Source organism: Erpetoichthys calabaricus, chromosome 2 (genome assembly GCF_900747795.2).
Source record: "Erpetoichthys calabaricus chromosome 2, fErpCal1.3, whole genome shotgun sequence".
Taxonomy (NCBI): domain Eukaryota; kingdom Metazoa; phylum Chordata; class Cladistia; order Polypteriformes; family Polypteridae; genus Erpetoichthys; species Erpetoichthys calabaricus.
Window position 1 is genome coordinate 165,902,062 of NC_041395.2, and position 144,179 is coordinate 166,046,240.

The following is a 144,179-nucleotide window of genomic DNA, read 5'->3' on the forward strand; positions in this document are numbered from 1 at the left end:
AAAATGAATTCCTCACTGACACAGTGGTCAGGTGAACGAAAAACTAACTTACTTAGATACAGCCAAACTGTTGGTCTTTGTGAGGCCAAGTCCTTACCTAACACATGGAGGTGCATGCTGGCCAAATAAATGTAAAAGTGAGACACTGCTGCCAACAGTGATTGCAGGAACTCTCTTATGCCTGTTATGAATGCCTGATGAAAACTGAATGTTAATAAATGACACATAGATGACACTTTATGATTTTTATTAAGGCACACAAATGACATCTAACATATTTAAAAAGAGATTTTACACTTGTTCAAAGCAATTTGGAAAATATAAGCTCACATCATTCCATAATGTAACAATTACTGAAAAAAATTAGCAAGATACATAAGTGCTACAACATGCACACCTAAAATAAAAAATAATCACCGTTGTATTATTTGCAAGGCCTGGCTCTGTTAAGTTCAAGGTTAACTACAAGATTTTCTTAACAAGCCTTAAGAATATGCAGCCTGCAATAATTCATTTAACTGCTGTGTGTACGGCTGCTTAGAATGGTAATTATCTATCCAGCCAATTTTCTTCCAGCATCATTCGATGTTAATTTTAACAAATATTATACAATGTACCAAATAGACCTGGCATAAGAGACATAACCCAATAACATTACACCAAATATTAGAAGAAAAAAATGTACTTGAACTCTGAAACTGTATTTATTTGTCATGTAAATTATCTTTATATCACACACTACAGTCAGATACAAACCTGTATGTTCCCTGCAGTCCCTTTCAGGAGGTCCATAGGGAAAAACAGAATACAAGAGGTTGTGCAAATAAGCAGTTATTTAAAATCTAAATGCAAATATTTTCTTGAAAACCATACAAGGTGATTTATCCTTTCATTATTAATCATTATTAATATGACCCTGGAATGGATAATTTAAACATTAAAACTGCAGAGTTGTGCAATTTTGTGCACTTATTCATTAAATTAAAAGAAAATAATAAGTGAAAAGTGAGTATTGGTCAATTGCTGCTTTTGGTCCATGTGAAATTCTTAAAAACTTTCTTTTATTTACTGCTAGCATACCACCTTGAGATGCCTGGAATGAAATGATACCACCCTAAACCCCAGATAGTATGCCAGTGCTTCTGGTCATTGGTTTGCTTCTCAGAATCACTTAATTTGCACTTGCTTTTGACCCCCAATCTCTACCATCAGCCTCAGTGGAGTAAATAAAGATCCAAACAAATGTGCTTCTTGTAATGCAGTTCAACATCTACACAATGCACTACTCAATATGCTTCAAAGCAATTTTCTAGGTTAAAATGTTCCCCAAAACAGTTTGGTGTGTGTGTTTGTGTGCGCCAAAGGCAAACCCTTCCAGGTGTGAAGGAAAGGATTTACATTTTGAGGTTTCATGGAAATCAAGAATTTGAGAAGGCTGACTGATAATGACTCACAAAAACTTGAAACTGCCATTTATCAGATTCTAAAAACCACTGCTGCTGGTGAATCAGTCTGACAAATAATATGTAAAATAAACTGCATAACTTCTGATCTTGAATTTACCCTCCATTTTATTTGTGATTTTTACAGATTATTTTATGGCATCCACATTAAACTAGTTTCTTTCTTGGTTCAAGTGCTGACTCTTTCTGTTTCTCCTTGCTCTTTATCACAGTGGCCACATCGCTCAACAAAACTATGAATGCTTTTACGATCCTCCTCTTACATTATCATTACATGAACTCAAGCAAAACAAATTTACTGATACAGTAAAATTTAAGAACTATATTTACATTTTAACAATATTTACTCAGAAATAAATCCTACATCTAATAAAGGGCAAGGAACAAAGTGCTGTGAACGGTCTTCCCCCATCAAGAAATACATACAAACAAAAAAGGTAATAAAGCATATATTATGATACAGGCTTGTAATAAAATCAAAATGGGGGAAATGATATACTAAACGTACATAATAATTACTGACATTAAGTTCAAGAGGAAAAAATAGGGTAAGTGACTTCAACAACATTTTTTTCCCTGTACCCATAAATGCAAATAAATTTATGTTTGCTGGATTGATAGATGTTATCCTAGAAGTTAAATAGAAAAAATGATATTGGTCTTAAAACCTGTGGAATGGAATGTGACCTCAGTATTTCTGCAGCTCTCATGAACTCAGCTGGCATACGCTTGCCTTGCGCTAAGGAGACAAGAGCTTTATAAGGGCATGTTAAAATAAGTGTTTGGCAGCAGCAGGACTTTGGCATTGCACTCTAAAATAGGTGTGTAGATATCTCAACAATTTAAATCATAGCAGCTTAAAAGGAAATTAGCAAAAGAAACAGGCATCTGAAAGTTTGTGGTATCATTTTACTTCAGTTTTACTGTTAGATTTTTCATTGAGACTGCAGTAATAAGCAGTAAGCTCAAAAAGTGATAAAGTGTTAACTCTGTACATCTCAGGCACTTCTGGGATCCCTGAAATGTGTACAATGGCTTAAGTAAAATGAAACACTGTGGTGATAGCACAAAAAAAGAAAGCTGAATATTGAGCATTGTCAATTCTGCTTCTGGAAAGCTGCGAGTGAGTCAAAAAAGTGTTAATTATTGCATAGAAAAATTACTTAGTGTGAGTTTTACTGTATTACAATGACTTTTTCATTAATCTACTGTATTAGTTTGCCCAAACTGATTATAGACAACTAAACTCCTCCAGGGCGGCATGGTGGCGCAGTGGTAGCGCTGCTGCCTCACAGTTAGGAGACCCAGGTTCGCTTCCCGGGTCCTCCCTGCATGGAGTTTGCATGTACTCCCCGTGTCTGCGTGGGTTTCCTCCGGGTGCTCCGGTTTCCTCCCACATTCCAAAGACATGCAGGTTAGGTGCATTGGCGAACCTAAATTGTCCCTGGTGTGTGTGTGCCCTGTGGTGGGCTGGTGCCCTGCCCGGAGTTTGTTCCTGCCGTGCGCCCTGTGTTGGCTCCAGCAGACCCCTGTGACCCTGTGTTAGGATACAGCAGGTTGGAGACTGACTGACTAAACTCCTCCACTTATAGCATCATATAGTTTCAAAACTAATAAACATATTTTGCAATTTAAAATTCAATTGTGTTTTTTAGATTAAAAATTATGTCTCAAAATAGTAAGCATTCCTTTAAAATAGTATTACTGCAAAATGGATCATTTAAAGTGGCCTTTAACATTTTGTGGATTAGGACTCACCTGGATCAGGGAGGAAGAAACTTGTACTATGGAAAGCTCAGATTATTTCCAAAGCCAAATGCCTTGCTTTCAGAAACCAAAGGAAAAAAAACACACAAATGTTAGCAGGTTTGGCAGTGTTTTCATAAAGGTCTGTATATGTTTTTGTGCAAAACACTACAGTCTACAAATATCCTTAACTGAACATCAAAAGTGCCATTTGTCAACAACAAAAATGTAAACACTTTGACTTTTATCAGACTGACATTATAGTTCAATTTTATTCCACTTGTTTCTGAAGAAAACAGCATATTGGAGTTGTCAACTACACCTGAATATGTATTGAGTGCTTTTCATTTTCCTTCATACAAGTTAATGCTAAATACTTAATAATCTTCAGACTGAACAGCAGAAATGAGCTGACTGGAGTAGGACAGTTTAAAATGAGGGTATGGAAGTAATGAGAAAGTTGTGATAAAAGGTAGAGTGTTTAGTAGTCCTGTGTCTGTTAATCCAGTTTTTAGGGATTAATAGTTCTTTACCACAAGATAAGTACCAATATCCATTCAGTTTAATTTGCCTTGATTATAAGTTGTGCGGTGTGTAGTACACAGGAAGCAAATTTTAAACCTCCTTCAATCCATTTACTAAACTTGCATTTTCATGGTTGGGAGATGTAAAGTCTTGCAGCCCATTCCAGCAACAAGAGGCACAGGGCTCAGTCCATCACAAACAATCCAACATAGTCCATGAAATTTGGGAAACAAACAATTTAAAAAGATTGCAATCTCACTCCACACTCTCACTTTGTTCTTTCATCAGTCTTTTTAGTCCTAACTTACTGCAAATGAGTGACGTTTATGCCTAGAGTAACATCATGTTTGCATAATCTTACCCTAAAATGTCTTTTACGTGTTTAAAAAAAAAAAAAAAAAACAACTTTCAAAGAGGCTGTATTAAAGTTAACAACAGTAAAAAAATGTACTTACTAAAAATGGTTAGCAATATAAGATTCATATCACAGTCACAAACTTTACATATCAATAACAAGAAATAATTAAATGTATTACAGTGTAGAATTTTAGAAGTCAAACAATCCAAACCACTAAAAAAGAGCAAAAGAAAATACACCACTCCCACAAAATAATGTTGCGAAAAGGCGGCTCAGCTTATACCCATTATCTTTAAATGTGATTTCCTTTAAGGCATTCTGGTCATCTTGTGCATTTTGAAGTTCATCTGTTAATGAAAAATTTACATGTACTTTTTATCGTGTTCAGGATCTAAAGTATTTTTCATTGTAACGGTGAATGGTTACACAACCATGATAAGAGATGGGCCGGGGCATTGCCGCCATGCCAGTTATTATTCCTGTAGCTGGGTCGTAACACAGGATAGTGTCCGTTGCTTCTCCAGTCTCACCCCTTCCTCCTAGAATGTAAATTTTTCCATTGCAAATAGACATGCCACAGCTTTCCTGTAAGACATATGAAAGAGTAAAGAAAAAGATAATTGTTTTAATATGAAACTCATTTATAAGCATTTATATAAGGTGGTAGTACAAATAGAATATGTTATTAAAATATTAAACAATTAACAGAAATATTAATCATCAATAAATTAAATACAACAATGTTTGTTGGAAAAAGAGTTGTACATATCTTCATGAATAACCTATTTGACTAAATGCATTTACAAAAGTTATATTGTTTTACAGAAGCAAAATCTTTGGAAAAATTTATGAAAAAATGTAAAAACCCTTTCTGCGCATCCAGCTTCCTACAACTGTAACAACAGAAGAAGGTAATGGGTTTAATGCTAAGAAGAGCCATCAGGTACAAGTGTGGACCTTATAGCAAGCATACTCCTGATTTTAAATGTATATCTAGCCATGAGCTGATCACATGATGCAACATAAATTACTATCCCCTATTAGGAGCGTATTAGCTTGGAGATGTGAAGAAATATACACCAGCTTATTGGCACTGAGAATGAGATGCCTGAAGGCGAGTAGAAGATAAAGTAAGAGGGAGGGAGAGAGAGAGTAAAGTATTAATAATATGAGTGTTTAATACAAATATAGAAACATAGTGAAAAACTGGACAGACAACATGAAACAGGTTTAGGTGGGCCCACTTGGGGCTTTTTAACCTTTTTTTTTTAAGTGTGCAACATCATAATTAATGTTAATATATTGTAAATATAAAAATGCTACTGTTTATGAGTACCTGCCATGCCCATGCTTTCAATATTATCAACTAAATATGTATGTATGTAATAGTGCTGGGCGGTATACCGGTTCATACCGAAAACCGTTTTTTATTTTTTTTATGATATGGATTTTTCTTATACCGCAACACCGGTTTAAATTGCCTAAACGACATTCGGAACGTGGCGCAGCGGGAAACTGTTCAAGTGGGGACCTTTTTCACTGCTACACCGCTAAACACAGATTTGTTGCACAGGGGCTCTTTTTCACTGCTACTCCACTAAATAGGTAGTGGTAGTGTAGGTATTGCGTGGTGAAAATGGACAGAGACCATTCCGAAACTGAAGCTGACGATAAAGTTGAACATAATGACACAGAAGAACTTTTGCCGAAAAAAAAGGAATCACATCCGTTTCCTGGAGATACTTTGGTTTTAAAAGGTCGGATGTGGACCATTATGTTCAAATGTGTAAATACTGTTTCTATACTACTGGATAATACTGCAAGCCAAGTGGTACTTGTTTTATTTGTTTTCAATACAGTGTAATTTACCTGGGTACTGTATAATAGTGTGATGACATGTTGACTTTATTCTCGACATTTCCACTTTAATCTCGACGCTTATGACGAGAATAAAGTCGACGTTGACTTTATTCTTGACATTTCTATTTTATTCTTGCCATTTATGTCAAGATTAAAGTCGACATGTTGACTTTATTCTCGAAATTTGTCATTAAAGTAGAACATCGTAAACTAAACTTCATCATAAAATGAATATTTAATTTACTAGATTTTCTCAAACCCCGTCATAAGTTATATAGCACATTAAATGCTTTGTGTTAAGTGTTCCCCGAGCTTCTTAAACTGACTTCCTCTTGCACTAAGAGGAGGCGCAGGCAGCGATCACCACACAGAATACATTCACTTCATGATATTCCTGTTCTCTGAACATTTAGAATGCTAAGATAAATACTTGATATAATTTTCATGGTGAAATGCATTAAAGCATGCATTAATCATGTGAGGGCACGGTGGCATGGAGGTTGCACTGCTTCCTCACAGCAAGGGTGTCTCGGATGTGCCCTGCCTTGCATTTGCATGTTTTTCTGGTGGATTTACTCGGCGTGCTTCAGTTTCCTTTCAAAGTCATAAAGGATGTGGGGTTTTGTTATGCTATATTGACCCTGCTAGTGTATGTTTTGCTCGTATTCACCCTGCGATGTACTGGCGACTCGTTCAGGGATGGGCGCAACCCTGAATGGATGGCATAATTAAACATGTATAACGAAGATATTTTTACAGTTCTGAACACTCCGTGGGCTAAGTTTATAACTAGTTTTAATTTCACAAAGACGTTTATCGTGTGGTGATTGGTTATGTGGAGAAAGAAAAAGGGAAGGATAGGAACTGGGGTTTTGGTACGTCAGATAGAGACAGCACGCGTGCAATAAAGAAAGCCCGCTCAGAAGAACATGCATTGAATTCTGTGTTCGTGTCTCCGACCACCAGATCACAAACCCAACATTTACGCAATTTTTAAGTTAAACCTGTGCGATACCCATTCATACATCCAGTTTTTTGGAGCCTTGTCACACCTGCCATAAAGTTCTCTACACTGAACATACACCTGGGGACCCCTTACTGCGAGGGAGCAGCACTACCGCCTCACTACCGTGCATGTTTAATACCTGCTTTAATGCATTTCATCATGAAAATGATATCAAGTATTTATCTTAGCATTATAAATTTTCAGAAAGCAGGAATACCATGAAGTGAATGGATTCTGTATGGTGATCGCTGTCTCCTCTCAGTGTGGAAGAAGTCAGTTTAAGAAGCGTAGTGATTAACAACTGGGTCGGGGAATGCAACACAAAGCATTTAATGTGCTGCATTAATTTATGACGGGGTTTGACAAAATCTAGTAAATTAAAACATTGATTTTAGGAAGAAGTTTAGTTTACGACATTCTACTTTAATTATGAAGTAAACTATGAGAATAAAGTGGAAATGTCAACTTTAATCTCAACATAAACGGCGAGAATAAAGTGGAAATGTTGACTTTATTCTCGACATACAGTTTGTTTTTTTCTTCCCTGTGTCCGTATTGTTTTTTTCTTCACCGTGGCCCTAATACGATTCCGTAGGGCTATACCACAAATAGCATTATAAATGCAAGTTGCAGGTTTATTATTTATGCATATAGCTTAGCCTGAAGCAAGGTCCATATTAAGGCAGTTTGCCTAAATGATGGTTCAGTTGGTAAAGATGTCATCACCAAGTTGCACTTGTTTTATTTTATTTTAATTTGGTGAATACTGTGTAATGCACCTGGGCTTAAAGTCTTGAAGTAATAGTGCAACTATCAGTAATAATACTATTATTTATTTTATTGTTATTATTTATTAGTTTAAATATTATGCAGTTTAATGATGATAAAGTTGTTTAAGAAGTCACTTTAACGTGACAGTGTACAGAGATTGTTAACATTAACAGAAAGTGTAGTTGGTTTACAAAAAATATTTACTATTTATTCCTTTTCTAAGACATATTCAGTGCAATACAACTTTTGACAAGCACTTCTGGATATTTAACTAAGTCTAAATGCCTCTTTGTATGGTTGAAAATATGTTGTCAAAATGATAGTTTAAGTTTTTGCAAAATTTGTTCAATAAAAAGGTTCTATATTTTGACTGCATCTGTCATGCAATGTGATACCTTCTCTTCATTAGTGCCACCTGATTGAAAACTATCACTTTATGGGGCAATGCAAACCTGTATTAATACTTGTGTGCACATTAAAATGCCTGCACCAAACTAACATCATTTTGGACAAAAATTTTTAAGTGCCTTTCAGTCAGCCTTGGTATCACAATCCCTCCTAACCCATTAACAGCTGTGTTCGGTGTTCTTCCAGATGGACTTGAATTGGAGAAGGACAAGCAAACGGTGATTGCATTCACTACACTTTTGGCACGCAGACTTATTTTGTTAAATTGGAAGAATCCTAATTTTCCTCTTATAAGTCAGCGGGAAACCGATGTTTTATATTATTTGAAATTGGAAAAAATCAAATTCTCAGTTAGAGGATCTGTACAAAATTTTTTCAAAACCTGGCAGGATTTAATCAATATTATTTTTGAATAAGAGAAATACCTATTACCGCATTTAACTCCCTTCTCCATCTCTTATTTACATATATATTTACTTCTCCCTTTCCTTTGTTTAATGTTGCCTTATTAAAAAGCCTTAAGCAATTTTCCTTTAGCTAAGTTCTCCTTCTCAAGGGTGGGGTTTGATTTGTCTTCAATTTTGTTGGGTTATAAATTGATCTGTTTGTATGGAATGATTACAATGAAAATTAATAAAATAAAAATATTAAAAAAAAAAAAAAAAATAAAAAAAAAATTAAAATGTTTTTTTGTACAATGTACAATACTCTTGACAGTGGAATAGGTTATTCTTAGCCAGTAATTGCAGTGGAAAATGTGGTTAACATCCACTCATGCATGGGGAAAAAAATACCGTGAAACCGGGATAATTTAGAAAAATACCGTGATATAGAATTTTGGTCATACCGCCCACCCCTAGTATGTAACAAATAATATTCAGGCCCACACTTTAAGTTGGAAGAAGGAAACACGTCAGAATCACTGTGGGTTAAACTAGTAAGGAAGAAAGGCAGAGATCTGGTTATTGGAGTTTGCTACAGGCTGCCAAAATCGAATATGTTAGATGATAACATATTATTTAATGAAATAGCATATATGTGCAGCAAAGAGGAGATGGTGGTCATGGGTGATTTTAATTTTATGAACACTGATTGGGAAGCCCATATCAGGAATACAAAAGAGGAAACTGAAATGGTGCAGATGGCAAATGACTGTGTTTTCCACCAGTTTGTCTCAAGCCCAACACATGGTGATGCCTGTCTAGATATCATCTTTTCAAACAATAAAGACAGAGTAACAAGAATAGAAGTTACCGATACTTTAAGCAACAGTGATCACAACATGATAAAATAAGATTTATAACTTGAGGGAAGAAGACTTTATGGGGATGAGGAAGTATGTACAAAACCTCAAATTTAAAGGCTGAATGTAATGGAACAGGGGAACACTGACGTATCCTAAAAAAAAACAAGAAAAAACCATGGCGATATACTATCAAAGAAACCAATTTGGCAAAAGGGAGGTCAGAGAGCAGGGTAATGACAGCCTGGTCTACTATAGGGGATTTTGGAGCATTAGGTGAATCCATACTATCATTCTGTTATGGGGCAACAGAATAAAAGAAATGTGAAAATGAAAAACAGAAAAATGGGTAGAACATAAGAAAATAACTGGGAATCCAGTAATTAAAATTAACGGCCATAATTTTGCCACATGCAGTTTGAGAGGCTTACTAACACAAGGGATGTTGGCTTGTGTAACACAACAGTCAGAGAACATTAAGGTAAACATTATGGGAATAGCAAAAATACTTTGGAAAAAGTAGGCAAAATTTATAACACCAGTTCCAAGGCTGGACTGTAAATACAAGGTGATTCTATAGGACACGATAGCAGGAAAGAAGTGGCTCTCATTTCAAATCAAAAATATCTTAAGTTTCTGGCCTATTACCATGCTTAATCAGAAAAGATAACAGTCATCAAACTAAAGGGGAAGATCCATGATACGGTAATGATCCATATTTATGCTCCAGATGAAGCAGAAATGGAAGAGGAGAAAAATACATCTTTGAAGAACTACAGAAGATAATTAGAGTGAATAAGAAGATTATGGATAAGTTAATAAATATGGAAGATTTTAGCGCCAAGGTAGGAAACGGAAGTGTCATGGGTATTATTAGATCCTTTGGATTAGGAAGTAGAAATGAGATTAGAGAGAAGCTACTAGAGTTTTGCAAGTTTGGTACCAGCAGAAAGAGTGTAGAAGACATACATGGATATCGCCAGATGGTGCAACAAGAAGACAGATTGCTAACATATTGGTGAATGAAAGATTCAGGAATAGTCTAAGAGATTCAAAAGTAGGCTCTTGGATAGTAGATCAGATCTTAATCCCGTTTTAGTAAACACCAGGACAGCTTTCAAAAAATGACAAGGAAATGCTCAAGAAAGATGTAGAATGTGAGTAAGACAGAGGACTCTGAAGAATTAAGGAGGAGAGATTGCACCTTAAGACGGAAAGTAAGAAAATGAAAGAACAATTAGAAGAAATGTGGAAGTGTACAGTATTAATGTACAGTATGAAGCAGGAAAGGAATTATGTGGGGAAAAGTAGTAAGAAATGATGCTGAATGAGTAACAGTAGCAATACTGGTAAAGATGAAGGAATGAGGGAATGTAAGGAATATTGAAGGAGAAGAGTATAAACAGAAGTATATAGAGTTGAGTAGAGAAATATAAATAAAGTTTAGAAAATGTAAAGAGAATATCTGTAGAAGGAAGTGTGATGAGTTCAGGAGTCACTGCACAACATTTTATAGAAAACTGAAGAAAATGAGATCAAGAAAATACAGATTACAAGCAAGACTAAAGAAGAAGGATGGTATACTAATGACAAGTGAGAAAGAAGTGAGGAAGAGATGGAAGAGTTTGTACAATGAAAAAAGACAAGAATTGCCCCACAGTGTAGGAAAAGTTGGAGAGGATTGATAAGGAAGAAGTAAAGAACAATTAGAGCTGGTAAAGGAATATAAATACTTTGGTAGCTGGATTACAGAGCCAGGGGATTGCTTAATGGAGATAAAAAGAAGAATAGGTAAAACAAAGGAGAGCTTCTGAGATTGCAAATAATTCCCAAAAAGGAATCTGAGCATTGACCTTAAAAAGAAATTACTAAGAGTATATATTTTCCCAGTGTTTAGTTATACTGTAGTAGTGATACATGGACATTTTAGAAAGCTAAATAACTTTGATATGTGGTGCTACAGAAGATGGACAGCTGGACAGAGAAGATGACAAATGAAAACTGACTAAGAAGATTGGTATAAAAAAGAAGAAGTCAAGTGGGAAAATGGTGCAACTGCTGATAGAAGAAGGAATAGATGAAACCAGAGACAATGAAAGACAAATAACATGGAGTGGTGATATAAAACAATGGTCAGCATAAAAAGAATGGGAGGAAGCAAAAAGAAAGGCACAAGGTAAGAGGAAGAGGAAAGCAGTGGTTGATTGAAGAAGGCACATAAGGAGAAATTATGTTATTGAGATGACTATGACAACTTTAAAAGCCCCTGGACATTCTCATTTCAGGGCCAACTTTAACTACAGAGGTTCTGGGCCTTAGGAATCCATGCTTTTCAAATAAACAACTATATATAGCAATTATACAAAAATAAAATGTACAGGTAAAATTCCATTACAATGAACTCCCAGGGACTTAAAAAATATTTTGTTGTAACAAAAATTTCATTGTAATGAGATTCTGTATTTGTTACTATAGTGCTTTCTTTAACTTGTGCCCAGGCGCAGACATGGGGAGAATATGCAAACTCCATGCAGGGAAGACCTGGGAAGCAAACCCAGGTCTCCTTACTGCGAGGCAGCAGCGCTACCACTGCACCACCATGCCGCATCTTCAATCTAGATAATGAGGTCTAAATAGAAGATGGTGCACAATAAACTTCAAATAAATGTTAGGAAGTACTTTTTCACAAAGAGAACTCTAAATACAAGGATTCAGTTTTCCAAATGTGTATTTAAGAGCTGAACATTTGGGACTTATGACAATTTTAGATAAATATTTCTTTATGTATTACTTACAAGACTCATGATGCAGAACTACACTACAGTATAAAAAATACCAAACAAAACCTGGATGACAGGTTTAAGGAGCTTATTTCAATTGCACTACTTTACCAGCATAGTGCCACCTACCTGTTTGGTGAAGGTGTTTACAACTTGCATCCAATAGTCTTCTATTGGGTCATAGCAATAGATAGACTTGGTGAGTCCTCCAGATACGTAGATGAGGTTATTCAAAGAGACCGCTGTGATGCATCGTTTTGCAATTGGTATGTTAGCACGAAGCAGCCAAGAGTTAGTTTCTGGATCATAACATTGAACCTGCCAAGAAAAAAAAATCAAATATCTGCTTGTCAGAGACATTTTTCCAAAAATAATTAAAGAAATATGATTTGTATTAGAAACATAAGGTACAAAAGTGTTAGGACAAAAACATCTATCAGTTACTGAGCTTGCTTAATCCTGTTTAGAGTCACTAAACTCAACCAAACACCAAGCAATCATTGTATTACTGCTGTCTCTGCTATCAATAGGAATTGCTAGATATCATACTCCTATTTCTGCCTCCACTAGCTGGATGATGAAGGATATTGAGAATAACAATGGAAAACACCCATACATTTTCTTATTTTTTTTTTAAAGTGTAGAAACCGTTGCACAACATCTTCCACACAAATCTAGACAAAGCATAAAGTTCACCCCATGGCAGAAAGACCAATAAGGTCGGGGAATTTCATTCTGCTGCAGTCTATACTCTCTTCATATGGTCTGTTATATCTGACTCCCTCCCAGGTTTATTTTATTGTCAAATTCTATAGGATGGTGGTTTTATTTTTGTCTCCTATATTGTTAACTGGCCATATCTTAATAGACTTATATCATCATGATTTGTTTATGTTAAAAGCAAGTTACTTTTTAACTGTGTTGTTAATTAGTTTGAATGTTACTGTATGAAAATGTTTTCTGGCTTATTGATGTACTGTTAATGTATTATATTTGCACGCCCTTTGGGGCTCAGAGCACAGGGTCAGCAATTGTACAGTACCCCTGAAACAATTTTCAGTTTAGGGGTCTTGCTGAAGGAGAATCCTTTCTGGCAGTAGCAGGATTTGAAATGGCAATCTTCCAGATACCAGCGCAGATCATTAGCCACAGAGCCACCACTCTGTATCAGTGGATGTACTGCCTTTTTGTTGTTGTACAGTAAAATGCTTTACAAAAGACCCCTCTCCGACAAAAATAAACATGACTTTGTAGCAGGTCCCTAAAGACAGTGAAAATAGTGTTATTCATTAGTCACATACCCCTCAAAAAGAAGCAGAATCTATAAAGGCCACAGAGAGACTGACAGTGAATGGGAATACAGTGATCCCTCGCTATATCGCGCTTCGCCTTTCGCGGCTTCACTCCATCGCGGATTTTATATGTAAGCATATTTAAATATATATCGCGGATTTTTCGCTGCTTCGCGGTTTTCTGCGGACAATAGGTCTTTTTAATTTCTGGTGCATGCTTCCTCAGTTGTTTGCCCAGTTGATTTCATACAAGGGACGCTATTGGCAGATGGCTGAGAAGCTATCCAGCTTACTTTCTCTCTCTCTCTCTCTCTTGCGCTGACGTAGGGGGGTGTGAGCAGGGGGGCTGTGTGCAGCTGCTTCCTGAAAGGACATGCTGCACGGAGCTTCGCAGACTTAAAAGCTCAAAGGGCACGTATTGATTTTTTTTATCTGTCTCTCGATCTCTCTCTCTCTCTTCCTCTCTCTTCCTGCTCCTGACAGAGGGGGTGCGAGCTGCCGCCTTCAACAGCTTTGTACCGGCGGTGCTTCGCATACTTAAAAGCCAAAAAGCCCTATTGATTTTGTTTTTGACTGCTTGCTTTGCACTCCTTTGAAAAGGAAGATATGTTTGCATTCTTTTAATTGTGAGACAGAACTGTCATCTCTGTCGTGTCATGGAGCACAGTTTAAACTTTTGAAAAAGAGACAAATGTTTGTTTGCAGTGTTTGAATAACGTTCCTGTCTCTCTACAACCTCCTGTGTTTCTGCGCAAATCTGTGACCCAAGCATGACATTCTAAAAATAACCATATAAACATATGGTTTCTACGTCGCGGATTTTCCTATTTCTCGGGTGGCTCTGGAACGCAACCCCCGCGATGGAGGAGGGATTACTGTAGAACCCAAGCTCCTAAATCTGTGAAGCAGCAAAGCTAGTCGCTGTGCCACCATGCTACTTTACAAAGATGAGTATCATTTTCCAAAATCAATAAATTGTATATAGAATGCTAAACAATAGAAAAACAAAACAAAGAAAACTCTATGAGACCACAGAAGCCTAACGGAACATTATGAGAATTCTTTCCTCCACATTACTATGTATTTCCAAAAGGCCCTTCTAAACCAAATGGTTCAAAGCACCAGTTCGTCTCACATTATCTCAGTTAAAAGCTGAAAAGTCAGTATGAGATCAAAAATAAATACCCTTTTGAAAATAGTCATGTGACCATATAAAGCTGGCTAGCCAGTGGTAGTTGTTTCTTTATTTTTTTCTTAAGTAGGCGAAACTACTGCAAACTTTTATTTTGCTCTAAATAAGTGTGTCCCTTTTTAAAGTCACAAGTAAAAGTCACAAGTACTTTTTTTTCATTTTTGCACTTCACAAACTGTAAGTTTGCTGTTGCATTAAATTAGAAAGTTTAAACCTCTACAGTACAAGATATTTTTATGTTTTTGTTCAGTGTACACAAGAATAATTAGCTTCCTCTCATCAGCAGATGTGGACAAGAAAAACTCCAAGCATCGAATCAGCTTGTGGCTTACTGTATCTAGGTCAATGTATTCTTGAAAATCTGAACTTGTGAACTTCCTGAATTCAGCAGGAAAATGAAGTCAACACACCAAGGCCTTGGCTCAATTATTATACTCAGAGGAGGCATCTTAAAGGAAAACAGCATGACTTTGTGTAAAAACAACATTAGCAGCTTCAAAACTGTCCTTAAAGTGCTTCATTAGCTTTCTAAAGTAAACATGCATGTTTGTTTTTGAATGTTTCTTTGTTTGTAGGTTTATCCATACTTTACAATTGTTGACACCATTCAAGTAAATCAAATCAAACTTGCCAGAGGATACCTTTTCTTTCACAGATCATTCACACAATACTTTTTGACTCAAAATTTTCAATATACTTTAATGTACAGACCACAACATGACTCTGTTTAAACACATGGTAGAAGCAACCTCAGATAGACAAACGTTCTATCTAGAAGCATCCTCTTTCCGACATCTATTTAGCATTTAATTTTATTTAAATATAAAACATAAAAATTTCAAGAACACCAGTAATGGAAAGCTTTTCTGGGAATCCAACCCTGAAGCACACACTGGCTTCCCAATCAGATACCTCTAGAGCATGATCGCTGTAGCTGCATGGGCACACATGCCTACATGCTCTGTAAATCAAAACTCCCTCCCTTCCCCTCTTACTCATGCTACAGGCAACCCTACACCTTAGCGTAGTATGAATTCACATGTAAGGAACTTCCAGTATCCTTCCTTTGCAAAATCCATTAGATACACACCAATTTCAAATAAAAAGACAAAACTTTTAAGGAAGAAGGCAAAATAGAATACGTAAGAGTGACACTCCACAAGATTAAATTATTTGTATAATTATGTTATGAACCGGAGCAAGAAATCATTCAGAGAAATGCAACTTAGATTTTTTAAGATCTGGTCTGCTTTTTCACCCCAGTTTAAACATTTTTATATATTCATTAAAGTATTAACTAAAGTTCTTTTTATTGCCTGTCTAGATAAAAAAAATAACACAAAAATAGTGATTAACATACAGTAGTTTCAAAGAGTGCTCAGCTAATAAAAGGTTGACAGGAACAAGGATGTCTGGTATCTGACAACATACACAGGTAAGTTCCCCATGAAACATCCAGAAGAGAAAGACAGATCCTTGCTGGAAGGGAGACAACTTGACTTACTAGTGTAAAGAAGCAGCAGCTGCTGGGAACCAAAAACCCTGTCATACATGGTGCCCTGAAAGAACATTAGGGGGAAAATGGTCCAAGATATGCTAATAATACCTGACCCTTATCCTAGAAAGGGTGAGATAAACCATGGAGGGATAACAGAAGACCTCAAGTATTTCTGTTTGACAGGTCCTAGTACAAGCAGGGGAAGTTAAGGCCAGGTTGCCCATTCAAGGGAAAGGTCAACAGCAAGTACAGTGGAACCTTGGTTCACAACCATAATTCGTTCCAAACCTCTGGTCGTAAACCGTTTTGGTCGTGAACCGAAGCATTTTCCCCCATAGGATTGTATGTAAATACAATTAATCCGTTCCAGACCATACGAACTGTATGTAAATATATATTTTTTTAAAGATTTTTAAGCACAAATATAGTTAATTACACCATAGAATGCACAGTGTAATAGTAAACTAATGTAAAAACATTGAATAACACTGACACAAACACCCAGGCTCCCTGCTCAGCTGCATGCGCAGGCTCTCTCTCTCTCTCAGCAGCACGCGAGCCCTCTTTCTCTCTCTCTCTCTCTCTTTCTCAGCAGCACGCAAGCCCCCTCTCTCTTTGTAACATTGCAGCAGTTCGCGCTATAGTCTTACAATCCGATCGCTGTATAAACACTTTTTTTTTTTAATGAGTTTTAAGCACAGGGGGGAAAAAAGGAACATTTGAACAAATCCGAACTTACCGGTAATTTAAAAGCCAACCAAGAAAGTAACATTACAGGAGTTCACGCTAATAGCATTACAATCCGATCGCTGTAAACACTCTTTTTAAATGAGTTTTAAGCACATGGGGAAAAAAGGAACATTTGAACAAATCCGAACTTTATTTAAAAGCCAACCAAGACAGTAACATTGCAGAAGTTCACGCTAATAGCATTACAACCCGATCGCTGTAAACACTCTTTTTAAATGAGTTTTAAGCACAGGGAAAAAAATGAACATTTGAAAAAACAGAAAAGTAACATTGCAACACTTTCTTCTCACCACTCTTCACTTGCTTAGAAGCCATGGTTAACTGCAAAAGCACACAAAATACTGTAGAGCACAAAGAGTTAACAGGTAAAGCACGCACGTCTGACTGAGAACAGTGAACAGGGAGAGGCTGAACACGTGCTTAAATACAGTAATCGGCGAGTACGAACCGAAAGGGAAATGAAATAGAGCACAAAGACTTCACAGCGAAAGCATGCACGCACATCTGACCGAGAACAATGCAACACGTGCGGAAATCATCGGCGCGCACAAACCGAAAGGGAAACTGGCTTGTTCGTATACCGAATGTGTGGTCGTGAAATGAGGCAAAAGTTTGGCGAACTTTTTGGTCGTAAACCAAGTTGTACGTGTACCGAGACGTTCGTGAACCGAGATCCCACTGTATTAGGAGATAACTATTCACTTGTCTAACCACTAGGACGCATCATACTATCCCTAAGTGTCACACATTTTCATTTGCAATTTAGTGGACAGTTTTAAGGGCAGCTCAAAGAGACAGACTCTACAAATTTAGATTCCAGATTAGTTCTGATATATTCCCAAGAAATCTTGGGGCACCCTCCCATTTTGAGCACAGCACAGGATGACCCCATGAGTTCTAGAACCAAGATAGGCTGCCTTTAGCTTCAAATATTTTAAACAGCATACACTCCAGTATTGAATCCTAGGTTAAATCTGAATAGTCCAATGTGAGTATTAAGCACAAACTAACTGGTATATCCTACACACACCCAGATTTGCAGCACAATGAGGGACATGCCATACTGTCTATAATGTTTTAAGGCTTGGGGATGTCTTTTTTAATAAATTATGTCTATAAATGTAAATATTTAAAAAGAAATTGCTAGTAATCTGCTTAGTCCTCTTTGTCTCAGTATCTGCAAAACCCAGCCACAGGGGATGCACAAACCAGTGTGTTTCTTCGTGCCGGTCACAAGCCCGGATAAATGGGGAGGGTTACGTCAGGAAGGGCATCCAGTGTAAACTTTTGCCAAATCAATATGCGGACAACAATAAAAATTTCCATACTGGATCGGTCGAGCCCCGGGTTAACAATGACCGCCACCAGTACTGTTAGCCACCAGGGTGCTGGTGGAAATTGGGCTACTGTTAGCCAAAGAAGAAGGAGAAGAAAAGGGGGGAGACGTATCTGGAGGCAGGAGGAGAGGAGGAAAGTAAAGAGAGTGGAACTGAGGGTAGGAACTTTGAATGTTGGCAGTATGACTGGTAAGGGGAGAGAGTTAGCAGGTATCATGGAGAGAAGGAAGGCTGATATATTGTGCGTGCAAGAGACTAAATGGAAGGGGAGTAAGGCCAGGTGGATTGGAGGTGGATTTAAATTGTTCTATCATGGTGTGGATGGGAGGAAAAATGGGGTAGGAGTTATTCTGAAGGAACATTATGTCAAGAGTGTTTTGGAGATTAAAAGAGTGTCAGGCAGAATAATGATTATGAAGCTGGAAATTGGAGGTGTGATGATGAATGTTGTTAGTGCATATGCACCGCAAGTTCGGTGTGCAATGGATGAGAAAGAAGATTTTTGGAGTGAGTTGGATGAAGTGATGAACAGTGTACTCAAGGGAGAGAAAGTGGTGATTGGATTTCAATGGGCATGTTGGTGAAGGGAACAGTGGAGACGAGGAGGTTATGGGTAGGTATGGTGTCAAGGAGAGGAATGAAGAAGGTCAGTGGATAGTGGATTTTGCCAAAATGATGGACATGGCTGTGATGAATACGTATTTTAAGAAGAGGGAGGAACATAGGGTTACGTACAAGAGTGGAGGAAGATGCACACAGGTAGATTACATCCTATACAGAACAGTTGATCTGAAGGAGATTGAAGACTGCAAAGTGGTGGCAGGGGAAAGTGTAGTTAAGCAGCATAGGATGGTGGTCTGTAGGATGACGTTGGAGATCAAGAAGAGGAAGAGAGTGAGAGCAGAGCCAAGGATCAAATGGTGGAAGTTGAAAAAGGAAGACTGCAAGGTTGAGTTTAGGGAGGAGGTAAGACAGGCACTGGGTGGCAGTGAAGAGTTACCAGACAGCTGGGAAACTACAGCAGATGTAGTAAGGGTGACAGCAAGAAGTGTGCTTGGCGTGACATTTGGAAAAATGAAGGAGGAAAAGTTAACTTGGTGGTGGAATGAGGAAATACAGGAGAGTATACAGAGGAAGAGGATGGCAAAGAAGAAGTGGGATAGTCGGAGAGATGCAGAAAGTAGACAAGAGTACAAGGAGATAAGGCGCAAGGTGAAGAGAGAGGTGGCGAAGACTAAGGAAAAGGCGTATGATGAGTTGTATGAGAGGTTGGACACTAAGGAGGGAGAAAAGGACCTGTACTGACTGGCTAGACAGAGGGACTGAGCTGGGAAAGATGTGCAGCAGGTTAGGGTGATAAAGAATAAAGATGGAAACGTACTCACAAGTGAGGAGAGTGTGTTGAGCAGATGGAAAGAGTACTTTGAGAGGCTGATGAATGAAGAGAACAAGAGAGAGAAAATGTTGGATGATGTGGAGATAGTGAATCAGGAAGTGCAACGGATTAGCAAGGAGGAAGTAAGGACAGCTATAAAGAGGATGAATAATGGAAAGGCTGTTGGTCCATACCTATGGAAGCAAGGAGGTGTTTAGGAGAGATGGCAGTGGAGTTTTTAACCAGATTGTTTAATGGAATCTTGGAAAGTGAGAGGATGCCTGAGGAGTGGAGAAGAAGTGTACTGGTGCCGATATTTAAGAATAAGGGGGATGTGCAGGACTGCAGTAACTACCGGGGAATACAATTGATGAGCCACAGCATGAAGTTATGGGAAAGAGCAGTGGAAGCTAGGTTAAGAAGTGAGGTGATGATTAGTGAGCAGCAGTATGGTTTCATGCCAAGAAAGAGCACCACAGATTCAATGTTTGCTCTTAGGATTTTGATAGAGAAGTTTAGAGAAGGCCAGAAGGAGCTGCATTGCGTCTTTGTAGACCTGGAGAAAGCATATAACAGGGTGCCTCGAGAGGAGCTGTGGTATTGTATGCGGAAGTCGGGAGTGGCAGAGAAGTACGTAAGAGTTGTACAGGATATGTACGAGGGAAGTGTGACAGTGGTGAGGTCTGCGGTAGGAGTGACGGATGCATTCAACGTGGAGGTGGGATTACATCAGGGATCAGCTCTGAGCCCTTTCTTATTTGCAATGGTGATGGACAGGTTGACAGGACTCCCCGTGGACTATGATGTTTGCTGATGACATTGTGATCTATAGCGATAGTAGGGAGCAGGTTGAGGAGACCCTGGAGAGGTGGAGATATGCTCTAGAGAGGAGAGGAATGAAGGTCAGTAGGAACAAGACAGAATACATGTGTGTAAATGAGAGGGAGGTCAGTGGAATGGTGAGAATACAGGGAGTAGACTTGACGAAGGTGGATGAGTTTAAATACTTGGGATCAACAGTACAGAGTAATGGGGATTGTGGAAGAGAGGTGAAAAAGAGAGTGCAGGCAGGGTGGAATGAGTGGAGAAGAGTGTCAGGAGTAATTTGTGACAGACGGGTATCAGCAAGAGTGAAAGGGAAGGTCTACAGGATGGTAGTGAGACCAGCTATGTTATATGGGTTGGAGACGATGGCACTGACCAGAATGCAGGAGACAGAACTGGAGGTAACAGAGTTAAAGATGCTAAGATTTGCACTGGGTGTGACGAGGATGGATAGGATTAGAAATGAGTACATTAGAGGGTCAGCTCAAGTTGGACGGTTGGGAGACAAAATCAGAGAGGCAAGATTGCATTGGTTTGGACATGTGCAGAGGAGAGATGCTGGGTATATTGGGAGAAGGATGCTAAGGATAGAACTGCCAGGGAAGAGGAAAAGAGGAAGGCCTAAGCGAAGTTTTATGGATGTGGTGAGAGGAGGACATGCAGGTGATGGGTCTAACAGAGCAAGATGCAGAGGACAGAAAGATATGGAAGAAGATGATCCGCTGTGGCAACCCCTAACGGGAGCAGCCGAAAGAAGAAGAGTCTCAGTATCTGCAAGTTGGTAATGGGATGCTTCATCCACTGATATGGCCCCATGTTTCAGTCATAGCTAATGACTCCTAGTTCTACATGTAAAGCACTCTTAAACACTGACCATGTACATGCTCACTTCCTGCTTTAATTACTTCAAGTAAATGCTATCAGAGCATAAGAACATCTTATGGAATTTCCAGCTCACCTCTTGAAGCTGAATCTGAAGCTGATTTTATACCATCATCCTTTATTACCAGTCCTGGGGTTAAAGTAGACAGTGCTACTTTGTGGAACTTTCCACCTAGGTTTGCCTGTGGTACCATTGGTCAAAGATGTTCAAATCAAGTTAGAAAGGACAAGTATTCTATCTGGTTCCTTGCTTTCAATTTACAATGAACAGTTTTCTAAATAATATTGAAATTATATATCAAGATTGTTGAGTCATTTTTTGTTAATAATTTCACAGCAGGATATTTGCAACACTTCTCTCAGATTTATTTTGCATTCCAGTTATCCTATAATCAATATTTCCATCTTTAGTTGATCTTTATTATATTCCTGTTACTTTGTAAAATGCTTTTTGGCTATGTTCTCTCTGAAATCTATTATGAAATGAACATGCACCAATGGACTTATAGTACATAAAAAGTCACACTCAGTTTTTTTTATTGGAGGCTCATCTTTCAGCCTGAAAACAATAACTAATATAAAAAGCACCATCACGTGACAAAACAATTATGTCGCCTTAGGTTTGCAGTGGTTTTAGCAGCAAGTCCCACTCTTGGTAGCGAAAGCAGTGCACCATGATAAGCATTATTTTACATTTTCTACATGTGCACCACAAATCACAAGCTGTTCCGAGTTTCATATGTATGCAGGCTGTAGATTTCCTATGTTTGTTTCTCCAGATGCATCTAATCAAGTAAGATTTAGTATTAAATCTCCATCTTCATAGTCATAAATATCAATGGGATAAAATAACAGCTTGTTCATCTAAATAATCATAAAAATTAACATTTCTAGGAAAAAAATTATAGCCTGATTGTTCATATCAATTAACCACAAACATGAGGGTTAAAGGTTATATCTTATTTTTATGGGAAGTAAAATGAATAGCTGGAGTTCATGTATGTATTTGTGATCTTTATTACTGGTTATTATGTTTATATATGTGCATGTGGGATAGCATAAAATATATGACTGGCAGGCACATTGTGAATTTTAGTGTACTTGTGGTGCTGGCTGGGTTAGTTACTGGTCATTTTAACAACAATGTGCTTTTTACTGGAAATGAAGTACTACTACTACTGCTCCTACTACTATCACTACAATTACTAGTACTATTATTACCAATTTAAAATGGTGGTGTTACACCAAAAAAATAATATTTCTCTAAAACATTATGGATATGCAATATTGTGATATGCTATCTCAAGACATGAATCAATATTCAGGAACATTCCTATCTTTGATACAAACGGTCTAATGCTTTAGTTTCACCTTTCTGATACCTCATTAACCCTCACTGTAAGCCACTCGGGGAGGCTTTTTATTTATAAATAATGCTTCAACTAACAATGCAGTATTCTGGGGAAAATTAATGTATGCTACGATGATCAAAAAAATTCTTTAACCTCAAAAATATCAAACCAGTCTTTAAAGTTTCTGGATAATCTTTCATTGTCACAGGAACCTAAATTGTATTTTTTCTAAAATTACAGTACTAGGGTGTTGTACCCGTGTTAGCCATTATGAATGTAGAGAAAAGCCAAGCAAAATGACACCTTTTATTGGCTAACTAGAAAGATTACAATATGCAAGCTTTCGAGGCAACTCAGGGCCCCTTCTTCAGGCAAGATGTATCTTGCCTGAAGAAGGGGCCTGAGTTGCCTCGAAAGCTTGCATATTGTAATCTTTCTAGTTAGCCAATAAAAGGTGTCATTTTGCTTGGCTTTTCTCTACATTCTAAAATTACATATATTTTCTCTCATATACTTTCACACTAATATTAATTCCTGCATGTAGCATCAACAATTTGTAAAGTATAATATTCTGTTTAATAAGTCTTGATACAGCTCCCAGAATCAGTCATAATCTGTGCATCCAGGTTAAGGAAATATCATGATTTATTATGTTATGTTATGTTATGTTATGTTATGTTATGTGTGAGTGGCTGGTTAAATGACTGTTTCATGGGACAGTAAGCTTCAATAACTGCATATGAAAAAAATAATGCACTAAGGTGGCATGTATATACAGTGCATCCGGAAAGTATTCACAGCACATCACTTTTTCCACATTTTGTTATGTTACAGCCTTATTGCAAAATGGATTAAATTCATTTTTTTCCTCAGAATTCTACACACAACACCCCATAATGACAATGTGAAAAAAGTTTACTTGAGATTTTTGCAAATTTATTAAAAATAAAAGAATTGAGAAAGCACATGTACATAAGTATTCACAGCCTTTGCCATGAAGCTCAGAATTGAGCTCCGGTGCATCCTGTTCCCCTGATCATCCTTGAGATGTTTCTGCAGCTTAATTGGAGTCCACCTGTGGTAAATTCAGTTGATTGGACATGATTTAGAAAGGCACACACCTGTCTATATAAGGTCCCACAGTTGACAGTTCATGTCAGACCACAAACCAAGCATGAAGTCAAAGGAATTGTCTGTAGACCTCCGAGACAGGATTGTCTCGAGGCACAAATGTGGGGAAGGCTACAGAAAAATTTCTGCTGCTTTGAAGGTCCCAATGAGCACAATGGCCTCCATCATCCGTAAGTGGAAGAAGTTCAAAACCACCCAGGACTCTGCCAGAGCTCCAGAGGTCCTCTGTGGAGAGAGGAGAACCTTCCAGAAGGACAAGCATCTCTGCAGCAATCCACCAATCAGGCCTGCATGGTAATGGCCAGACGGAAGCCACTCCTTAGTAAAAGGCACATGGCAGCCTGTCTGGAGTTTGCAAAAAGGCACCTGAAGGACTTTCAGACCATGAGAAAGAAAATTCTCTGGTCTGATGACACAAAGATTGAACTCTTTGGTGTGAATGCCAGGCGTCATGTTTGGAGGAAACCAGGCACCGCTCATCACCAGGCCAATACCATCCCTACAGTGAAGCATGGTGGTGGCAGCATCATGCTGTGGGGATGTTTTTCAGCGGCAGGGACTGGGAGACTAGTCAGGATAAAGGGAAAGATGACTGCACCAATGTACAGAGACATCCTGGATGAAAACCTGCTCCAGAGCGCTCTTGACCTCAGACTGGGGAGACGGTTCATCTTTCAGCAGGACAACGACCCTAAGCACACAGCCAAGATATCAAAGGAGTGGCTTCAGGACAACTCTGTGAATGTCCTTGAGTGGCCCAGCCAGAGCCCAGACTTGAATCCGATTGAATATCTCTGGAGAGATCTTAAAATGGCTGTGCACCGACGCTTCCCATTCAACCTCATGGAGGTTGAGAGGTGCTGCAAAGAGGAATGGGCGAAACTGGCCAAGGATAGGTGTGCCAAGCTTGTGGCATCATATTCAAAAAGGCTTGAGGCTGTAATTGCTGCCAAAGGTGCATCGACAAAGTATTGAGCAAAGGCTGTGAATACTTATGAACATGTGATTTATCAGTTTTTTTATTTTTAATAAATTTGCAAAAACCTCAAGTAAACTTTTTGCACGTTGTCATTATGGGGGTGTTGTGTGTAGAATTCTGAGGAAAAAAATGAATTTAATCCATTCTGGAATAAGGCTGTAACATAACAAAAGGTGGAAAAAGTGATGCGCTGTGAATACTTTTCCGGATGCACTGTATGCTGAGAGAAGGATAAATAGAACTTAGATATCATGATGTGGCTTCTTAGTATGATAGGGTCTACCACAGGGAGAAACACACAGTGATACTATCATATAACAAAAACAGTTTTACAAGTGTATTTTAATATTTTCATCTTGATTAAAATATTTCATTTTAATAAGCTTGAAGAAGCACACCAGTTACAAAAAATGGCTTAGTTTCTTACTCTGAAAACAATTAGAGAAATTGTAATATTATTTTAAAGCAGGGTGACTGAATAAAAAATGTTACCTGAGCTATGGGCTTCAGGCTCACTCAATAAGACACTAATCAAGTGAATGCTTAATTGTAACGCTAATGCTGAATATATTGTTTTAATGCTGTATGTGATGACCACATGTTATAACGTGGATTCTGGAGTCTGCACTCACCTTGTCTGAGCAAGTGTTGTCATCCGGCCCTCCTCCAATTACAAAAAGTTTGTTGACACAGCTGGCCACAGCAGGAGAACTCACAGCTTCCTTCAGAGGAGCCACCTCTGTCCAGCGATTTGAGAATGAATCATAGCATTCAACACTGCTCAAACGGTTCTGACCATCATAACCTCCAACCACATAAACCTAAAAACAGACAGAGAGTAAACTGTGAGAATAGTTATTTAACTGGACATGCACTGCAAAATTATAGTTTTATTTAAGTTTTAATTTTTCTTAAATGTGTAAGGTGAAGGATCAGGATTGATCATAACATTTTTGTATATATTTTTTATTAATAGACTTTTATACAACAAGGGATACAAGTCTTTGACATATGTGTTTTTGTGTCTTTATTAGTTGTGGAATAGGCGACCCGGACACAGACAGGCAGACACGTTCCAGTCCATCACCACACGTTTATTTACACAGTTTACTATTATTTACAAAGTCCTTACTGCACCTCACCAAACCCTCCCACAGGCTCCCAAAGTCCTGGTTCCTTCAGCCTTCTCTCTCTTCTCCACACAACACACTCAGGCCTCTCCTCGCCCCCTCTGCACCGGCCTTGTCCACCTCCTACCCGACTCCAGCTCTCCCGAGTGGTGGTGGCTGGCCTTTTTTATACCCCACCCGGAAGTATTCCAGGTGCTTGATCACCTGGGCCTAATTGCATTTCCGGGTGGGGCTGAGGAATTGACCAGCCGGGCTGCAAAGTCCATGCAGCTCCCCCTGGCGGCCATCCGAGCCCCCAACCAGGCTGTGGAGGACTCCATCTCCCATGGAGCCATGCGCCTGGTTGGGGAATCATCGTCTGCCAGGGAGGCTGCCACCAAGCGTCCCGGGGGAGGTATTGAGCTGTCCATGGTAGCTCCCCCGGAACAGATGCAGTAGGGGCGTCCCTGCCAGGCGTGGGACCCGGCTGTCCTTCACATAGTTAATAAGCACCAACATCAAATCCAAGACATTAATCTAGAATTAAAGAAAAGAATACAAATGACCAGCATTATCATTTCATTTAACAATATAATGTACTTCATATAATTAAAATACTGTATGGTTATACAATAAAAGAATGGTATAAGAGTATTGTTTAGGATTAGGTAGACTTTATTATCCATTTTGCAGCATCCCTACAAGTAACAGAATTTACAATGCTTATAGCTCTAGAAATAAAAGAATTCTTAAACCTGTTGCTTTTTACCTTTGGAAACCTAAATCTGCAGCCTGATAACAACAGTTGGAATTCAGAGAAAAGAGGATGGCTACTGTCTAACAGAATTGAGATGGCTTTCTTTCTAACCTGTTTACAATACAATTCAGTGATAGAGCTCTGCTGTAAACGAATAATTTTACTGCAAATATTAATAATGTTGTTAAGATGTTTTATATTCTTGTTGCTGAGATTGCTAGATCAACAGATGAAAGCAAATGTAACAACGGACTCAATAAAGGGCTTATAAAAAAAGTGTCATTATGGATTTGTTCACTTTACAACAGCTGAGTTTCCTAAGAAAGAAAAGTTGTGACTGTCCTTTTTTACAGATTTGTGGTGTGTTAAGATCAAAGTTTAATTTATTGTCAATTATTGTTCCCAGATATTTGTAGTGCTCTAAAGTCCCCACTGTCTACCCTTTAATTAAAGTTGACACAGTGGATGGTGGAGAGAACCTGATACCTTCAACCATATCTTTTGTCTTAGAAATATTTAGTCGTAAATTGGAGCAATTTCACATTGTACAAAATCATTAACAATAGGTCCATATCTGTCTTTCTTATCTTGTTGAAGACTAACAATGATAAAGTTGTCTGCACATTTCAGAATGTCTATCCTTGTGTAAACATCTGCAGCCATTAGTATATAGGATAAACAAAAGAGGAGATAAACAGCAACCTTGAGGAGTGCCCACAGATGTACTTAGGCTATCAGAGAAACAGCCATTGACACTCTTTGTGTTCTGTTTGTTAAAAAGTCCAGAATCCACCCCACCAATTTAGGGTCCAAACAGAACTGATCAATCAGTTTCTCAACTAAAATTGGTATTTTAACATGCGGTATTATTATAAAAATGATTTACAGTGTTTAATCAAATGATACCTGAAACGAAGAAATTTAAAAACTCATTTTACATGTTATTCCTACAAGGAACAGTATTTTAATATGGAAGTAGAAACTGGCTAAGTACTTTCGTATGACCATTTATTTGCTCAAATTATATTGTACTCTATTTCTTCAATTCATTTGTACTATAAAAATGTTCAAACTAAATGTTCAGAGCAACTTCTTCTTCTTTAGGTTGCTCCCGTTAGGGGTCGCCACAGCAGATCATCTTCTTCCATATCATTGAGCTTCAATCCTATCGACCATGCAGCATGCCTAAAATGTTAATTTATTCATTCATTTTCAAATCCGCTTATATCTATACAGGGTTACAAAAATCAGAGCCTTACTGACAATATTAAGTGAAAGACAGGAGCCAACCTACCACAGAATGACAGCCAATTGCAAGATACACTCCCTCACATGCTCAGACTCACTCATACCTACCAATTTAGAGACACAGCCCACCCTAGCCTGTATGTAATTGGAATGTTTAACAAATCTCATAAGGGCATGGTAAGATTGTGCATATCCATGGAGATAATGTTCATGCTGAACTTTGAAACCTGAATCATTGTCTTGTGAAGTAAAAGCACTACCCACTCTGTATCCCATGCTTAAAACAAAATCCAAGAATTTCAGTATTTATTTCAGAAAACAAAAATGATGTAATTAAATCATAGCTATCCCAAATTTTCTTTTGATATCTTTTTGTACAACTTAATTTAGAGACATATAGAAATTGCACTCAACAGCTTAAGAGGGGAATTGAGTTGGGGCATCCCCTGCATAGTGCATTTGACAGGCATATCTTCTTTTAATGCTTATATGTAAACCAGCTTGTTTCATTACCAAGTATATTCTATACACTGTTTAATAGCATATTACATGCATTAGTGCAAAGATGGCATAATGAGAGATTTAATCATTTAGTAAGAGCTCAAAAGGGAAGCAACAATACAACCAAGTAGAAACAACTGTGCCAGGGTCGAAATTTGCAAAGCCCGTATGCCATATGCAAGGTTTCATATTGCAAACATGAGTAGATAGTTGGCGTAAGCTGTAAATGAAAAAAAACTTAAGGTTATTAACTTTACTTCAGTTTATTAAAACAAAATTGTCTTTAGTTTGACAAATTTTCAGGTGAGTTACACAATAAAAAAATATACCACAAAAATTATTGGTGCTAAATGCAGTGGCATAGCTAGGGGCGGTCAAAAGGCTCAGTACAATTTGTGTGTAAGCAGCAGGGTTCAGAAAAATATCACTCATGAACTAAAAAAGTAACAGTCTCTGATTTTTATCCACAAATGCCTCAGAAATAATTTTCAGACTGTCTTTCTGTGACGGCATCAGACACAGCAGTTGAAATTTATGAGGCAATAACAAAAATAAATATAAACATTACACCGATAATAATTTCTAGGAACATAAACAACTAATTTACAATTTATAATTTCATTTTGTTATCAATCCGATAACCCCTGCCCGGGGTTTGTTTCCTGCCTTGTGCCCTGGGTTGGCTGGGATTGGCTCCAGCAGACCCCCGTGACCCTGTAGTTAGGATATATTGGTTTGGATAATGGATGGATGGAGGGATCAATCTGAATGCATTCTTACTCTGCGCAGAAAACATTAAATTAATAATTAGAACACGGCTTATCAGTACCTAGTTGATGCTTATAAATAATTATATGTGAAAAATCATTGCTGTTTCTCTATATATGAATAAATCTATGCAAAATTTATCTTAATTTTTCTGTACATGTCATTTTAATTTTCTATTTAAATATGTTAACATATTTAGATATGTTGGAGGGAGGCAAATTGAAGCACCGCCCCACCCAGAGTGGCACGAACTCTAGCTACGCCACTGGCTAAACGTAGCATTACCTAGCAATACTGTTGACTGGCACATAACTTGCTGCCTCCAATATGAACATTTTGTCATCAGCTAATTTGTCATTCCACCCCACTTAACCTGCAGGCAACTATCTACTTTGCTTACAACAATTTTTATTTTATCAACTCAGCATTGCATGATGTGGGCAGTATGAAAATTTTATGAAATGATTTCAATGTGATCTTATTTAAAATGTAGGCCAACTAATATTTTAAATTACACTTCACAAAAACAAGAGGTAAGCAGATACCTCTCTTTAACTTATAACAAAACACGTACTTTACAGTGATCTATGACATCAACAGAAAGTAATGATATAATCGCATGCATTTAAAAAAATGTTGAAACAACAGCTGCACTCTCTGGTCCTCCACCTATTATTAAGTATAATAGTGCATTTCTCTATGGCCCTTTTTATTAAACTTCATTTGGTTTCAAAGGATTGCAGTATTTTTTGTTTGCTTCATTTCTGAGAAAAGAAAATGCCATTGGCTTAACCTGCCAAAAGCTTAACAGACATCACTGAGAGTTATCAGCAAAGTTACAGAGTTGTTGGAAAATCTTAACTTTCTTTTAATGACTTTCTAAAGAAAGGTACAGTAATGTCAATTGGGTTTATTTACACAGCAAACACATGACAACATAGTAAAGCAGACATCTGGATTAACTATCCTACTCCCATTTTTAACTGGGTCAGACAAACAAGCTCATGAAGAGAACACCAGAGTTGTTTGTAATAGAAAAGGGAGTTGATTTGTTTTTTCCCAATAATTTATCCTGTTAATACCTGCATATTAACTTCATAATCAGACACCTCTGTACCCACACTTCACAAGAGTCACTTGAATTTACAGACATATTTTTGAAAGAAAGCATTCTTCAAAATAAATATCTTTTGCATTAAGATGAACTATTTTCTTGTAGAGACATGCCCAACTACTCCTGTTATGTGCCTGTTTTGATACTGATGAAATGCAGATATCTGGAAAGAGCACATTTAACTTCTAATGGTGAGCATTAATTATCTTTATTATGCATATTTTTTCTTTCAAAAACAAAAGACAGTGAACTGGCTCTATTTAAACAGCACTTTCTGTGCATTCACTGCCAGACAGGGGAAATTAAAGCCCTGTATGTGATGCCAACTGCATGGTTGACAAAAGGCACAGACTCGCTTGGTTTTGATGATTTTTTTTTTTTAGAGAAATGTGAGGTCTGGTAATGATTTATTTTGCATATAGCTGTTGCTTGCTCAGTTATTATTGACATAATGCTGAGTCTTGAATACAGTTCTTGTTTTGTAGGTTAATTGTTTAAAAACATGATTACGTCTAAGCAGTAATTTTAAAACAATTGATAATGAAGATCTGTCTTGTTAGCAAGCTTCTTCTACCTTCTAAACAAAGGACTTTCTCGGACACTTGAATGAAGCTTTCTTTTATTTGCTATATACTTTACATGTACTACCAATGAGATCTGAGATCCAATAAAAAAAATTAAAAATTGAAGGCAGAAGTGCACTAGCCAAAGAAATTTCAAAATGTACACAAATACTCTAATAAAAGATAAGGGAAGCAAATTTCATCTGACAGAAGGTTAGACAGGTCCCTCAGTAAATCATTTTGGCACACACTTTCTAAGTAATCTTCTGACTGCTTGAATATGTGAGCAATAAGTATGGTCATATTAACCTTAGCGTAATTATTTTTTGCCATGGTTAATTTACTGTTTGTATACTAAATCAGAACTGACTACTGCTAAATCAGATTTATGGACCACAGGAACCAGAGACTATTCAAGTAGCACTGGACATAAGGCAGGAACTAACCCAGCCTATTGTAAAACACAAGCACACAAAGAACACAATTCAGAGACACTAAAAGTGCATTCAAATGTTTTGGGAATTTTTCCCACTTGTGATGTCTCACCATTCTACTTCACTATGCACATGCCAATATCCAGTATGTGTTTTGTAGGAAATGCAAGGATGCTGTTGATTTCCTTCTTAATTTGCCCAAAAAGCAATGAAAGATATATGCTCTATTCTGTGTAAAAATAAAAAGCAAACTAAGCACATTAATGGTGTATCACATTGAGTGGAAGTCCATTGCAAGGAAACACTAATACAAACATTAACTAAATAATGTGCCAGTTTAGATTTACTACTTAACCTAAAATGGAAAAGATGCTGTATACAATATGAAAAGTATGACTATATTATTATTATTTTTGTTGTTGTTGTTGTTATTACTACTACTACTAACACACAGCTCTTTGGGATACAAAAGGAAAACTCAAGTGCCCAGAGGAAAACTGACATAAACACCCTGAGAACAGAAGACTCCACACAACCAGAGACTGGGCTGGAACTGAAACCTAGACATTTGAATTAACCAAAGCAATCTAAAGGCTGCAAATAGTTTCTACACAAATGCAGCTGTATGCCTTATAACAACAAAAGATGATTGAAGATCCACTGATATATCCAGATTTTTTTAACTGCTTCTTACCACATAAAAACATTGAAACAATTTAAAAATTCAAACTGTTTTGAACATCTTCAGAGTAATTTATACTATTTCATACCACCTCAGCAGGCTGGGTGAAACAGCAACTAATGTACAATAACAACAGCTCATTTTTTTTCTTGAGCAACAGTCTACCAAAAGATTAGTTTTTCAATGGGAGTGTCAACGTGTTGACAAGAAAAAGACTTTTTAAAACTTGCTAAGCATGAACTGAACTGAATTCTACAAGCAAATTATGCAGACATTATCCCATTGACTTCAAAGGTTAAAAAAGCTGATGATAATAATCTTTCAGTTGATCAATACTGGCACAATGCCAAATCAGTTTAAAAAGAGACAAGACTAACCTTGCTTCAGGCAAGTCTATTTTGATATGATAAAAGCTTTGAGAAACATACTGAAGGAAATTTTATATAGACTGAAAAATGAGACCTGAGATGAGGAGCTGTATCGTGTGCCTGTTCAAAAATTCAAACAGGCAGACAAATTAAGTTATGTGCATGTTTCAGAGACCCAGACATAAAACATGATATATAGGATAAGAATGGGCATCTCAGCCGGGTAGGAGCATGGATTATTACCTGAACGAGAGGCCAGAGAGGAATAACGGATGGATTGGCTGGCTGGACAAAAAGATAACTTTGTGCCCAGCTAGTATAAAATAATGGATGGACCAGCAGAAGCCAGAACTTAGGAGCAGTTTCATCCCCAATACAGCAGGTGGCAGTGGTCCTTGTGCGGCAGCCCAGTCAGGACACCTGCAGTGGTGCTTGGGAGTTTGAGTCCAGAACTGTAGACCTGTTGGGGTCCCTTGGTGTTGATAAGAGTGTGCTGCCAGGGAGGACCTCCCTACTTTCTTTACGGTCCAGAAGTGACTTCCAGGGAGACACGGCCTAGCACTAGAAGCATTCTTGGGTCCGGCTTAAAAGGTGAGCCTACTGCCTCACATCAATGAGTCAGAGTTTGGAGGCAGTGGATAACAGTAAACTGGATGAGAAAGGAGGAAAAATTGTATAATTATTGTGTACTTTGGCTGATTTCTGGAAGGTGCTTTGGATACATGCTTTACAGTGAATAAATAACCTTTATTTTATTCTACTACTGTGTATGGTTTATTGCTGTGTCTGTGGTTTGGGGCTCTCTGGTGCAAATATAAAAACAACAAATTAACAAAGCAAATCCAAACCTGCACATATCTAGATTTCACATTTCCTTAACACTAGAATTACTAAAGCCTGCGAAAAAACTCGTAAATCCGTCCCACCTTAAATCCCTTTGCACCTCTCCATCAGCTTCTTTTGTCTTTTAAATGTGTCGATAAGCAGCAAACAGCCTGCCCTCACATCCCCCCACTGCCACACAAAGTCTTCTCAGCTCAAGTCTGTTTATCTGCATGCCAGTTGCTTAAGAGTTGTATAGACTAGAGTAAATACTGTATCGTTATTTGGAACATATGCATTTCATGTGTGTTCCGTGTCTACAACAATCTACACATCATTAAAACAGAAACGTTTTTGATATTTTAGTAATAATTGACAAAATGTAGACATAAAGCATATAATATGTGAAGCCTGAAGTCCAAATATCAAATAAACACTTTCACAAAAGGTACAGTATAACAAAGAAAGTGCACTTTTATTCAAGAATATAACTGCAGAAAAAGAACCCGCATTAGGATGTGACATTGACGCATCTTTAACCCGACTGCTTTGGTGGCGTAACGGTAAACGCTGCTGATTGGTAATCAAAGGGTCATGAGTTCAATCCCACATGATTCTGTTTTGAGAAGTGAACTGCTCTTATTCTTACTATTACTATTCTTACTATTCCCTTATTCTTACTATTTTAGAATAGAAACATACATTTGATTTGAGTCTGTAACAGCTGGTGTAAATGTATGGTACTTGTAAAGGTTTTTTTATTCAGTTTTATTCTCCCAGTTAAGTTCACATTCCCCCCCAATCTGACACTGCTGTTTTCACATAAAGACGCACTATAGCAGAGGTGAACTTAGATGGTGACGAGGGTTCAGGGTGGGCTGGGATTACAAGTTTTTTCGTAGGCTTTGGTAATTCTAGTGTTAATAGAGAAGTCAACTGAAAGTTCCTAAGTCTCCTCTTCCTTCACAGTTATGTACTACAGCTCCACAAGGCTGGAGGAAGCAACACTAAATCCTAGCTATAATCCCAAAATGGTGCTGCTTGAGGACAAAATTTCAACCTCCTCAATCATCATTAAGCAGGAGGTCCATAAAAAGTAAATAAACCACCCTGTGATCCTACACTGCCTTTTGGTAGCTTATGCTTATACCAATTCAAGCTGGTAACAACCAAAAACTTAATGTCTCTGCTTCCCCTTGTATAATTCATTAAAGAAAAGGTTCTAGTCCCCCAATTCTCTGGCTCGCAATACAATTTCCATGCACCAGTTTCAATGCCACATCTCTTCTGTCCTTCAAATATGGTGTGATGGGTTACAATTAAGCGTTTTTTCTTCTTTCTCATCTGCAATTTTCACAGGTTTGTAACTGTAAGAAGTTGTTTTTATGGGGACATAGCACACTGTTTTTATCAGTTTAATCCTCTAGTTGGAGAATATTTACTGTATCTCTTGGTTGGTTCTTAGGTTTTTACAATGTTCTAAATAATTATTACTTTTAAGCATGCACTGTGTATACTACATGTGCACCTCTGTTCTCCAGGGGTTATTTGGGGTGAAAAGTAAATTTTTGCACTCTGAAGTACCCCTGAACCTGTTAAAGGCACCATTCACAGGAAATAAAGGACCTGAAGCAATGGCTGTTTATAGGTTCAACTGTGACTGAGGTCACTGACATGATTAAAAAAATGTTGCTGATGAAAAACCACAGATGAATGAGATATGACCAGAAATACTGAAAATACTAGATATCGTGGGGTGTTTGGGCTAACACACTCCTTACATGCTGTGTGGGCTAACACACTCCTTACATGCTGTGTGGAAGAGCATCCATCTGTTCAGGACATATACAATACACTGCAGTAGAAAGGAAAACAGCATTATTAAGAGAGCCTTGCCATCCTGCATAGTCACTTTCCTCCCCTTGCTGTTCTGACAGATGGTACAGGACAATTAGCATTTTAACTATTGGATTTATTGACTGTTTTTTTTCTCAAATCATAAGGCTACTCAAAGGCCTGACAATTGCATGAGTATACCAGTGTATCATCAAATGGTATATTAATTGCCTGCTGTTTGTGTTACACAATTGTCACTTGTCTGTGGGAGACATACAAGTAAGAATCTCATTATTTTGTGTATACATGGCAATAAACTTGAATTTTTGGTACTTTACTTGTTATTTTCTACAACTTAATGTCATTTAAATTGATATCTGTTTTATTTTATATCAGTTTAATATTTATTTAAATTTTGGGCTAAGTGTGAGACACTTTTCATACAAACTATCTCATCATACTATGAAAGAGAGTCCTGACACAAACTGCTTTGCATTAAATTGACCTTCTGTTATTTAAAAAAATGAATCATTGTGTTACACGGGCAGTCACTGCAGTTCCTGCAATTGCAGGGTGCTTAATTATCCAATGCCTGACAGTTATGCAAATTATTATGCTGACTATTGCTAAAACATTGCTGACATGTCCTAGAATCCCAGTTGTAATTAACTGAGCTACAATACAGCAAATTTTTAAAAGATCAAGCCCTTTAACTCTCTTTTAGGATGTCATATGGTACATAGTATGAAACTGTTCATTTTAGGACAATTACTAAAAGTGTGCCAGTACCACTGAAAATGCAGAGATCCTACCAAAATACCCTAATAGAACATATGGAACTTCCTATTACAAAAAATGACTAATTATAATAAGCTGCAGAAATAATCAGATTTAAAAATAATGAGATTGAATGTGTTTGCTAATTTAAACAAATGAAGGAGTAAATTGTACGTTATACTTATGAGAAAATAAGTGTAAAAATCTGAGATAATAAAGTATATTAGTGCAGAAACATGCTAGACGTACAGTATCTAATATCATTGTAAATTGGACAACATAATTATGACCATAATCCATTTATCTTCCAGACTAATTTTCTACAGTAGTGATTTCACATTTAGATATTCAGTCATCACACCCTGCCTGGAATAAAAACATACCATATTGTCTTGCTCTGGCTTCAGGAGACACAATAAGCCAGGTCACAGTATTTCATTGTAAGCTAAATACCCATTCTGACCACAATCAAATATAAGTATTTTGAGTGAGTTTCTCCTTTAAGAGTTATCTTTTACTTTTGTAAAACCAGAGAAATGTCCTTTTTTCTATTTCCTGAGTTTGTCAGTCAGGTTAATGCTTTGGTAACTGCTTGCTCCTTCATAGTTAGGGATGCTAATGAGACCAGTTTTTATCTTGTTAAGTACTTAAAATTTAAACTATAGGACATTGCATAGATTGCACATATTAAGAATTTCAGACAATATTCAGAACTTTTTCAAACCAAATAATTTAGTCAGCTGTAATCATTCTTAGGCTCTGTAAGTGACTATTTAGATTTAAGATTTATCAACATATTTGTTTAAATGCTGAACTTTTCACTAAGTGTTACAGGGTGTTATATTTTTAACTTAAATATATATTTTTTTTTATCAGTTTGTTTTCAGAACTGATAAGCTCCACAAAAATGTATTACATAGATTTCCAATTAATGTGAATGATACACTGTTTAATCAGTTTTACTTAAACTTAATTAAATAATAATAAAATAATTGTTTTCCTTTTCCTTTGACACATATGTAATCAAGGATCTCAAGGATTGCTATGATTCAAGACTGCTGTGCAATGAAAAAGGTTAAAATAATAAAAAAATATTTAAATAATATTTTGCTGTCACCTGTACTATTTCTATGAGATTTTTTTTTAATTTTATTTATTAATTTTATTGTAATCATTCCATACAAATAGATCAATTAATACAAAAAAGAATTGGAAGACAAATCATGCCCCACCCTTGAGAAGGAGAGCATGGCCAAAGGAAAATTGCTTAGGGCTTTTTAATTGGGCAAAAATAAACAAACAAAAAAAAAATTCTATTTCTATGAGATTTTTACCATTAATCCACCATGATCATTTCCACCAACCAAACCAAACTAGTTTCAAAACAAAATTACATAGCAAAAATAAACAATGAAATGTTGAAATGAGGAAGGAGGACAAAAACCAGTCAGCTGTTTTTCTACCTGAAGATCAGGATACTTCCTGGAGGCATTATGCAAATATATTGCTACATGCAGCACATTTCGCTCTGTAGTGATGTTTACCATTCTGAAGATATTGCTTAGCTAAATGGTGAACTGATAAAGGTGGTTACATTGTTTAATAATTGTAGTATTAAAGTTTTGTGTGATTTCTGCAGAGCGCAATCTGTCAAATACAGGTAGTTCTAGAGGAGCCTGCTGTTTGAACTTCCTTGGAACGGAAGCCATTCTTGACAGAGGTACATTTTGTTAGACCATGCCAGTTTATTGACAAGCATCTCACATATTATAAAAATGCAGTGCCAAAGGAAAAAGGGGGCATACAGCTGCTTAAGCAAGCAACAAATAAAAGTACTTTATATCCTCATAAATTCTTCTTCCTTTATCTAGGGACCTAAAACATTCGTTGTTAAAGGAGCTATGTGCAATACATATAGTTTCATTGACAAAATGGTTATGTTTTTTGGATCACTTAGAATTAGGAAAGACAAATTAAAAGAGGAGTCAAGTTTCTGCTTGGGTATGATGTTACAAACATTTATTTAAAAAAAACAATGTATTTAATAAAATGAACTTAAATGCGTTCTTTAATTTATGCCATCTTTTAGCATCACGTTTCTCAAGAACATCAAGTTGAATAATGTTCCCCACTACAGTAAAAAATAATAACATGATATAAAGTATATTCCTTTATAATTTCATAGTGCCTAGTAATGGACTGGTGTTCCTTCCCAGATATTACTTTGCCCTTGTTGTTGCTGGTGTAAATTTAAAATTCAAGTACATATGGGGAATATAGTAGTCCCTCTATATCCACGACAGATTGGTTTTAGGGCCCCCTGCAGATACCAAAATTTGTGGATGCGTGAGTCCCTTATGTGAAATGGGGTAGGTATTTGTATATAACCTACACACATCTTCCCATATACTTTAAATCATCTCTGTATTACTTGTAATACCCAATACAATGTAAATTCTATGTAAATAGTTGATACTGTATTGTTCAGGTAATAATAAGAAGGAAAAAAACTCTGTACATGTTCAGTACAGAAAAAACCCTGTTATGACACCTAATTACACAGTACATGTCAGCAACAGCATAACATTTTCTTTCTTTCAACACTTACAGATTGCTTTTGGTTAATGACCGGAAAGAGAAATACACAGAATAAAACAGAACATTTAAAATACAAGAACATATAGAACATACAATTATAAATCAAACAAATATAATATATAAATTCATTCTCTGTCTCTCTCTCTCTCTCTCTCTCTCTCTATTTCACACTGCACACAACACAAGAAGTGAACAAACAAAACATGAGGCGAGGTAATGCTCAAACAAGTGCTGGAGAGAGACTGAGGAACTGTGAAATGGCAGAAAGCTAAAGCAGTGTATGCCTGCATATCACTTCATTGGCTTGGATTCAGCATAGTGCTTGGCATGCAGCAAGTTTTGATTTTTGTTAACTTTTTTTTTTTTTTTTTTTTTAATAATTTTAAAATGCAGTTGATTGAATCTATAGATTCAGAACCCGTGGATATGAAGAACTAACAATATGCACGTACAGAATTTGAATGAATGTTTTTTTGTTTTTTTCGTTCATCTAACTTAACAATACTCATCTCATTTTGAGTCCACTGCAGGCAGTAGTGGTAAAAGGCATATTGAGCTAACCATTTTTCTCTATCCCCAAGCAATCGTTTTTAGATTTTCCTGGGGAATTTGCAGCTACTCCCAACCCAATGAAGAGGTATAATCTGTCATAGCATGTTCTGGGTCATGACCTTAGTTTTTGTTGCTCCTGACACACGCTTCATAGGTTGCCCATATTTCCATAACTAGCTCTTTCAAGATCCAGATCAGCAAAAGCACTACTACTCCAAGTTCTAACAAATAATAACATGAGTAATTTGTGAATCGATATATATTTTGAGGGGTGATTTCCTGAAAGTGAAGATGTTAAGTAATTTTCAAATGAGAAGCAAAAAATATGACAAAACCAAAGCAGCATTAATCTTTAACAATTGTGGCGGTAGCTACAAACATATGACTCTTCACTCTTCATGTTGCAACAAGAAATTTCTTTATGTCACTGAAAATTCTCTCCAATCTTTAATTATATACAATTGTACAGAAAAAAAGTAAACAGGTATGAGCCCTGGGACAATGACTGACAGAAAGCTGCAACAAAGTGAAGCTGCTTATTAAGAGTTGCACTGGTAACTAAACCCACTTGCTTTTCCTGTGAGGCTTTATTTAATAATAATAAAGAATTCTTTATTGTTACCTGCAATCAAAATAATGGGAAAAAACAATATTCTACTATCTCACTAAGCTTTACTACTGAAATACTGCTGATAAGTAAACTTTTTTACATACATTACTGTACTCACTCAAGCCAAGTGTATTAATCTAAAACCATGGAATTTGCAAATAATTATGGGAACCTTCAATCTAAAAAAAATAAGCTTTTATAAATAACTGTATAGGGATATCCAGTTTCCATATTGTGAGAACATTACATTAAAAAAATTAGGACAAAACTCAGAAAATCGACAGCCTCACCAATGTAAGTTATTTATATAAAGATGTAATCTCAGTATGTTTAAACAAAACAAAGTCAAAGTACCATGCTGCTTGTCATTAACTACATTCCATATTTACCTATTGCTTTATAATTAGGTTTAGAAAATAGACAGATTTTATTATTTTTTTTAATAATGTGATATACTGTATGCAGAGTTAAGATGAGTGTATTTATTTTTCTTTCTTTATTAGTAATGCAACATGCATGGTGCAGAAGGATTGTATGTTGAGCAGCCTGTGGTATAAGTGATGTACAGTATATGGTTTCTCAGTGAATATCTCTGTGCTTGGTCCACACAAGTCTTCAACAGGCCAATAATCTAGGTGCCTAGGATGCACATAAAGAATAATGGCACATGCCTTAGCATGAAATAGTTGGGAAAACACTAACATCTACACAAAAAGGCTGCCATGAGTGACACAGGCACTAAAGCTAGTTATGATGTAAATGGCACACAAGCACAAATCACATTTGTTTTGGCCAAACTAGTGCTTTTTCTAATCCAGAACAATATTCTTTGTCATTAACTCAAAAAATGCTTAGATTGTATATTTAGTAATGTACATTAGACAAAAAACAGCAGCACTACATTCTACAGCCATTTGCTGCTAAAAGGTACTGCATAACCTAAAATGTTGATCTATGATGTTTTGGCCCAGCTACAAAAAGTGAAAGGTCTCTCATGTCAACTCTACTCTGCAGACCACCTTTTATACAATGTGTGGTACAGCTGGCCATTCCCTGGATACAATATTCACAAAGAATAACTTGTACATTACTTATACATCTTAAAAAATATTTTCACATGTTCTGAGTAAGATCAGGCTTGCCCTTGGTGTTCACAGACTCTAAATCAGAATAATGTGTGGGCTTGTTATATATCAAAAAGAAAAGATACTACAATTTCTCAAGTCAATCTTTAATATGTTTACTTTAGGATAACAAAATGTGTGGTCTAAATAGTGATGAATTTTAAAACACTTTATTTTAAAGACAAAAAAGCCATACCTTGGGACCAAAAACAATAAGAATTAGTTAAGTATGCTTTGTGCTATGCTAATAATTACTAAACCAGAATTCACTAGGAGTATGGGAGGGTAGTATATCATACCTTGCCTAGAAGAACAGCCATTTTATGACGCCATCTTCCTTTGTTCAGGGAAGCCACCCGAATCCAGATATTGAGCTGCGAATTGTACATCCAAACATCTCGACTGTTGATACGCCCACCTTGAAAGAAAAATCATGCAATGAACCTTATGAATAAAGAGTGTATAATCTCTTAAGTAATACTTCACTTTGTCCTGTTATGTCTTCATGTTTGAGTAAGATTTTTTTTCCTGAGCATCCTGCTTTCAGCCTATATCCCATAGACAGGCATAGCATGTTAGACTAAATGGCTATTCCAATTGTTAACTGTTGTTTACTTATATGAGAGGTACCACTTTATAAACCATTTCATTAAAAGTGACAAAATTAAGTTTTTATGTATGTCAAATAAAACGTAAAACATCATGAATGAGTATGAAATGTTAAAAAGAAAAAAATGTGGACTGCTTTCATGTATCTGAAGAAAAATTAGTTTTACCGTTAGAGCGTCTGTAAGACAAAATGATTAATTCATATTACCAGACTAGGCCATTAAGTTCTCCTTGTACAACCGTTTTACCTGTTGGCAGTATTGCACAGCTGGCTTAACTGTCAGATAACAAAAGTTGGCCTACTTAAAACTGTTCTGCACATGATCATTTCAAAGACAACAAAAAATATTTTCCTAAATGCAAATTTTCAAACTGCTTAAAATGAAAAAGCTCCCCCAAGCACAATTAAATCTTCAGATATGTTGACTTTGCATGAAACCAAGCAATTATACTGCATTTTACACCAATTGTTTCTTTTTCAGTGGACCCTGACACAATTTTATAAGTGCACCTACATTTCTGCTGCTTAACATTCTTGAAAAAGTATGTGGGAGTTATGGATACAACTGTCAGTTTGCACTCTTGTGGTCATAAAGAACAGAACAAGCTATTAGAAAAGAATTAAGACAGAGTTCCTTTAATTTTTGTGGATCAGCAATTGATACCTCAGATATGATTAAACATATAATCAAGGGGACACATTCCTTGCATGCTTTTTTGCTAACTGAATGTTTCTGACAACTGTAATTGGGTGCATTGTTAGAGCTGACATTATACATTATGGTGGTACAGAATCATACGATGACTGGACAGCACAAACACTGCCAGGGGCAACAATAATCACCATGTCAGTGAAATAATTCTGAGATCATAAAAAAATCCCTGGGCATTCTTCATAAAGAGTAGGGTGTACCCCGATGTCCAGGTTAAATTGCCCAGCACAGTCAGGTCATTTTGGCTCCCTAATCACTCCCTGTCTCTAATTGGTAATCTCTCTCACCACTTCACCACCTAACAGCTAATGTGTGGTATGTGTACTGGTGTAAAAATGACTGTCGTCACATCAGCCAAGTGGATGCTACACATTAGTGGTGGTTCAAATGGCTTACCACTCACTGAAGTGCTTTGAGTTGTGAGAAAAGTGCTTTATAAATGTAAATAATAATTATTATTTTCATTATTAACATAGACACTACTAGGCTATGGTGAATTTTGTGGGAGTTGCAACAGAAAGGATGGTGACAGGATCACCATCAGATAACCATATCCTGAGGGGAACGTGCCATAATCACACCAAAGGGCAGACACCCTAGCAGTTAACAGGAATACCTAACCCACTGCTAAAATGAATGATGCCCTTTAAAGGCTAATAGAAGGGTCAGTGGTTCAGGGAGATTTAGACCAATGTCTGTGTTGCAAATGTAAGGGCCATCCCTGAATACAGAAGTTATGCCATGGAAAGGATTCAAAGCCACCTCTGAATTACAGGCCCAGTTAGACTGGAGCTGAGATGACAGTGGTAGACAAAATCTCAGCTATCAGAATCTTAGATAGATAGATAGATAGATAGATAGATAGATAGATAGATAGATAGATAGATAGATAGATAGATAGATAGATAGATAGATAGATAGATAGATAGATAGATAGATAGATAGATAGATAATCAGACTGGAGTGCTTACTAATGCCACACAAAGAAGTGAAAATCAGAAAATTATACACGAACAGCATACACATATGGGGAGAACAAGATATAATAGATATTATAAAAAATTATATTCTAAATTTAGATTTTGTTCAAAAAATCATTATTTATACATAGCCAAAAAGGTGTATTGTTGACATTCATTACAAAACATTTAGTTCTATTATATTTATTTTAAGGGTTTAAACTCTGGAAATGAGGCATTAGAAATTCAAAATTTTTAAAAAATTAATCATCCAATGAAATCTTAAACACACAAGAGAGGAACTGAAGCACTATCCTCTTCACCTTCCATTTGTCTCAGTCTTTCTTTCTCCAGTACCAGGTCTCTCCTCTTTCCACTACTGGGACGTCAACAGTGTTACCTGTTAATTCGTTTATCTTTTGACAGTGGGTAGCTTTTAAACCCAATCTATTACTAAGCAAGTCCCAGCATCACCTCTGAGGTCAACAGCTGCCTGTAAAGTTAAAGGTTTACCAGATTAAAATGAATTCCTTGCACCTCTGTGTGGCTTTTAAAGGGAGACAACATCTACAATATTTCTTTTGATATGTTAATTGTTCCCAAAAGCCTCAGCTATTTCTACCTGGAAAGTTGTAGCAGCTTCAAGACAGCCCTTCATGGCCTCACTGTACCTTGAAGACAGTTGGGCACTTGTTTTGTATTTGTTCTTTCTATTTGTATTGTACGTGTATTAAATAAAATGTCTCCTTTTCATGCTTTTGCCTCTGACACCATTTTAATACTGTTCCTGGTACTGTATTACTAAGAATTGGCTATCTTTCAGTGATTTATTTAAATACTTGGTGTATTTGATATATAGTACAACAGGCTAATAGAACACAATGCATTCTACTGTTCTCCATGCTGAATAACTTAAAACCAGTGGGTCTTTGGGGCTTCAATTGACAGTGATAAAGGAAAAATATCATCAAAATAATTCAGTGGCAGGTACATTTCTATTAACAGAATACAAGGCAGTCACGCTATATGTGTCTTTCACAACAGTGAGTCAACAATGAGAGGCCCGAGGCTACAACTGAACTTTTAATCTTTCAGTTTAAACTTTTTAGCATATGGCAGACTTGGTTAATACCTTTATTTAAAGACATAAACAGTTTTTTTCTTAAATGTTATTAATTGCAGTATATATTCCTATTTATCATGCAAACTGTTACCTTTTAAACTACTGGGTTCAAATCCTCTACCCGGTCAGTAAATTTGCGAAGTCTAGAAATTCTCCCCATTTTTATTTATTTTTTTTCTTCTGATATTCTGAATTTCCTCACCATATTTTAAAGATATACATATTAAGCTAAGTAATGATACTAAACTGGTAGTTAAGTGGGAATGTACATGAATGGGCCCTGTGACTGTGGGCTATGTCCAGGACTGGTTTCTGCCTGAATTGGATCTTGAATTGGATTAAGCAGGCTTCAGAATGTATGTTATCCTAATATTTATTTTTTAATATGAGCTTACCTTACTATTGACATTGTCCTTCAAAATGTTATATTTAAGCAGAGCTTATATTATTTAACCATTTTTCAAAATAACAGGTAAAAGCACAAGTAGGACTCTGGTTGTACAGTATTCAGTCATCCCTCTTAATGTGAAATACATTTAAGAAAACATCTCATGTAACTGAATTCTCAGTCACTGGCAGCATTACATTGCCACTGACTGTTTAAAGCAGGAACACCGGTACTAATGGATCATTTGTTGTTGGCAATTATGGGTAAAACAGACAAGAGTAATAAGGGGTTTTTAACTTATCATAGTATTAGGTGTAAGAGTGTATTGGAAACAGCAACTTTTCTTTGAATTTTGAAATCAATAGAGTCACAGGTATAATGACTATGAGTGACCTTCCAGTAAAAATGGGCTTTGATAAAAATGGTTAGTAGAGGCTGGCACAACTTGTACAGAGTAAAAATAGCAGGCAAACAGCCAATCCACTATCAACCAAGGAAATCATTGGTGCCAAAAGAAGTGACAATACTGGTGCAAAACAGGTATATGTGAATGCACAATTAATTACTTCTTTTCATGGTTATGGTTGTGTATAGCAGCCAAACAATCCAAGTAAATTTTACTCCTGTTAGTGAAAACAGTTAGTAGTGACAGTGTGTTAAGGAACACAAATACCGGAAACTGGAGAACAAGTAAACCATTACCTGGTCTTGTGAATGCCTGTTATTTTTGATTAATTCTGATAGTGTGAAAAGCACATTGTGAAAACTCCATGAATCCATTTAGCTGGCTGTCAAAAATACAGGCTGGTTGATACAGTTTAACAGTTCTCCACACTGGAAGGACCAAGGGTGGGAGCATATCCAGAGCATTACCTCTCCCAGAGCGCTAGGTGGTAGCCCCACTGAGTTGCACCGGTGCCTCGGACTCCCGCAGGGCTCCATGGGAGATGAAGTTTGATGCAGCCCTGTTGGGTTCCATGGGCAATGCCATGGGGTGCTGCAACTGCTGCTGAGCCCATATTTGCAGCTCTTCTGCCACATCCGGAAATGCTGCTGGAAGTGGGTCAACAAGCACCTGGAGCACTTCCTGATGCCTCATAAAAGGAGCCATCAACCACTACTCCAGGGAGCCAGAGTCGGGAGGAGGTAGACGAAGCTTGCCCGAGGAGTGGCGGAAAGAGAAGGAGAGAAAGAAAAAAAAGATTTGGTGCTGTTCTGTTTGAGACTGTGCTGTACCAGTGGGAAACAGGGGAAGGCGTTTCCCATGGAGAAAAAGAAAGAAAAATAAAGGTGTGTGTGCTTAACTTGTGTCCTGCGTCTGTCTGTGTCAGGTTTGGGGAGCAGGAGCGCCCTCTGCAGACCACACAGTACTGTCTTTATTGCATGCACACAGTTCCTTTGATATGATTAGAGAAATCAGAGCAGATCAGGAGAATCCCATCATGTCAGCAGTGTATCCATCTACAATTAGGCATTTTCAGAAGAACACTGCCCCATACCAAAAGGCTAGGATAGTACTGAAATGGTTTCATGAATATGTCACTGAATATTGCTTTACTATAGTGTTCTTCTAAGGATCCAAATGCAATTTAAACACATACTTGTGGGATAGGAGATGGAATGAGAAAATGAGAAACCAAATCATCATTAAGTACATTAGAATAAAAAAAAACGTTCTACCTGGTGTACTTCTCATATTTGACATGTTCTGAAGTTTATCTTTTTCACCGTTTTATGATGAATAGTATTTATATACTTTATTCAGAGCCATATAAATATCAGAACTATTTCCTGCACTGGAAGTGCTGCCGGAAGACCATTACACAGCACCTGGGGCACATCCGGAGTGAAATAAAAGGGACGGCCTCACTCCATTCGGAGAGCCGGAGTGAGGTGGAAGAGGACATAGCTACGAGGAGTGGAGTAGAGGTGGCAAAGAAGGAGAGTAAAGGACTGAGTATAGTGTAGTGTTTTTGTGCACTGTGGTTGGCTTTGTGTGATGCACAATAAACGGTGCATGTTTTGTACAGTTGGAGTACATGCCTTTCTGTGCCGAGGCTGGTCTTTCACAGTGTGTTTGTGTGTGCGAATAAAAGAATAAAGGCTGTTTCTGTTTTGTAACCAGTGCTGCCAGAATAAGACCCAGACCCCCATAATAATGAAACAGAAAACATTAGTATAAAAAAAGGATGGACAAGAAATATGAAGTAGGCTGTAGTATCATTAATATTATATTCCAATCTGACCAACCACACACATGCTAATGTTAGAAATTGTAATGACCTTAAACATGTTAAAAGAGTTGCTTCACTGATACAGCAGCTGTAGTTTACATGCCACATTAGCAAGTTGTCTATGTAGAATTTGAATGTTTCCCCAATTTTTGTGTAGACTTTTTCTCCCACATCCCAAAGTCTTTCATGTTAGTCTGAGAGCTGATTTCAAGTTGGTCAATAGTCTTATGGGAATGGAAAGGTGTGTGGAAGAGTGTACCATAAAATGGAATGGCGTCCTTTGTAGAATGAGAATGGGCATCCCTGACATAAAAGAGAAGAATCAGTTAAATGGACAGGAGGCCAGGGCAACAATGCACATGGCTGGCAGAACAAATAAATCTTTGTACTCGTCCAGTGTAAATTAATGGAAGAACCAGCTATAGCCAGGAGTCGGGAGCAGTTCAATTTCCCCATACAACAGGTGATAGTGGTCCTCACATAAGAACCCAGACGGGACACCTGCAGGGATTCTTGGGAGTTGGAGTACAGAAGTGCAGCCCTGTTGGGGTCCCTAGGTATCATTAGAGAGCACTGTTGAGGGAGGACCTCCCTACTTTTTCAATGACCAGAAGTGCTTCCTGGAAAACATGGCTTGGAACCGGAAGCATTCCTGGAACCTACATAAAAGGAATCCGCTGCCTCAGTTCAAATGAGTCAGAGCTGGGAGGACAGGCAACACTCAACTGGAGGAAAAATCAATTTATATATTCATTGTGTATTGTGGCTAATAACTGGTGTGAAGACTGTAAAAAAGGTGCTTTTGAAGAATAAATATCTATGATTTTATTCATGCAATGTGTGCTGTGTTACTGTTTGTGGTTTGTGGCTCTCTGGTAACCCCTTGTGGTTACACCTTCATCTGATCCTGCTGGGATAGGTTCTGGTCCCCATGATCCTAACTGAATTAATGAGGTATAAGAATCTTATATTACAGTACATTTCCCTACATTACACTCGTCTTTGGGCAATAAAATGCCTTAGTAACACAGTAGGTAAATTTTGATTGTATCTCATGTAAACCTTACTGTGATTTTTATTGGTAATAGTAATCAATCTACTATCACTAGACATATTTATTAACCTAACTAAAGATCAAAGTGACAAATGTGGCAATTCATTTGTCAGAACCAAGAAAGTAGTATAAAAATCATCTGAGGTGAATTCATGGAATGTTATTTACTGTTGTACAACCCAGCACTTCTTGGTCAAACAGCACAGAAGAATCATAAAACATTTTTGCTAAAACAGGCTTATTAGCAAAAGCAAAATACCTACATTTCTCGAAATGTCACAATTTCTCTTACTTCTCTTTAGTACTGATGCATTATTTATCTACCATTATTTTCAGCTAATTGTTACTTCTCTTTAGTACTGATGCATTATATAACTAACATAATATTCAGCTAAGTGGCTTTATTTACCATTATTTTTGAAGCAAGAAATATTTTTTCCCCATTTTGAAAACTTGTATGCTCTTAGGAAATACTTTACTCCATCTATCCATCTACTTTTCAAAGCTGCTTGATTCCTCTGTTAAAAAGTTACAGAGTGCTACAGCATACTCTAGTGGCATCAGGCCTTAAAAAAATTAAGTATGTTCCAAATTACGGCACACATCCACACTAACTCATACCAACCATATTTAGACTTTGTAAATTAATGGACAATGCTTGGAATTAAATCCAGTTGCCTTGAGCTGGAAGACAGAAGGAATAACATCACTTTGCCATTGTGTTTCTGCAAGACAATTAACTGTTATTTACATATTGTATAGTTATAGTAACATATGCTTAGAATAAAGAAAAAAGAAACTCAATTCAAAAAGGTAGGAAGAAATTTTAATTACTTGTCATGAATGCTTGGTTCTATAGCATACCATGTGGACTTCAAGTCCACAGAGGTTTTCCATAATCTTTATAATATTAGTGAAACACACCTGAAATGTTGTACAGTAATCCCTCCTCCATCACGGGGGTTGCGTTCCAGAGCCACCCGCGAAATAGGAAAATCCGCGAAGTAGAAACCATATGTTTATATGGTTATTTTTAGAATGTCATGCTTGGGTCACAGAGTTGCGCAGAAACACAGGAGGTTGTAGAGAGACAGGAACGTTATTCAAACACTGCAAACAAACATTTGTCTCTTTTTCAAAAGTTTAAACTGTGCTCCATGACAAGACAGAGATGACAGTTCTGTCTCACAATTAAAAGAATGCAAACATATCTTCCTTTTCAAAGGAGTGCAAAGCAAGCAGTCAAAAAAAAAATCAATAGGGCTTTTTGGCTTTTAAGTATGCGAAGCACCGCCGGTACAAAGCTGTTGAAGGCAGCAGCTCACACCCCCTCTGTCAGGAGCAGGAAGAGAGTGAGAGAGCGAGCCACAGAAAAACAAAGTCAAAAATCAATACGTGCCCTTTGAGCTTTTAAGTATGCGAAGCACTATGCAACATGTCCTTCAGGAAGCAGCTGCACACAGCCCCCCTGCTCACACCCCCCTACGTCAGCGCAAGAGAGAGAGAGAGAGAGAGAGAAAGTAAGTTGGGTTTCTTCTCAGCCATCTGCCAATAGCGTCCCTTGTATGAAATCAACTGGGCAAACCAACTGAGGAAGCATGTACCAGAAATTAAAAGACCCATTGTCCGCAGAAATCCGCGAAGCAGCGAAAAATCCGCGATATATATTTAAATATGCTTACATATAAAATCCGCGATGGAGTGAAGCCACGAAAGGCGAAGCGCGATATAGCGAGGGATCACTGTATACGGCTTTGTTTTCCAAATTACAAGAAAGTTATAATAGTGCTGGAAAAGTACACAGAAAAGACAGTGAACTAGAATGTGAGGTATAAGCTATGCCTGAATGAGCTGAATCCTGACACATTTAGAAAACAAAGATCACAAGATGATATGACAGAAGTCACACAGATGGAAAATGGTTCAAGATAAATTTTCCACAAATATTAGAAGCCATTTCTTCACGCATAGAACATCAGATGCACTTGTATATATGACAAAAGTGGTGCAGTTGCTACTACAACAACAACAGCAAGAACAACTACTACCACTACCACTTCTAACACTACTACTACTACATTTCTAAGTAGTATAGTTGAATATAACATCTTAGACAGCCTGGTTTATAAAACAAACTAAAAATATCATGAAAATATTACATGAACAGAAATGACAAGCTGTGTTGGGCTGAAATAACTGTTCTCATACAAAAATGTTCTTTGTGATTATTTGCCTTATTCAAAACACTCTTCTAGTACAACATAAAAAAGAATCTAAATTAAATATAGCACATAGATACCTGTATTATTTATAATTCTTGTTTTTTATTACTGGCCTAATAAAAGAGAAAAGCCAAGCAAAATGACACCTTTTATTGGCTAACTAAAAAGATTACAATATGCAAGCTTTCGAGGCAACTCAGGCCCCTTCTTCAGGCATGGCTTTTCTCTACATTCACAATGGCTAACACGGTACAACACCCTGACCTAATAAAAAAAATAATTAAAAAATTCAAGATCTAAACATAATATTTTTTACAGTGCAAGTGAGGAAAAGTAGTGCATTGGTTAGCACTGATACCTCACAACCTCAGGAGAATAGTTCATATCCCAGCCTGGTCACTTCTTTCTGTTGTGACTCATAACTAAAAAAACATACATGCCAGGTTAACTGGTGCCTCTAAATTTGCACAGTCTGAGAAGGTGTAGGTCAGTGTGCCCTGTGATGGGCTGGCATCCTTCCCAGAGTTGAATTTTGCCTTATGCCGGATACTGCAAGAATACATTTCTTCTCCCTATGACACGTGTAATGTACTAGCATTTACTTTCTGAACAAAAAGTTACTTTCTTTGCAAATATACTTTGACAGTTTATTCTCTTATTTGTCTGGTGAGCAGCCAGTACTGAGCATTGTACTGAAAAGCTGGCCACTTATTGTATTCACAGGTACTGTAAGTCACAATACTATTTTTAAATGCAGCATTGTTAAAAATGTACAGTGTTTTAAAATAAGCAAAAGTATGTGATACCTGCTTTACTTGAACCTAGAGAATGGTTTGAAACATTTGAAAAGTATTTCATTATTAATCACACTTCCAGAAATGCAAGGAGCATGTCTTCTGGTTAAATCATTGTTAAACCAACTAAAATTAGTGGGTTCTTCACTGCTAACATTTTACGCAGGAAATCTATTGCACAGATGTGTGAATCCTGATTAATTGAAATTGTGATGCATGATCTTTTGACTTGCACAATCTAAAACTTGCAGGAACCAATACGTATTAAATTTTTGATTCCAAAACCTTAGTTGTTCTTGAAACAAATTTGAAAATATTCTCATTACACTGGCAAAATATCTGATGTTTTCCAGTTTCACAACTCAGCATATACTGTAATTTACTCAGTAATCTTACCTGTTCATCTTGGAAACATATCAAGTATTATGTGTATACTGTATATTAAAATAAGGATGTTTATTATCTTAAAATTCAGTATTTTTTTCTATGTCTAATGTTACTTAATTTTAGAATAAGGCAAAAAATAAGGTTATAGTAATTTTTTAAAAATAGGTTTAAAAATGTAAAAGTCTAAAAAAAATAAAATACTGAAAAATAAAAAATTTATAATGATACAATTTTATACTGCACACTCATTCCCAGTCATTCTGCAGCAGAATGAAAAATTCTGGGCCATAATGGGTTTCTTCCACACTATTAATTATTTTCACAGCTTGTTAAGTTTAAATTGTACTCGTAATGCATGAAATTTGTGATGAGAACTACAGTTTGAAGGAATCTTTTTTCTGCTTATTGACTGGTTACTTCACCTTAATTTGAGGTAAAATACAACCATGCAAAAGAAGAACAGCACCTCAAAAAAGATATGCAATATTAATAAACACTTTATACTCCATAAATTCTCAAATGGCACTTGGTTATCAGAAAGCAGCACCCATTCCTTCTTTCATGTGCATGCTTACATATTGCTTTATTTACTGATAAATTTAAATGGAACAGATTAAAATCTGAAACCAGCTAACATGAAATAAATGTCTTCAAGATGTGAACTGTAAATTACAATTTAATTTTATAAGTAACAAACAAGTCACTAATAACTGAAAATTACAATCTGTGATGATCTAAAACAGTTGTACTGTACAGTGGATATAAAAAGTCTACACACCCCTGCTGAAATTGCAGATTTTGTGTAATAAAAAAACGATACCAAGATAAATCCTGTCAGAACTTATTCCACTTTTATTGCTAAATAGCAGTCTATACAAATTGCAATCTACACAAAGAAAGTGAAAACAAATCAGAATTTTTTTGCATTAGTGTGCATACCTTTTAATAATCAAGTATGTGGCTGATTTCAGAATCAACCAATCACAATAGGTCTCATCTTAAATAGTAGTTACTATACAGTAATCCCTCGCTATATCACGCTTCGCCTTTCGCGGCTTCACTCCATCGCGGATTTTATATGTAAGCATATTTAAATATATATCGCGGATTTTTTGCTGGTTCGCGGATTTCTGCGGACAATGGGTCTTTTAATTTCTGGTACATGCTTCCTCAGTTGGTTTGCCCAGTTGATTTCATACAAGGGACGCTATTGGCAGATGGCTGAGAAGCTACCTGGCTTACTTTTCTGTCTCTGTTGCGCTGACTTTCTCTGATCCTGACGTATGGGGATTGAGCAGGGGGGCTGTTCGCACACCTAGACGATAAGGACGCTCGTCTAAAAATGCTGAAAGATTATCTTCATGTTGCTATCTTTTGTGCAGCTGCTTCCTGAAACGACATGCTGCACGGTGCTTCGCATACTTAAAAGCTCGAAGGGCACGTATTGATTTTTGATTGAAAAACAAACTCTGTCTCTATCTCTCTTCCTGCTCCTGACGGAGGGGGTGTGAGCTGCCGCCTTCAACAGCTTTGTGCCGCGGTGCTTCGCATACTTAAAAGCAAACAGCCCTATTGATTTGTTTGCTTTCCTCTGTCTTTCTGACAGACTCTGCTCCTGACGTGCACTCCTTTGAAGAGGAAAATATGTTTGCATTCTTTTAATTGTGAGACGGAACTGTCATCTCTGTCTTGTCATGGAGCACAGTTTAAACTTTTGAAAAAGAGACAAATGTTTGTTTGCAGTGTTTGAATAACGTTCCTGTCTCTCTACAACCTCCTGTGTTTCTGCGCAAATCTGTGACCCAAGCATGACAATATAAAAATAACCATATAAACATATGGTTTCTACTTCGCGGATTTTCTTATTTCGCGGGTGGCTCTGGAACGCAACCCCCGCGATGGAGGAGGGATTACTGTACACCTGACATTAATTAAAGTGTCTCTGATTGAGCTCAGGTGAAGCTTGGCTGTACCTGTAGGATTTTTCCGATATCCTCTTGGTTGCAACATACTCCAAAAGCCATCGTCCACAAACAACTTTTAAAACACGAACGGGATCTCATCATTGAAAGGTATCAATAAGGACAACAGTACAAAAGGGTGTCCAACGTGTTAAACATCCCATGGAGCATGGTGAGGACAAATGATTGTTTCAGTTATCTCACTGTAGGCGATATGCTTTGTTGGGCTGTCTTGGATAATGTCATCTCTTCAGTTCTGGATCATAGGCCGGATTACTACCTCTCAACTGCAAATTTAAATGGTGATTCCCATTTCTACTAAGCTAGGCCAGGGGATGTGTTCCAATTACCAAGAGACCACAAAACTCTCAGTTTCTGGGAAAAAGCATCTGCCAGAGGCTAGAAAATAGAGATTCTATGGAAATAGAGATTAACCATATGTTCTTCAATTGATATCTGAGTAGTGAGAGGAGTTTTTCAGTCCTGTGCTTGTGTGAAATGTCTTAACTATGTACCCTATTGTGTCTAACAGGAAATTTTGCAAGACTATAGTGGAATGAGAGCTCTGTGACATGCTGTTCATTCCCTTTATTTGAGAAAGGAGAGTAGTATTTTCATTCTTGCTACAGGTGACTTTCGAAACTCCTTTTGTCTGCTCTTTACATTGACAGAATATCAAAAGAGAATCATAAGCAGCCGCGTTGAACTTATAATTTGGTTTTAAGTAAAACATAGAGACTTAAGTTATACAATGAATAATGTGTTATTAATATGCGCTGTACAATTACTGCAAATATTGCGACTTAATTTCATTAATTTTGTACAATATTATTTAAAATAACATTTATTGTTCAAAATGAAACAAAAAAACAATCATAATGCTGTCATTCTTGTTGAATAATAGCCTTCTTACCTGAAAAGGCTAAAGGGCATCCTTACCTGAGACAAGTATGTCGTTTCTAAGAGCGCACACAGCATATTCAGATTTGGTGAATTCTGGAAGTTTAGCCAAGGACTTCCACTCCCCGGTTACTGGGTCGTAGCATTCAGTATAAGGGAGGTTAAACCCACCGACTCTCTCACAGCCTCCAACCACTACAATCACCTCGGAAAAGCCTGTGGATCTGAGGGACAAGACAGACTAATTACTATGATAAGAGAGACCTGAACAGGAGACCACTTCCTGTTATTTAAAACTGTAAAATTATTTCATTCATAAAAGGTGGTTTAAAATAAAGATGTACACATCTACTGGAAGGCTCTTGGTCCAATGGTTAAGGAAAATTTCTTTTATTTAATAGAAGTGCTTACTGGTGTACTAATTTCAAAAGGTTTTTTTCTATTTATTTGCTTAAAAATAATAACTGGAAAACAGGACTTGTCATCTCTATCTGGAAAAGGAAGAGTCATTGCCCAGATTGTGGCAACTACAGGGGGATAACACTGCTCTCGGTTTCTGCTAGAGTCATCTTCAATAGGATTCATGATCATTTACTCACTTACCAGTGAATACAGCAGTCTGGTTTTATGCCTATGAAGTTTACCATTGACTGCATCCTGGCACTAATGTCCGCAATGAACACAAACGTGAATATTGGCAGAATTTCTTTGCAGCCTCTGTCAATTTATATTTTCATAAAGCATTCGAGTCAGTTGGTCGAGCTACCCTGTGGGACATTCTGATACTTGAAGGGATTCCCCGCAAAGTTGCTGGATATCATTGCCAGCCTGTACAATGGTACTTTGAGTGCTGTGCAGAGTGGAGGCATATCCTCTGTGTTCTTCCCAGCTGATTCTGGGGTTTGTCAGGGGTGTGTTCTTGCTTCTACCCTGTTCAATGCTTGTGTGGACTGGGTGTTGAGCAATGTCATGGGGTCCAGAGGCTGTGGGGCATCTGTTGGTGAAGAAAGATTCACTGATCTTGACTTTGCCAATGATGCTGTGATCTTTGCAAAGTCAATGGAAGTTCTGATTAAGGCCCTCACAAGACTGAGTGAGGAGTCTGAGAGTCTGGACTTGTGATGTCCTGGATAAAAATCAAGATCCAGGTTTTTAATGGCCTTTTGTCTGTGTGTGGAGAGAGTGTCAACCTTGTCAAGAGGTTTACTTAACTTGGCAGGGACTTTCATGTCTCTGGTGAGTCTTCCTATGAAGTCAGTAGACAAATTGGGAGAGCATGGGGGCCATGAGGTCAATGGAAAAGGGTCTGTGGTTCTCCCGATATCTTTGCAAAAGGACAAAGGTCCAAGTCTTTAGAGTCCTGGTCCTCCCTGTTTTTCCATATAGTTGCAAGACATGGACGCTATTCAGTGACCTGAGATGAAGACTTGACTCCTTTGGTACTGTGCCTTGAGTACCACTGGTTTGACTTTGTGTCGAACAAGCGGTTGCTCACTGAGTCCTGAATGAGGCACATTACCTGCATTGTGATGGAGTGTCAGTTATGGCACTATGGCCATGTGGCACGATTTCCAGAGGGTAATCCAGCTCACAGGATCTTCATTGTTGAGGAACTGAGCGGCTGGACCAGACCCACGTAATACCTGGCAGCAACAGATAGATGGTCATTTCTGGAAAGGTTGGACTGGACTGCATGTCTGCCTGGTAGGTTGCCAACACTGATCCCAAGCTGTTTCCTTGTGTGATGGGTGTGGCAACACGATGTACCAGTGCATGCTCCCCAATGTGACCTGACCTGATATCCTGATTTCCAAAATATAAATGTATATGAACTGCAACAATGCTTAGTTTACATAGCATGGAGCATTTATCACAATTTAATAACTGAATAGGGTTTGACATGTTTTGCTTATGAATGAAAGTTTGATGTATAAATGTATGTTATACATTTGTTTTGTATACACGTTTTAGTGTAATGTACTGTATGTTTAAACAACATTCTGAATAAAAGAGATTGTATTATCATCTATTTACTACAAGCTCATTTCATAAGTATTTAAAAAGAGCTAACGTTAAACAATGTGAATGATATATTACTTTTTTTCCCTGGACTTTGGGAATTTTTTGGAAAAATTTGATAATTTTTTACTATAGTTTTCAATTATACAAAAGTCAAATATACTTTTGCCTTCTGCTCAAATTTTTGTTTAAAATTTGTTAATTTTATTTAGTGCTATATTTTAAAAACACCACAGCAGCATCTTGTTTTTGCTGGTATTGCCATTTTGTGAAAAATTGCTGTAATACTATGACTTGTCGCTAGGGGGGTTGTTCTGGGAAATCATTGCTATTTAAGTTGCTGCTACATATTCCTCATTGTTCAAATTTATGTGTATATTTCAAAACATTTTCGATAGCACTTAATGTATATTTAGTGGTTACGGAGCTCAGAATTTGGAATTTTTGAGTTGACTTTTTGATTTTTGGTTCATGTATTGGTTCGGTTGCATGATCATTTTCTTCTTTCTACATATTCTTCAGAGCACTCTTTTCTACAGCTTCCTGCCAAATTCACCCCTGAGGCAGACCATCACAGTTATTTGTATTATATAACATAACTGATTATTCTAGTATCTACTTTTGCAGATAGCTCAGAAATTTGAAATCCACTTCCACAATTAATAAAGGATTTATGGGATGAATTAAGTCAAAGAGATTTTTAATTAGAAGTAATATACTAACAATTTTGGATTTAAAAATATGATGACCTTCAATTCAAATGAAAGAAGAATAATAATTTGCATTATGTTGCTGAATAAAATTTGCCATACTTTATTTTTTTAAAACAAGCAAAAATTGAAATATTATTATGTTGTAACCCAGATAACAGGAAAATACTGTATCACATGTTTTTGGCTATTCTCAAACCTATTACCAATGAATGCTATATGATACTCACCTGTGGTTATTCGTAAAAGATGTAACCTAGGGAAAGACATTAGAAAACACAGACCAGACATCCCCTGTTTCCTAGGACAGTCTCAGATTTTAGTCCTAACTTAGGTGTTCTAACAAATTCTTCCAAAAATTTTATTTGTCCCATATTTTTCACACTGCCAATTTCTTACTGCAGTAAATAATACAGACATACTTCATAATTGTTGCATACAGTGCCATGATTGCGGTAAAAGTGAATTATTTTTAATAACCAATTAACTGCATCAATTCTGTTCAAAATTAGCAAGATACTAAGATATGAGATATCCTGTAATTGAGCCTATGTCAACCACCTATTAGTAAGCTTGCACCTTGCAAAAGATCACTTCAAGTGACTTTTTGACCAGCTATATATTTCTAGATTAATATCAACTGAAGAGCTATGCTGGATTGAATGGTCTGGACTTGTGAAAACATTCTTGTATGTTTGAAACTTTCCTAATAATACTAGATAAAAAAAATCAATTAACACAGCAAGATTGATATTTTTCATTAGGTAGATACTTTGCATATAATCTGGATATTTTAAGAAACACTCCACCAAAAATGTTACTTATATGTTACTTACCTCCTGTAGTTTGTGGCAGTGGCCAAGAAAAAATTTTAATCTCATGTTTTCTTGGAGAAAGAGCACAACAATATTTCTTATAGAACAGGACCCAATAGTGACCAGCGCTGGACAATGGCAAATGTTATGCAAAACAATCATGGCAAAAAAAAAAAAAAACTCACCTTGCTCATGTCACATAATTCATATGCCAGTTATCCAGTTGTACTCTAAAAACATGTTGCTTTTTTGCTAAAATATTGTTAAACAGCAAATCAAACTGTAAACTAAAAGACTCATTTGAGTCACTTTTTGAATTGAAAACAGGGCTATCGACCAACGAATGAGGAAAAGATATATAGGTATATGTCTATTTGATGTTTCATGTTTGTTGTACCATGACTGAACAGAACGAGAAAGAAGATAGGCCGAGATTACATCTTATTGAAGTGTGCTCCAAGTCCATGATGATGTCTACTTTTGAAATGTGTGAGACTTGGAACAAAGACAGAAAAGTAATCATGGAGGAATAATGTAATCATTCTGTTCAGAAATCCTAGTTGTTTAATATAACACTCTCTATAACAGTGAGATTCAGTCACCATACATACAAATTTATGAATGAATGTACAATCAGTTCATGCTTATACTTGATTTGTCACCACGCAAGTCTATGCCTATCTACGTATTTTTAAGAAACATGGAGAGAATTTTACTCTGGATCTCTAAAATATGTAAGCCCATTAACCCAGTTTGATATTTATTAATGCAAAACGTTTGAACCTAATCTGTGGATGATACAACTCAAATCTGTCCAACAGAATTGTTTCTGTAGTAAGTGCCTTACATATATTAAAGTAATATAGTGTTCTCTTTGTATTAATTTTGGACATTTTAATGAAGGGAAGCAATTGATAGTTACCAGAGTAAACAGGCAGAAAAGTAATAACAAGGACAAGTGGCCAACTAGAAGAGCAAGACACTGTAAAAACAAATATCTAGAGACAGGAAGTCAGAGCCCCAGGGCTCCTCTGTTGAGACAGCTTTCTGCCTGGATACTGACACCACACAATGGGTAAACCTGCTACCTGACACCTGCAACTTATTGGTTATGAACACAGAAATGTTATGTGCAGGGGAAGGGAGCAGCTACAAACTGGTTTATGCTGTAGAACAACAGAAAATCTTTGAAAGACTTTTTGTTCCAAATATGAGAACACCTGCAATGGTTTCTTTTTGTGTTCAAAACAAGGAAGTTACAAGGACAAGACAATGTTAAGAAACAAATGAAAATGTCATACAGTATAAGTAGCTTTTGTAAAAGTCAGTACGGCATATACAGTATATTTTAAATATTATTGGTAAAAGAACCTTGACCAAAAGTTTGTTTATCATGTTTTTTCTATATCAATGCTTATTAAGATCATAGGCTGTCAATAGTTTTGTTGAGAAAATCATAAATACAGTATTAGGCTATCTTTACCTAAAGGCTTTCCTAATTCACATCTTCAGAGATCACATCCTGTCAGAGAATTATGGGTGCAGCTAACTCACTTACTGAATACAATACACACGCTTATTATATAAAACATTTTTCCTGAATGCTGTTTGAATGTATCTGCTATTTCATCTTATTTTATGACAATACAAGCCCAGATTAAAATGGTACTGAGAAAAACCATACGTAATCACTCAGGACAGACACAACATGTCATTTAAAAAAAAAAGTGTAAGATTCAAAGTTTAACCCTTTTATGTACATTATATCCATCCACACCCATACAGTCACACAACAACTCATAATACAAAAGAGAAATAAATTAAGCTTGTGCTCTGCTTGTTTCATGGCCAGTTCTTGAAATATTTCAAAAAACAACCTCTTGATAAAAAGGCTATAAATAAATATTTGCTTGAAGTCATCAGATACAACCTAGTAGACCCAGAAACCCATTGAGCTCACCGCTATGCATGTTACTTTACTTTTCATTGAATTGTTTGGCTTAACAATGAAGAAACTGGTAAAAGAGTCTTAATTCTCAACATTAAATTATGGTTTCCCAAGTCCATTTGAGTCAAGTGTTTATCCTGTGCTTATGTCTGCAGTCAGAATACTGAACAACTAAATAATTACGAAAAGTTTAAAGATACATTTGAACCTTCAGTACTCCCTGAAATCTTTTGTAATGAATGCTAATGCTAATGTTCAGATGGGAATGGAAGTGTGGAGGGAAAAATAACTACATTTTTAATTTGAATAATGTTTTTTAATGTATTTAAGTGTGACTTATTTGAAAACAATTTAAAGTTTTCTGTGAAACAAAATCTAAACAATACAAAAATCACTTTAATTAAATGAAATTGGATCATAGGAAAACTCACAGCAAAGCTGACTTGCAAGAAGTTAGCAGCTGGAGTGTAGGAAAGTTAAATGAATATGGGGAAATAGAGCTGGCCTGTGGTATAATATGAGTAAAGTGAGTGAAGAAACAATGGGATCCATCAGAAGACAAAAATAGAAGCCTGAGGCAGGTGAGGCCGAAAAGAACAGTTTAATATTTCAGTGTTTTTCTATTGCAGTACTCAGCTTTACAACTGTCTTGATTCAGCCTATTTTATCCCCTTGGCTACAACTGTTTCCTGACGATACCGATTTTTCAGCTGAGTCCATTCCACCAAAATGAAGGTACACTGTACAAAAATAAAAAACGTATTTCTACAGAAAGAAATTGCAATTGTGCTACACATGGGCAACAACCAGGCAACTTCAGGACTTTCTGCTGCCTTCAACATTTCTGAAACAAATCAAATTGGGCCAACTATTTTACCAGTATTGAGTTTCTTCAACACATTCATGACTTTGTCTTTTGAAAACTTACAATAAGCTCTTTCTGTTTTCTCTCAATATAATTATCCTATGTATTCTCCTCTTTCGGTAACTTGCACTTCTTTCAAGTATCCTTAATCTCATTATATCTATCATGCTGTTCTCTTCAACATTTTCCAACCAATTCACTCCTACCACATCCTGACTTCCTTTTGCTACCTGCTTTGTTATCCTGAACACATTTCTTTTCCTTCCTCATCCTGCAACTCAGTAGCAAACCTTTGCCTCTTGAGCTTCTGTGGCTGCTTTTCTGTTTACTTGTACAGCAGGAAAGGCCTACTGCCTAGGTTTTCTAATACCTTTGATAGTACTCCTCTTATTTTCACTTCTTTCTCCTTATCAGAATTCCACAACCATGTCATTTGTGTCACAGAGGCCCCTTTGCCCAACAACAGACTTCTTACATTACCACTGTAACCTGGGATTAGAATAAGGATACTGCCCCTCTTGCGCGCCCTAAAAGCAGAATAAAGGACAATGGTACAGAAACAGTATCTGGCCTTAATAAGTCCATTTCTAGTCCATTACCCTCTTAAATGGGTAGCAGAAAGTATCATGGCAAACTAACAGAACAAAAAATGGAAATTTGCAAACAGCATAAGCAGAAACTGCAAAAGAAAATGTGTGGTGTGTTTACATTTACAGATAGGGAACAATAATTAAATAATCCCTCATTTTTATTTCCTTTTATTTATTTTTTTTAATTTATTTTATCCAGTAAATGAAATCTATGTCAAAAGAAGCTGCAGACAAAACAGTTTTACAAAGGAAAACACACAAACAGCCTAATATTAAGATATTACTATGACACCACAGACCACCCAGCTTTGCTCTTTGTACTGCTGTAACCCTACACAACAGCATGTAATCTGATCAAATAAGTTATTATGAGCTATGGTAACTGCACTACTACTCTTCTGATGAATTTATGATCAAAGGAAAGAAAAAATAACAAACTAAATACACCTGGGTGATTCCTTTCAATTGCACGATTTAAGAAGCACTCTGCCTGTCATTAGAAGTCTGTCAGTTTCTTTGTTTCTGTCTACAGGCAATCACCTGTCTCAGGTTCTACAGTGGCAATCTGGCCTGTGTATCTACAAGGATAATCCATCTATTCTTCTCTGTCTGTGACTTTTGTGTACACACTATGATAGGAAATCAATAAGAAAATGTAATGAGGTTTTTCAGCACATACAGGGTCCAAAAACCATCACAAAAGTCTAGCGAAGACAAAGGTCTCACCTTCACCCCCTTCTACTCCTCTGAGTTGAACAGCAATTCTTCTAAAAGGACACAACATATCTACACCTAAATAATAGGTATCAATTTCCTTTTTGAAGAGTGATTAGCCATTTACATTGCAACAAAGTAATACAGCAAAACACAACATTTCCACACTCATTTAAACCAATTCTGGGTCATATGTGACTGAAGTGTATCCTCACAGTATCAAAAGCAAAGCAAGAACAAATCCTGGACAGGATGTCAGTTCACTGTAGGACCCACTTAATCAATCACACACACACATGCTCATCTACCAAATGCAAATTTACAATAACCATTAACTGAATACATTTGTCTCTGGGATATGGGAGAAAAACTGAGTACCCAGTGAAAAGTCCATGCAGAAACCAGAAGAAAGTTCAAACAGGCAGTGCACATATGTGGGAACTGAATCCTGAATGCTAGATCAATGAGGCAGCAGCACTGTTGTCAGAAAGTATAAAATACTTTTTCTCTGCCTGTGGAGAAAGGCCACATACTGTAGAAAGAGCATCTGATAAAAAATGTGCCACTTTCTCACTGTTGTATAAAAAGCTGCCATTGTTTGATTGCAGGGGTAGAGATTTATTAAAAAAAAATATCAAACGCAATGCACACAAGTTAATTTAAGTTTGTGTTATCTAAACAGAACTAGTATAATTAAAAATCTGTTAATTATTTTGAATCATACTATTTGAGTAATAAAATAGTTTACTACATAGAAAACTCAAAAGCCTCTTAGTTTACTTTTTTAAACTAATTACAACAAGAAATTACAAAATGGCTTTGGGACTTCAGAAAACCTCACAGTTGAGAGGCTAGAGATTTTTAGACAGATTTAGACCAGAAATGTGCTATTCTCATTCTCATCTTCAGTTCATTGCTTTATGCTTTATACACAATAGTACGTATATAATTCATGCAAATGATGGAAGGTGGTTGAGGATGTTATGGAACTTTTGCATGAGCAGGAGAAGACAAAGGAAGATCACCTTTTTCATGAAAGTTCAAACATAAACCATAATGTGACAAGTCAGTTCAATCAGCTTCATGCAAAATACTGAGTAGATGCAATCAAACACACAAAAAACATATCAGGGCTAATGATGGCCTACAGTCAAAAAGTTCTGTCATAGCCTCCTTTTCATTACAGCCCAACTAATTGAATTGCTGACAAAACTAAGCTTAGAATTTTGTTTTTTACCTGCGTGGCCTTGTCCTGGGGGACATCATCTCATTGCCAAGTACATGGTAACGCCTTGCTTCGTGCAACAGATGATAGCATTCAGGGGAGGTCTGAATAAGCTGGTCCCCCTCAACAGTTTGAACGAAGTAATTTGGATGAAGCAGTGGCATCCTGACATGCATAAGTAGCTCTTTGAGCAGAGGTTTCCTCAATTCAATTAAATGGTAGACCCATCGCATAACTGCTTCAAAGACCATCTCCTCCTTGCTGATAACCAACTCATCACTGGAGATGTACTCAATAAGTTCATCTTTTCGCAGCTCCAGGAACTCTTCATGCTGGGCCACATCAGCAAAGTTCTGAAGGGCATAGCTCCGACAGCGACTGGCTAGATTCTTTAGTGAGTGAGTGTCGGCAAAACGCTGAATACCTAGACAGTTACAAGGATCCAGCTGGTCTTCCAAGAATTTGGCACAGGCATCACGTAATGTTCCTATCTGAAAAAGGCTGGATGTCTCAAAAAGGAACTGCACATTCTCTGTTGTAATTTTGGCTTTGCCAGTGTAGACATACTGTAGAAAGCTGTCCATAGCTTCAGCTAAAATGCCATTTATCTCTACCAACATTTCACGGCTTTCGCGATGGTCGTTACAGAACATGGCCCGGAAATAGCTGCTACAAGCAGACAGGACAGCACGATGGCATGGAAACTCCCGCCCCTCAACACAAATAATCACATCAGTAAAAAGACGGCTATCACGAAATTCATTAAGAACCTGCAAAATGCCTTCAGCATGGGATGATCCTGAGCAAAAATCATAGGCATCATGATTCATGAGTGATTTTGGATCCACCTCAAAGATCTTGCGTTTAGTGGCAGGTGAATCACGCACCCCTAAGTCCTCTCTGTTTAGTCGTCTTCCTAGGATTAGCACCATGGCTGCATTCAGCTTCTCTCTGTTTTAAAACCTTCCCAAGAAGAAATACTGGTAATCTTCGTTATATTATCCTACAAAAAAAAAAAAAAAAAAAAAAAGTAGTACATTTTAGTTCCAATGGTACTTCACACAAGCATGGAGCTGGCCTCCACTTCTGATTTTTGCTAATAATACATACTATTCAACTGAAACACAGCCGTCTAATCCATCTACTTGGAAAACAGAAAAGAAAGCCTGGTCATATACAAAATAAGTTCAAGTTATTTAGTTAGAACAGGGAAAAAGTGGTTTATATACTGTACTAGCAAAATACCTGTGCTTCGCAGCGGCGAAGTACTGCCTTAAAATTGTTATTAAGAAGAAAAGTAAACATTTTTAAACTGAGGGAAAATATACAAATAATTATTTGTTAAGGATCTCTTTGTATACCACGTTGTCAGTTCGGCCCTATAAAACCTGCTTAACTTTTGTAAGTAAGCTGTAAGGAATGTGCCTGCCAAATTTTAGCCTTCTACGTACATGGGAAGTTGGAGAATTAGTGATGAGTGAGTCAGTGAGTGAGGGCTTTGCCTTTTATTAGTATAGATACCCTACAAAGGCGGAGCCATGATTCCGGTTGGACTTGATACTGTTGAGTCACTGTGGGAATTAGTAGTAATTGACAGTAGAGACAGAGAGGTAAAACTCAGTTCCCTTAACCCACCTGAGATCTGTGAATTCTCATTGTCCACCTCACTCATATTTTTGCTTCCACTTTCGCTCTCGACTGGAGCCGATGCTGCAGTGTGAGGTCCAAGTAGATCCATTCCTTAGCCAGTCTCTTCCAAATAAGTCTCTGGCAGGCCGTATTGTAAACTTAAGACTGGATTAGGCTTTGATGAAGCTTTAATTGCCTTTTCCTTATCTTTCTGAACCTTTGATCTTCTGCTCATGATTTAATGTACATATACGTAATTAAAACCTCTCAGGTTGATTAAATACAGGATACCTCAAAAAAGGCAAAATAACATCGCTGTCATTAGAGTTCCATCCTAGACATCCATTTCTCACAATGGATGAGACCAACAGTTCTTCGATGTGTTCATTTAGCTATTTATGAAGAGCTTCATTTGCCAAACAATTTACTCTTACCACCAATTTTAAATATGTACTCCTTTAAACCATTGTCCGCTAAATTCTTTATAGCAAAATACCCGCGCTTCGCAGCGGAGAAGTAGTGTGTTAAAGAGGTTATGAAAAAGAAAAGGAAACATTTTAAAAATAACGTAACATGATTGTCAATGTAATTGTGTTGTCATTGTTATGAGTGTTGCTGTCATATATATATACACACACACAGACACACGTAAACATATATATACATATACATATACAGTAATCCCTCCTCCATTGCGGGGGTTGCGTTCCAGAGCCACCCGCGAAATAGGAAAATCCGCGAAGTAGAAACCATATTTTTATATGGTTATTTTTATATTGTCATGCTTGGGTCACAGATTTGCGCAGAAACACAGGAGGTTGTAGAGAGACAGGAACGTTATTCAAACACTGCATACAAACATTTGTCTCTTTTTCAAAAGTTTAAACTGTGCTCCATGGACAAGACAGAGATGACAGTTCTGTCTCACAATTAAAAGTGCAAACATATCTTCCTTTTCAAAGGAGTGCAAAGCAAGCAGTCAAAAAAAAAATCAATAGGGCTTTTTGGCTTTTAAGTATGCGAAGCACCGCCGGTACAAAGCTGTTGAAGGCGGCAGCTCACACCCCCTCTGTCAGGAGCAGGAAGAGAGAGAGAGAGAGATAGAGAGAGACAGATAAAAAAAATCAATACGTGCCCTTTGAGCTTTTAAGTATGCGAAGCTCCGTGCAGCATGTCCTTCAGGAAGCAGCTGCACACAGCCCCCCTGCTCACACCCCCCTACGTCAGCGCGAGAGAGAGAGAGAGAGAGAAAGTAAGCTGGATAGCTTCTCAGCCATCTGCCAATAGCGTCCCTTGTATGAAATCAACTGGGCAAAACCAACTGAGGAAGCATGTACCAGAAATTAAAAGACCCATTGTCCGCAGAAACCCGCGAAGCAGCGAAAAATCCGCGATATATATTTAAATATGCTTACATATAAAATCCGCGATGGAGTGAAGCCGCGAAGGCGAAGCGCGATATAGCGAGGGATCACTGTATACATATCTACATACACACATATCTACATATATACATATACATATACACATCCACATATATATACATATATATATACACATATCAACATATATATACACATACACATATCAACATATATATACACATACATATACACACTTACATACACACACACATATACATATATACATATACACATACATACATACACATACATATATATATATACACACACACAGACACATATATATATACATATACACACACACATATATCTACATATATATATATATCTACATATATATATCAAAATCCCTGCGCTTCGCAGCAGCGAAGTACTGCTTTTAAATTTTTATTAAGAAGAAAAGAAAACCTTTTTAAACTGAGGGAAAATATACCAATAACAATTTGTTAAGGATCTGTTTTTTTTGTGAAGCTGCCTTTACACAGCTTCTCTGCTGTTTTATAAACGGTTCTGTAGTGTTTTATTGTTCGTTTATTACGATTGTTATAGTTATTGTGTAGCTATTTGAGACTCACTTTTCTGTTCAGGTACCCATTTCCTTTATGTAATCCGCGGATTCTCCGCTATTATTTTTTTGTTCGTTTATTACGATTATAGTTATTTATTGATTCCCTTCTTTAGCTGACTGCCTGCTCATATAAGGCGCTCTGCTGTTTTTTTGTGAAGCAGCCTTTACACAGCTTCTCCGCTGTTTTATAAACGAACGCCATATAAGGCCATCCTTTTTCCTTGCTTCGCCAAGGAAGCAGCCTTTTTATTTAATCCACGGGTTCTCCACTGTTTTATTGTTAGTTTATTATGATTGTTATAGTTCTCTTTGTATACCATGTTGTCAGTTCAGCACTCCGGTTGTAATATGACCAAGCTATGCAAGCTTACTGTTGAGAATGCAACGTATAGTTGTACAGGAGAAAAGCAATCTTGCCTCAAATCAATGGAAACCTTTTGTAGGTCTATGAACTTAATTTAAGTGTCACTCGCTCGCTTCTTATTGTTTTGCTGCCTTCTCAATTGTGTAATGAATGTTTTCTTCAGCGCTCTTGGGGCTCTTCCTTGTTTTCTACGTACTGCGTTCACAGTCAGTTCATGTGATTACGTGGGAGGCGTGATGACGCGATACGCAACTCCGCCTCCCACGGCCATCGAGCTGCAGTCTATTACAGTATATGGACAAAAAAGAGGTTCCAGTTATGACCATTATGCGTAGAATTTTGAAATGAAACCTGCCTAACTTTTGTAAGTAAGCTGTAAGGAATGACCCTGCCAAATTTCAGCCTTCCACCTACACGGGAAGTTGGAGAATTAGTGATGAGTGAGTCAGTGAGGGCTTTGCCTTTTATTAGTATAGATACCATCTACCAAATTGCAGTCCATGAGAGCGATGACAGTTCTGCATAATATTGAAAATTCAATTTTGGAAACATTTCTGGAAAATATCCTAAATGGCGGAGTTAGAGGTCCCAGTAAAATTTTTTCGCTGTGTGTATTATCTGCTCCCGGGTCTTGCTGTCAGAGACATTCATTTCTCATACCAGACAGAAATATAGCTGGTCCATATACGCTCTATGATTATCCTATAGAACGTGGTAAAGATGAGGGGCCTTACTCTGCTCATGCAGCTTTGGAAGTGAAGATGTTGGTTCTCCTTTTTAGCTGAAGGAGTGCTGTGGCTTATGAAAATTGTTCATTTTTTATGTTATCTTTGAAAGTTAATTCTGTCAAGGTCAAATGTCTTCAATTCAACTGGAGCAACTAGCAGGCTATTAGCATCACATGAATCATTCACTTCATCCTTCATGATTACATTGAGTTTCTGGCTAACATTAATAAAGTATATGATAGAATGAAGAACCAATGTGTTACAGATCACCTTTCTATGGTAACAGCTACTACATATTGCTGGCATCTAAATTGAACTAATTACATTTTCTTTAAATAATGGAGAGGAAAAGAGTTAGCTGTCAGGACTGACAAATACCTTATACAAATTTATGTACTGTTTTTGGGTGATTTTTCATTTATTTCCTTTTTCTTTTGCTACTGTTGGCCTCGTTTTGCCTTCCATTTTTTTCTCTAAATGGAACTTCAAAATGCAAAACAGTATCAGCTTCTCTTGTCTGTGATGGAATCAGATGTTGTCTTTATATTGTTAGTGGTTTACTTCTCTATTATTAATGTTAACTTCATTTTTTGTGCATGCAGTACAATGTCAGTGAATTTGAGCATATGCCTGTTCCATTTTTTCCCACCATTGTGGGGTTTGATTGTGCTAGAGAGGATCTAACTGGTCCTGCGGTGGGTTGGCACCCTGCCCAGGATTGTTTCCTGCCTTGTGCCCTGTGTTGGCTGGGATTGGCTCCAGCAGACCCCCGTGACCCTGTGTTCGGATTCAGCGGGTTGGAAAATGGATGGATGGATGGATGGATCTAACTGTATAGGCAATCAAAAACATCTGACCACAAAGGATGAAGTGAGCTAAGAAAGACCTTGAAAGTTCTACAATAAGAATTGTGTTTCCAGCTCCTTCTTCCCCATGGTGGTAGTGCCTTCCAGATACTCTTAATATTTTTCCCAGTCATTTTGTGCTTCCTGCTTTTTTTATTATTTTTGTAGGAACTGCTGCTTTGTCTTTAGAGAATTCTGATTGGCTAGGCTGTTTCAATTAAAAAAAATCTTATTCTACCTACACTTATAAATTGTATTCTTTAAAATTGTTCTTATGGTGGGCGGCACGGTGGCGCAGTGGGTAGCGCTGCTGCCTCACAGTTGGGAGACCTGGGGACCCGGGTTTGCTTCCCGGGTCCTCCCTGCGTGGAGTTTGCATGTTCTCCCCGTGTCTGCGTGGGTTTCCTCCGGGCGCTCGGGTTTCCTCCCACAGTCCAAAGACATGCAGGTTAGGTGGACTGGCGATTCTAAATTGGCCCTAGTGTGTGCTTGGTGTGTGGGTGTGTTTGTGTGTGTCCTGCGGTGGGTTGGCACCCTGCCCAGGATTGGTTCCCTGCCTTGTGCCCTGTGTTGGCTGGGATTGGCTCCAGCAGACCCCCGTGACCCTGTGTTCGGATTCAGCGGGTTGGAAAATGGATGGATGGATGGATGTTCTTATGGTTCTATGTATATAACTTTAAAATCCATATTAAAGTATATAAATATGGTATGGTATAATGTATTCAAGCCAGAATATATTCATGCCAGTATTATTTACAATTTACAGTATTTATGTTTAACATAAGAAACAAATGAGTACCATTTATAGGTAGAAAAAAGATATATATATGGAGGACTTGAAAATAACTAATAACATACATTTCTAGAAAGACTGATGCAAAGTAAGTGGTTTCAGCAATGTGTAAAGAAACACAGAAGAGAAAAAAAACAATTGCATAGCACAACTTCAAATCAGATATTTCCAATGTATGGAAACAGATGATTACAAAATACAAAATTGTCTAAAATACTTTATCTGCATAAAATAATTAGCATGAACTAATACAAGGGCGGCCCGGTGGCACAGTGGATAGCGCTGCTACCTCGCAATAAGGAGACCTAGGTTCGCTTCCCGGGTCCTCCCTGCGTGGAATTTGCATGTTCTCCCTGTGTCTGCGTGGGTTTCCTCCGGGTGCTCTAGTTTCCTCCCACAGTCCAAAGACATACAGGTTAGGTGCATTGGTGATCCTAAATTGTCCCTAGTTTCTGCTTGGTGCGTGTGTGTGTGTGCACGCCCTGCGGTGGGCTGACGCCCTGCCCGGGGTTTGTTTCCTGCCTTGCGCCCTGTGTTGGCTGGGATTGGCTTCAGCAGACCCCCGTGACCCTGTAGTTAGGATATAGCTGGTTGGATAATGGATGAATGGATGAACTAATACAAATGTAGCCAAATCAGACAATGTGAAAAATAAGATTCAACAATGATTTCAGTGACATAAATATTGCTGTGGAAATTATGAATAACATGTGTTGAATATAACTTAACATCTAAAATTGGCATAAACCATGAACATGAAAGATGCTTTTTCAAATAGTTTCAAGTTTACATAAAAAATTGTTTAAACAAAGCATTCCTTGTAACATTTGAACTAAAGGAATTTGTAAAGTGTCCACATTGTGACCATTTCACTGGCCTTATTAAAGGCTTATAGGTTTAGTAGTGTCATTACAACCACATGTAAGAAGTACATTGAAATTCTTACTTGCACGTGCTTATCAACATGCAACACATCACCACTCTTCTGCAGCATAATTAATTAGTATAATTAAGAAAGAAAGAAAGAAAGAAAGAAAGAAAGAAAGAAAGAAAGAAAGAAAGAAAGAAAGAAAGAAAGAAAGAAAGAAAGAAAGAACCATAACCACTCACTACTTGAGGTGTAATCAATTACTTCTGGTCACAAAGTGATGTTTTCTCTCATCAAACAGCCAACATTAGACACACTTAACAAATCAGCTGGCTTCATTGCACTGGCTTCCATTTTTTAATCAAGTATAACTTTTAAAATATGTACAGCTTTATATTTTGAATTGTTATGTGCTTCTCAACTGACAAAAACTGAGAGGCACCTAAGGTCCTCTAAAAAGAGCCTCAAAGACCACATTAAAACCAGGGGATGGGTTTAAAGGTTACATAGTTAGTTACAGGTTTGCCTGCTTGCTTTACAACTCATACATTGCTGGATGACAAGCAGTAAGCCCGCACTGTCACTGCCTACTACTCTGCCTCATACTGTATGTGACCTTAAAAGGATGGGACCTTCTTACACACATTATTTTAGTCAGGTAAGACTATCACTTACAGCTGTATTTGGTGCCAGATCAGATGCAACATTTTTTTCCTCCATGCACAACTCACAACATGTCAGCAATAAATTGTGTATTCCTGGTTTCGGACCCCAACTTTTGTATGTGAAGAGAGCTGTAAGAGACACAGTGGTTAATGTTGTTGCCTAACAGCTACTTAAGACTTTCAATATTTATTGAACTTTAACTTTATTAGTCGCTGTGAATAAAATTTAAATTTATTTTTTGCCATTTCTCTGAATGCATGTTAAAAAAAAGTCTGGAGGCTTTTAACATTCTGACCCAAAATTATCCCTATTCCCATATGTCCAGAAAAAAACTGTCAGTTAATTACTGGAAAGTTTGTCACCAAATACTGTTCCTTTGCAAATGAGAATGACATAACCACTGGCAATTCTAACTTCTGGAAACTGAGATCAGCTGTACCACCCGCCTTCAAGAAATTAATTAGCAGTATTTCTTATGTACATTCCCAGTATAAAGAATGTAGAAATACACCTACACACAAGTTTTAAAAAAAAGTATGTTATACTTTTTTTAGGTTATAATAGAACTTCTGTGCCAAGAAAAAGCTGCCTGCTTTGTTTCTGCTACATACCATGCTTTTGAAAATGATCAGGACTTAAACAGATCTTCTGTTTACAAGAAAAGAAATGGTTGTGCAATTTCTGGCATGTGACTTGACTTGCTTTGTGCATGAATTACAAGGAAATCTGAAAACTTACTCGGAAGCGTACTGTTATTGTTCAATGTTTTCATGACCAACTGACCTCAAATTAACCTTGTTATTATTGACACTTTGCTAAGTATTATGGGTTAGACAGTATATATATTTCATGAAGTCATGCATATTATGCTGAAGTTTTTATATAAAAATTAAACTTTCAGCAATAACATTAAAAAATACTGCACTGATGTGCATTACCAGTTATCCTTATATATACGGACTCATTAGATAAGGTTTTATAAAACTAGTTGTAATAATTTCTTTAATGACTATGTTCGGTAATAATCTGGGTAGTAAATAGCACAAGAAAAATATCTGCAACAGCTGTCTCAATGTTTCAACAACACACAGAGCCGTTATTAGCTTTAATATCTAAAAAAAACTAAGTATGCCAAAGTTCTTCTAGTAGAACACTAAGTTATATGTGTCTCATTTTTTTAGTGTTACATAACGATTTCACAAGATAAATACCTTAACTGCTTGGTTTGTAAGTATCAGGTCCATGAAACTGTAAGTCTACACTAAAATGTTTATTTTCAATAAAGTAAGCAAGACAGTATTTTCTGCTTAAACAGGGGATGGGCAAAATAATATGAACACAAGTTCAGGCAGAGTTTTATGATACCATTCCTGAAATAGTTAAGCAATGTTTATTAGAGCATCATGAGGGAACATTGTTTGGGTCATAGGATGCACCTGGTCCGGTAAAGTGGTCTCATACTCCTTGGATGTTCTACAACTGGGCAATGCAATTATCATATTTAATAACTCCCATGTGATGGCTTTCCATACTACTACAGATCTCCACCATGTTTCAAAGGTGGCCACATATATTGTAGGTTATAGGCTTCATTTGGCTTTCTCCAAATTTATCATCCAGATGTAGGAAAGAATGTGAAAGATGACTCATCAGACCATATTACTTTTTTATATTGCGCAAGGGTCCAGGTTCTGTGCTCCCTATACCAGATTATGTGTGTTTGTGCACTAGTATATAATACAAGTGGTTTTGGATGGCATTCCAGCTATAAATTAAAGTTTTGTGGTACTGCCATTTTTTTTTTGTATTGCATCTTTTGTGACAGATGCACCTGCAATTTGGGAACAGTCAATTTGGTCTCTTGGGAAAGCTATTATTTGTCTAATGTTGCTTTGAAACTCTCTTAACAAAGTGCTCATTGTCAGGCCTTTTTTATAGCTGACACAAACTGTTAATCTGAAATCAATCTAGTATGACTGATTTTTGCGGTTGCATTTGTAACTGTAATTTAGTCATTTCAAACTTTAGCTCTATTATCATGTAAGGTTTCTGTTATTTTATCCACTCACTGTAATTGTGTGAATTTATTATATGCTGGGTGCAACTTCGCATGAATAGGATACAACCAGGATACAATTAAAACTCATTTTTTATCCTGGCAACAAAAACACAAATCTATCTCTCTGTATACTTCTTATACTGTATATATTATATATATATATATATATATATATATATATATATATATATATATATATATATTATATATTATATATATATATATATATATATATATATATATATATATATATATGGTTGCAATAGTTTACTGTCAAATAAATGCAAAGAGTACACGACACGTGTTTCGCCCTCATTCTGGGCTCATCAGGTGTACATACTCCACTGCACTCCCTCTCGGGAATCGAACCTCGGACGTCCACGTCAGAGGCGATGCCCCTAACGTTGCGCCACGGCGTGTGGTTCGTTTATTTGACAGCATGTAGATCGGGGTAATTACATTCACGGCATTCGAAGTCTGTGTCACAATCTGTTAGTGTGTATATATATATATATATATATATACACACATTATAAAATGATAAAGGTTCTCTGTGAACCACGCAAAAACTTGTGCAGCCTGGGGTTCTGAAGCTTCATTTTGGTCTCAATTGAGAACTTATGCCTTGATACATGTAATATCACCAATAACAGGCCACCTCAGCCATGGAAATCTGACTTCAGATCATTCTCACATCAGGCAGCAACACATCTGTACGCCTCACAGTAAGCAGCAATACAGCCAGCTGACACCGTGGCTGACAGGAAAATCACAATCACACACACAAAAGGCAGCAACAGTACAGCAGGGGTTCAGGTCCTTCCTAAGGCAGGCCATAATGTGACCACAATCCTCACACCAAGCAGCAACATAGATGCACGCCATGAAAGACAGATTGTGCACAGCAGTATGCACTTTTGACAGGAATAGCTGTGACAGGGAGGAACATAGTACATGTCAACTGAAAGTCATACATGACCAAAGAGTTGGAAGTGAGGAGTTCCAACACCATGCTAGTGGGCTTCAGGTCTGTTGAGCATGTGGAATGTCTGACAGAAAAACAGCCGCAGCATCATCGGATGGCAGGGAAGAAAATTGCAGTATCCTCGACATAGTTACCTGGGGGTGCTATGTTTCATGAGAGGCACCATTCTTCAAAAAACAAATGTGCTAGTGTTAGTAGTACAGTTATAAAATCAACCCATTTGTTATCCACCCATCTAATTTCAAATCTGCTTAATCTAGTTCAGGGCGTCAGGGGCCAGAACCAACCTTAGCAGCTTTAGGAGCAAGTCAAGAACCAAAACTAAATAAGTCACCAGCCCATCACAAGGTATACTCGCATATCTGCACCCACATCACTGATATTGGCTAATTTAGAGCCCTCATTTAACCTAACACACATATCCGCGGGATATCTTTGGGATACTGAAAGAACATTATACCACCTAAAAATAACCCCATACATCTATTGTGAGAATATGCAGACTTCACACAGTGACATAGACACCTGATGCTGTGAAGCAGAGGCATCTCCAACTGCCCTAATGTGATAACCCTCCCTTCATTTAAAAATCCACCCGTAATCCCAGATTTGCATCGTATCTGCTGGCAATAAGCATTTCTATCATTTTTCACATTGTCAACAAACATTGTGGCATAAAACAATATTTATCATATTTTCCAGATGAGTCTGAAATATTGATACACTGATTAATGGCTTCTGCATCAAAATTTAAAACAGTAAACAGAAAAATTGGCTGTACATTGTGCCTTTTGAAATATGATGGCTATGCATTTGCCACCAGGTAGTTACTGTCATTTGAAAGTCATAGGCTATGTGCTGCCTATTTTCATCACCTAATATTACCCATAAACACATTTTACTGGAAGAACTGACATTACTTTTATCAATTTACCCACATTGAACAGTATCAGCAAAACAATCACTAAAAACATCAAAATGTGTATATGATATGCATACATGTTATTTAACAAACAAGAAGGGGAAAAAAATTAAATGGTAGTTCAGGACCCATATGTATGGTGCTTATGTTCACAACTATTAATAGAGAATAAAATAACTTTACAAAACCTGCTTAATCCATTTAAGGGTTACAGTAGCATTCTACCCAGGTAGCATTTAGTCACAAGAATGAAACCAGTCTTAGATACGATGCCAGTCCATTATTGTACCCAGCTACTAATAGGTGGGTTGAAAAACAATTCTCCATGTCGGTTTGTTGTGATCGTAGTCCTTTTGATAATTTTTTTGTTATTTCTTGCACTCTTTATGGTGGGTTTTGATTTATTTGGGGGATGGGGAGTCTGTTAATTGGAGAAATGAACACCAAAGATTAATTGCATCAGTACAATATTTTTCTTTACATTGAAATTATTATTGTGACAGTATTATTGCATTATACAGGCACCGCCATTTTGTGGACCTTAAGTTTACGGATGCCATAACATTGCCATAGACAGACATCTGAAAAGCGCAGAACCTGGGGTCACAGACACAGTGGTAAAAAGGGTAGCACCATGCACTTCCCAATTTTTGAAGATTGTGGAGTTGGGCAAATACTTTGACAGTATATTGTGTATTAAGAATTTCTGATTAACAAGTCTCTGTTTTTTGATCTTTAACCAAGTGCTAATTTAATGTTTTGGCATTGATGACCCTATTTTATGTCTTCTCATTATGAACTTTGTCTAGTTATTTTGATAACATTTCATGTTTTGGTCCCTTAAACAATAAATAAGTCTGTCTTGTTGCTCTCTCTAACAGAATGCTAGTTTGAGAAATAAAGTATTCAGTGTAAAACTTGGCCTAAAGCACCTTCTAAGCTTTTAACACATCTATTTCTTAAACCAGCCTGACTTAAATTCAGGGTTAAACAGGGTGCCACAGCCTACCTCAACATCATCATCAGGAGTAAAGCAAGAAACTATGTCTTATCCTGTTACAGTACACTTTTTCGTATTAAAAATATGGCCCATGCTTGAATGTCATATTATTATATACTAGACATTAAGCCCATTACAATAACGGGCGCTAGAATAGTAGTGCATAAACATTAGTAGGAACAGTCTATATTAAATGGCAAAGGACCGTCTATTTTCTGTTACAGTAATACTGGCTTGTATGTGGCTGTAATATGCGTCACTGTATTGTGTGCCTTTAATTTTCTCTCACAATAATACGTCTCTCGAGCAAGTATTTTAATCTGTGCTGGCGTGCAGCTGATTATTGTATGTATGGCGTCTCCCCAGCAACGGATTTTATGTGCACGAAAATAAATCTACTTTTAAAAGTCATCCTATTGTAATATCATGAAAATTCGTATATTTAGGAAAACACTTTACACTTTACCGGGCCAAGTTTGTTAATCACAAATCTGACATCCTCAGAGTGAACACTTGCAAAACAACAAACACTAATCCCACCTCTTTGGGGAAGCTGGTCTCCGCGTCTCAGTACCCGATTGGATTTTTCGTGTGTTATGTTTTAGGTCTTACCTCGTTTACCGAAATCCAATTGGATCGGCCGTGCAATATTTTATAGGTCCCGCCCTCTCTGTCTTGTGTGACGCGTCAGGCGACCTTTGAAGCATCACTTCACCAGAAGACACACACACACGGACACATGGACGCACACAGGGATTTTATTAAAGAGGATTATACATTATATAGATCTATGACAGTCTGGGTTAACTCCATGCTACCTATTCCTCCAAGGAGCTTTATTGTCAATAGTTGTAACTGAGATGAGCCAGGCAAATGAGGACACAAACATCCAGCCAAGGAGTTGGTGCAAAAGTGACGGTGCTTTTATTAAAAACCATCCAAAAACAAACAGCGTTAAACAGTGCAGTGCAATAAATCTTCAACAAATAAACAATCCTTAAAATTCAAAGAGATTGTGGAGGTTAAAAATCAAAATATAAATATCCATAAAACTCGAAGTTAAAACAAGTAGGAAACAGTCCTTTAAAACCTCGTGAGCCCTAGTGCATCCCTTTAAAACAGATGTTTCTCCAGCTTAACCTATTCAGGTCTCACACCATGGAGAGACATCATCCAACAGGTGCAAACTACTTTCAGTCCTGCCAGAGTCCCCACCACCTATCACATGGCTTTCCATGGGGCGTCGCCGAGCCTCCACTCCTTTGACTCCTGCTGCTATCTCCGGCCTTGTGGGGAAGTCCTCCAGAGTATTTGCGGTTGCTCTTGCTCCCTGACTGCTCCGCAGGAGCAACCTTCTGCACCCTCTTTAGCACCAGCCACATGCTCCACCCCAAGGGCTTCATTCCCGTCTACCTGCTTCCTTCTATTTTGTACCTGCTCTCTCACTCGCTTGCTTGCTCACTCCTGCTCTTCTCTCCATCTGTTAACCTTTGCTCTCTCTCAAACCTTTCCATTCCTATTTCAGATTTTTCATCTGTTTTCCCCTCTCTTCTCTGCTGCTGCTTTTATGTGTCCTCTCTAACTGGGTGGAAGTTTAACAAGCCGCTACCTCTGAGGTGCAATTGAGGCACCAGACCAATCCATCTGCCTCGACATGTGTATGCGTCGCAATCGGCCAAGTACCCCAATTAACCACTAGGCGAAGTGTGCTCACGCACCCTGCACCCGATTCTGAGCCTGCATGCTACCCAGGATATGATTATTTATTTAAAATAATCCCGGTGATATGGACTACTTATAATAAATACAGGATTTTTAAAAAGTATACTTGGATATACATACATGAGCACACAAAAACACACACCCTATATCTATTGTGACCTCAGGGTGTGCTCTTATGGTCTCCAAATCTTAAAGAACCATAACGAAACCAAAAATATAAGGAAAAGAAAGGATTCATCACAACTAAAAAAATTATAATACAGGAGGTTACTGGACTTTTAAGGCAAAAAGTACAAAAATAAAAGAATAACTCAAAAAACCTTCAAACCTCCCCCTAACTACTTTTTCCACCATTCTTAATTCTTATACCACACTTTTTTTTTTTAGTTGCTTTTTAATAAATCGCACAATAATTTCTGACCTGGAGGCAGATGAGGTGAAGCCTTCTGAAAATGCATTCATGACAATTGGTGAGTGTTCATTTTTAAATATTTTGCCCATTTGCTAAATGCAGCAGTAACACATTCTGTCAGTGCATGTGCATTTTCTTCTGCACATGTATTTTTTTTTTGTAAGCATAAAAGTCAACCCACCATAGTAAAATCTACAGTTGTGTTTGAAAAACAACACTTAGTAGGGTTATAATCTTTCCTAAGAAAAGGCAAGCTACAGGGTATATAGATAAATAGATATATAGTTAGACAGGTGCACTATGGTCTAAAAACACACCAGTGTGTGACAAAAATGAAAGAAAATTAAACAGAAAGAAAAATGTCTGACTTGACAGTTAAAGTCACAGTGAGCCATTATGTAAGCATATTTCCGTTGGTATGAAGGAGCCCCAGTAGCATTTCCTGACACACTTCTGCTGAATAATTGAAAAGTACTCGGTGTTAGTGTGTCAGAGAGAGGATGTACAGCATTGTTCTTAATAGCACTCAGCTATGTTTTAATTCTTTCCTTTGCTAATACCTCCACTGGGTCCAGAATCCATATTACTAACCGAGAATAAACCGGATATGGACGCAGGTACACGGCGATGGGACCATGAGATGTACTGTGCAGGCGCGCGTCTCATAAACCGCAAGCGAAGTCTTATCCACCGCGAATGAAGGAGTCACGGCCCAAGAACGAAAGAGCTCAACTAACGTGAATGAGAAATGAAGCAACAACGCACCCATAGCTAACGACTAAGGACACAGCCACACACAAAAGAGGATTCTGCGCTGCACCCCAGAGTCAAACGTGAGAGGCTACGGAGGCCCCACAGGTCCACAAAGATAGTACGTAAGGCGCAGGCGTCACCGCAATAATGTGAGTGGCACTACTGCGGAGTGAAGGCGCTGGCGTCACCGCCATATTGTGAGTGGCACTACTGCGGAGTGAAGTTAGGAATAATGTGCTGCTTGGGATTGTACAAACCGCTGAACGCTTTACACCAAATTCAAACACAATACAGCTCAACGATACAAACACGAGCCCACCTGGATAAGATCAATGAACGCAGGCACCTACAACGCGCGTCTGAAACTGCGGAAGCAAAGCAGGCACAGGTTCAAAACGAATGACCTTGACTGACGGATATACAAACATGAGCCCGCCTGGATAAAATTAATGAACGCAGGCGCCTACAACGCGCATCTGAAATGCTGCGGGCAAAGCAGGCACGGCTCCAAAACGAACGAGCTCGACTAATGTATTTCAGGATAACCAACGCCGGGGGTAGGCGAGCGAAGCGAGCAGGGGGCGGAGCCCCCTTGTACATAACTAAGCCTGACCGCTTAATTAGTTTGTTGGTTTGGTGGGCCTCTCTTTGAGTGATGTTACTGACCCAGTACACACAGTATTGAAAATTGCACTGGCCATCACAGAGTTATTCCCCTGTGCTATGAGACCAGTCCAGCCTGTCATTGATGTGGACCCCCAAGTACGTACATTGAACTGTTATAATCTGTTTTCAAGTCTCAAGGTACAGTTAGCTGCTAAAGACCATGATAGAGAGCAGGTCTGGATCTTTGCCAATAAATTACAGTGTGAAGTATTACAATTTGCAGATAATGCAGCTGTAAGGCTGTTTATAGTGAAACATAAATACAAAATATAAAGGATGTAGTCCATTATCTAACATCTGTTTCATTTTAGACAACTTATATTTTCCTCCGAACCTGTTCTCAAAAACACCAAGCCTGAAACATATTTCACTTTGTATATGTATATGCTTCAATAAGTAAATGAAGTTAAATAAAAGTAGAGATGTGAACAAACTATGTGTTTTAATGTCTGGTTTTGTTAAAAGATAAGATTCTGTATTTGTATCTAGTTTTACTTTTATAAACTTTGTACTTTTTTCTCTCTCTTTCTCTTCTCTCTCTCCCTGTACTATTGTTCTCTCATTCCCTCTGGTCAACCTTAGAGCAGTGCTTGTTTCATTGTCTTTCTTAGCCTAATCTTGACTTGGCCACATTTTACTGAACGCTAAAGGGCTACAAAACAAAATTCTTATTTAGCTATATCTTTATGAGAAGAACACATCTCTTTGTAGAATAATTTTTAGTATTTAAACTGACACTGATCTGGAAAAAATATACATACATTAAATAGCCACTAACATGGATTAGCAACTGTAGTTGTAACCCTATTACAACTCAACACAAAAAATTATGAGCCACCATAGGATCTAAACTGAAATTTGCTTTCCATGGCAGATGAGAAGAGCAACTTCAGTACAGATTCATCAAGGAGTTGCACCTGCTTTGTTACATCCCATCACTGCTGCTGTTATGAACACATTCTTGGACAGTTTCGTATGTTTAGCATCTGAATGACCAGGTGCCCAGATTACTTGGGTATGTTGGAAGGTTTTTCCTGTGTGAGTACTGAGAGGCCAAAATGTTTTGGTTTTATTCATCATGTACAGTATGTAATGCTGGCATTTTGTCTTCATTTTGTTCTTCACAATGCCTTTTCCTTTTGCTCAATCATTTGCTGCTTTCCTATTTATTTAAATTATTTAATGTAATTATTTTGCCCCTGTCAACCTTCCCTACAGTAATATCAGTGCATGTATTATTATAAAATGACCCTGTGATTGACTGGCTATTTCCTGCCTTGTGCCCAATGCTGCAAAAATAGGCTCTGTCTCCTCCTATCACCTTCAACTGGATTAAGTATCTTTGAGAATCTTATTATAAAAATAAAACTTTCTGTTCTGTAAGTAAACAGTTTAATTCAGTGTTATTAGAGGATATACTGTACAAGTGGAAAATATTCTTAAACGTAACAAACAAGTTTGGCACGCTCTGAATGACATTCTAAAAACTGGAGCTGCAAAATAACTTCTCGGGTGTTTTTCCTAAGTACTTCATGTGTATTGCATGGTGAAACAGACAGACTATTACCTGTCAGCGGCTTTGAAGTAATCGCAAACTAAAGAAATACAAACATTATATGATTCAGAGTGCTATTTAGGTAGTTTGCTCCAGGGTACTGAAGATGTAAACACAGCCTTCATTCAGGCCAAACTGTCAGTGCAAAAAGACTGTTTGCCTATTGTTTTCTACCCATGTAGCCGCTGGAGCTTTTACTGTTCAGTTGTTTCTGAGTGTACCTGAATGTAAGGGTCATTGTTGGGAGGAGGGGAATTGTCTTTCTTTTCTGAAGGCAAAATGTATTTTGTATTAAATGTGTTGCCTTGGAACAATTAATCCAAACAACATTTTAGAAGATGTGTAAACAAACATACTGTATCTGAGCACACTTCTCTAGTACTGAATCAAGTCACAGCTTATTTGTCAGGTTTAGACATAAGGCACTGATCAGCCTTTACTAAAACGCCAAACTACCAAAGGTTTTCCATTAATTTCTGAATTCTCTGTGATATGGAACTGTGTAAATAATATGCTTAAAGGGGCTTTGAATATTCAGAAATTTGGTTTCTTTGTCAAAACTGACAAAATTTACATTTTCAGCCTGGTTCTAATTTCAACAGAACAAACCCAGTAACAGCCTAGTAATTTACTGTTTCTGCCATATCAAACTTTTTCACTAATTTCTCATCACAAAGCCAGGCAAAAATTATTCCACTGTTAAAATCTAGAAGAAGAAATCTGGAGGAGTTGAGGTATGTCAAAAGAAGATGAGTCCACTCCTTGTGCCATGCAGTGTGCATAAATACTTTACAAAAACAACTGAAATCTACTATATACCATAATAATTCTATGAATGACATTTTTTGAATAATGAAAAAATCAAATTTGATAATTATGCGAAGCTTTCCTAAACGCTAGTTCAATAAAATTCTAAAACATAAAAATCCATCAATCAGTTCATTTCCCGAACCACTCGGTCCACTAACAGGCTGGCAGAGTGTCAACGACAATCCCCGCAACATCTGGCACATGGCGGTAACCAACTCCAGACGGGATGCCAGTTGATTGATAGGTAAAGATTACTAACACCTGTTGGGTATGGAAATTTCTATAACATGTCTATGGTCTAATCTCAGCGTAACCTAAAGCTAAGCATTAACTATAAAAATGCTATATTATAAAATGACGGAGATGTTCGACGCACTATTTATAAGGACAGCATGAAAGACACTGGCATTAAATCAGTGGGACGAGCTGCCCGTCCGAGCACTTCAGCACCAAGTCAAGGCAAAATAAAAATTATCAGTTTGATGCGCGGGTGTGTCATGATAATCATCCACGTTTTAAGGAAATGAATACATTAAGAAATATAAAAACTCAGACAATCGTCTTCAATTAATAAAACGGCGCCACTTAGATCTTCCCTAACGGTGCCTCTGTGTTTAATCCCAAGTGCAAGTTCGGGCAGTTCACTACAGGAAACATATCAAGATCATATGACAAAGGATTGTTTAATAATAAGAGCCAAATTGATGTAAAACAGATGAACTAGGCACAATTCGGTATCAGAGATTACCGCCTGCTGAAAAAGACCCCTAATACTTGGGTGGAGGGATTTGTAGTGAGTGATAGGGTGAAATAGTTGGCTTGATAAAGTGGGTAACTTAGTTAAAGTCGACGTACAGACTAAAATACAATAGCGCCAACCACGTCCTGTTACTAAAAAAATCAATGTGTCTAAAAACGGATGTATACAAGAAGTCTCTCCATGTCACATGGTGGAACAAAAACATTTTGTAACTGCCGCAAGCCTCCTGGCTCCGCACAGCTGTTCTGTTTACTTCCCTTCTTGCCTTTGCTTTCTCTTACAAACGACTTTGAAAAGCGCTGCAAAGTAATGTCCGGCAATGCAGACATTAACAAAAATCACAGTATAATAAATACATTTAAACAGATAAGTAAACATTAACTAATTTCTCTTTAATAAGCTGCAAAAATATCTAATCTTTGTTTTTAAATCCTGACATTGACAGTGTTTCCTTAGATTGACCTTAAGTGCACTTTAAATTCGTATTCTGTACACATTGAAAGATATATGTACTATTTACATTGTATTTTATAAAAGCAACTCTTACCTTTTCAGTCTGTGACTACGTATGTTGCGTTGATGAACAATGTACAGACACATACATGTACAGACAGGTAAATATATAAATTAATATATGTGACTTAATTTTAGAATCCTTTAAAAACAACAATTATCATGTATAAATCCGTATAACATTAGTTGTACACTTTCGAAAGGTGTTCAACTGTCTTGTACTATTTCATATTCAGCGACCGGTGAAACAAAGAACTTTACAAAAACCTGTAAGTACATCACAAAAATATATGTCATCAGAGCCCACGGACACGCAAACAGTGAAGCGAGCCAATCGGCTGGAGACCACAGGGATGTGGGACTTGTATTTCTTCTGGTAACGCAACTCTTACTCGGTGCTGTTCAAGGACGGAAATTAGAACTCCATTTCCCAGAGTGCCGTTCGAGCCGGCTGCGAGCACATGCCTGGTTGCGTTGAGGCTGCTGTGTTTGTAAACAATACAGCTCTGCGTAGTGGTACTGTACGAAGGGGAACTAGTCACTTAACATGATTTAGTCAACATGCTGACAGAAAACGGATATTCACATTAACGAACATTAACGTTTCTGGCGTAACAGTATATCTTCTTATTTCCAATTTGCTCCAAGAAGTTTGACTAAGTATCAGACTTTATAACCACCTACGGCCTGTCAAGCGCCGGCAAAAATGGCGACAACACTATAGATGATCATCAATACCATAAACGCTTTGAGTAGTGAGAAAAGCGCTATATAAATGCAAAGAATTATTATTACAGTACGTCAAAATAAACACTTTCAGCCGCATCTCTCTGCTGCTTTCTTTCGGCCTAGTTTCATGGTCACTGGTGGCCCTCTAGTTTAGACCCTAACCATGGGTCAGGGAGCTGGGAAAAATTGTGCCAGATGACTTGCCTATGACCCTTGGTGAGCACAGTGGCATCACTAGTTTCAGCATGTACTGTGGGCTAAGGCCCCCCTCTCTGATAATGCTATATTACTTTAGCATATGTGTCAGATGGAAAAGCTGGGTGCCCTATGGGGTTTTCACTCAGTCCCTACTCAGTCATCTAGGTCTTCTACGTTCGAACATGCTCCAAGCTGCTTTGTCCCCCTGCATACTTAGCACTGGCCATCTCTGCGCCTCACTCTCACGTTCACCTGAGATCAGAGGCAACCCAACAGTCACACTATCCCTTGATTCTGTGAAATGAACCAAGTCCAGCATCCATGTCTGACACTTGCTGGTGGCTATGTGCACAGACCAACAGTCCCCAGCAGCAGGAAAATGTAGAATAAAGGAAATGTTTAAATAGCAAGCTTCACAGGTATTCCCGCCCTCCTGTACAGATCCAGGGTCACTATATACAGATAAGATATATACATTGGATAAGTGTCAAATTGGGAGACTTGATTAAGTCGTCAGAAGTCATTGCAAAACAACCAACTCCCATCTGGCTTTGGGAATAAAACAACGGGAATAGACCAGGCACTATAACTTTCCTCAATCATACCAAGGTTTAGAATTCACCCGATCCCAAGATCCACTTCTGCACATTTTGCCTCCAGGAGACGGTACAGGTGTTCCTGGATGACCTGATCCTCCACCTTTGTTTTATTCATCTGCTGACTTCTTCACCTGGACGCCAGTGTTTACCTGTATCAGTGAGCTGAATGCCTCTCGGAGACGCAAATGCACCCACCGCAGAGGTGGAAAAAGAGCCGGTATTGCTGTTAAACACCGCCGACTCAAGTCCCAGAGCTTGGTTCCTGATGCCTGTGAGTTGCCTACGACCCATCTTCTCCTGCACATGCCTCCATCCCTGGTTCATGGACGCTGGACACCGGATTTAATTTCTTCATTTCAAGGCGGCATCACTTTTCCTCGGTGTGCTCTCAGGGAGTAAACGCTGCTAATCTTCGCACGCTCATCTGTGCTTGTCCCGCAGTGAGCTCTTCTACTTCTATCAAGGCTGCTCTCTTAAACGTGAAATCAGTGTCTAATAAAACTTTTATTCTGCAAGACTTTATTGTGTCAAATAATCTGGATTTCTTTTTCATCACTGAGACCTAGATTGTAAATGGTGACTCTTCATGTTTTACTGACTTGGTACCATCAGGTTATTAATTTTTAAACTCTCCTCGTCTGACTTGTGGTGGGGGCATTGCCACTGTTTTTAAAAGTATGTTCTTGTGTCGGAGCCTTACAAAGGGTCCGTTTAGTAGCTTCGAACTGCAATTTTTTGAAGTGTGCAGTTCCCCTTCTTTGTTATTTGCTGTGGTTTATAGACCTCCTGTAATTTTGATTTATTCATTTCTGAATTCTCTAATTTCCTGGCTGATATCACCCTCTCCCATGACAAAGTACTTATTGTTGGTGATTTTAACATTCACGTTTGTTGTCAATCGAAACCTTTGGTTAATGACTTTTTATCACTATTGGAATCATTTGATTTTATCCAGCATATTAATATGCAAACTCACTCTCTCTGTCATACCCTTGATCTCGTTCTTACACGTGATATTTCAGTAAATGATATTGATTTATGCAATGTTTCTTTTACTGATCACTTTTCTATAATGATAAATTTGAATATTACTGTAGATATCCCTACTACTAATTGTGCTTCATGCTGCTCTCGCTTTTTAAAATTCTTCTATTATATCCGATTTTAAAACCATATTCTCTAGTCTTGATGTGCATGTCCAATATGATTGTATCAATGATTCTGTCTTAGAATTTAATTATTTTTGTAAAATGGTATTAGATTCAATTGCTCCGCTCAAGACACACTGTAATAAGGGAAGACCTGCTCCCTAGCTAAATGAAACTATGCGATCACTGCACCGCGCCTGTCGAACTGTGGAATGGCGTTGGAAAAAAGATGGTCTGATTGCTTCTAAACAGATTTTTAGGACTTCTCTATTCAACTTCTAGGTTGCAGTTAAGAAATCTAAATATGATTTCTTCGCTGATTTAATTTCCTGTCATTCTAAGAATCCTAGAGTCTTATTTAATTCAATTAATGCGGCCATTCACCCTCATTCTGCGATGGGATTAAATAGCACTGTTCTTTCATGTGAGCAATTTCTTTCATTCTTTGTCAGTAAAATTGATAAAATTTGCCGTGGTATTGTTCCAACTGACTATGAACCTTCTTACTGTTAATCATGGTATTGTATTTGAATCATTTGATCCTGTCTCACTTTCACAGCTAAAAAGAACTATTGACATCCTTAAACCAGCCCCCAGTCCTCTAGATATTGTACCACCACACCTCTTAGTGGAAGCCTTTGATGTTTTGGGCCCATTCTTTACTAGCCATTATCAATGATTCTATTAGTGCGGGGGTACTGCCCTCATTTTTTAAACATGCTGCAGTGCGTCCTGGTCTAAAAAAGGCAGAATTAGATCCTGGAGTTTTAGCCAATTTTTGCCTGATTTCCCAATAAAATATTAGAAAGAATTATCTATAATCAATTGGTTGATCACCTTAACTCCAATAATTTATTTGAGATCTACCAATCTGGCTTTAGGCGTTATCATGGTGTTGAGACGGCCCTCCTTAAAGTATTCAATGACATCTCTATTATTACTGACTCAGGTGGCGCTGTGGTCCTTGTCCTCCTGGACCTGACTGCTGCCTTTGACACTACTGACCACGAGATATTGCTGTTGCAGCTTGAACATCTTGTTGGGCTTAAAGGGGCTGCTGTTAACTGGTTCAGGTCATATCTAACTGGTAGACACTTTTCAGTAACTTTAAATTCCTCTTTTTCGTCTACTGCTCCTCTTAAATGTGGTGTTCCTCAGGGATCCATTTTGGGTCCTATCTTATTCTCTATATACCTTCACCCTGTTTTTAGGAAATTTAACATTTATTTTCACTGCTATGCTGATGATACACAGGTTTATATTCCCATCTGCAACTCTGCAAAAAATCAACTGCACAACTGTCTTTCTGAACTAAGATCCTGGTTGGCTAATAATTTTCTTGATCTGAATCAAAATAAAACGTAGGTGCTTATTGTGGGTCCATCAGCTAAAGCCCAAATTGGTCTTGGACTTCTCGGTTCTTTCTCTGTCTTTTGGAAACCTCAAGTCTGCAATCTAGGTGTTATCTTTGACAGTAACCTGTCTTTTGAGAAACAAGTTAATTCTGTAGTCAAGAGTTGTTTTTTCCAGCTTCATCTATTAGGTAAGATCAAGCCTTTTTTATCTTCTAGGGATCTTGAGATAGCTACTCATGCTTTTATCTTTTCTCGCTTTAATTACTGCAATTCGCTGTATTCTGGGATTAGCAAATCCCTGATACGCAGGCTACAGTTGGTCCAGAATGCTGCCGCTCGCTTTCTGGTTGGGGCAAGAAAGTCTGATTCAGTTTTTCCAATATTAGCTTCTTTACACTGGTTGCCTGTCAGTTTTCAAATTGATTTTAAAATCTTGTTGCTAGTTTTTAAATCTTTACATGGGCTTGCTCCTGCCTATTTATCCAAATTGTATGTTTTACACCAGCCATCCAGAGTGCTTAGATCTTCTGGTCAGTTGTCTCTTGTTGTCCCTCGTACCAAGAGTAAAACTAAGGGGGACAGGGCTTTTGCAGCTGCTGCTCCTCGCCTGTGGAACTGTTTACCTCATCACATAAAGGAGTCATCTACAATTGAACTCTTTAAAACAAGATTAAAGACTCATTTCTATTCACTTGCATTCTGTGACCTTCAGTAACACTGATGGTTTCCTCATTGTGATTATGTAACATTACTTCTATTTATTATTTATTTTATTTATGTTCATTTATTTTATTTCTATTTATGTCATTAATGTTAATTGTATGTTTTTCCTTAATTCTATTACTGTAAAGCACTTTGGCCACAGCATTCCTATGTTGTTTTAAATGTGCTATATAAATAAAGTTGAGTTGACATAATTGCTGTTTGGCCATCAAATTGGAGACAGAGATAAGGACTGGTTTATGAGCAAAGTAACAACAGGGCTGACCAGACTGGAACTTGGGTCCTGATCCTTCCACAGTTTCAACAAATTAATGTAGGAACAATCAAATGAGTGCAGAAGGAGTCTCAGCCTATCATCTCAGAATTCCAGAGCTCAAAAAATGAGAACAACTGAGCTCAACCCAGCTAAGAAGAACAAATAGAATCTTGGAAAACACAAAAAAACATATTTTTTAAAATAATGAAAGAATGAGAGTGGTTGGTGAGTCATAGTGGAGAAGTCAATCACCCAAAGATATTACTGCGACACATGGAGAAAAGCCTGCTCACCAAAGTCACTTGTGCTACCTATAGTGTGTTTTCCCCTTTAATGAGGTTTCATCAATTACAAACCCAGGAAATGTATATTGTCACACACGTGCACAGTGAGACAACTTCAGGGCCAATCAAACTCCAACTCCCTTGGAGCCCTGCGAGAGTTTGAGGAACTGCTGTAAACCAGGGGGGCTGCCACCTAGCCCTTCGGGGAACATAATGCTAAAGGTACACTCCCTTCCCCGGTCCTTCCAGTGTAGAGGCATTCCGGCTGGACAAGGGCCCCGGCCATACGTCACAATAGATAGATAGATAGATAGATAGATAGATAGATAGATAGATAGATAGATAGATAGATAGATAGATAGATAGATAGATAGTGTGGTGTGTGGCCAGCTAAATATTCCGGCCCTCACCCCCAGGCTGCCAGGTGGAGCTCTCCCAACAGCGTGGACGTTCCCCGAATTCCAGCAGGGCCTCATGGACTTTGTAGTTTATATGCACAGCCCTGCTGGATACCATGGGGACCACCAGGAGTCGCTGTGGGGAGGCTGCCGGACTCTTACTTGCCCTATAACCCGGAGGTGCGTCATGATCACATGACAAGAGGAAACAACGTGCTTCCGGGTTGAAGAAAGGAGCTTTTTATCCGACCCGGAAGTGTTCATGATCACATGGACAGAAGGGAGAAACACTTCCGGGTCATGGACTATATAAAGGACTCTGGGAAACCATTACACTGAGCTGAGCTGGGAGGAAGGGTGGCGAAGTGTCTGGGAGTGTGGAGGATTGATTATTGATTATTGTGGTTTGTTTATTGATTTATGAGTATTGTGGAGTGGAGGGTGCTTTGTGCACTGTATTGTTCAAATAAAAGTAATATTTGGACTTTTACCTGGTGTCTGGAGTCGAGTCAGAGGGTTCAAGAGGACGACAAGGGCCTCATTCTACGACAATAGATAGATAGATAGATAGATAGATAGATAGATAGATAGATAGATAGATAGATAGATAGATAGATAGATAGATAGATAGATAGATAGATAGATAGAAAAGTTCTATAATTAAGACGACTATTAAAAACTTTATGTAGTGTCTTTTACACAAGTCACTGGCAAAACCCCCAGAAAAAAAGAATCAAGACCCACATTATAATCAGACCTTTTCCCACAGTGTTCCTTTCATTGTGAGAAATATCAATAATCACTTCCCTTGATTTCAAGAGTGGTGTAGGGTCAAAAGAAAAGGTGAGACTGATGTCATAATTTTGCCTCCAACACACCCATTGTCATATGAGTGCAATGATATGTCCTACATTCCAAAGTTCTCTTTGACCTTCATTTTTTAATTGATACATAAAGGACTAATTCTGTTAACGTTTATGATAGACATAAATAAGGAAGAGTGCACAAATGTATATTGCAACATCAACTGACTTAAAGTGAAAGTACAATGTATATAAGTATAAAATTAGAATTTCCAGGTCTAAAAAGTAGTCAATTTTATAGTATTTTTTCATGCACAGTGAGAATTCAATGCCATACTGCTGTTTAATTTCCTGGCAAGATCTTAATATGGCAAAATGTAATAAAAGAAGAGATTAAAATAGTAAGAGCAGTAAGAAATAGTCACAATATCAATGATTCCTAAATACATGTGATTGTGAACTTTCAATGAGGCAAATGCATAAATATTTGCATCAAAATTAACATGTAAGTATAGTGAAGCTACCGTCTCAAGAATGCACATTTACTATCAAGTAAAGAAATACCTAGGAAGCAATTTCTAAATCTGAATAACACTCAGCCATTATATTTACTAATAAACAAGAGACTGTCCAAATACTGTGCTGATTCCTGTCATTTAAAGTTCAGAATTTCTATTGAAAACTTCCAATGCTTTTAAAACTTCCCATAGGAAAATTTTACTGCCAAAGAAATTGTCTCCGTTTTATTTCTTTCTCATCTCATTGTTGTCTAGGAGAAACCAAAAAGATATTAAGGAGATCGTTTTTTTGGTTTTTCATTTCTATGGGATTATAATATTTAAGGTTTAACTTTAATGCTACTTTTAAATATTATCTGTCTCAATTTTTGACCTTTCTTTTTAGAAAAAGACACTTTGGTTTTGGAACCAGTCCTTGTATTTAGGTTACAAAATATAAAATAATTTGGACCAGTGTGCTAGAGCAATATTAACTATTTTAATTTCAAAGTTTTCTGAGGCTGCAAAGGTGCCATCTTGTTTAAAACGAGTAGAAAGGTAAGAACCAGGAGCAAATGTAATATCATTTGAAGCATGACATTTGAAAAGCAAATGTTCCTAATGCATTTTAGAATTAACAGTTTAGATGCATATTTCACAAAATTTTCTATTGTCTTCAAAATTATGCTTTACTGTCCACACTGTTAAAGTGGCAATTCTTTGGGTAACATATTGTAGCAACTAGAGTTTACACTTTACACTGTAGTATGTGACGCTTGTGTTAATAGTATTTTGCTATGTCTCAGTTGTTCAAGATCTAAACACACTCGTAAATTAAGATAAAAACTGATGTTGTTCCTTCTAGTTTTGCACGTGGTACTAAAAGTCATTTAGAGCTTGTAATGCAATGTTTGTTTTCATGCTATAGTTCATGTTATAATTATTCAGATGTTTCGTAACCAAAATTGTAGCAGCTGTATGTTTTTATAAGCCTAACAGCTGTTCTTTCAACAGTGTAGTGTATTTTAAAGACTACCTTCATAATAGATGTAGCAAGCATGAATTTCAAAAATACACACCTTAACAATTGCAGTAATGGAGAAATGAAAGCTGAGAAGGATTATGATTATATAATTATGACAGCTCAAACATGCATGACCTGGGTATGGCGTTAAACTGCATCAGGCAGTTGGGGGTTGGTGGCAGGATTGGCACTCTAGCCACCGTAACAAAAAACTTCACACAGCATTTGAGATGACAGACAGGACTCCTTTCTGCTCTCTGTGGGAGTAGTTATGCTGCCGTAGCCCATAGGAAAGCTGCTCGCATTATGAAGAGGATGGGGGTAAGCCCCGTGGAACCCCATCCCCATAAGAGTCAAAACCGTCGAAGACCCAATGGGATCAGGCCTGTTGGGGATCAGAACTGGTGTCCAGAAGCACTCGGGTCCCAATTTGAGGCGGCCCTTCTGGGTAGGCACATGTCTCTCCAGCATGACAATCACCTTCCTCTGCTGTTGGAGGAGCTTCCTTAACTCCACATTTCAGTGGCGGCACTCTCAGAGGTACGCAGACCTGGGACTGGCCAGATCTCTGTGGGTGGGTACACCTTTTATTGGTCTGGTTGCTCTGATGGCTGTGATACTCGGGAAGTAGCTGTTGCTGTGGCGTATCGGCTTCTTCTGATAGTGTCCAACGTCACTCCTTTCAACGAGTGTATTAATGCACTCTCTGGGTGCCTTGTCTGTTGTCTCAGTGTATGCTCCAACTGCTGTGAGTGATGTCTCAGTGAGGGAGACATATTATTCGGAACTTCGCTTGGTGTTTGATGAGTGCTCACCAGGTGACACTCCTCTGGTCAAGGGTGACTTCAATGCGACCACTGGCACTGACAGGGCTGGCTATGAGGATTGTGTTGGACCCCATGGGTCTGGCGACGGTGTTTAAAGTCACTCCATGTTACTTGACTTTAAAATTTTAGGGGCTGCAGATTGCTGGGTCCTGGTTCCAGCACCCTGAGATGCATCATTGGACTTGGTACTCCAGTACTGGTAGTGCAGTGAAGGAGATTGATCACATCCTCGTGGGCAGACACTGGAGGCTATTACAACACTGCAGGGTCTACAGAAGTGCCCAGTTTGGGAATTCTGACTTACAGACTTGTTGTTGATACTCTGAAGATCCAGCTTAATTCCAATAGGCTACCAAATAGTAGGGAAATGAGGCTGAACCTGGCCAGACTCTAAGATTAGGCTGTTTCTAACAAGTTTGCATGCAGTTTGTGTGAGGAACTTACAGACTTGGGTGCAACTGCTGATCCTAATGAGATATTGGAAACTGTCCGTACAAGACCCTGAAGGTTGCTCAGGGTTGTGTTGGTGGTACCAGTGTTCACAGAAGGAGGTGTTTCATCTTGCAGGACACCCTGGATATCATTGAGAGGAGCTGCAGCACACAGCTTGATGGCAACTCTGGTCTGTACAGAGAACTGAGAAGGACATCTGCGAGGGCTCTGAGGCCAGATAAGGAGGTGTTTGTTAGAGGAATCTTTGAGCAAGTGATACACCATCTATGGTCTAGTGACCCACATCCTCCTTACAAAGGAATTGAAGCATTACGCACATCCGAATCTGTTCCTCGTAGAGTTGCAGTCAGGGCAGCTGATGGAATGGTCCTTACGGATGACACTGCAGTTGTGACCTGCTGGGCTGGCTACTTTAAGTAGCTGTTGAAAGTTGATCCTCTGGGTAGGATGCTGGGTCCAAGGTTCTTGAGGCTGATCCTCCAATTAGCTGTGACTCACCCAATCTCACTGAGATTGCACAGGTGGTGAACCAGCTGAGGGTAGGGAAGGCTGCAGAGATCTGTGGTATCCGGGATGAACTTCTCCAGGCTGGTGGTGTAGCTGTACTCCTGGCATTGCAAGCAATCTTTGTTTCCATTTGGGAGACAGGCGTCATCCTAACTGACAGGATAATGGGACTTGTCGTCCCTGCCTGGAAAGGGAAGTGTGATCGCCTAGATTGTGGAAATTATGCAGGTTAACACTGATCTCGGTGCCGGGTAAGGTCCTTGCTAGGGTCATCCTCAATAGGATCCATGATCACTTGCTCACCTACCTGTGACCGGAGCAGTCTGGTTTTACTCCTACGAAGTCTACCATCGACTGTATCCTGGCTCTGAGGGTTTTTCATGGAGTGAAAACGCGAATATCGTCAGAGTTTCTTTGCAGCCTTTGTCAATTTTGGTAAAGCATTTGGCTCAGTTGATCGAGCTGTCCTGTGGGACATCCTGAGACTTCTCAGGATCCCCTCAAAGTTGTTGAGAAAAGAGGCAGAACCTCTATGTTTCTCCAAGTTGTTTCTGGGGTATGTCAGGGGTATATTCTTGCTCCTACTCTGTTCAGTGCTTGCATGGACTGGCTGTTGGGCAAAGTCGTGGGGTTCAGTGGCTGTGGAGCATTTGTTGGTGAAAAAGGATTCACTGATCGTGACTTCACTGATTGTGCTGACGATGCTGTAATCTACGTGGAGCTAATGGAGGCTCTGCTCGGGGCTCTCGAGAGACTAAGCAAGGAGTCTAAGTGTCTGGGCTTACAAAGATCCAGGCCTTTAATGATTTCTTGGCCATTGCCTTCTGCAGTGTGTCTGTCTGCAGAGAGAGTGTTGACTTCGTCATGAGTTTTACTTACCTTGGCCGCAACTATCATGTCTCTGGTAAGTCTTCCTATGAAGGCAGTAGATGGACTGGGAGAACATGGGGGGTCATGAGGCCACTGGACGGGGGGGTGCTCCCGATATCTTTAAAAAAGGATGAAGGTCCAAGTCTTTAAATTCCTGGTGCTTCCTGTCTTGCTATATGGTTGCGAGACATGAACGTTATCCAGTGACCTGATTTGAAGACTGGACTCCTTTGGTACTGTGTCTCTTCAGAGAATTGAATGAGCAGTTGCTCACGGAGTCCTGAATTAGGCACATTACCTGCATTGAGAGGGAGCGTCAGTTACAGCACTATGGCCATGTGGCGCAATTCCCCACGGGTGATCCAGCTCGCAGGATCCTCATTGTTGATGGCCCGAGTGGCTAGACCAGGCCAAGGGGATGTCCATGTAACAACTGTGGCAGATAGATGGTCTGCCTGGGAATTGCCAACCGGGACCCCGAGCTGTTCCGTCGATTGGTGGGTGTGGCAACACGCTGTACCAGTTCATGCTCCCCAACCTGACCTGAACCTGAAACATACACAAGCAAACCTTTTTTTTATATAGCAGCTTTATATGATGTACACCATGTCAAAGCAGTTCATACTGTAAGTACAGCAAAAAGCAACCAGTTGAGTTGAAAGGTTAATTAACTTGCTCAGGGCTACACAAAGAGTCAGTTGTGTGGACTGAACAAACAGCATTATACTTGCCAACCCAGCCCTTAACTGTTAGGTCACAATGCCTATTGAAAAGTGATCACAATGAGCACTCAAGTAGGAACTCGTTTTTTTATTTTGGCATCTCTTTGTTACAAAGGTGTCTGCCTACAGGATTTCTTCCTAAGTACTAGAACATTATAACTCACTCAAGTATACCTTTTGTAATCATGCATAGTTTGATTCTTCAGAATAGGATTATGTAAGATCTTTTATAATCTCAAGCATTATTTTTCTCATGTTTTTCATAATGTTGTATATTTCTAGTGTGCAGCACTACAGCAATGACTATATTGGAATTATTGTATGTCTTTACTTAGTGATATAAAAAATATACAAATAGCATTTTGACATTTTGTCACTTACTTTACAATCAAAGGTGTATTGCATTTTTTTAAATCTTTATTTTTACAATATTTTTATGTTGTTGGTGGAGTGGTGGCTCTGAGGCTAGGGATCTGTGCCAGCAATCAGAAGGTTGCTGGTTTGAATTCTGTAAATGCCAGAAGTAACTGTACACCGCTGAGCCCTTGAGCAAGGCCCTTAACTTCCAATTGCTTCATCCTGGGTATAATGTTAATCTGCATCCAGCCCTGCAAGCAGGTCCTCCAACTTTAAGGGAAAACTTGGAGGTTGGGCGAAGGTTAGGCACTCCATCCGCTGTAAAAAAAAAACTCACACTGTTCTGTGTGGTGCTGAGATGTCATTTATTGCATGGCTGCACTTGGGTCACAATCTGGGTTGTTTATTGTGTGGTGGGTGCGGCAATGCTCTGTATCAGCTCATGCTCCTAACCTCTTTATGTTATTACTTTAAATAATGCCTCATCTATTTTCTGAACCTGCCTTTTCTAACTCATTGTTTCATGAAGCTGACAGCATTGGTTGAAAGGGAGGAACCAGCAATGGACAGGATGTCAATCCATTGATATCAATAAACTGACAGAAAGGTTTTAGAAGAACTTAGTGACACAGGATAAACATAATGAGAACATGCACATTCTATACATGAAAGCAAGTTCTCGTAGCTGTGTGGAAACAAAGCACTGCTCCACCACGCCACACTCAGCCAAATTATTTATCTTTGTTTTAGGTGCAATGATGCTCCAGCTAAAAAATTAGTTTTTTGTATTATTTAAAGCAAATTGTAATAAAGAAGCATAGCACACCATTTTCAAACCACTTGGAGGGATCATGGAAGTCAGTCAACCACAATTAATGCACTGGACATAACACAGGGACCAGACCTGGGGCCTCATGTATAAACGGTGCGTATACACAAAAATGTTACGTGCAAACGTTTCCACGCTCAAATTGTGATGTATAAAACCTTAACTTGGCATAAAGCCACGCACATTTCCACGGTACCTTATACCCTGGCGTACACAAGTTCTCTGCTCGGTTTTGCAGACTGGCGGCACCCAGCGTCAAAGCAGTGCTACTGTTCCTGTGTGATTACCCTTTCTTTCTTAGATCCACATTACTGACGCGGCTTTATAAATACACTGAAACTAACTGCATATTGTTTATTAGTGTAATGCATCTGATTGTAATTAACCTGTAACAATATAATGGTCCAGGAAATAGGCATAGTATTTCAAATACCATAACTGCTTTAGCATTGTTACTCTCACTGCACCTTCTTTTTCTTCTTTCAGCTGCTCCCATTAAGGGTTGCCACAGCGGATCATCTTTTTTCATCTTACTCTCACTGCACCACTTAGAGTATTTATATCACTGTATCTGAGTTTGGAATCACAGCAGCAGCTGATCAGAAAGAGAATTATCGGGATACAGCATCAAGCACACACTACCTCAACCATGGCAAAACACTTCAGAGTCTTTCCTGTACGGACCTCGCGGTTCAGAAACAGTTTCATCCCAAGAACTATAAACGCACTCAATCAGTCCATCAAGTGCTCCTTGTAGAACTGTTTACTTATAAGTACAATTACATCACTGTAAACTTGCACAACAGTTATAATATTGCATAACCTGCGCCACTTTATAAAGTCCGTATTTACATATGATGACGGTATCATTTTTAAGATGAAATGCAGCAAAATATGTTGATTATATTATACAGATAAAACTTTAACTTCATTTAAATAATCTATATTGAAAATAATCAAACATATGAGGACACAGTGCCGCAGCGCTGGCTAGTTCACGGATTATTCTATACCTCGTGCTTTATTCTTGCTGGACTGGCGCGACACTGGAAGGATAGATAGATAGAATAATTAAACACGAACTACGAAGACATTTCAGTGTTCTTTAAACGTTTTGAAGAATCGTCGTTCTAAGCTTACAGATGGCTTAACGTCTATTACAGAGCTGATTGTGTGGCGATTGGGTATTTGGAGAAAGAAAAGTAAGGACAAGAATTGGAGGTTAGTATGTTTGAAAGAGACAGTACTGCTGCGATAAATTATTTCATTGAAGGTCGCGCATGGCGCAGCAAGCTTCTTGCGTGAGGCAGGAACAAGCACTGCACCACCGTGTTCCCATGTTTAATAACATGCTTTCATTCCTATCATCATGAAAAAGATATCCTGTATACATCTCATTATTTTAATTATTCAGAGAGCTGTAATATCACGAATGTAATGGAGTTTGTGTCCTGTCGGAGAAAGAGAAAGCCCGTTTAAGACGCAGGTAGTGATTCACACACAAAGAGCACATAGAAGATCAAATACAGAACAAAGCATTTAACGTGCTACTTTAGTTACAATGGGATTTGAGAAACTAGTATATTAAACGATTTTAAGATGAAGTTTATGATGTTCTACTTTAATGGCAAAATAAACTACGTGATTAAAGTGGAAATTTTGAGATTTAAGTTGACATTTCCTGCTTTTTTCCCACTGTGTGCCTATTATTTTTGTCTGTACCCTAATAAGCTTTCATATGACATTCAGACGGTGGGCTACGACTCGCCTTTTCACGGCGACTTTGATATGTGACAACTTCTTTTTTATTTCGGGCACTGTGCGACTTTGTGAACTTGAGATTTCAAGTTTCTCCGACACTGTCACTCGATCAATTTCCTTTTGTGGTTTATACCACTGTTTAAACCAACAAATAGTATGTTTTTCTTTGCCTCCATTTGGTATTCGCTGAAATTCTTCTATTTTCCCTGTGCTTTTCCCATTGTCTTTTCACAGAAGGCTGAACGTAAGGGCTATTTATATTGATTTGCATATTCAAAGAGGCGTAATTCTGGGAGGAGTTGGGGCGGGACAGCAGTCGCGTGCACGTGAGTTACTTTTCACACTGATCGGTATTTAAGTAGGGGAAGAACGTGGAAGTTGGCAAATTTTTTTGTGCATAAGGACATTTCCACTTTTGTGCTTACGTCATATTATAGTGCAAATTCTACGCACGGCATTATACATGAGGCCCCTGAAGTGCCAGCCCATTATAGGTTTTCACTAATGCACACGGTCATACTCACTCACACTTACTTATACAGATATCAATTAAATAATATGTATGTCATCAGAATGTGAGAGAAAAAATGCAGTATCTAGAGTAAAACTCTTATAGATATGGACAACATTTGGCCATGATATTCAAACCCCAGGTACTGGATCAATGAGGTAGTATCATTAACTACACCACTGTGCTACCTTAATAGAGAAATATGACTTCAGAAATATGAGAAACATTTAATTTTTATGTGTCTATTAAATAATTTAATTAGATTGAGCTGGTAGTAAATAACCTCAGTTGGCGATGACTAAACCTGCAATACTTGCAGTCTTAATTAACAAACACATGACATAAGTGTAATTTTTAAAGGAGTTTAATAACAGCTTGTACAAATAGTAGAACACACAAACTTAGACCGATGGCAAACCTTTAAGGCTTCCTAAGCCTTCTAGGAAAACCTGCCATTACCAAAGTACAAATAAATTACATCAAAGCTAAAGGATCACAAAAAACTTGGAGTCCTGCTTAAATCTTCAGTAGTTGGATCAAAGGCGTCTAACTTTCAAGTTTGTTTTTACAGTAATAAATGAATTAGCTAAGCATGGTTCAATGTACAACAAGGAATGACAGGCTTTTGCCAATTTCTATAAATGACAAGATGACTTTGATTTGTTGTCAGTATTGGTGGAACATTTCTAAAACCTATTAGCTTTGTTTTTAGCTTCACTTTGCATGCAGTCTTTACAGTCTCTAAACTAATGAACCCAATCAAGATGAGTTCATGTGAATTACACTATTTTTTTGTGTTTGGTCTATTGCCTTTTGATATAGTATTAGTGACTGGGCTCAGAATAATTTTGAATAGATTGTTAACTTTGTATAAATCTTAATTTGTTTATATATATATATATATATATATATATATATATATATATAGTCACACTTGTGTGCATGGGAGCTAAAGGGCTTGAATGAGAGTAATTCCGTGCCAGACCAGGAGGGAGCGGAGTGCACTGACTCTTTGTCTCGCTTTTCTATAGACCGTTCATAGGAAATTCCACCTGGCCCTGATGACGTCATTCCTGGTTTTTGTCTCTTTGACGTTACTTCCAGGTGCAAGCCTATGGATGAAGACCCTTCCGTTTCCTGTCCCTTTGATGTCACTTCCTGTACTGGCCTTTAAAGTTGCCACCTTTCCTCTATCCCCTCAGTTCTTTTCTGGACTACAATCTGTACATATTAGTACAAACCTTTAAACCATTTTGCAGCCAGGGAATAATATACGAGTGGCTGCCCCAAACCTTTATGTGGCTTTTTTTGATTTTTGTGACAATATATATATAATCCAATCTAAGATAATGCCACTGCAAGGTTGCAGTGACTGAAAAGAGGCTTAAATAGCCCCAGGTGCTGAAAAGAGCCCATTAAAACAGATGAGACTTGTTTTCTAATTATGAGTTTCACCCCTCTAGTGTCAAATACAAATATAACAATCAACAAAGTAATAAAAGACTGTGAGGACATAATTAACCTAACACTGGATACTACAAACATATGATTAGCAATGATGGTATCATTATATAAAATAAAGGTAAAAAAGAACATTCAATAACAAAAATACAATACAAATGAAACAGGAAAAAAAACTTCAGGACAAGACCCATTGGAAAACATGACAATGGTCAACACAATTCAAAATGGCACCCCTGGTTAAAGCCTTTCTGCAGTTTTGTAAATATCTCATCCATGCTCTTACCTTAGCTTTCTCAAAGCATGGCATTTAAAAATGCTATTTAAGGCAATGCAGAACATCCTGAAAAAATAACTATAATCCCAATTATAACTGAACATTTTAAACAGAGAGTGAATGTGATTTGACTCGCTGACTTGGCATAATTGCCAATTTTTTGATTGTCTAATAGAAATTATCATGTTTCTTGTTATGTGATAAGCTAGAAGAGTATGTATAATGTGATCCTTGAAAATGAGCTGAGATCCATGTTTATATGCAGCTCCCAGTTCCAATGTCATTCCAATCATCAGAAAGACACCTGAGTCAGAATGCTCAGATCACATTTTTGAAATGCAAAAAAAAAAAATGTTTTTCATATAATTTTCTGGGTAGCTAACCTCATCAGTAACATCAAAGGGAAACTAAAGGGAGCAAAGTGAAAAAAATGATAAATAATACAGATGAATAAAAGTGGGTAGCATATCTGATTTCAAAGGGAGGTGGTGTTTACTGAATAAAAGCTTATTTGAAGGGAACTGATCTACTTGTGGGCAGGGCCCTCCAGGTAGTTTAAAAGAGAGAAAATAAATATTATGTTTTTGAGCGGTTTCACCTAATGGTAGAATAGATAGAAATAAAATGTTTTCAGTTGCAGTAGTGACCTTTGTAGTGGCCACTATTTAGATGATTACTAATTGTGTTAGAGTCTTTCTCAGCTTTTTTTTCTCACAAGGTTTCAGGAAATGGAAAATAAACATGAACATGAGCAGGAGTACAACAGGTACGTAAGTTAATTTGTGTTTTCTAAAGCAATTGAATATATGTGGGTTTGTCATGGCTCCAGAGAGTGGTGATGTATTGCAAATTAGTCAGACATGCAAGTAAGAATTTCACTGTGTTCTATACATATCAACGTACTACTACTACTACTGTTGCTACTGCTACTACTAATAAGTTATCTCAGCAGTTAAAATTTTACATTTTGTATAAAAACAAGCACACTAACAATTACAGGCTCCATTTGCAACTCTAATATGAGCTTCCACATAATGTGTGAGTTAATTGCATATTTTTGTCAGAACATGAATATTTTGACCCCATCATTTGTTCTGCCCTATTTTGGATTTTGCTTTTTATTTTATGTGATGTGTTATGTTATCATTTTGATGGTAATAATGATACCCTGCTGTTTTTCTGGTTTTGTTTCATTAAGCTTTGGCACTATTTTGTGCCAATCCTGACATGACCACATCTGTGCTGTTTGCAGTTATTCTCCCTGTAGTTAGTTACATGATTTTTGACTTGTCATTGCGCTCCACCTATTAGTACTATTAGTAGCAACAGTTGGCAACTTAGCATTAAGACCTTTGCACTGAACTTTTGACAGTTTTGATATCCCACTCCTGAAATTCAAAACTGTACACCTGTATTTAAAGAAACTAGAAATGAATAACACAAAGTAGGCCACAGCAGCACAAAGTAAGCCTGGGATCCAAAAATTCAAGAAGCAGGCTTTTCATCCTCTTCATCAAAAAAGATCCAAGCTTATAAAAAACATAGTTTATTTTAATAACAATAATAAAGATTATTTAACAAAATATTAAAATGCAAATATCTAAAACACTCCCCCAAAGATGAAAGTAGAAAAAAGAAAAAATCTAAATTCAAAAACTGATTTTAGCAAAGTTAAGAAGCTCATTAACTAGGATATCCAATGAGATCTTTACAAACTTCAAAAGACAAAAGTAACTGAAGAAAGTGTGTTGAGGAACACAAGTGGGAAAACTGATGTTTGAGCATTAATAATAAAGTCTCTCAGGTCTTTGTCGTGATCGATGACCAGCTGTTCTTCAGTAACCAAGTTGCTATTGTCTCCCGGTCCTGCAGATTCATTTTATACAACATTGTCTGGGCTACTGCAACTTTCTGTTGGCAGGAGTACCGGCATATGTCACCAAGCTGCTACAGATGATACAAAATGTAGCAGCAAATCTAGCATTGAACCAGTGGAGGTGGGAACATGTCACTCCTCTTTTCAGATCTTTATAGTGGCTTCCTGTAGCGGTACAGTACATATTAACTTAAAATCCTACAGAGTAGTCAGTGATCAACACCTATATATGTGGAGACACTTGTGCAGTCTTATGCTATTTTTCAGCCATTTAGGTTTACTGTTGAACAGTATCTGGTGATGCCACCCATGTGTGGTTTCAAATCTCAATCCAAACTCTTTTAATGTGTAGCTCCTGACTGGAGAAACAGGCTGTCCACCTCCATTTCACATTCTGACTTCCTCAATATGTTTAAAATGCATCTGAAGGCTCTCTTGTTTGGTGAATTTAGTGCAGTCATATTATCTGCTAGAGTTTGTAACCTAGAATTTGAAACCAGCTTTTATTTTGTTCTGAGCTCTACAGTTGTGATGATCAATTTTGTGCCCTTGTCCTATAACACTTGTTTCCCAAACAGTCCCCCAGACTGATGATAACTTAATCATGTTGACCTCTTTTGTAAGTCGTTTTGGATGAAAGTGTATGCTAGGCAAATAAATGTAAATGAAAAGAGCTGAGGGCAGTCACTCAGCTGTAGCATCAAAGACCCCATCCCTAAGGTTCAACATATAAAGTACAAGGATAATAATAAACAGAATTAACATAAAATACAGAATAATTAATTCAAAAGAAAGTACTAATTAAAGAATTAATACAATGTCAAAAGAAACAAAAAACATATTCAATTACATTAAAGACAGACAGATTTACAAAAGACTTTAAAATAAACAAAAAGAAAAAATTAAAGCCAGAGAGGGAACCCATAACATACCTTTGTCATGAACAGAATCCTACAATTCTCCAAAATGCCCATTAGGGGGGAATTTACCTTCAAGCTAACTATAAGGGCCAACAGGAAATTTTATTTAATCAAAGGTTTACTTCCATAAAAATGCTATGAACCACAAAGAAAGCACAAAGGATAAATGAATTGCCCAAAAAGGCAAAGGCAATCTAAGGTGAACAAAGTCCCTACACACAATCCAAAAATGTAGTTAAAAATAAAGCATGAAATAAAAAATCCAAAAATCACAAAATCACTATAGAAACACAAACAAACTTACTGACTCCCTATGACATTTGAATGAACTACCAAGAATTGTGGGAATCCATCACCTTTACAGAGCTAAGGGCAGTCCCTAGCGGTGACGGGCAGGTGGCCCTGCCTCTTGGGGAACCACCCAGAAGACAATAGATGCATAACACAGGCACTGAAATCAAAGCAGATTATTAACAAAAGTACAATTAACATAAATAAATGACACAACAATGAACAAAAAGGACATTAAACAAGGCATTGAACCCCAAACAAGGCAGGCAGATCCTGGCTGAAACCGAACTCCCTCATTGCTGACTTTAATTTTTGGTTAGTGAATCTGTTTTTGGCAATTCATTTCTATTTTTTTACCCCAGCCTTTAATACCACTGCCTGTTAAACATTTAGAATTGTGTGTGTTCTTTTAATACTTCCATTCTCCAGTTTTTTATTTCTTTCTCTTTGAGAGTCCATAATAATGAACTAGCGGCAGTAGACAGAATTAAAGACTCCTTCTCGTACCCAAATATCCTAGATATGAAAATGTTCAGCAGTTCTTTCCCATCATTTCTGCATCCTCCCCAATGACACAGTTCTTGGTACCAAAGATAAAGTGACCTTAGGCTTGTGTAGTAAAATCTGTAAGTGTGGTCTGCATATTAAACATCCCAGTTACCAGTTACCATGATTGACCACAGAGGACTTTCTTGGTTCTTTGTTTTAATTTACATTTAGTTTACAATATTTTTATACAAATTATGTTACAATGTTAGGTTATCATTTAGTTGCACAGGTCAGAATAAATGTAGTGATTAGATATAGTCTGAACTCATATTTTAAGTCAGAAAGCATCAACATTTTTGTAATTATTTTGTTTGGGTTGGTTGCACAGCTTTCCTGTGGATACATGCTGTGTCTGTAGCCAAAGTGGTAAAGTTTTGACCTCGATCGGTCAGATTCTCTTGTTGTTTATGAGAAGTAAACATGGTTGATTTGCTCTCCATTTGCACCAAAGAAGAGCAGCAAGCAGTAGGGACTTAGGGACTGAAGGTGTACCAGGGCTGAAAACCATAGAAGGCTTTCTGCACAATATGGAGAAAGTGTTTTACCACAGTGAAATGTTTATGAATGGACTGAGGAGTTAAAAAATCGTTGGATACGTGTTGAGCACAAAAAAGAAGTGAGACACATATCCACTTCCAATTCTGACAACAAACCTGTATCATGATTCTGATGTGCCGATGAAGATTTTGGCCACTGGTATACCTTTAGTCCTTATTAAACAGATCACTTCTCACTGCAGAGCTACCATGTTTACTCCTAGAAAATAACAAGAGAAACTAACTGATCAAGGTTGAAACTTTACCAGTGTGACCATGGGCACACCATGTTTCCATATAATGTGAAAGCTGTACAGCCAACCCAAACAAAATTATCACAAAAGTGTGAATAATTATTGACTCACCCTTGTAATAAATTAAAGGGATGGGTCTAAAAAATTGCTGTGTTGTGTGTTGTTGGCATGGATTGTAAAATGTGTATCATATTACCTTTGGCTTAACAGGGGAATTGCACAGCACACATGGAACTGAAGCATGAAATATATGAATTTATACATAGAAATTGTTTCCTTTGATTTTATGAGTCCATCCTCATTCCACACCTTGTGCATAAACCAAGCTGTCTCAGTCCAGGAATTCACTCTGTGATTATGCAGTGTAAAATGACACAGCAAACATGGATAAAGATTTGGGTTACCACCTTAGTAATGCCATATAATTTGACAGTTTGAGTAATAATAATAATAATAGATTAAACTCTGTGGTGGGCGGCCGGGTCCCATGCCCAGCCGGGACGCCCCTTTTACATATGTTATGGGGGAGCAACCACGGATGTCTCAGTCCACAGTCGGCAGGATTCTGGTCCGTCCATTTGGGCCAGGGCCTGTTTAAAATTTGTGCAGTGCAAGGCACGTGCCCGACACAACAGTGCAGAGAGCGCGCACCCGACACAACCGCGGGAAAGCACACACAGCACAGCGCGGAGAGCGCGTACCCGAGGCACGCACCTACACAAGCCACAGGAGGACCAAAGAGAGACCCCGAAGGACACTGCGCTGATGGGGAAGAGACGGTCCGGGCAGACTCAGAGGCCAGCCGCTAGACGCCGCCACGCTGGCCAACACCACGGGATACAACGGGAGGTAGTTGATGGGCCCTCAGGTGATGAGCCCAGAGAATGTTACTCTGCTTTTTCATCTATCTGCCTCCAAGACGCTGAGGGGCGGAATACCCGTTGGTGGCCGGACAAAGTGTGTCCATTGCGTGACAGCAAAGCAAGCTCTGGAGAGAGCGGAGGGTGACCTGGGTCTTTTCTTTGACTCCGGACGACGATCTGAGGACAAGAGCCCGGACGAGCTCCCCAGTGCGGTGATCCTTGCGGAGAAGCAAGGAAACCTCCCGGTAGCTGGTACGGGGGTGGAGGGGGTGTGTTGATTCCCCGCCAATAATAGAGCAGAGGCTCAGATGATGAACCTTCACCCCAAACTCAAGGAATACCCAAAGGGGCCGAAAACATTAACTTTTCCTGGACTGTACGGGAGGTGAAAGCTGCCCTCCTACCCCTACAGTCCCTTGCTAAGGTTTTTCAGGTCCTGCACGAGACAAAGGAGGGACTAGAGAATAAGCTTGCCGCGCCATTAGGGGCCATTACCGAGTGGCTGAAGCGGTGCTGCGCGAGTTCCTGCAGGACACAGCAGTACAGGTGAGTGAGGCCTGTGCCGTAGAGGAAAGGGGAGGGCAGAGTGCAGTGGCCGTAGTGATGATTAGTACTGCTTGCCAGGCCGCTCGCCCACTACACGAGACGTTACCGTGATGAACAACAGCGTGGCAGGGGAGCGTGCAGGGAGGCAGCTGGTGGATGTCGGCTGCCAAACAACCTTTCCCCGACTGCCGGTGCCGATCTTGTGGCTGTCTAAAGGGGTACAGATGGCAAGGGGTCCCTCTTCCTCCCGTAGAGGGACCCAGACCGTCAGTGTGCCCCAGAGAAAGAGGAGGACCCAGAAGAAGAAACCGGGAACTCCTGACAGAGCACAGCGTAAGCCCGTCGGCTTGAGGGCACAGGAGGGCTACACTGCAGAGGGGCGGAGACGTCACGAGCCCTCCACTGAGCAAGCGAAGGTGTTTCCTGCCTGCTTCCGCTCCCGCAAGGGTCAAGTTGGAGGGGGTCGGCCGTGTTACAACTGCAGCTGCTGCAGCCACGTCTGCAGGTGTTGTCCAGAGAGGACGTCCGAGTGGCAGGGACGTCGGGGTAGCACCCCCAGACGTGTTCTTATATTTCCACAGGGCGGAGCCGTGGAGCCAAGGATGCCAACTCCCTTTCCTGGAGAGGACCGGCCCTCGCAGGGCATGTCGATGAGCCCCATGGGGCACATCTGAGAGAGGGGAAATGTGGCGGGCGGCCGGGTCCCATGCCCGGCTGGGATGCCCCTTCTACATATGTTCTGGGGGAGCAACCATTGGTGTCTCAGTACCCCCCCCCCCCCCGGGACACTTGGTGGCAGCCCTCCCTGGCTGATGATGGTGCCTCAGTTTCTCGCAGGGCTCCATGGGAGATGGAGTCCTCCACAGCCCGGTTGGGAGCCAGGGTGGCCGTCAGTGGGTGCTCCATGGATTCCACAGGCCAGCTGGACAAGTCTTCAGCCCCACCCGGAAGTGCAATTGGAACCAGGTGGTCAAGCACCTGGAACACTTTCGGGTGGGCTATAAAAGGGGCCACCCACCACCACTCAGTGGCCAGAGATGGGAGGAGAGGACGAAGCTTCAAGGGAGGAGTGGTGGTGCCAGAAGGGCGTATTTGTGGTGATTTGCTTAGTGCTTTACTTGGACTGTGTTGTGGCTGGGGGGTTCACGAGGAAGACGTGCCCTCCAGCTGAAGAAAATAAAGTCTTTTTGTGTTTTTACACATGCCTCAGTGTGAGTCTGTGTCAGATCGGCGCTATACAGTGTCCTTATCACAACTCGCAAGTAGTTGCAGTTGCATCTTTACTGAGGTGAGTCCAAAAAGAACCAAAGTAGTTAATTGGTTTGCTGGTTTTTAAAGGAAGATGGTAGGAAAGGGCAGGTCCAGGAGGACGGACACCAGAGATTACTTCAGTGATTGAGAAAGGATTAGAGAACAGTGCCAATACCTGGCACAAATAATTATATTTACTAGAGCCTGTAAGCTGTTTCCCATGTGCACGCGTGTGACACCAGCTAAACGTAAACCGGTGGCATTCACATTACAAAGAAGATCTCTCACCTGATGAACACTAAAGAGTAAACTCCCCCATTCTGCAGATGAGACAGCTTCTAAGTTGCAATGACATGCTTATGTGGGTGTGACATTATGCGTCCTACAACAACTTGAGACTGGATTGTTACATTTGCTCCCCTCACAGAGCAAAATCAGGTCACATTACCATTTGTGTCAGTCCAGGAATTCGCTCTGTAATGGGCTAAACCTGCAGCTTAAGAAGCTGTCCCATTTGCAATGTGTGTAAGGCTCCTCTCCTTATTGCTCACCAAGATTAGACAGTGTCTATGCAAGACGACGGCCTCCAGTTTGTTACTGATAGGAGGTGTTTAGCAGTGAGACACAGACAAAAAGAAAACATGAACAAAATTAATTTTTTACAGTATAAATATGAAGAAGCTAAAATGAAATACAAAATATCACACAATAAAATGCAAAATCAAAACAAATACACACATATAATATACCTGATATGTATATACTCGTGCATAGGCTGATAGACCACTGTTTCACAACAGGACATGTACTACGAATATGTAAGTAAGCAATGATTCCTAAAGCAAAGAAACATAATTGGTCCAGAATGGAAGCTTCCTGAAAGGGTCACTATAGAGCAGAAAATATCTGTATAAAATGGCAACATTGAGTGTTAGAACGAGCCACATGATGTTTAATGGTCAGCAAGTGCTGCGACCAAAACTTGGCCTTTCAAAAGACCAATGATCTGATCAGTATTAGAATTGCTTGAGTTAATTGTGTGAAAACGCATTCTTGGTGTGCGGCAAAAGCAACTACTGGTCATAGGCGGAGTGGTGGCTCTGAGGCTAGGGATCTGCACTGGCAATCAGAAGGTTGCCGGTTCGAATCCCGTAAATGCCAAAAAGGGACTCTGCTCTGTTGGGCCCTTAAGCAAGGCCCTTAACCTGCAATTGCTAAGCGCTTTGAGTAGTGAGAAAAGCGCTATATAAATGCAAAAAATTATTATTAATAATTAATTATTATTATTAATAATAATAATAATAATCTGTGGTGGGTTGGCACCCTGCCCGGGATTTGTTTCTGCCTTGTGCCCTGTGTTGGCTGGGATTGGCTCCAGCAGACCCCCGTGACCCTGTGTTCGGATTCAGTGGGTTGGAAAATGGATGGATGGATAATAATAATAATAATAATAATAATAATAAAAAATAAAATAATAGTAATAGTAATAATAATAATAATACATTTTATTAAATCACTTTTAATGAAAAGTCTGATGTCTGGCCAATGACATCACCATGGTTTCCATGCTAATCTTCATACTACTGAGACCACTGAGTTTTTATTTATCAATTTGATTCTTATAAATTCTAAAATTGATAATATAAGAATATAGCAACTCAAAGAGAACTATAGTAAATGGGGGACAGGAAACAAAATCCCAGTATACACTGATGATGGAAAAAAAAGCTTTCTATGGTTCACCATCGTTACCGAAAGTCAAATCTAACTAACCTATATCCATTTATCTCCTAGGGCAACGTAATGGTGCCATGGTAGCACTCTATACCTCACAGTAATAAGACCGGTGTCTGTGTGGGTCTGTTCTGGTTTCACCCCACTGTCCAAAGACATGCAGGTTAATTAGCGATGCTAAATTGGCTTTGGTGTGTGTATGTGTGTGTTTGGCCTGTGATGGACAGGGTTTGTTTGTGCCTTTTATTAGTTGCGATAGGCACCAGCTCCTCCGTGCCACAGGTCTGGATTAAGCAGGTTAGAAAATGACATGAGAATTATCTCATCCCTGGACTTGGACATTGCTTTTTAATTGAAGATAAATCAACTACTTTAATTGTAAGCATAGCATGCTGAAGGTACTGGAATACAGAAAAGCCAATAAAGATTTTGACTAGTCCCAGTTCAGCCTTTCCTCCCTCTATTGTGGTGCTTTGCATAAAACATCCAGTTGTTATTATGAAGAGAAATGTCAGTAGTGAGTCAGTATGAGTCAGTAGTGTGGTAATAATTAGGGTTATAAGCTTCTGAAAAGGCAAGCAGAAACAAGTACACCTTACTATAATGGTGTGATGTTTTCATGTGTGTCACAAATATAACATAATCAACGGCCATTGTAATAAAAAGAAATATCTTTAAAATTCTTACTATGAAAAACACTTTCAATCAGAATATACCTTAACTCTTATGAGCAAAATAGATAGATAGATAGATAGATAGATAGATAGATAGATAGATAGATAGATAGATAGATAGATAGATAGATAGATAGATAGATAGATAGATAGATAGATAGATAGATAGATAGATAGATAGATGGGTTTCCTCCGGCACTCTGGTTTCCTCCCACAGTCCAAAGACATGCAGGTTAGGTGGATTGGCGATTCTAAATTGGCCCTAGTGTGTGCTTGGTGTGTGGGTGTTTGTGTGTGTGTCCTGTGGTGGGTTGGCTCCCTGCCCGGGATTGGTTCCCTGCCTTGTGCCCTGTGTTGGCTGGGATTGGCTCCAGCAGACCCCCGTGACCCTGTGTTCGGATTCAGCGGGTTGGAAAATAGATGGATGGATGGAAATTCACATACTTCAGCAGCATGGGCCTGATTTAGTGAATCCAATTATACTAACTTTTGTAATAAGGAAGGAAAAGGGAATAGTGAAAGTTAGGGGGAGCCACTGAGCCCCAACCCCCAAACACAATACACAAAACAAGTCCTGGGTTCAACTAAAATGGGAGATTTATTACAAAATACCTTTTATAATAATCACACATGTTGTCTCTTCTTTTTTCTCTCTGACCATGCTGCTACTCCTCCAGGCGAGTGTTGCCTATCTCCACTCCCAGCTCCGACTCACCTGGATAAGGCAGAGCAGGCTCTTTTATTGGAGTCCCAGGAGACTCCAATAAATGTAGACATTGGAAGCAAGTCCCCAAATATAGGGCATATAACTCCCTGTAGCATCCCCTTGTGGCACCTACAGACCCCAGCATGGCTGCACACCCTGACTAGAATTCCTGGCATTCCCTGCAGGTGTCCTAATGGGTACAGTAGTCCACGGATGCTGCCATTTAGAGTGTGGGGGAAGACAATAAGCTGAATATACTGCCTTCCCCTGTCCTTCCTTAATAATGGTGCTCCAGCCAGTTAAGGTTCCCAAGTTAAGTCTGGCCGAGACACCGGTCCTCACATGTCAACCCTCACACAATACACAGAGAACAACTTCACAAGACGCTCAGGGGACATTACGTGTACAGTAGATGGCTTAGCATGCATGGCAGCTTGTTACCTTTGTAGTGACGTATGAAAGGCTGTCTGCCTCTCTAAATCAGTGCAGAGCCAGTTTGTGTTTCTTTATTTCTTTATTTACATACAGGCTATTTAGCTGGCGCCATCCAGTTCATATTTAGAAAATGTATGGTGCTTAGTCATTTATGAATGATAATCTTTACTTAAAGAAAGAATACCAGCATTTTTAAATATTTGCAAAAGCAAAACCTAAACTTTCAAAACTTTTGACTTATCATAATAACAATGTAATCATTGCAATTCAAGTCAGCATAGGGTCACTTTATATCAAAACTGTAATTTCCTCCTATTTAACCATTTAACAGAAGTAAGGTGAATTCTGTTATATCAATATTGTCATTATGATAAAACTGAATTAGTTCATTGAGCTAGATGGCTGATAAAGGATAAGCTAATGTTCTTAAACTTGTTGATCCATTACTGTGCTAAGTTGACTAGTAACTAAGATGATCATCTCCCCAGAATAGCCTTCTTTACCAGTAACAATCGAAACATCTGTTTGTCTTAAACAAACTGACTTTATTTTAAATAGCACCTTAAACATATAGATTTCATGCTAAGGTGTTTACAAGCACAAGACCTAAGCAGCATTATTTATTTTGTTGATATGTAATATAGTCTTAATTTCCTCTTTGGCTCAAATAAAGTATTTTTTATCACTTTATAGTTTTACAATCAGATCACAGGCAGGCTAAGTGAATGGCTCAAAGTCACATAGTGAGTCAATGGTGGATCTTGAACCAGAATCCTTGTTGTTTGTAGTCTAACATGTAAGTCAGTTGGCCTTAAGTAAATAAAACGTAACATCGATATTAGTAACCCTTACAAATTTTGCATAATTAAATATTTGGTTATTAACCTGTACAGGAAAGCTGCTTCTGTACTGTCTACAGTCTGACTAAACCATTTCGTGGGCACTGCCTATGTAGAGCCAACATGTTCTCCTCACATCTGTGGATTCTTCTTTGAGTACATCTCAGAGATGTACTTGATAACACTAAATTGGTGCCATTATGAGAGTGGCTCTGCTTGTGAGTGTGTTCTGTTCATGGTTCATTCCCTGAGAAGAGCGAGTTGATCAGAAAACAGATGAGCAGATTGACAGATTTTAGCAATTTCTGTTTTCATTATTGTGATTCAGAGATGTAACACTCTCAGCTGGGACACTAACACTACTTCCATCACTAAGAAGGCTTAGTGTTTTCTTTGCTAGCAAAAGAAATGAAGCACTTCCCAGCCCATTCTAGTACAATTCTGCCACGACATATTTGAAAGTGTGATCACATTTTCAATTGTTGCCTGATTTGATTCAGCAATGGTCTACTCTCCAAAAATAAATAACAGCATGTTTTGAGGTCTGCCGAGAAAACAATTGGCTGTGCTCTTCCTTCTGTTACAGACCTGTGTCACTAATCATGTCAAAAGGATCACCACAGACTAATCTCACCACGTCATCACTTGTTCCAAGAACTCTCCTCTGGTAAATGCTTTAAGTTAATTAAAACTAAAACTAACAGACACCTAAACAGTTTCTTTCCTGGAGCCAAAGCCCTCACAAGCTAGTAATTTAGCATACTTGTGTGTTATTTCATATACTGTATGAAGGTGTGAGTGTGTGTGTGTGTGTTTGCGTGTGTGTATGCATTTGCACATGTATGCATTTGTGTGGGTGTGCATACACACTATACACACAACCGTCTGATAGAACATCTGCAGCATCTTATTGCAGATGTTGAAGGACGCCAGTCTTCTAAGGAAGTATATCCTCTCTTGCACAGAGCATCAGTATTGGCAGTCCAGTCCAATTTATCATCCAATATTAATAACAATAATAATAATAATAATAATAATAATAATAATAATAATAATAATAATAATAATAATAATAATAATAATAATATATAATAAGATACTGCGGTGGGCTGGCGCCCTGCCCAGGGTTTGTTTCCTGCCTTGCGCCCTGTGTTAGCTGGGATTGGCTCCAGCAGACCCCCGTGACCCTGTAGTTAGGATATAGCGGGATGGATGGATATATAATAAGATATTTTCTCATCATTTGCACATCTCTGTTATAATTGCATGACCTGCAACTGTTTATAAAGCATGCTGTTTTACTTATGCTATTTATGTTATTTGTATGTGATGTTTTTTTCTGTTATAAGAAGCCCCGAAGTTACCAAGTTAAATTCCTGTACATTAAGCACTAGCAAATAAAAAGTAATTCTGATTAAAACATATCTTTAACCTTTCAATTTTGAAAAGAAAATTATGTTTTCACAAAGAATAATACCTGGTAACCTGCATCCATAATGAATTTTTATTGGTCATGGTGATGGTTGGGAGCCAAGTCTACATTAATACTGAGATCAAGAACAAGCTATAGATTTGATACCAACTGTTAAGAGGGCATGCTACCACACATGCAAGATCTACATGGTGTGCAGAGAGGGAACTGAGATTACATATTTAATACAGTGTGTGTCTGCCATGGTGGCACAGGTAAACCTTTCCAGTTCAGGTCGATTTTCTTAATAGATGATCTTTACTGTGTTTTACTTTTATGGTGGAAGAGAAGATGCATTATCCTTCTGTTCTTTCTGCCTTTGGAACGTAGCTATTTTGTTGTTGAGTCAATGCTGTCTAATGTATACCTTACTGTGTGCTGTCTAATGTATACCTTACTGTGTCGTCATGTGCCTGTTGACTAGAACTGAGAGCCATTACAGATAACAAGTAATTAGCAATGACTACAAATCTTATTCCACTTCTAAAGTACTACATTAATATATGATAATCTTATTTATTAGCATTTACTTTTTTGTCCCTAGATTTTTAAAATGTATTTAACTCAGAAACAACTTTAATAACATTTGTTTTCCTGTTAGTTAGGATTTTATCATAATTATCATTTTTCTGTTGTGGTGTAATATAGTCAATGATTCATATTTACTTTTAAAAAGGAGCAGCTCTGCAACTTTAATTTGTATTTTAAATAATAATTGTTAACAAAGACTGATGAAATTGTGACTCATATGCTTCACCTGCCTGTGGGTGTAACTCGTGTAATGGGGATGTGGTTATCGAATCAAGTGTATTTCCTTTTCACAAGCTATGTATACTCACCCTTGGGATGTTCTAGGCATCTCTGATAGGCTATCTTGACAATCATTTTCTAGGATTTCCTTATTCTGTCCTTTTCCTAGTAAACCTGTAAGTGGACCCACATCCTCACTGCCTGCCATCCCTTCTTTGACAGGCTTCTCCTTTAATTAATATTTATTTTAAAATTGGTATATTATTCATACAAGCATAGCATGACAACAAATATTTTGTTAGTTAAAAGAAAAAAAAACTTAAGTGATTAAAAAAGAAAAAATGGAAATTCATAAGAAAATGTGAGTGGAAGACAAGCAAACGCACAGAGAGATGATATAAATAACTCATTACTAGTTTAGATGTACAATTAACAAGAATACAGAAATGTGCATTATGAGCCTTGCATGCATTCTATTATAGGTATTACCTTTAATATACTGTATCAAATATTTTAGAATACTCTATTTAATAAATGTAGACATATTTTGACATTATTTCAGATTCAAGTTATATAAATAAGCTTCAAGGGATGCACTTTTTCTTTTATGATTTTACAATCTGATCGCAGACATGAACGAATTTGAACTTGCATGTTTAGAAGGCACAGAGCAACAATGTAGCCTGCATAGATCAGATAATCAGGCTTTCTCATCAGAATACATTATCAAGATTTCCTAAGATCTGCAATTCATTTTTCTCTTTTAATAACAAATATACCTATTAACAGCAATTTAAAGTTTATACCTTCCATATTTTTTTAAACCTAACTTATCTGTTTCAGAGTTGCAAAGACCCAGTACAAGTTCTGGACAAAATTCTTTCCATTACGTGACACCTTCATCACACACCCATACTCAATTATATGATGTTAATTTACTGTCATCAAGCTGTATTATTTGGAAATTAATAGAAATTAAATTTTTGTTCTTTTATGCTGTCAATGTCTTTTTGAAAAAAGTTTTCAAATGTCATGTTTCCAAAGTTGTATGATATAAAACATGAATTACTGAAATGCTTACTTTGTTTTAAACATATTTATTAACTGAGAACTTATACATTATTTAATTGCATAATTTTTTATTTATTATATTATGTTTTTATCATTATTTCCATTACCTTATTGTGTCACCATTTTTATATTCATGGGTACCATCATTTTCTGTGTCTGATCACTATACTAGGTGTGTGATGCATTAAAAGCTATGTAAAGTATAAGATGTAGCATGTTTACATGCACTTTCATAACCCAGTTATTAACAGAAATCCAGTTTCTAACATGCCATGTAAAACCTGTGGTGGTCCAAGAAAATAACAGGCTCGAAAGAAAGACAATTTTTGGGGTGCCAACCTGACCATCCAAGCAAAAACAAATGCACAATGGCATAAAAATAAACAAAACTATCGCCACGAGAATAAAGTGGCTGGAATCAATCAGGCTTTCTTGTTTGCCTTCAGAAAGTCACGGAGCTCCTGAGCTCTGGTCGTTCTGGGTATAAGTGACCCCTCCTTCTGGGTGATCTAGTTCTTATACCCCAGGGACCAGAAGGAGTGGAGTCAGTTGCCTTCACTCGGTGGTTTCTCTGTACTGTGGAGGAAGAACAGGACAAGATAGTTAGTGGCAGTGCCCCCTCTCGGCCCAGGGTCATATCACATACCTGGGAAGAACTTGGAGGGTGATCCTCTGACGCGAATGTGTGGCAACCCTCATTTGGTTAGAGAAACCATACTTTGCATAATAACAAGAAAATGACCTTGTGACTGTCTGCCACAAAAAAATAACAGCAAAACAGTCATTAAGGTTAAGTTTCATATTAAGTACTTTTTGAAGATTGAATATAAGTTTTGATTTATGTTTAGGTTTAGGCTACATAGTACGACTGATGTCTGTGTTTCAAACTTTAGTCAGTTTACTGATCATGCTTTCGGTTTACCACTGAAAACAATATTTTTCTGCCTCTATTATTATTTATTTAAGTCATTTTGGACTAGCTATCATTCCACACTCAACAGCATATAGTTAATCTTGTTGTTTTATGTAATCTTTTGTACACTTTCACACATGTATATAATATTGTAATTCAATATTTAAAATTTTATATTTTAAAGCAGGATGTTGTCTAAAGAAAATGTATTACATTCATCTCTGAAGTTGTGTTAGACTTTACTGTTGTTATTTTACTGATCCAGGAATTTAAATTGGGATCTAAAAGGTTTCTTCATTTTGAATAACTTGCTTGAAGTTTCACTAATGTGTACCACTTAAAGAAGCAGTCATTTTTCTTTCATGACATTCTCAGCAATAAAATGTAACATGATTCCACCATTTCTCACTTATCTCACCATCACTGAAGTTTATGCTAATAATACACACATTTCTCTGTTCTCACAGCACTAGTAATTGTAAACTGAGTCAGCAAGCAGTGATATTCAGTTGATTTGCTCATTTTAATATGAAATGTACTAAACAGATTATTGCATATTTGATCATACCAGGTATGCAGCTTACTCCTAGGTGGGTAGATCACAGGATGCCTTACATCCCCTAGGACATGCATTCAAATCCTAGTATAGTCAATGTTTGTTTGGAGTTTGCACATTGCCCTTGTGTCTAATTTGCTTTGATCTGATTTTACATGCTAAAGATGTGCAGGTTAAGTTAATTATTTGGTTTGGTATGGAGTGGACCTTGGTATGCTATGGTGTATATATTACTGCTTTGTACATCCAGTTCTATTAAAATGGATTTAAAGCTCTGTCATAAAATAATCTCAGAGGATCAGGAGTTAATCTAATTTATTTAACATGCAGTTTATCATGTTTGTGTTGTCTTTAACTACGTTTACATCAGGAGTTTACATGTTCTTCCAGTGTCTGCATGGATTTCCTCTGGGCACTCCGGTTTCCTCCCACAGTCCAAAGACATGCAGGTTAGGTGGATTGGTGTCACTAAATTGACCGTAGAGTGTGTGCAATGTGTGTGTGTGTGTGTGTGTGTGTGTGTGTTCACCCTACGACGGATTGGTCCCATTCCTAATGGTTGTTCTTGCCTTGTAGCCTATGCTAGTTGAGATAGGCTCCAGCTCCCCCTGTGACCCACTCAGTATTAAGAGATTTAGAAAGTGACACGATGTTTACATCATTGCAATGCCATCTTAGTGGGAGTTTCACCATTTTGTATTGTTTTTCTATGGATGTTTCCTTCCTGTTTATATAGTAGTTATAACAGCTGATTACAGATCTGGGCTGATTTATTTTTTAAATATGAAATTACTAAACAGATTATTGCATATTTGATCATATTACATATGCAGTATGTGCTGCCATGGCACATAGTGTCATAATGTTAACAATGTTTAAAATAGTGGCTCACAGCAAACAACATCCAAGTTATAGGTTACATAGCCATTATTTTGATGCGTACAGTGAAATTCTTACTTGCATGTGCAATTGAACATGCAACATGTCACCACTCTCTGGTGTCACAATTAGTGACATAATTAATAATTTACCTTACCTTAAAACTTCTGTTTTTGTTATCTGAAATAGCTACCTTACCTTGAAACTTTGACTTCTTCACCTGAAAAGTGTCAGAACATATTGGTCATTAACAGAAAAACAACTAATAAATTCAAAGAATAGCATGTACTGTATACAGCTACTCACTGTTTTGCACGTAGGTCTTGAAAGTCAACACACTACAGTAATACAATTACAAATAATTAAATACAGTGGCTGAGCAAATTGTGTTGCTAGATTAGTTTTACAAAATATATGGGTTTAAAATTAATTTGAATTAAACCATGCTAACTCACTGGCATGCCATGCTATATTAGAGCAGTTTCTGCTAACTTTCTCATAACAGTTCATGTGTTTGGAAGTTACGCTTACAAGAAAAAAATTTATAAACTTAATTTGAAGCTTCAACAGACATGACTCTAGTAATGATCCTTGAAGTACACTATTTTTATATGTCAATAAATTTACTTTTAATAATTTCTGAGACCAAACACAAAACTGAGGTCTGTCACAAAGCCAGTACCAGGCATTCTCATTAAAACCAATGACTGAGAGTCTTCTTAACAGACAGTTACAGTCAACTGTATCAAACACTTTAGGTAAATCAGAAAAAAAACACTATTCTTTCTTACTCATATTGGGGTTTGCTTATGAGAAGTATTAGAAGGCCATGAATTATAGCATTGCTCTAATGTAGACTGATTGGTCAGAATGCAAGGCTTAGGCACTCAACCTCTGCCACTGTTTTTGGCAGCAAAGATAACATGATGTCTTCTTGAGTATGTCTGCATGAGATTTGCATATTTGCACTTGGTTATGTTTGTGAATTCTTTGTTACAGATTTTATCAGTATTGTCAAGTTCATTAAGTTTTGCTTTCTGTTCCACAAACACAATAATATTTTTGCTACAGGTAGGGTAACTAAAGCAATAATATATAGAAAAAGGTATAAGGGAAGTGCAGATGTATAATATACATGCACCCATTTTTACTGTATCACATATAACACATTATACCACAGTATAAAACAATGTGCAGCTTCTTATTTTCATTATGACAATGAAGGAGCAATCTGCGAACCAAAATGCCAGTTTACAGTTTTAAATTCAGACAGGCTTAAACAGGTTCTTTAAAGTATTGTACAAAGAGTCAGGGTTCTTGCCATAATCAGAACTAAAAGAATCTCTAAAGCTGTAAATAACGTCCCAACAAGGCACAAGTATTTGAGAGTAAATCAGGAGAAGAGTGAATCAAAATCCATCAAATCATTCACCAAAAAAGAACTCAGGAAGACAAAAATCATAGTCTAAAGTTTGCACCAAAAGACCTCTATTATGGAAACTAGCCAAGGAAACACACACTAACATAAAGGATTCTGTTGGTTTTTATCCATAAATACAGTTGACCAAAACATTTATGTGCATACCTTTATACCATCACATAGAGGCTTTAAACAATGAGCACTTCCAGTCATCCATTTCTAGAAACATTGCAGCAACAGTAGCCATGATATGCTATGCTCATGAATAATAAAATAAAATTAAGTAAAAAAACCCAATCAGGGTTTCAGTCTGAAAATAAATGTCAGAACTGAATTATTTTCACAAAAAAACCCAAAGGAGTAATTTACACTTGAAAACTAATGAAAATAAAGCCATAAAATGAAAAAAGTGCACACACATTATAACGCTATGAACTAAAAACCAAAATTGAAAACAAAGTAAATTTTCCATAATTTCAAACACTAGCTTGCTTTTCTTGTCTGTAACTCACACTACTAGTTTATGCTTCTTTCATCTTCAATCCACACTTTGATGCATGCTCCAGGGAGCATCCATCTTATATAGGCAAAGTGTGAATTAACAAATACAACTATAAACCGCCACCATACAAAGATGGATATAAAATGAGATTACCAACAGAGCCATAAACTTAAGAAATGTCTTCACAAATGACAAATAAACATACAGACATTATACTAAATTATGCCAAAAATACAAAAACAAGGATTTATCACACAAAGTACAGAAGTTTGCTGTCCCCAGTTATCAGAGTATTGTGTTGCTTGAAACCAGAAAATATGCTTACTAGGTTTAGGATGTATTTAAAGTCTTCACTGTGGAACCTCTTATAAATAATTTAATTACTGGAGAATTCTTACAGGCTGGAGTTCCATCGTTGGAAACATATTCCATTTTCTTCCCTTTTCTCTTACTTTGACCTGAAGTGAAACTCTTCTTTTCCATTGTTTCAACCTTAAAAAGAATGGTTGTCCCAAATGAACATCTAGTATCTGTCAAGATGCAGACCAGGTTCTGAGGCATCTGGAATTGTCACTGTCACTTCCTAGAAGCTTGCTCTGTGCATCTAGTTGGTTCACTTGGGATGGTGGAACAAGTTGTGGCAGCACATTTAGAATTCCACTAATTTCATTTTACAATAAAATGGAAAATACAGCATCCAGAGTACTTAATTAAGTTGCTTTAAGTTAAGTTGTTCATAATATGAATTAGAACATTAGAACAGTCTAGATGAGTACAGGCCATTCAGCTCAACAAAGCTCACCAGTCCTCTCCACTTACTTCTTAGTAAATTATATCAAGTTCTACTGTCTACCACAATAGAATTACATGAGGGTTAAAGCTATTTCTGAATTTACTAGTTTTTAGTTTTGATTCTGTGGTATCATCTGCTGGGACTGTACAAGTAACAATCAAATTTATACGGGAGACAATTGAAATTTTGTATCATGTTGCCATTTTCTTTTTATGGCAGCACTACATCCAGACCCCAGCAGTTAATGGTAAGTCAGGTTCCATGGTTTTTTGAGCTGACGAGACAAGTTTCTCTGAGGAGTTTCGGTCCTGTGTGATTTTTAAGCATACTAAATGGAGATGTCAAATAAGGATGTGTTGCATAGTGTGGAGACAAAAATTCAAAAGTATTGCCTTCCATTCAAGTTTGCTGTTGGCCTCGGATGTTCAATTTCTTTTAGAGTAGCCACTACACTATTGTTGTTTAGTTATGTTATTGTGCAATTACCGTGCTGGTGAAATATACGTTGTAAATCTTAGTCCCAGTGCAAACTGTTATGCAGTCAGAGGAACTTCATCTCTAGGCTTTTCATGTATTTGGCTTCATTCGTTTTCCCCCTAATGTGATAAATGCCCTTGCCCCTCACAGTAAAAAGCAACTCCTCTCACTTTTCCTAATGTGTTTATACAGTACAAGATGGCTTTCAAAGTGAAGTATACAGTATATTTTTTAAAAACTAGGTGACACACGCAAGTTTCTGGTTTAAAGTCTAGTTACCTTTACCACAATGCCACACTGCTTGTATTTCTTTATGGCAATAAAATCAACCCAAGATATTTCAGGAGTTTTCAGGAAAAAATTCTCATAGTATTAAGAATAAGATCGTTAGTAATATATTCAATAATCTATAATGTAAGAATAAGATCGTTAATAATATATTCAATAATCTATAATGGGTCGTACAGTGTTTTTTGCCTTGCTGCTGCATAAGATGTTTCAAATTCTAAATGTTTATATTGGAGTTAGCACACTATTCCCATGTCTGTGTGGGTTGTTCTGTGAGTACTATGGTTTTCCTCTACCATCCCAAAGATATGCATTGTGATATAAAACTGGACATCAGCGATCCCAAACCTCAACACGAACACACCTACACAGTCCTGGGTTCAAATAAAGGGTGGTTTATTAACCAAACTCCTTAACAAGTTGCAAAAAACACCAAAACACAAGTTTCTCTCTCCACAATTCCTCTTTCCACCACAATTCTCTCACCACCGCATTACCCTCCCCCAGTCGAATGTTGCCTTTCTTCCTCCCAGCTTCGACTCACCTTTTATTATAGACCTGGGAGTATTTCTGGTGCCAGGGCAATTGCCCGATGGAAGTACTTCCGGGTCACATGGCAGTCCATTATAATAGAGCAGAGCAGGGTTTTATAGGGATTCTAGGAAAGAGGAAAGATATGTAAAAGAAATCTTTAGTTTTGTCATGGAAAATGGAGCCAAATTTTCAATTTGCTCCCTGACAAGCTCCCTGCATTGCCCTCTCGTGGCACTCAGTGACCCCAGCAGGGCTGCTCTGCTGGACTACATCTCCCAAAATGGCCTGCTGGCTTCCCACTGGGTACTGATGAGTTCAACAAGAACACGGGAATACAGTTGGAAACTTGTTAAGGGTAAATTTCACACAAACATTAGGAAGTTTTTCTTCACATAGAGAACCATAGACACATGAAATAAGCTACTAAGTGGTGTGGGGAGACAGCAGGACTTTAGGGACTTTCAAAACTTGACTTGATGTTATTTTGGAAGAATTAAGTGGATAAGCTTAGTAAGGTTTGTTGGGCTGAATGGTCTGTTCTTGACTAGATTGTTCTAATGCTCTAAAGGAATACACTGTTAGCCCCCCGTACTGTAGATATGAGTGATGAGGAACACTTGAAAATTCAAAAACAAAACACTCCCTTCCCAGAAGCGATGTTTAGTTTGATTTATTTGCATGAATGTTTACATTCACTGTATTATGTATGACATAATAACATGCCTTAAAAGTATGACCTTTTTAACTGTATCTTCTATGTAATTATGAGGGCTCACCAAAAAGGTTCTGAATGTAATTTTTCAGAAATGTTTTTATTTACATTATAGAAATTTCCATGTCATTAATTCACAGTCTCTGTTTCTCATTATACCTGTTCGAGTGTTCAACAACCTACTGAATGTCTAAAGGAAAATAATTCTCACTTGCAAAGTCAGTTAGTACAACCCTCTCAGTTGTAATGCTGCTTCCTCATTTGTTAATCTTCTGTTAGCCTAGAATGGTGTTCCTAGCTTCGATAACGTTGGTACTAAAACACCGTGACCAGTCACGCATCAAGCACATGTAAGCTTTGTTCTTTCACAGCCTGAAAAATTCTTTTGATTGTTAATCAAAGCAAACTGAAACACATCTGCTAAGAAGACCAACACCCACATAGTGACACTGGCAGACTGTCAGTCATCATCAAAAACGTCAGCACATTGTGAGTCACCAACAAAACAAGTTTCTCCACTCTTCTATTTGTAGGAAATGTGTGCTAACTAATGTAATAACTAATTACTGTAATGCTGTTACTTTTAGGCTCTTCAAATCTTTCTCTCTTTTTTCTATAGAAATGCTTCAAAATGTATTGGAATACACAAAGAACTAGAAACTATGATCCTCCATATTCTAAAGACTTGAAGGTTAGCTGGATTGGTGTTGCTAAATTGGCCCTTGATGTGTGTGTTCTCCTTGTAATGTGTCTAATAGGATAGGTTCCAGCTTCCCCGCCAGCCTGCTCAGGATAAGTTGGTTTAAAAGTTGGTTGAATGGATGGATTGCCTCCATTTATTTCTATTATCCTTGTCACTGTCTGTCTGGCACTTTCATGTTGTCCCTATATCTGCTTCTGGTTTTCTTATGGTTCACTGATTTCTACTCACATTCCAAAAGCTTGCAAGTTGTGTTTATTGACTATCCTAAATTGGCCCTATGTATGTGAGTGTGCTCCTCCAGACCTATCTAGCACTGGTTCTTGCCTTTTTTCTGATACTGTGTGCTTTGTCCTCCTGTTGTCATATATTAGAATATGTTGGATATAAATAGGCAAAAGGTATATAACATTTCAATTATCTGCACCATATATCTGTTAAATATACAGTAACTCATTGTAAGTGCCAGACAGAAATAGAGGATCCTTGCTGTAAAGGGTGAGGACCCTTGCTGGTATCCCATCCAGGATGGTTACGGGACCCTTACCCAGATAGGAAATTAAAATAAAGGAGCTATGCTCCTTTTCTGAAATATGTTTGTATCCAACCCGCTACATGGCAGCATCCCAGGACCTCAGTAACCATGTGGATACCTGAAGGGTATGATGGGAGTTGTAGTGCCACGAATCGGCCCTTCTGGGTCCCATGGGTGCCACCAGAGGGTGCTATGGTGATTCATGATCCTTCTTTTTTGGAACTAATGCTTGACCAAGAAGTGCTTCCATCAGGCTATCCCTCACACCGGAAATACTCCCAGGTCCGATTTAAATGGAAGCCCACCAGACTCCATTCGTGAGTCAGAATCAGCAGGTAGGAAGGCAAAACACTCACTGGAGGGAGATGGATGGAGAGAGAAGTGAAGAGAAGAGAGGAGAAAAGAAGAGAAGAGAGGAGAACAGAAGAGAAGAGAGGAGAGCAGAAGAGAAGAGAAGGAAGGAAAAATGTAATTCTTTTGTGCTACTGCTTGAGACACCTTTTTGAGGTATTTTTTATAATAAAAATCTCTGTTTTGAACCCATGACTGTATTTGTGTTGGATGTGTCCAGGGTTTGGAGCTCAGTGGCGCCCACTATATGTCACACTATAGAATGATACTCTTTCAAAATATTGGTAACATACTGTAGAAAAATAATTGTTCTTTAATACATTTACATTTTCTGAGGTTATTCTGGAAAGAATTAATGAATTATATAGTAATCTCTTGACTTTTACTTATTCAAATGTATACTCAGAGTTAAATATTTTAAATTGATATTAAAGTTAAAATAAAAACACCACTTTCATTACAAAAGTACTCTGCTTTTTTTAGTTTGAATAAATGTTGACATCAGAGTCTTGGTATGCAAATATGTGCTCAGATGTAAATGATGTGTTGTAAAGCTCAATGCAAATCAATGGCAACTGCTTTCTTTTTATGTCTGTTCTAGTGAAAAGGCAAAGGTTCCTTTTACTTTCCAGGTGTCTTTGTCTCAGCACTACTTTAATAAATATAACACAATTTATTTGATCAGTGTAAACTATCTGATATGTAAAGGTATGCTATCTTATTTTTCATGAATCTTATGATGTTGTCTTAGCTGTTGTGACATATTGAAACTGTCTGTAAATGTTAATGGAATAGCTTCAGACAACACCTGCTGTGTCCTGGTCCTATCCACAAATGCTGATTTCCCCAGGAAAAGGGGCCACCATCTTTTCCTGCTGAGCTAATGAAACATTCCTGTGTCATGCAGACCTGCTTCTTTTAATTAGAAATTATAAATGGTTTTGTGAAATTTGGTTTATTTAAGGTTTCTTGACCAGATTTGTTACAGTTCATCACTTATATCTTCTACCATGTAGGTTTGTCTCAGATGATGCCAGTGTGTCATGGTCTACTTTCCACACCTGGTGCAGACATTTCATAGTTTAGTTTGGTGTCTCAGATGATCTTCAGCAGTTAAGTCCTACAGACACAGAAATAGCGTAATTACATCCAGTAGCAGAGGTCTGCCAAATAAGTTCCAAATAATAGAATAAAGAAGTACATTATATACACAAAACAGCAGAGATGCTACAGAACAAAATTTTGCAAAGGATTAATTTGTTCTTTTAGGTGCAAAACTTTTCAAGACAAAAAAAAAAAACTTTGCGACTTAAGCAGGTACTTTGCAAAATGCCATAAAAAGTGTAGTGGAAGTTAAGCATTTTATGGAACATACATTAGTAGTGGTGCAATAATCTTCATGTAAATGACTTTAATTTAATTGTGATCTATCCATAACTTACATAATCCATCATCAGTGTATTGAGGGGTTTGGTCCTGTATTGGCAGCACTAGGCTAAATGCAGTCACCAGGGGCCTCATGTATAAACTGTGCGTACGCACAGAAATGTTGCGTAAGAACGTTTCCACGTTCAAATCGTGATGTATAAAACCTACACTTGGCGTAAAGCCACGCACTTTTCCACGGTACCTCATACCCTGTCGTACGCAAGTTCTCCATTAGGTTTTGCAGACTGGCGGCACCCAGTGTCAAAGCAGTGCTACTGTTCCTGTGTGGTTACCCTTTCTTAGATCCACATCCACGACGGTGGCTCAAGTGCTCCTTGTAGAACTGCTTGTACTTGCAAGTTACTGTGAGGTAATTGTACTTATGATACAGTTATAATACTGCACACCCTGAGCCACTTTATAAAGCGCGTATTTACATATGATGACAATATCATTTTTAAGATGAAATGCAGCAAAATATGTTGATTATATTATACAGATAAAACTTTAACTTTAATTACACGGTGCTGCAGCGCTAGCGAGCTTGAGCTTTGTTCACGGTTTGTTCCTGCCTCGTGCTGTTTTCATGCTATGGCTGGCGCGACACTGGAAGGATAGATGGATAGAATAATTAAACATTATGAAGATATTTCGATGTTCCTTAAACGTTTTGAAGAATCAGCGTTCTAAGCTTACAGATGGCTTAATGTCTATTACAGAGCTGATTGTGTGGCGATTAGGTATTTGGAGAAAGAAAAGTAAGGACAGAAATTGGGGGTTAGTACGTTTGAAAAAGACAGTACTTCTGTAATAAAGCATTTCATTGAAGGTCGTGCATGGCGCAGCAAGCATCTTCCTGTAAGACATGAACAATCACTGCGCCACCGTGTTCCCATGTTTAATAACATGCTTTAACTCATATCATCATGAAAATGATATCACGTATACTTCTCAGTATTTTAATTATTCAGAGAGCTGTAATATTACTAACGTAATGGATTCTGTGTCCTGTTGGAGGAAGAGCACATAGTGATTCAGGCACAAATAAGATCAAATACAAAACAAAGCGTTTAACGTGCTACTTTAGTTACGATGGGATTTGAGAAACTAGTAAATTAAACAATTTTAAGATGAAGTTTATGATGTTCTACTTTAATGACAAAATAAACTACGTGATTAAAGTGGAAATATAAAGATTAAAGTTGACATTTCGTGCTTTTTTCACACTGTGTGCCTTTTTTTTCACTGTACCCTAATAAGCTTTCATATGATACTCAGACGGTGGGCTACGACTCGCCTTTTCACGCCGACTTTGATATGTGACAACTTTTTTATTTCGGGCACTGTTCGACTTTGTGAACTTGAGCTTTCGAGTTTCTCCGACACGCTATGTCACTCGATCAGCTTCCTTTTGTTGCTTATAATATAATATATAACTGTTTAAACCAACAAATAGTACGTTTTTCTTTGCCTCCATTTGGTATTCGCTGAAATTCTTCTATTTTTTCTCATACTTTTTCCATTGCCTTTTCACAGAATGCTGGGCTTAAGGGTTATTTATATTGATTTGCATATTCAAAGAGGCGTAATTCTGGGAGGAGTTGGGGCGGGACAGCAAGCGTGTGCACAAGCATTACTTTTCATGCTGAGCGAGATTTACGTAGTGGAAGAACGCGGAAGTTGGCGAACGCACAGATTCCTATATCTGGATTTTTCTGTGCGTAAGCACATTTCGGCTTTTGTGCTTACATCATGTTATAGTGCGAATTCTACGCACAGTGTTATACATGAGGCCCCAGCTCTGTACAGCTGAACTGAAATTCACTCAGTCATACAGATGTTTTAGTAATAAGCCAACATTTCCTTCAGTACTCCCAGTTTTTACAGCAAGTGGGTGACTGTCCCACAGTATTTAGATCTTGGCTGTTTTGCCAATAGGATGACCTCCGTATGACATTTGCATGTTTGCTGTGTGCTCTTATGGTACTTCTCCAGGGAATTCAGTTTAATCTCAATCATCTGACATGTTGTCCGGCTGATTAATAAATAGTCCTCATTCTGAGGAGCAGTGTTAGTGTGTGAGAGTGTGCCCTGAGTTGGAATTCGTCCACTAAACTGTGGAAGATACCTAATTGAGCCCCCTTCGAATTTTGGTGACATTATATTTCAGAAAGTGAGTTCAGAGTAGGCATGGATAGATGAACAGCTTGTCAATTGTTACTTATCAATGTCAATTTTATCCTCAGTCTTGTGAAAAAGAACAACTATTTAGTACTTTCAGTTAAAGGAGGAAGTATTTGCAACATACTTTTTTTTTCTGCCTTAAATTACACTCATTATAATATAAACTGAGGCAACGTAGTCATGGGATCTGTGAAGAACACTTCAAAACAATGAACTTAAAGGTTAATGCTTACCATGTAATTTCTTCACCAATTACTTGAATACATATTACATCACAAATCTTTAATTATAGCCTTTGTCTTTTTGTTTATTAGATGGTAGCTGAATGCTCTTGTTTGGAGTGAGGCGCCAAACTAAAATGTGTTATGTCCAGGGCAAGTGTTGTGTCTCTGGCATCTGCCGATTCAGCACATGCAAGCTTTTGACAATGGAAAAAAGAAATAAATGAAAGGGTGAGTCAGTGTTTTTTTAGCATAGAGAGAGGGGCTACAGATACAACAGCACTAATTGGTATTGTTTATATAATTTTAAAAAGTATATACATGGTACTAGGTTTGAAATGCAAAGCTTGGTAGTTAGTATGTGTTGCAGGGATTTACTATACTCACAGCATACCAAATAAAATTAGTGCACTCCATCGAGAACATGATGAGAAAATAACATTTTTAAAGCTAAGGGTGACAGCAGAGTGACAAAGTGAATAGGACTGCCACCTCCATTATCTTAATTAGTAGCTGTCCATGTGGTGTTTCAATGTTCTCCCTGCGTTTGTCTGTATTTTCTGGATTTCTTCCCACATCCACAAAGATGTGCAGATGAAGTTAATTAATGATTCCCCTTTTTGTTGGATGGGTTGGGTGAATGTGTCATGCAATAGTTTGGGGTTGTGGACTGGACTGTTTCCTGCCTTGTGCCCTGTACTGCTGAGCTGTGCTCCTTCCTCCATGACCCTAAATTGGATTAAGCAGGTTGGAGAAGGAGATGAGATGTAAATAACTGAAACCATTGTTAATTTGATAAATAAGTTATGGTTAACAAGATGACATTAATTTACTGTGCTGAACCAATGTAAATGACATACAGTTTATGGTGTGGCCTCTAGGGAGTGTCACTGACCCCCAAACCCCAAGCACAATTGCACAAACAAGTCCCAGGTTTACATTTAACACCTTTCCAGAGATTCTTTACCAATTTCTTGGCACAAACAAATCTTCTCCTTTGTTCTCTTTCTACTCTTTACTTCTAAACTTCTCCCAGACAAGTGCTGCCCTTCACTGCACCCAACTCCAACTTCACTGGGACAAGTGGAGGTCTCTCTCTTTTAGCTGCCAACCTGGGAGTACTTCTAATGGTTAATCTTGTGCTTCCGGAAAGCACTTCCAGATTAGGCAGGACCATCCTGTTCCCTCAGCAGTAAATTTCCAGCAGCTCCCCCTGGTGGCTGCCACAGAACCAGACAGGGCAGTCATATGGAGCCTCGAATCTCATACTGCCCTGTAATCATCCATACCAGGCCCGCCAGAAGCAATGATGCCACCCAGTGTATCAGTGAATGATCTGCCCATAGCAAGCGGTCTACCATTTTCCTGTATTTCTGGCTTCCCAACTGGTAGAGGGACTGACAACAACCTTAGTCAGGTTGTTTCAACAGCCAACATGTGTAACTGTGGCTGCTATGACACCAGCTCTGGTGCACCTGCTACTGCAGCATCTCTCCATGTCTACCTCCTGACATAAAAAGTGAAAATTGCATTGACCATCCCTTATTTTGGCTTCCAGGCCAGGTAAAGGAGCAGGGTCCACCCTGGCTGGGATACTGACCGGTCCACCACAAGGGGAATAGTATGGAAGAATGTTACCACTCCACCAAAATATGACCGAACCCACACATGCACTACCAATACAGAACATTTTTACTAGCTTATTTTGGGTCTTCATTAGAGCACATTCATTTTTAGGTAGAGTCTAGAGATACAGTTTCCAAGGTGTTTAATTATGGCTTTTGAGATTACTCACTGCTCTTACCTGTCAGAGATAACTCCAGTAAGAAATCAGAGAACTGGAATGAGATGTGTCTGTACACCAGATCAAAGCAGTGCATTTACAAAATGTTAAACTAACTAGCAAAAGACTGTTTAATTTTCAATTTGTTCAACAAATACAATTCATATAAAAAAATTGCAGTAAGGGATGGGCCCGTCTAGACGCTAACGGTAAAGATACTTATAATGGAAGGAATGTCATCAGGGAGTGGCTGATTAGTTATTTATAAATAATGCACTAGAAATACTTACTTCTTGGGTACAGGAGGCCTTGGAGGAAGAAATATACTTAGATAGAATTCAGCCAGCCATGTTGGTAGCAGCAGGGAGGCTTATTATGCTGCAACATATTAAGATGGGCAGGCTCAGGGGGAGGTTCTTGTCCTTAAGGCTGAGGGAACTATTGAGTGTTCATCATGTGCCTTTTCTCTGTATCCTTGTGTGTCTCAACTCCTGCTGTAAAAACATCATTTGGATCCTTGTGAATACTTCTTGTCTTTGAGAGCGACTCTCAGTGTGCCTCCTACACCTTTACTCTTCCTGCTCCTTGTGTGTCTCAACCTCTCTTTCCCGGCACTTCCCCTTTCAATCATGCCACCAAAAACAAACTGATCAATGAGACCAAAGCCAGACTAACTAATCAGATTTCTCGGAGGGACCGGACACATATAAAACACACAGCTACGTTTTGTTAAATAGGGATTATTCTGTAAGAGTTAAATAAACAAAACTTTGTTTACCCTCTTTTTGACATTACTTTGTGTCAGAGATGGCTTCCAAGTGCACCCTGTCTCTCGCCAGTGTAGAATGAGTATGCTGCTAGTAATCAGCTTTATGAAAGTGGTGTTAATGAGAGGTATGCCAGCAGGGAATAACTGACCTTATTACCAGATTGCTAAATAAATACAACCAACTAGAGCTTTTTTTTAAAGAAAGGAGCGCTTAAAATAGACGATGATTGTAAACAAATCAAATTTAGTATAAAGTAATCTGAAAATCTTTTCTTGTAGCAACAGCTCTTCAAAACAAAGACAAATTTCTAGACAACTGTGAAATGAAAACAAAAATCATGAAGAGACAGGCAGCTTTCTATAAATAAGTGTGCTCTAACTAACAGGAGGTGCAAACAGCTGCAGGACAAATAGCTGGGACAGGGACATGAATGCCGAAAGAAGATTATGGATGTTCTCACTAATTACGCAGAAGCATTCTTTGCGGCAAGAACAAAGTGTGTTGATTAAACAGATACAGACTACAGAGATCAAATGATGAAACACCAATCGAAGCGATTAGCCTAAAGTGAGAGCAATTGCTCTGCGAACACATTGGTGAATTAGTTTTCATTTCATATAGTGTCCTTCACTGAGCACAGCATGACAAGTTGCTTTACGAGTAAACATCAGTATGATTCAAAAGCATGAAAATAAAGCACAGCTCAGTGCTATTTAGCTATCAGTCTCTTCAGAAGCTGCTCATTTCAGCTACAGGTATAGTACAGTGGTGGGCTGAAGCCTATCCAGTCCATGCATGATTAATAAGAATGGAGTAATCTTAGAAAAGGCGACACAAATAATAAAACTGTAAAATCGGCATGAGCACAGTAGGTACAGAAGAGTCAGTTAAAAATTAAATTAGAGCTAATTTTAATGTAATAGAGAAATGGTAGTCTTTTAACTTGATTTGAATGTAACCTCAAAAGTTATTCATAAAACATTTGGTTGGGGAATTCTAGAGAATGTTATATGGGCATTCTCTGAGAGAAGCATATAATTATGTATTTGGAAACTGTGAAAGATGGTATCAGTGAGGTGTCTAGCAGATTTATAGGAAGTGGCTATTTGTAAATTGATTTAGGAAGAGAATAATAAACCACAAAAGTAAAATAACATTCTGCTGCAAGTTGGAAAGAGGAAGGCCGTTAAAAATCAGAGTAGGGTCAAGAGATGAAAAAGTTAGGCAGAACACAAAGTAGAGGGTTATAAAGAGAAGGGGAATGTAAAGTTGACAGTAATCTAGCCATAATTCAATAACCAGAATATCAAACATCATAGTGCTCACAAATAGGTTTTAACATAGTGCTCAACACCTTTGACAGAGACCTACACCTGGCTTAAATATTTGCACAATTTCTGGAGCTGTGCCCCCTTTGTAACTTTGTGGCAACAAATACTCAACATGGCAGCACCTGCTAAAAAACAAGTTGGCATCATAGCAGTTTCCAAAAAAACCAATTAAATAATATAGTGTGCCAAAAAACAAAATGAAAGTAAAAAATGAAAATGAAACTAAGTGAAAATTTCATGAGTCCAAAACAACAGTTTATTAAACTTTTTGCAAAAGTGCTGGCATTTCTGTCAGAAAAAACTGAAAAGGCTTGATATATTAAACGGACCAGAAGATGAATCATAAGTCTGAATAGCAAAGCAAGAGCTGAAACCAGAAGTACAAATAGCCATCGCCAAAGCACAGTTGCTCAAAAACATGAAGTCTAAATGGAAAAGCTAATAATTTCAGAATCAAAAATACTATTAATAAATGCACAAACAGTTTTCATGCTATCATGTTCATGATGAAATCCATGCAGGCCTTACAAAGCAAAGCCCCTAACAACAGGCTGTTGAGTCTTGACAACATTTTCACACAATGATGACTCTTAACTCCATTTTTTATTTACAATGTAAAGGAAAATGCACAAAGGTGGGTATTCCTTACCTGGATTGGAGGCCAGCCCATCAGAAGCACAAGAAGAAGGACAAAATGCTCCTTGCCTTAGCCAGGAAGATGGCAGAAGATGCCTGTTTGGAACTGGGTATGTTGGTCTCCCAGCAGGATTGGATTGAGGAACAATACCCTACTGGGAGGCCTGTGTGACAGACGAACTGAAGGAGACAACTGATCAGGGCTACATGCTCCCTGATTACATTAGGTGGCAGCATCCCTGGGTTGCGCTGCCATTTTTGGACAACCACAAGGCATGCTGGGAACTATAGTCCATTGGGGAAGCCTTGTTAAGTTCCAGAGGTGCCACCAGAGGGTGATGTAAAGATTTGTGATTTCTTCTTCCGCTTGACCTGGAAATGCTTCCATCAGACTGTGTCCTGGCACTGGAAGTACTCCTAGGTCTAAGATAAAGGAAGCCACTCAGACTCATACTGGCAAGTCAAATTTGGGAGAAGAGTTGGACAACACTTGACTGGGAGGACTGGAGGAATAAGTCAGAGAGAAAAGGGAAGCGAGCATTTGTGGCTACACAATATATAAGAAATCTTTTCTGCAAAGAGCCATAATTCTCCATCACCAAAAAAACCTCAAAACTACCTTAATAAGATAGGAGGCAATTTTACCTTTGTAGAAATCCATTTTTAAATCTTAACAGTAACATCCATAATACAGAACAGCACAAAATAAGTATTTGGGAATTGAGAAGGCTAGCGCCACTATGTTTCTGGAAGATTTGTATTAGGTAAAACAAAGAATACAAATAATTTGAAGCGTTGGAATTAAAAAAACTTTAACAAAGTTTTGAACACAATACAAAATTCAAGAGGAAATCAGTGTATTAGTGCCAGTAAAGTGGTCATTGATACATTATATTCATTTCCACTGAATTAACAAGCTAATTAAAAAGGTAGGGTCAGTTATGGGACACACTCCGGACCCCCTGGAAGTCATAGCAAAGGAGAAAATTAAAGCAAAACTCAGTGCCATTATGAACAATGCTGCACATCCTCTCTGTGGCACACTAACACTGAGGGTTTTCAGGCAACGAATTCTTCAGCGGAAGTGTGTCAAGAAACGCTACAGCAACGCTATACCAACAGCAATACATCTGTATAATGCCTCACTAAGACTGGAGCTGCCAAATCAGATTTCTTTTCTTTATTCTTTTCTTCCTTTTTAGTCATTCTGGTGTGTGTTCAGAATATAGTGTTTATATAAATATAAATAAATAACCATCACCACTAAACACTCAAACTTGCCAGAGCAGCACAACCACTGATCGTCTCAACCCCAGCACTTCTGAATTGCAATCCGTCAGACTTTTCTGTATGGTCCGATAGCACCTGGACAAAGAAATGTCCAGTGCACTGGGAGCAGCTCAGCTAACAGAGAAAGAAAGAGAGAGAAAGAGAGGGGGGGCGGCTATAGCAACATTCACCCTGCTGTTACTCAATGGAGATATATTAGCGGAGCCTGATGCAAACTGTAATAAAAGCCAAGTATAAAATTATTATTTGTGTCATGATTGTTATTTTGGTTATTTTGCCAGTGTTGTGTATTTGCCAGCATTGAACCTGCTCGAATCATGGCACTAATGTATGAGTACAACACAAGGTCATGCTGATGAGTCAGATATCACACTGACAACATAATGATATTGAGTTGAAGCATGAACTTGGGCTGGCAGAAGATTCACTAAACAGAAGGTCAGGTCATTAAAGGCAACAGACATTTCCTCACTAAGCCTGCTAGCATAAAACTAAAGGGAAAAAACAGACAGAAAAAATATAAATATGTATAAATATACAAAGGAAGACATATCTTGAAAAAGAAAAATTGCAAAAAAAGGTTTTTGCTTATCATGTAGCTTGTCAGTCTAAAAGCCTATATAAAAATACATCTAACATAATGGGGAATATTAATTTTGTGCCTTGATGGTTCATAAGTTAGCTGATTCATAGTTTTGCATTATTAGTTTAAAGAAACAGATGCTTTTGAAACATCAGTTCTTATATTTTTGCACAGTGTCCAACCCCAAAGCAATAATTCATCACAATTAAAAGGGAGTTGGAGAGCATACAGGCTTGGGCAGATTTGTGGCAGATGAAATTTAATGTAAGTAAAGTAAAATTATCACATGAACCTAAAAATGTTAGGTCTGACAAGACAATCAAATTCTACCTCAAACTTTTCACCAAGCATTAATCACCATCTTTCCTAAATAAAACAAGGACTTATTACAATGTGCATCATACAGACCAATTTCCATCCATCCATCCATCCATCCTCTTCCGCTTATCCGAGGTCAGGTCGCGGGGGCAGAAGCTTGAGCAGAGATGCCCAGACTTCCCTCTCCCCGGCCACTTCTTCTAGCTCTTCCGGGAGAATCCCAAGGCGTTCCCAGGCCAGTCGAGAGACATAGTCCCTCCAGCGTGTCCTGGGTCTTCCCCGGGGCCTCCTCCCGGTTAGACGTGCCCGGAACACCTCACCAGGGAGGCGTCCAGGAGGCATCCTGATCAGATGCCCGAGCCACCTCATCTGACTCCTCTCGATGCGGAGGAGCAGCGGCTCTACTCTGAGCCCCTCCCGGATGACTGAGCTTCTCACCCTATCTTTAAGGGAAAGCCCAGACACCCTGCGGAGGAAACTCATTTCAGCCGCTTGTATTCGCGATCTCGTTCTTTTGGTCACTACCCATAGTTCATGACCATAGGTGAGGGTAGGAACATAGATCGACTGGTAAATTGAGAGCTTCGCCTTGCGGCTCAGCTCCTTTTTCACCACGACAGACCGATGCAGCGCCCGCATTACTGCGGATGCTGCACCGATCTGCCTGTCGATCTCACGCTCCATTCTTCCCTCACTCGTGAACAAGACCCAGAGATACTTAAACTCCTCCACTTGGGGCAGGATCTCGCTACCAACCCTAAGAGGGCACTCCACCCTTTTCCGGCTGAGGACCATGGTCTCGGATTTGGAGGTGCTGATTCTCATCCCAGCCGCTTCACACTCGGCTGCAAACCGATCCAGAGAGAGCTGAAGATCACGGCCTGAGGAAGCAAACAGGACAACATCATCTGCAAAAAGCAGTGACCCAATCCTGAGCCCACCAAACCGGACCCCCTCAACGCCCTGGCTGCGCCTAGAAATTCTGTCCATAAAAGTTATGAACAGAATCGGTGACAAAGGGCAGCCCTGGCGGAGTCCAACTCTCACTGGAAACGGGTTCGACTTACTGCCGGCAATGCGGACCAAGCTCTGGAACCGATCGTACAGGGACCGAACAGCCCTTATCGGGGGGGCCGGTACCCCATAATCTCGGAGTACCCCCCACAGGATTCCCCGAGGGACACGGTCGAATGCCTTTTCCAAGTCCACAAAACACATGTAGACTGGTTGGGCAAACTCCCATGCACCCTCCAGGACCCTGCTAAGGGTATAGAGCTGGTCCACTGTTCCGCGACCAGGACGAAAACCACACTGTTCCTCCTGAATCCGAGGCTCGACTATCCGACGGACCCTCCTCTCCAGAACCCCTGAATAGACTTTTCCAGGGAGGCTGAGGAGTGTGATCCCTCTGTAGTTGGAACACACCCTCCGATCCCCCTTCTTAAAGAGGGGGACCACCACCCCGGTCTGCCAATCCAGAGGCACTGTCCCTGATGTCCATGCGATGTTGCAGAGGCATGTCAACCAAGACAGTCCTACAACATCCAGAGCCTTGAGGAACTCTGGGCGTATCTCATCCACCCCCGGGGCCCTGCCACCAAGGAGTTTTTTGACCACCTCGGTGACCTCAGTCCCAGAGATGGGGGAGTCCACCTCTGAGTCCCCAGGCTCTGCTTCCTCATTGGAAGGCATGTTAATGGGATTGAGGAGGTCTTCGAAGTACTCCCCCCACCGACCCACAACGTCCCGAGTCGAGGTCATACATATACAGTGTTGACACTGCACTGCTTCCCCTTCCTGAGACGCCAGATGGTAGACCAGAATCTCCTCGAAGCCGTCCGAAAGTCGTTCTCCATGGCCTCCCCAAACTCCTCCCACACCCGAGTTTTTGCCTCAGCAACCACCAAAGCCGCATTCCGCTTGGCCTGCCGGTACCTATCAGCTGCCTCCAGGGTCCCACAGGACAAAAGGGTCCTGTAGGACTCCTTCTTCAGCTTGACGGCATCCTTCACCGCCGGTGTCCACCAACGGGTTCGGGGATTGCCGCCACGACAGGCCCCGACCACCTTACGGCCACAGCTCCGGTCAGCTGCCTCAACAATAGAAGCACGGAACATGGCCCATTCGGACTCAATGTACCCCACCTCCCTTGGGATGTGGTCGAAGTTCTGCCGGAGGTGGGAGTTGAAGCTACTTCTGACAGGGGGCTCTGCCAGACGTTCCCAGCAGACCCTCACAACACGTTTGGGCCTACCACGCCTGACCGGCATCCTCCCCCACCATCGAAGCCAACTCACCACCAGGTGGTGATCAGTTGACAGCTCCACCCCTCTCTTCACCCGAGTGTCCAAGACATGTGGCCGCAAGTCCGACGACACGACCACAAAGTCGATCATCGAACTGAGGCCTAGGGTGTCCTGGTGCCAAGTGCACATATGAACACCCTTATGCTTGAACATGGTGTTCATAATGGACAATCCGTGACGAGCACAGAAGTCCAATAACAAAACACCGCTCGGGTTCAGATCAGGGGGGCCATTCCTCCCAATCACGCCCTTCCAGGTCTCACTGTCATTGCCCACGTGAGCATTGAAGTCTCCCAGCAGAACGAGGGAGTCCCCAGAAGGTATGCCCTCTAGCACCCCCTCCAGGGACTCCAAAAAAGGTGGGTACTCCGAACTGCTGTTCAGTGCATATGCACAAACAACAGTTAGAACCCGTTCCCCCACCCGAAGGCGAAGGGAGGCTACCCTCTCCTCCACCGGGGTAAACCCCAATGTACAGGCTCCAAGTCAGGGGGCAATAAGTATACCCACACCCGCTCGGCGCCTCTCACCGGGGGCAACTCCAGAGTCGTACAGAGTCCAGCCCCTCTCAAGGAGATTGGTTCCAGAGTCCAAGCTGTGCGTCGAGGTGAGTCCGACTATATCTAGCCGGAACCTCTCAACTTCGCGCACTAGCTCAGGCTCCTTCCCCTTCAGAGAGGTGACATTCCACGTCCCAGGAGCCAGCTTCTGTAGCCGAGGATCGGACCGCCAAGGTCCCCGCCTTCGGCCACCACCCAACTCACACTGCATCCGACCTCCTTGGCCCCTCCCATAGGTGGTGAGCCCATGGGAAGCACAGACCAATTTCACTTCTGAATAATGATGTTAAGATAGTCTCCAAAGTCCTAGCTAGAAGGATGGAGAAAGTGCTGCCTTCAGTAATATCACAAGATCAAACAGGATTTATTAAAGGCCGACACTTAGCTTCCAATCTTTGATGCCCATTTAACGTAATATATTCACCTGCAAAGTCAAACACCCCAGAGATATTATTATCGTTGGATGCAGAAAAGGCATTTGATATGATTGAATGGAACTAGCTTTTCACTACATTAGAGAAATTTGGGTTTGGCGCGAATATTTGTGCATGGATCAAACTACTGTATACCAATCCAGAAGCTTCAGCTTGTATTAACAACATTTACTCAGACTACTTTAAACTAGAACGTGGTACCAGACAAGGATGCCCCTTGTCACCACTGCTATTTGCAATCGCCATTGAACCACTGGCAGTTCACTGTCGAAATGCTTATCAGATAAAGGGGATTATCAGAGAAGGACTGGAACAGAAAATTTCTCTATATGCAGATGATATGGTCTTATATATATCAAACCCACAAAACACTGTGCCTACAGTCTTAACAGCACTTACAGAATTTCAAAAGATCTCTGGTCTCAGAATTAATTTGAATAAAAGTGTGCTCTTTCCAGTGAATTCTCAAGCATACAATATTAGATTGGATACCTTCCCTTTAATTATTGCAGATCACTTTAAATACCTAGGGGTAAACATCACAAGTAAACATAAAGCTCTTTATCAATAAAATTTTGCCGTCTTTTATGGAAAACATTAAGCAAGACTTGCATAGATGGTCAACCCTCCATCTCATTTTAGCTGGAAGAATTAACGTTGTTAAGATGAATATCCTTCCTAAGTTTCTCTTTTTATTTCAAAACATTCCAATATACATCAATAAATATTCTTTAAGCAATTAGATTCAACCATAACCTCATTTATTTGGAACTTAAAACATCCACGTATCCGAAGAGCGACCCTACAAAGACCTAAGACAGAAGGTGGCATGGCTCTACCTAACTTCAGTTTTATTACTGGGCAGCAAACATACAAGCTATAAAAACCTGGACACAAATAGATGAACATACACAGGCTTGGTCTGCAATGGAAATAAAATCCTGCAGTACTTCTCTATATTTCCTGCTTTGTGCCCCAATAAATGCAAGTTATCGCCAATATACTAATAACCCAATTGTGCTTCACTCACTCAGAATATGGAACCAATGTAGAAAGCATTTTAAGATGGAGAATCTTTTATCTGTGGAACCTCTGCATGAGAACCACCTTTTTCAACCCTCACAAACATATGCAGTTTTTAATATGTGGAAAACATTTGGGATTAAATTGCTTAGAGATCTTTATATAGACAACATCTTTGCAACCTATGAACAATTACATTACAAATTTAATTTTCCATCAACACATTTCTTTCACTATCTTCAAATTATAAACTTTGTCAAACAGAACCTGCCCGATTTTCCCCATCTCCCACCTTCCTCTATGCTGGAAAAAATATTGCTCAGTCTCGAGGACTCAGACAGCATTTCTGCAATATATAAAAATATTTTACAGTCCCTCCCTTTCAACGATCCAAGAGGACAATAGGAAAAAGATCTCTTATTCAACATATCAGAAAAGGAGTGGAAGGTAGCAATGCAGAGAATTCATTTGATCTCCATATGCATAGCATACAATTATTCAACTGAAAATTATATATCGAGCACATCTGTCTCGCTTGAAATTGTCCTAAATGTTTCCAGGGGAGGATCCAACCTGCGAATGCTGCAATCAAGTTCCAGCCTCACTGGGACACATGTCTTGGGCCTGCACCAAATTAACATTATTCTGGACAAAAATGTTTAAGTGCCTTTCAGACAGCCTTGGTGTCACAATCCCTCCTAACCCATTAACAGCTGTGTTCAGTGTACTCCCAGATGGGCTTAAAGTGGAGAAGGACAAACAAACTGTGATTGCCTTCACTACACTATTGGCACTCAGACTTATCTTGCTCAACTGAAAGAATCCTAACTCTCCTCCTTTAAGTCAGTGGGTAACTGATGTTTTACAGTATATTATTTGAAATTGGAAAGAATCTAATTCTCACTTAGAGGATCTGTGCAGAATTTTTTCAAAACCTGGCAGGATCTAATCAATAATATTTTAGAATAAGCTCTTAAAGCACTAAGGAAGTATATTCTCTCCCCGTTTATTTTTCTTCTCCATTTATCTTTATCCGCCTAATAAACTCATCATTTTATCTATTTTTACTATTTTTAAGTTCTAGTCCGTTGGCCATGCTCTGTTTCTCAGGGGTGGGGGTTAATTTGTTTTCAATCCTATTTTTTTGTAAAAATTGATATATTTGTGTGGAATGATTAAAATAAAGTCAATAAAATAAAAAAAAAAATGTTAGGTCTGAATACACAATGGGAGGTCTGAAAATCAAGAGTGCGCCTTATGAGAAGTCGTAGTGGACTCCACACTATCAACTGCCAGACAATGTTCAGAAGCCATTAAGAAGGTAAACAGAATGTTAGGTTTTATAGCATGATGTGTGGAGTACAAGTCCAAGGAGGTTATGCTCAAGCTTTATAATGCACTGGTGAGGCCTCATCTTGAGTACTGTATGCAGTTCTCAGTCTCCAGGCTACAAAAGGACATAGCAACGCTAGAAAAACTCCAGAGAAGAGTGACTAGGATGTTTCTAGGGCTACAGGGGATGAATTAGGAAGAAAAATTAAAAGAGCTGAGCTTTTCCAGTTTAAGTAAAAGAAGATTAAAAGGAGACATGACTGAAGTGTTAAAAATCATGAAGAGAATTAGTACAGTGGATTGAGACTGTTATTTTAAAATGTGTTAATCAAGAACACAGAGACACAGTTGGAAACTTGTTAAGGGTAAATTTCACACAAACATTAGGAAGTTTTTCTTTACACAGAGAACCATAGACACGTGGAATTAGCTACTAAATAGCATGGTAGACAGTAAGACTATAGGGACTTTTAAAATTAGACTTGATGTTATTTTAAAAGAATGAAGTGGTTAAGCTTGGCAAGCTTTGTTGGGCTGAATGGCCTGTTCTCATCTAAATTGTTCTAATGTTCTAATTGCATCAGCAAATAAATAACAATAAATAACAAGTGATTTTGGCACTTGAATACTAAAATGATCCTCCCAACAGCCGTGGAGTTTTTGACAAAATGCACAATATAATTTTTGAGTTCCTGCCAAGTTTGTTTCTCACTGACAGGTTCAAACTGATATATGTATATAATTTCACTGCTTACTGATAAAATATTTATATAGGGTGACAGTCACTTTTTGGCAGCAGATGTGGCAAGTTGCCAAACACCTGTATGGTGTGTGATGCTGGCATGATTGCACAATAAAAGAAGGCAACACATACAGCCAAACGTCTGAAATTTGACTAATCAAAGGAAAGACTTCATGAGAGATCAGCACAAAAACACCATATAGAAAAGAAGCAGCCAATTAAGGAAATACTTTCTGGCTTTGTGGTTTTGCTACTGTTTTTATCTTAGTACTCTAATGGAAGATTAATAAATTCCTGGTACTGATTTTGGTAAATGTCCCTAGCTGTTCGGTTGCCTTCAACATTTGGATTGTATTTTGGCTTAGATCTCCGGTTGGTCTCGTCCGTTATGGGAGATTCCATTTGCAGCGGTGTTATTTTTTCTCTTATTTTTTATCATCTCGAGGTATCCTGTATGTACTCAACCCAAGGGGGTTTTATTACAGTATATTCAAACATATATAAACATGAGCGGCAGGAAAGCGGCTCAGAAAGAAATGTGAAAGAAACCTAAAGCTTCATCCAAGCATAGACAGGCATCAAGTCCAAGCTCAGGATACGGCCTTTCAGAGACTGACCTGGAACAGACAGGTGAAAGCACAGATTTCCTGGGACCTGGCGCTGCTGCATCGTCTCCAGCCGAGAGCAAAAGTGAGAGCGAATGTGCTAGTGAGTCAGGTCACAATAGCTCGTCGATTCCAGAAGTTTAATTGAAACAGTAAATGGCCTTGCCTTCCGCGTTGTCATCTACTCCTTGTGAGCCAGGAACATCAACTTTAACTGGGCTTGCCACTTCACCCGCACAGCACGGAGAAGACTGAAATGATCTGTCTGAACTGAAGGTAATGATCGCCGCAATGTCCACCGCTCAAGACATAAAGGAGCTCAAGAATGATTTAAAGAAAGATTTAAAGAAAGAAATAAATGATATAAGGAAGGAAATAAAGGATATACACAAGACAAACGAGAAGCTGCTTCAGGATATTAAAGACCAGGAAAAATGGTTAAATAATCGCTTTGAGGCAACCTTTAAAGTTATGCTTGAAGAAATTGAGGAACAAATACGGGAAAATGTGTCTAAGTTTTAGAAGAAACTTAAAGTACTTGGCACTCAGTTGGAAGACGTTAAGCAAATGTTTACAACTTGAATTGAAACAACTGAACAACTGGCATCTACCACTGACGGAAAAGCAACAGCTGCAAATTCTGAATGCAAAGTACTTGGAGGCAGACTGGCTGCACTGGAAGATGAATGCAGAAGAAATAATATGTCTCCCTGAGAATTGTGAAAGTCCAAACCCAGTGAAATTCATAGCTGAACTATTCTCAAAAATAATTGGGGAGGACTTCAAATCAGGCACTGAGATAGCAGTAGCTTACCACATGAAATACCTCTAAACCTAGAAGTCTTATCATGCATTTCAAAAAATTACAATCTAAATTACAAATAATGTTACTTCTCAGACAGAAACAAGAGATTATATTTGAAAATAATCACATTTGTATTTTCCCTGATTTCTCACCCTCAACAGAAGCTAAACGTGCCACATTTTATAACATTTAACAGTCTCATTTGTAGTATCAGATGCTGTATCTGATCCTGAAGGGAGATATGTGATTGTCATGGGTAATTTATTTAAATGTAAAATGATTTTGATAAATATCTGTGCACCCAATGTGGATGATAGGGACTTCATTCAAAATGTATTTGCATCCATTCCCAACGCAAATACTCAAAAAATTATAATGGCTGAGGACTTTAATCATGTTTTAAATCCAGACCTTGATAGGTCTCCTGCCACAGAGGCAATGCCATCTAACACTGCAAAGACAATTACACAGTTTGTAACTGATCACAACTTCACAGACCCCTGGAGATTTCTAAACCAAAACTCAAGAGCATATTCCTTCTACTCACCAGTGCATCACTGCTACTCAAGGATCGATTATTTCTTTGCATAACAATTTCGTGCCTACGATTAAATCTAGTAAGTACTACACTATTGTTATCTCCATTCACACCCCTTTGATCTTGGAGCTAATATCATTATGCTCCACATACTCAACTCGCAGATGGTTTCTTAACTCACTTTTATTAGTAGACTGTACAGAATTTATATCCAAACAAATTAACTTTTTTTCAGCGACAAATAGTTCCTCAGAGGTCTCTGCAGGAATACTCTGGGAAACCCTTAAGGCTTTCTTAAGAGGACAGATTATCTTATATCTTTCCCACATTTGAAAACCAAGAAGGTATCAGAGCTAATCAGTGAAATTGCTAGAATAGATCAAGAACATGCCAGGTATCCAAATGAGGAACTTCATAAGAAAAGGCAGGCTCTGCATTTAGAGTTCAACCTCTTAACAACTAAAGAAACTGAACAACTCATTTTTAAATCAAGACATCATTATTATGAACATGGAGAGAAGCTAATAAGATATTAGCTCAACAATCCACAAGCAGGATGTTCACTCCCCACCTACTGTCCAGGATAATGTGTGGATAATTTTCACAAAGCCAAATCTTCATGTGTATACCTTCAGTATATAGGAAGAGGATTTACAAGTAGACTTTTTAACTTTGATTTTTCATCTCTAAATCTTTGACCTACAGTTTACACTTTAACATTCAGCATTTTGATTTCTTCCCTTGCCTTTTTAAACAAACAATCTGTGTCTTGCAGTGTTTTTTTAGCTTTAGCATTCTCCTGCTTACTACATTACGTAATTTATTTTTTCTTATTTTTGGTATTTTAATTTTGTATTTCCTCTTCTCAGCTTCCTTCTTTATTTTCTTTTTTTTCTCTAATTCTTGTTTCTGAGTATTGGAAAATGCTCAAAATGAATCCAATTCATTTTATTAACTAATTATTAATCATGTTTTTGAATTTTGCATATTTGTGTCTTGAGTTTTAAATCATTTATTTAATTTGGTATTTAAGTTAATTGATTTTGCTTAAAATGTTGTTCCCATTTAAGAACTACAGTCTTGGCACCCTTGTGTTTAGAACATACATAACACAAGCTAGATTACAACAGGAAACTGTATGATTAAAGACTTTGACTGTCCTGCACAGTCACTTGTCACCCTCCCTCCTCTGTTCTGTTAAACTGCACATAACCATTTGCACTCACATCACTTGATTCAGGGACAGTTTTTATGTTCAATTCATTAGGCTACTCAAAAGGCACTCATACTGACAAATGCATGAGCTTACCTAATGAGTGTTTCTTGCACATATACAGTATCATATTTATTGCCTTTTGTTCATACTGTACTACTGCCACTATTCTGTGAGAGTTATGTAAGTTAGAATGTCACTGTGTTATGTATTGTATGTAATCGTGACTAAAAACTTCAACTTGAATAAGATTACTATAAACTAGTGAAACACGTGTTCCTATGGTTCTAAAATAAAGGTGGTTCATATTGAGCAAGCTGAACCCTTCCATTTTGGCAACATCACCATGAAAAAGATTAAGCTCAACAGTGATGACATTAGTGATGTAACTTTTCTACGTAGTGCTAGTTGGTCGTTATACATTTTCCTCTTTTTCTTTTTCTTGCTTTCTGTATCCTGGATTTTGTTTTGCATTCCTATGAACCTTTGTATCTGCCTACTGCTCAATCCCTCTGTGTTAAGCACCTTTTGTGAATTGCTTGACACTCAGCAGATGTTGCTGCTCATCTTTTTCCTTCTTCCTGCACAGTTCTTCATCACTTTCGATGATCAATAAATACACTGCTTAGACTTGGTTATGAATTCTGAACACATATGTATCATGTACTATGGGATTATCAATAATTGGGGACCACACCTTTATTACAATAAACTTTTCTGCCTAACAGTAAAGTGGCCACCAGGTTACTGAAACCTTGCATTTTTTAAAATTTCTATATCATAGCAGGCTATTTTCTAGATTACATCTTGCACATCTGTGTGTTTCAGCAGCTTCTCTACTTATTCTTTCCCAGTATTTGTCACTTATTTGCCTTATGTGATGTGCTTGATGCTCAGCTGATGGCACTAATCTCATTCTTCTTCTTCTTCCCTTTATAGTGTTCTTCATCACAGAATCAGCTTCTGTAATTTGCTTGACACTCAGCAGATGTCACTACTCCTCATTTTCTTTCTGCCATGTCTATTTTTTGATTATAATAATAAACACACAACCATGTGTCACTTTGCCAAGGCTGCACGTACTGCAAATTGTTAAATTTCCTGAATGTATGAAGTGATAATCTTTTGATTAAGACAAATATCATGGTTCTAGC

General features: G+C 38.3%; 1 protein-coding gene across 1 annotated transcript; it reads right to left on the reverse strand.

Annotated features, from left to right (window-relative positions):
• Nucleotides 1-230: 230 nt before the first annotated feature.
• Nucleotides 231-83,233, reverse strand: klhl24a (kelch-like family member 24a). The gene is made up of 8 exons (XM_028825683.2): nt 82,943-83,233; nt 62,879-63,869; nt 54,020-54,204; nt 40,936-41,054; nt 25,406-25,594; nt 12,290-12,478; nt 1,275-4,677; nt 231-1,200 (listed from the first exon to the last, which is right to left on the reverse strand). Exons 2-7 carry the CDS (start codon nt 63,796-63,798, stop codon nt 4,477-4,479), a joined length of 1,803 nt encoding a protein of 600 aa, XP_028681516.1. The 5' UTR covers nt 63,799-63,869; nt 82,943-83,233; the 3' UTR covers nt 231-1,200; nt 1,275-4,476.
• Between the last annotated feature and the right edge of the window lie 60,946 nt (nt 83,234-144,179).

What these genes read in the sequence shown, in the direction of transcription:
- klhl24a (XM_028825683.2), bottom strand. Translation starts at nt 63,798, where the DNA reads ATGGTGCTAATCCTAGGAAGACGACTAAACAGAGAGGACTTAGGGGTG. An exon ending in TGGCTGTTCTTCTAGGCAAG is followed by an intron (nt 25,595 to 40,935) that starts GTATGATATACT and finishes GTCTGTTTTTAG; the next exon opens with GTTTATGTGGTTGGAGGTTA. An exon ending in TAAACACCTTCACCAAACAG is followed by an intron (nt 4,678 to 12,289) that starts GTAGGTGGCACT and finishes TATGTCTTACAG; the next exon opens with GAAAGCTGTGGCATGTCTAT.